This window comes from Babylonia areolata, chromosome 1, assembly GCF_041734735.1.
Source record: "Babylonia areolata isolate BAREFJ2019XMU chromosome 1, ASM4173473v1, whole genome shotgun sequence".
NCBI classification, from domain to species: Eukaryota; Metazoa; Mollusca; class Gastropoda; order Neogastropoda; family Buccinidae; genus Babylonia; species Babylonia areolata.
The window spans coordinates 31,076,450-31,220,628 of NC_134876.1; the positions used below are offsets into that span (position 1 = coordinate 31,076,450).

Here is a 144,179-nt window from a genome sequence, read left to right on the forward strand (position 1 = left end):
GACATCGAGCACAACACTGGACCTCTGAGATCTGACAGCATAAAGCAGACCAGGCTGACGGACCAGCAGCAGTGGACGCAGGACCAGCATGGACAGGTCAGACAGTGCGGCGGACAATCGTCTCATCCCTCTCAGTCTTCCTAAGATCCTCCCTCGCTGATGGACTTATTGACGAAGCTGCAGTCTATGGAGACCTTCTTGAACAGGAAGTGAGACAATGTTGACCACAGAGTGACAGTAATGACAGAACAGTTCGCGGACCTCTAGCCACGCAGGACAGAGGTGAAGGGTCTGGCTGAAGATTGTATTTCTCATATTGAAACATCGTCATCATCATATCAGTATTTTGTACAGTTCACACACATCACTGTAGATGAAGAATATCATTAACACAAAAGGCTATTGATTGTTTGATATGGGTACTTATATAGCGCCTATCCTCGGTCGGAGACCAAGCTCTAAGCGCTTTACAAACACGGGGTCATTTACACAACAGGCTGCCTACCTGGGTAGAGCCGACTGATGGCTGCCATTGAGCGCTCATCATTCGTTTCCAGTGTCATTCAATCAGAGTTCAGGCACGCACACATACACACTCAGACAAACATGTAACGTTATACGTGTATAACAGTTGGGGTTTTTTTTCGGGGGTGTAGGGGGGGGGGGTCATTTACCCCGCCATGTAGGCAGCCATACTCCGTTTTCGGGGGGGTGCATGCTGGGTATATTCTTGTTTCCATAACCCACCGAACGCTGACATGGATTACAGGATCTTTAACGTGCGTGTCTGATCTTCTGCGAGCGTCTACACACGAAGGGGGTTCAGGCACTAGCAGGTCTGCACATATATTGACCTGGGAGATCGGAAAAATCTCCACCCTTTACCCAACAGGCCCCACCGAGATTCGGAACCCGGGACCCTCAGATAGAACGTCCAACGCAGAGTAGGCCTCTATGTGTGTGTGTATATGTGTGTGAGAGAATAGAGAGAGAGAGAGAATATACAATATATCATATATATATATATAGAGAGAGAGAGAGAGTGTGTATGTGGAGAGAGAATATATATATATATTACATACGAGGGTCATTTAATAAATAAGGTGAATTTTTCGGTATAAGGACTTCTAATACAGATAGAAGCTTACTTTTTTTTTTCAACGTAGTCTCCCAGCACTGTCACACACTTTTCCCATCTGTGCACAAGCTTCCGTATTCCCTCAGCGTAAAAATCTTTGGACTGATGTCTCAGCCAGTCGCTCACAACACTTTTGACTTCATCGTCACTTTCAAACTTCGTGCCTCTCGTGAACGCTTTCAAGGGACCAAACAGGTGAAAGTCTGAAGGGGCAAGGTCTGGGCTGTAAGGGGGATGAAGGAGCAGTTCCCAGCCCAGCTCGTTGATGGTCTGCACCGTTCGGGCTGTTTGTGCTCTGGAGTAAGCATCTTTGGCACCCACCGGCAGCTGACCTTCGAGTAGCCAAGGTCATCATGGACAATTTTGTGTGCTGTCCCAACAGATAAGCTCAAAGTCCTTGCTATGTCATCCACTGTCACCCTTCTGTCAGACTGAATGAGGTCATTGACTGATTCGATCACCTCAGGAGACCTCACTTCTGTAGGCCTTCCAGGCCTGTCTTCATCCTCAACACTGCTCCGTCCTTCTTTAAACAATTTAGCCCACTTGTAGACATTTTTTCGGCTGAAACATGTGGCACCATACACAATTGACATTCTCCTATGAATTTCAACTGGTTTGCACCCTTCAGCAACCAAAAACTTGATAACTGACCGCTGTTCAATCCTGGAGCATGCTTCTTGGTCGGCCATCTTTGTTAATCGCCAAAACTCTCAAAATTTTTTTAAATCTGCAAAACAAATTAAATCCATATGAAAAAGAAGTAAAACAAACAAAAAAATTTTTAAAGTAAGCTTCTATCTGTATTAGAAGTCCTTATACCGAAAAATTCACCTTATTTATTGAATGACCCTCGTATATATATATAGAGAGAGAGAGAATACATACATATATGTAGAGACAGAGGGAGAGAATATATATATATATATATATAGAGAGAGAGAGAGAGAGAGAGAGAGAGAGAGAGAGTTTTAGTTGTTTCTTTATCAAGCTGTGAAATCAGTTGTATAAACACCGCAATGACAGCCAAAGGCATCGAACAACGCCACCTCTTCCGGCTATATTGAATCACTCGATCGTTTTCAGTGTGATCGACTACGGAGTTGGGCAAACAACACTGTCTCAAAACAGCCTCTTAAAATTAGAAAGAGTTCAAAATGAAGCTATGAGGCTGATCCCTTGAACAACAAAAGACACACCTACGGAAACCAGCCGTTTCACCCACTCTAGGAAGACATTGTCGGGAATGACCAGAAGGCAAAACTGATGCAGAAGTGAAGCTACTCATAGAGGAAATCAGTAAAGAAGAGGACATCATCTTATACACAGATGGCTCAGTCACCGAAGACCAGTCCGGTTGGGGATCCACTGCGAAACAAAATGGAAAAACAAAAAAATATTGGGGAAGAGAATGCTGCCTACAAAGTCACAACCTACAGGCTAACGACTGATGGAAGTTGAAGCTGTGACACATGTTCTCCAGTGGCTATCATCTATCCATATCTATCCATATGCCTAGAAACTAACATGCCATAATTCTAACGGACTCAATGAACCTCACACAAAAAATTGAAAGTGGAACGGGAAGCCCTGGGTGGCATGAGGCAACGCGCAACCTTCAGACATAGACACTAGAATTCCCAAGAGTGAGATATTAGTGTCTATGCTTCAGATTAAAAAAAAACAACCTTACATGGTCATACTGCCCGGGACATACAGGTGTTAATGGAAATGAGCGAGCTGACAGGTTTGCTGGTAACGCAACAACAACGAGCGGTCTGCATCTAGGAAAATCGGAAATCCTCAGAAAGTCAAAGAATACCAAACAGAAAAGGTACAAGGCCATCACACCATCGATCGCCTCAAAGAAAGAAACTGAGGTAGAGAGAGGGAGTGGTTGTAAGTCTAGCATGAAAGGCAGAGCACCATGCTTTGCAAATCAAACGAATGTTGGCATCATTTTCAAACCAACATAGTCCAAATTTCTTCAAAACGGAACAAAGTCTCCTGGGCTTTCCAAATACATTAGACTGAGCAACACGCGAGACGCCACGTTCCTGGCATCAGAGATCTTTTCCCACCCCTCTTGCGGCCAATCAGCGACAGCCTCTGTGTGTGTGTGTGTGTGTGTGTGTGTGTGTGTGTGCGTGCGTGCGTGCGCGCGCGCGCGCGTGAGTGTGAAAATGTACGCATGTGTCAGGAAAGCTCTGCGGTGCACGTGCGAGCACACGCTGATAAGCTTGTGTGTGTGTGTGTGTGTGTGTGTGTGTGTGTGTGTGTGTGTGTGTGTGTGTGTGCCGGTGCGTGCGTGCGTGCGTGCGTGCGTGTGTGTGTGTGTGTGTGTGTGTGTGTGGGCAGTGTGTGTAGATGTGGGTCAGTGTAGGTGCAGGTGTGGGGTGGGGGCTTTGGGGCTTTTTTTCATTTTAAAAATAAACTATCTGTTCATTCATTCATTTTTCTATTTATTTTTATTTATCCATTTTCTCATTTTTTCATTAAAAAAAAATCTGTATTATTATCTTTAAAAAAAATTCTTTATATATGTTATACATATATGTATATTAGTATGTTTTTATCACTTTTTTTCTCAAGGCTTGACTAAGCGCGTTGGTTACGCTGCTTGGTCAGGAATCTGCTTAGCAGATGGGCTGTAGCGTATATGGATTTGTCCGAATGCAGTGACGCCCCCTTGAGCTACTCATACTGATACTGATACTGAGTGGCGCCTCCTGAAGTTACTGATGATGATACTGACTGTTATGACATTTACAAATTTTGTTATCGCTCCTTGTTCATGTGGGGCTGTGGCCTTAAGTGAATAAATCATCTCACCGAGTCTTTGAGTCTCTCTCTCTCTAAATGATATAATTATATACATATATAGAAAGGCAGAAAGATGGGTAGACAGACAGACAAACAGACAGATAGATACACACACACACACACACACACACACACACACACACACACTCAGTGTGACACACACGGCACACACACAGTCTCCCTCCCTCCCTCCTCCCCCTCTCTCTCTCTCAATATACATAGAAAGACACGTGAATCATAAACGTAGATAAAAACAGTGAAACCAAGTGCATCAGCAAATACTGATGTGACGTAAGCAAACAAAATAAATGCTAAAGTAAACAAATCAAATAATAGACAAATGGACAATATAAGTTCAGTTATAATGAGGCGTGAAAGCTTCGGACTAAGATGTACATTACTCACTATATCCCCATAAAAAATCATAAAAAGCAACATACATTTACTTAAAACAAACAGCAACTCACACAAACAAGGATCTTGTTAAACTGACACACAATTACCCTACCCCCCGCCCCACCCCCCCAAAAAGAGAGAAATAAAGAGAAAGAAGAAATTATTATTATTATTATTATTATCATCATCATCACCATTATTATTATTATTATTATTATTATTATTATCATCATCATTATTATCATTACTATTATTATTATTATCATTATTATTTAAAGCGTGAGCGCTTTGTGTGGATGAAAAGCTTTTTTTTCAGCGAAGCGCGTCAGTTCTGCGCACCAACTCCATGACCCGCCTCGACTGCGCTCGCGGTGTATGTCTACAGTTGTGTAAAGAGACGGCCTCGAAAGAGCTTACCGTTCAGCACATGTCGTTATTCCTGCCATACCTGTCATTGCTCTTTTGTGTTTCTATGAATTTTCAGTATCCTTGTGCAGCTATTGATAACATAATGGTATAGATTATATGAGTGAGTTATGCTAATTTACACGACATTAAAAGCTTATAGCGACAACACAACAAACGTTAATGAGGCAATAAATAATTTCATTGGTCAACTTCAGCCAATCAGTGAGAAACCCCATTGGTATTTGACGCGATTCAGCCAAAATGGCTGTCAGTATAAATACACGACGCGGTCCCGACAAGGTCGAGAGAAAAAATCGGGGAAATTGCGGAAATACATTACTGTTTTTGTATATTTTCTTGTGCATTATATATCTGCCATTTTTTGAGTTGTACAGGTGTTGCAGTTCAGGGAAAATAACGTCAGATTTACTTGTGAATGTGCTCGAGCTTGTTCATGTGCCAGTCAGGTCCAGTGACAGTTCCCGACTGGTCTGTCGTGCAAATGGTCTATGTTTAACATCCTGTTCGAGAGGGAAACAGCTTGCCGAAGTTTGCCTTTTACCAGTTCCCTACGCACATGATATATATATTGTAACACAGCTGGACGGAAACTATGACGACAAGGTACAGGCTTATTTGTATTACTTATATTACTATTAGTTTCGAATAAGAAGGGTGGGTAGATCGCCAGATGCCATAAACAACAGAAGGTAAGACACTAAGAGTTCGTGTTCGGAAGTTGACATGGGCACCCAGAAGCAAAGTTTTACCATGTAGAGTGAGTTGTTCCGTATGTTAAGTTACACACTCATTTACCATAAAGATACATATTTTGTACTGGAAAACCTGCACAGTTTGGACTGAAATAAACTAGCAAAAAAACAAAGTTTCAACCAAGTTCAGAAAGAAAACATTGGAGCAAATTTTCAATTTAGACGTATATTTGAGGTATTCAATGAGGATTTTATAAAGAAGCCCAGGTGTCTTTATTTGTTCTTTTGTGAAATAACATATGTTGTCAGAAATGTGTCAGTTTTAGATAATAGTGCATTCATGAATCTACCTCTCATTCATAAAGTTTCAAATGTATGTTATCATATTTTAGTATTGGAATTGTGTTTTTACAGTCACATAACTGAGCAGACAAAAGTTTCAACAAAAGAAGAAAAGACAAAAAAATTGAAAGCCTATTTCAACATTTGCTGTATAAAGTATATATATGTGTGTGATCAGCAAAACAGGCACATTGTGAAACTTAATATGAATTAAGTGTAGTTTAATATTAACTACTATCAAACACTGCAGCAGAAATTGAAATAAGTCCACAAAGTTATGTTATATGTAACTAAAAGTGAAATACAATCACCATATGTTATGGTATGGATAGTATTTGGGGTGGGTTGTTTTTGTTTTTTTGTTAAAAATAAATGCTTTTTTGGCTTGTGGCCATAGGTGTTTTCCTTCTCTTGGGTCCAGACAATCACTCATGACTGTATATGATTTTTTCATCGCAGAGAATAGCTGTACCTTCTAAGTTCTATTGTTTTAATAACCATGACATTTTTTTAAAATACAAAGTTCTTGTATGACCATATTTGGAGTATAGAAATACTTTGTGGTGCACATACACAGTTAAGATTATGCAGATAGTATGTGTACACAAACCGTCAGTTACTCAGAATGATAAAAATTGATATTCTGAAGAAGTCATTATTTATAAATTATAAATGTCTAAATCTTAGTTTCACAAAGGATGAATGAGTAACATTTGAAAACAAAATTAGATGTGTGCATCTCTGTCATACATATATGTATATATACTAGTGTGTGATATGATTCATAATTAATAATGTAAAAACATTTGGACAAAATATTTTGTGTCCATGCTCCATTCGTTAGATATTAGATTAGTAGATCATCTCAAAGTGTGCAGTCTTCTCAATCAGAATGTGTGTGTGCATCCCTTTTATTTTTATTTTTTGGTGGGTGTGTGCACAAGACAAATTTGTGACAGAATATAAAACCTCTCCCCTTTCCACTCGTAAAAATCCCCATGCGACATTGCAAGAAACATAGAATATCTTGATGCGACTGACAGCATTGGTATTAGCATTATAGCAAATTTGCACCAGTAGACAGAACAGCCAGTATAAAATAAAAACTGAAAAATATCAGCAAACACTGAACAGCTGTGAAAAAAGGTTCAACGACTGATATACTGAATTCTTTCAGCTGATGAATGATTGTAATCACAACCACAACTATGGATGCAGTCATTGCTAATCTTTTGAGTTCATAACTTCATTACATTTATGCTGCTTGCAGTTTAATCTTGACAGCCACTGTTCATCACTTGATGACTGCTGAGGCAAGATATGAGTTATATGATGCCTTTCTTGTCATCAATTATTATTAATATTATAATTATCATCATCATTATCAATATCATTACTATTATTATTATCTTTTTCCTTTTTTTCTTCCTTAAGGCCTGAAAAAGCATGTTGGGTTACGCTGCTGGTCAGGCATCTGCTTGGCAGATGTGGTGTAGCATATATGGATTTGTCCGAATGCAGTGACGCCTCCTTGAGCTACTGATACTGATACTGATACTTTCTTGTCATTGTCCCTGTGGCTACACCGTCCTTGTCTGGTTCTAGGAGTTGGATTGGTGTAGCTCCTTTGCTTCTTACTTGGGAAAAGAGGAAATGGTTTTTACTTTCACTTCTTCCAGTTTCTGTGAAACCACAGGTGTGTCCACATCCATTGTGACTACTTTTAGGACTGAAAGTCTTGTCATTTCCTTTTCTGCTTCTGTGAAACAGTTCCACTCCCCTTCCCCAACACGCACACTCAAAGCATGTCAGCACATATACTTATACAATTACTGACAGGGCCGACAGTTTTTACAGTGTTGTTTAGAGTTGTGATTTTGGCTAAAGAAATGTTTCTATACCAAACAGTAATAATGAAGGTTAACACACTTTCAGTGACCACTCTTTTGCAGTCTACCATGATTTGTTTTTTGTTGTTTTTTTTTAGTCCAAACTTTGAGACTCAGTAGAAAGTATGGGCAATTTTGTGATGTCATGAATTTTTTTTTCTGTACTTTTCTCCCATTTCAAGTCATTAGAAATGATAAGTCGCAGAAATTCAGATTCTCTTTTGATCTTTAAATTGCTTGTCTTTGAATTCAATGATAAGAGGTATAAATGGGGCCAGACTTGGTCTTCCTGAAATCTAAAATCAGTTCTTTTGTTTTTGTTGTCTTGTTTTGATCTCACCAACTGATGAGTTCCAGAACTTCTTCCCTATATATTTTGACTAGCCACTTTGTAATCAACCCATCAACAAACTTAACCATGGTACATTAATTATGGGTTACACAGTCAAGTGTAAATAATGTAGTATACAACAGTGGGAATAAAACACATTCTTGTGGAACACCTGTGTTGAGAGTACAGGCAGAGGAGTTGAAGTTACCAACTTAAACAACTTGAGGTCTGCATCTTGGAAAATCCATGTTTGGTTCTCATGATTCTGTTTGTCACATTGTTTGTATGGTTGTTTGTCCATAGTGTTCAGCATGTTAAGTGAGGCTCCAAAAGCAGATCACATCATGTTTGTGCCTACACCCTTAAGGTAAAGAATAGAAAGTTCTATTATTAGTATTAGTTTATTTTTGGCTCGGAGACCATCACTGCATGACTGTGCCCACACCCACTTGCCCAAGAATGGATTGTTGCTGGTAGAACCTATGAATATTTTGGGTGTGTGCATGCACCCACAAGCAAAAAATGTCAAAAGGTTCTACTTTCTTATTGTTTGCTTTCTCTGTCTCTCTCTCTCTCTGTCTCTCTGTCTCTGTCTCTCTCTGTGTCTCTCTCTGTCTCTCTGTCTCTGTCTCTGTCTCTGTCTCTCTCTCTCTCTCTCTCTCTCTGTCAGTGAATATTTTAGGGAAAGAAAGGTTTAGAATTAGGTATAGTTTTCATTCAAGAATAGGAAAAAGATTTCAGCAGACCATGGACAGCCACTGAGATACATAATGTAGTCATAGTTGTCACACCACACATATATGTTATCACACACACACACACACACACACACACACACACACACACACACACTGACATGATTTGACATTGTCATTGTTCACCTTGTCATTGATGATATCCCAGTATGTATTGATAGAAACATTTTAAAATGAAAATGATTGGAACAGGTCTCTAGCTCTTTCTTGCTCATTTTGTTCTGGCATTCTCTCTCTCTCTCTCTCTCTCTCTCTCTCTCTCTCTCTCTCACACACACACACACACACACACACACACACACACACACACACACACACACACACTAAGAATTAAAATAAACAGAAAATCTGATGGTTTATTGAAAGTTCTGTCATCAATCAACAATGAACTTGATGGAGCGTAGACCTGTCTAACTGTGATTAGTATATTTTCATGATCCAGTCATACTGCTGCTGCCAGCAACAAACTGTAATGTATTATTGGACATGTATTGTATGCTGTCCTCGTTATAAAAACAGCCATTTAATTACACATACTTAACCGTGACCCAACTAGTGCAGACTCCGGCAGGGGTCTGACATTCCTGTCCTGTGCAAATACAGCCATTATTGGTGATTAGAAAATGCATGTAAACAAAGAAAAATTGATTAATTAACCTTGTTTGGAGTGTTGGCCTTGTGGTAACGTGTCCGTCTGGTTCAAATCCCACAGTTGCCAGTACATTTATTTCCTCCCCCTCCACTAAACCTTGAGTGGTGGTCTGGACGCTAGTCATCAGATGAGATTATAAATCGAGGTGCTATGTGCAGCATGCTGTCAGCACATGCATGTAAAAGGGTTGTCCTTGGCAAAATTCTGTTGGAAAATCCTCTGGCAGGAAAGCAAATAAAATTTCAGGCAGAAAAAAAAAGTAGAAAAAAAAAGGGTGGTACTGTCAGTGTATCGATGTGCTGTCCCTGGGGAAAGCAGCTTGAATTTCACACAGAGAAATATGTTGTGATAAAAGGAGTAACACAGTACAATAAATGGTTGTATTTAGGTACATCACTACATGTCTTGGGTCAAATAGACCCAACAAGTAAAAGTTCTGTATTATATTGTCTCACTGAATTCTTCTGACTACACTTTAAGGTCAGAAATGTTACAAATACTTTTAACTTAAGCCAGTTAAGGAAGGAGGTGTTTGGTAAACTGTGAAGTCAACAGAGTTAGAAATACTAGTATTAGTAGAAATGATATTAATATTTTGTACTTAATTAAAGTAACAAAATAACCAAGTTGTGAGTTCATTCAAACAGTTCCTTTGTTTGGAATGAATTGGACCCACACTTCAACACGGTGATGGAGACCTGTAGTTTATGTTTGAATTTTTGTTATGCTGGAGAAGGGTAGAGGGAAGGATGTTTGTAGAGGTATGCACAAGGATGAGGAGGATGGTGAATTAAGAAATGATTTGACAAAAAATATGTGTGGTACTTAGAGATGTTGTGCTGTTTATAATCCTATTTCAGTATTTGTACAACTGTTGGTGAAACACTCGCCCTATAGAACTCTGCTAAATGGATTATTTGGCTTGGGGTTAACAATGTGAAAATGTTTGTGTGCCCACACACTGATTGTGTGTATGTGTGTGTGTGTGTGTATCTCATTTAAGAGGAATGTAAAAATATTATAATTCTTTATCTGGGCGTTTTACTTTCCATATCTTGCATACATTTCAAGTAATGATTTATTCAGCAGAGGGCAAAAAGGAAATGATGTCAAACAGAATATGTGACAGTGACCTCAGATTTTTAGGAGCCGAAAAAAATGCTGATGAATCAACTTAAAAAATAAATTGATCCAGTTGGGAGGATATATATGAAAGAAGATGCATGAAACATAAACACAGCGCACATCCAGACTTGAGACTTAAAATTTTATATCAGCATTTTTACCAAGGAAATTTTTTAAATGGAACCAGGTGAACCTGCACTTTTTCATTCCTCAGCAGGCTCTGATGACACCTTTCTGTTGCTGTTTGTATGCATTTTATATTAAAAAGAAAAAAAAAGGCATGAAAGAAAAAAATTGCTTTGCAAATTTTGTTACACTTTTGCTAAAGAACTCTCACACTAATGCCAAGCCACTGAAGATTAGTGTGGGTGCTTTGATCACCTGGGTTTATAAATGATGTTATTGGTAAAACCCACCCATAGACATAGAGGAGTACATTGGTGAGAACTGTGCAAACCACACACATGGGAGAAAAGAACTGAATGCTATCCTGTTTGTAGATTTGACCCTGACAAAGGTGTTGAAATTCCATTGTTTGCTAGGAAGAGCCTGAATCACAACAGCATGCTGTTTTATCTTGCTGTCTGTTTGACATGATACTGTTATACTATACTACATCTCTCTTGACTGATGAAAATTTCTTCTTTGTGTATAGATAGATCCGTATATTTCCAAACTGATATCATTGCTAAGGCGAATGAGAGTTGGGAAAGAAGACAGGAGATAGATAGTTGGGTTTTTTTCCCTGGCAGCAGCACAATTAAGAACCAAGCAATCTATGCATTCAAGGGTGCATAAAGTTTTGCTACGTGTGCAGGATTGTGAACCCTGAATGTTTCAGTGCCTTTAAGTTAGAGGTTTAGGGTGTGTCATGGTAAATTGCATTATGAATGCTAAGCTACTTCCGTAATAGAATTTGATTCATGAGGGCAGCGAAAACAAGAGATTGTGGCATTGGATAATGTGCACATGATAACATCACACATCTGACGTGCACAGAATTTGTGTGCTGTATACATATATAGTGAGAGAGAAAAACAGGTGTTATATATACATATATAGTGGGAGAGAGAAACGTGTTATATATATATATATATATATATATATATATGTGTGTGTGTGTGTGTGTGTGTGTGTGTATTTATGTACATATATATATATATATATTGAGAGAGAGAGAGAGATGAATCTTTGTCTGCAAAAAGGTGTGATGGATAAGTATAACAAATACAACCTGTTTGCAGCAGGAAGAAGAAAAAAAAGACGATTTTACCCAGGTATTTTCTGAGCAAAAAAACAACAACAAAAACAAAACAAAAAAAACAAAAAAAACCCCAACCAGTGCTGAACACTTAGAACATATGAAACAACCACAACAATACCTTCATGGATGCACACACATGCTTGCATCCATACACATACACATGTATACACACACACACTTATGACAAATGATCTTTCTGAAACCCAATGTACCACCTCTGTGTTAGCTGTTGTTGGTGGGGTTGTGTGTGTGTGTGTGTGTGTGTTTCTCTCTCAGTACACCCTCATCCCTTCATCCGATCCCTCACCAATTCTCCACATAATTGTATTTGAGCATGACTGCGTGTGCTGAAATGAGTGAAACCACCTTTAGTTGTAGTGATTACACAGTAGACAAATGAGATGAAACACACACATGAACACACACACACAAACACACACACACACACACACACATGCATGTGTGCATACCAAGAACAAGGTTTTGCACAGGCAGTATTTTAACTATTAAAAAGACAAAACCACACCCAAAAAAGTGAAAAGACTTGACACTTGGGCCATATAAAACAGTCGCAGCCATTCCTTGATGTGTCTACACACACACACACACACACACACACATCATGCATGCGTACCCCCCCCAAAAAAAAAAGTTTCACACAGGCAGTCTATCTGAATTATTAAAAAACAAAACCAAAAAAGTGAAAAGACTTGACACTTGGGCCACATAAAAGTCACAGCCATCCTTTGAAATGTTGGTGCACACACACACACTCACAGAGAGAGAGAGAGATGAAGCATGTGTCAGAGGACAGTTAAAGGAAAAATGCTATAATTGAACATGGTACAGCATTGCCACCGAGCCAGGCTGAGAGAGCATCTCTGAAAGACCATCAAAACATGTATCTGTTTATGCATTAGCACACAAAAATTGTTGAGCAATTGAGAGGACATTAGTTTTCCACAGAAATGGAAGGGGCATTGATTATCGAGTGGTCACAGCAGTTGTTTTGGTTTTTTAAAAACAGTTTTGAATTTTCTTTCAGGTTAAAATGATGTATAGGTGATGTTCCATTGTTTGGGAATTTGAGGGCGAAATTCTTTACATCTGAGCAGCATGAAAAGGAGTAAAGGTGTATCTGTGCAGTGAACGACACGGGTCATAGTCATGATATGCCACTCACATTTCTGGGCAAGAGCCAAGTTGTGCCCCCAACCAACCCCCATACCCCCTATTTCCCCCACCTCCCCCCAAAAAGATCACACTGTCATATGTCATGAATCATCACTGGCTGGCTAGCTTTCACTGTTTCTGTTTTACTGTTTAGTTGCAGCTGTTGATAAAACGTTTTCCTGTTCTTTCAGAAAAAGAAGTTATATTGTATTTATTCGACATGTTCAATTTTCAGAGGAGTGAATATTATAGGATGGTAAGGCAGAACAGCATATGTGTATTTTTACTATGATAAAGAAAAAAAATTAGTAGGAACAGGAATAATTTGTTCTCTTTTTGCTCAGTGTGGACAATCGCATCTCTAAGATGTGCGAAAAGGCACTAAACTGAAAGGTGTCTATCTCCTTGCTAAAAAGGGGGCACCAAAACGTAATATATATGCAACATGTTTTTGTTTTGTTTTTATGAATTAAAAGGCATTGAATGTCATCTGGTCGAGCGTAGACTAATCATTTACTGCGCAATAAAATGAATGAATTTGATTGCTCTTGGTTTCACTTGTTAGGTGTAAAGATAAAGACGAGATGATTTCCACAAAAAGTCTATTGTACAGATATGTACAGCCATACACTTGCATGTACATGCATGTATGCACTCGTGTGAGCATACAGACAAATACACACATGTGCGTGTGTGTGCACACACATAACCATAAAGTTTTGTTCTCACACACACAAAGAACACACATATGTGCACAAGCACATGCACTTATGTTTGTCAATATGGCATGTATAACCTAGCATATGGTGTGTCAAAATGTGTCGATAACCTTCTGATTCCACAACAATAAATTTTTTCACTCATGTACATTATATAGCAAAACCAGGCATGTGATCTGTCAGAATGTGTCACTGTCAGTAACCATCACAGTAAATTTTCATTCACTCCTTATTTGACATGTCAGAATGTGTTTATAAGTATAACCTTGTGGTTCCTTGACAGCAAATTTTTGTGTGAGCACACACACACACACAGTCACACCACCACACACACACACACACACACACACCACACACACACACCACACACACACACACACACACACATTTGCATGCGCACAATTGAAGTAGATTTAATACTATCTATTCTCATAATTGTACATGTTCAAAAATATCAAGCACAAGCATTTTTCTCTTGACCTGTCAGGATCAGTTTAGCAGTTGTGCATTTAGTTTGACAGGCTGATTTCTGTGATTGTGCTAAACACATTTGTTTAATCTGCTGTTCACATTGCTAAGTTGTCTCTTGCATCATTTGTGACCATCATCTTTCTTATAATTCGAAGCAAAGCCAACTCTTTTAACCTTTCATTTCATTCTGAGCTCTGAAGTCAAGCAGAAAATTTGTGAACTGATTTCTTATTGTTGCATAAAATAGGCGGACCCCAGTGATGCATGCAGCTGTCAGTGACGTAAGCTAATTGCTTGGAGCTGAAAAAGCAGCTTGATAAACTGACATTTTCTGTTGCACTTGACACTGTCAAGCCCATATATTTTGTGAGCAGACATTGAAAGAAATGACAGCAAAAGAATGACAGTCCTTTTGTTTGTGTTTTGTCAGTGATCAGACATCTGCTTTGCTTCCCCCCCTCCTCCCCTCCCCTCCCACCCACCCCCTCCTTTCACAACAGTTTTATTGCCTGGTGAAGGTTTGGATGTTTTATCTGGGTACAGCAGTTTTCTATATGAGCATATGTGAACATTAATCCTTTTTTTAAAGTTGTGTGTGTGTGTGTGTTTGAATATATTCGACAAAGTGTTATTTGTTGAATTGTTGCTGGTCAGAGAAATTGCTGTTCAGTTTTTCCAGACATGGTTTAATTTCTAATTTGCGTTGAAAGTTGCTCAAGGTTTACTCAACAAATCAGTGATCTGATTATGCCATTTGTCTTGGACTTGGAAGCTTCATTTCGAGGACAATTTTAGTATGTGGATTATATTTGTTTTCAGTGTTAGTCACTTGGGATTTCTGTTGAAAAAATTATTGCTTTATAAGTTTATAAGTTCATTGCAGTTTTTCTGTCACTGAGAGCACTTGAGTGTGCATGTCAGTGCATCCATTCCAATCCAGAGTGTGCATGTCAATGTATCCATCCCAATCCAGTCACAAACACTACCACAGCCATCACTTACAACTACTGTACTAGTCTTACATCACTGGTTGCTTTAAATAACATGTCACCCACCACACACTGTGTTGTCAGGCAGAGTGACACAAGCTGTGCTCATACTGTATGTAAACTCTCTCTCTTTCTCTCTCTCTCTCTCTCTCTCTCTCTCTCTCTCTCTTATGAAGTCCGTGAGGAAAACATAAAATCCTCCCTCATCACAGCAGGTTTTAGAGCAGAATGGCTTTCGTTCGGTTATAAGAGGGAAAGCCTCATGTTCCACTTCAGTGTTGATATTGATCATGATATGTACATTTTTTCCTGAAGTGTTGCACACTGTTGATTCAGCATTTTGTCAGCTGTTGCTTGTGTGCAAGCACACATGCACTTATTGCTGTAGTCACAGTTGCCTTTCAGTTTCAAGATGTCAAATCATTTGGACTGTTCGATATGTGCTGCACCACATTTGTTTAAGAAAAAATACATTAAAGGCAGATGCCTGACTAATGCATAAATCCAACATGCCTGTCAGGCCATAGCCTACAGGTGAGTGGGAAACTGTGTCCATGGCAACATTAACTAAGTATTGGGACTATGTATGGGGACCCAGAAACAAGCAGGTAGTGTACACGTTCACGAAAACAAGGCAGAAAACACTTGCACTCTGTCACAACCAGGTTCATGAGTGAAAGGCAGACAGCCACAGAGACAGATACTGAGACTGGGAGACAGGCAAATGGAGTGAAAGAGATGAGCAAAAATAATACACACAAAAAAAGAAAAAGAAGTAAAAAAAAAAAAAAAAACACCCCAAAAAACCCCAAAACAACAACAACAATTTGTAATCAGATGCGGCCCATAAAAGAGCTGCTTTCCTATTTTGGGATACTTGTTAGAATTTATGATGTACACCCAAAGAGAAGGATATGACAGTGTGCATCCTTGTATGAAAGAGAAATGGCTGTCTTTGCATTTATTCATTCCCTTCCTTCTGTGCTTCCTTTCTGCCAATATCTTATTGCACACCAGTTTTACGGTCAGCTGGGGACTGTTTCTATGTTGGTGACTAAAAGGACTGCCACCTCCACATTGGCTGATCCAGCTACAGAGGGGTTTTATGTTTCTTGCCTTTCTCTAACCCTCCCATTTGATTTATTGCATTCTATTACTTTGCCACAACAGAATCTCTGTGTGAAATTCGGGCTGCTTTCTCAGTACATTGCCACCTTTTTTTTTCCCCTTTTCTGTTTCTGTGTGCAAGTGTATTTGTTTTTCTGTGTTGATAGATTTTTTTTCCAAGTTGAACTCCTGTCATGAAAGAACCTGTGGTAAATAGAGAAAAGTCATATTTATACAGTATACTGTACTTTTGAATGTACAGTGCAAAGTTTTTCTTTTGGATTCTTAACACACACACACACACTTGCCAAGAAAAACTCCCATATGTTTGGAGTTGATTTTTTGAATTTATTTTAATGTATTTAACAAACTTCTGGTCTAGAAATTCTTCAGTGTTCAATTCTGAGAACTTGTGTCACTGTTTACAGATATTTTTTCCTAATTAGAAAGACTTGTTTATAATGCAAAATTTTAGAAGATGAAACATAGAAACTTTTCTCACATATCACCCAGGAGAGGGATGCATTTAAGTAAACAAATGTCCTGTATTTCTACACATTTTGGGGGACAATTTTTTTTGTTTGTTAAAGTGTATTAATTCCAGAATGCTCAGGGTGATGATGAGTCATATGGGATTCATCAGCATGAGTGTATTTATTTTACTGCATTGCTTTTAAAGTCTGGTTTCTGGGGTGATGGTTGGATAAAGAGGGTTAGACGATTTAAACGGTTTAAATTTGGGGACAAAAAAAAAAGAAAAAAAGAAGAAAAAAAAGGTGTCTCTATGTGTTTAAACTGCCACTGAAAAACTCCTTGTGCTTATTCTGTTTTTCTAATGAAATTTGTCAGATTAACTGATTTGTAAATCGATTTATTATCTTTGATCAGATTGGACCGTTTATTCCTTCTGCTGGACACGGGGTCAACACCCTTGATACGCAAGTCGGCTGCTGAGCAACTTGGGGAGGTTCAGCGACTCCATCCCTATGAACTGAACAACCTCTTGGCCAAGGTGAGTTGGTGGGCAGTCATTTGTAAATTAATTACTGTCCTTGTGAATGCATAATTGGCAGTCATGTCACCGTCATTTTTAAATTGCATTTGGGAGAACGACAGTGGGCAGCTCATATGTCCATCCAGTATTGTGAAATGCAGTGGGGCAGAGCTTCATGTATAACCAGCATTGTGAACTTGGAGAAAGACAGTGAGCAGTTGTATATGTAACCATCATTCATTCGTTGTGCGCTAGAGCTTCATGTATAACCAGCATTGTGAACTTGGAGAAAGACAGTGAGCAGTTGTATATGTAACTATCATTCATTCGTTGTGCGCTTAGCTGGAGAAAGACAGTGGTCAGTTACATATGATATTACCATCTTTGTGAACTTAGCTGGAGAAAGACAGCGGGGCAGAACTTTATGTATTACCATCATAGTGAACTTAGCTGGAGAAAGACAGTGGTCAGTTACATATGATATAACCATCTTTGTGAACGTAGCTGGAGAAAGACAGCGGGGCAGAACTTTATGTATTACCATCATTGTGAACTTAGCTGGAGAAAGACAGCGGGGCAGAACTTTATGTATTACCATCATTGTGAACTTAGCTGGAGAAAGACAGCAGGGCAGAACTTTATGTATTACCATCATTGTGAACTTAGCTGGAGAAAGATAGTGAGGCAGAACTTTATGTATGACCATCATTGTGAACTTAGCTGGAGAAAGATAGTAAGGCAGAACTTTATGTATGACCATCATTGTGAACTTAGCTGGAGAAAGATAGTGAGGCAGAACTTTATGTATGACCATCATTGTGAACTTAGCTGGAGAAAGACAGTGGCGCAGAACTTTATGTATTACCATCATTGTGAACTTAGCTGGAGAAAGATAGCGGGGCAGAACTTTATGTATTACCATCATTGTGAACTTAGCTGGAGAAAGACAGTGGTGCAGAACTTTATGTATTACCATCATTGTGAACTTAGCTGGAGAAAGACAGCGGGGCAGAACTTTATGTATTACCATCATTGTGAACTTAGCTGGAGAAAGATAGTGAGGCAGAACTTTATGTATTACCATCATTGTGAACTTAGCTGGAGAAAGACAGCGGGGCAGAACTTTATGTATTACCATCATTGTGATCTTAGCTGGAGAAAGACAGCGGGGCAGAACTTTATGTATTACCATCATTGTGAACTTAGCTGGAGAAAGATAGTGAGGCATAACTTTATGTATTACCATCATAGTGAACTTAGCTGGAGATAGACAGCAGGGCAGAACTTTATGTATGACCATCATTGTGAACTTAGCTGGAGAAAGACAGTGGCACAGAACTTTATGTATTACCATCATTGTGAACTTAGCTGGAGAAAGATAGTGAGGCAGAACTTTATGTATTACCATCATTGTGAACTTAGCTGGAGAAAGATAGTGAGGCAGAACATTATGTATTACCATCATTGTGAACTTAGCTGGAGAAAGATAGTGAGGCAGAACATTATGTATTACCATCATTGTGAACTTAGCTGGAGAAAGACAGCAGGGCAGAACTTTATGTATTACCATCATTGTGAACTTAGCTGGAGAAAGAAAGTGGCACAGAACTTTATGTATTACCATCATTGTGAACTTAGCTGGAAAAAGACAGTGGCGCAGAACTTTATGTATTACCATCATTGTGAACTTAGCTGGAGAAAGATAGTGAGGCAGAACTTTATCACCATCATTGTGAGCTTGGCTGGTGAAAGACGAACTAAGTTGAAGAAAAACAGTGGGGCAGAACTTTATGTACAACCATCATTGCGAACTTAGTTGGAGAAAGACAAAGTTGGAGAAGGACTGAGCGGTTACGATTATGCAGCAATCACTGTGAACATGCAGTCAGTTGGACAAAGACAGTGAGCAGTTATATGTAACTGTTTTCATGAACTTGCGTTGAAGGACAGTGGGCAGTCATTTACCATCTTTATGAACTCATCAGTCTGTGATGGAGAGTCAGTGGTCAATCCTTTTACCTGTGGTTGTTTGAATGAAGTTTGTGAAATGAGTGAATCATGAGCAGCTATTTGTCATTGGTATGAACTCAGCACTCTTTTCGTGAAAACGGGAGTGATGGTGGGTTAGTTAACCGCCATTTGCATTCTCTGTGAACAGACCACAATTTGGCGAAGTGATTCAGTAAGTCAGTATTTTACCTTCCATATAAACACAACCACTAAAGTGGTTAAAGCTTATAGTGATGATGAATCCGTGAGCAGTCATAACAAACTTTAGAACCTGTTGATGAAAAAAGTTGGTTGTCAATCATTTGTCACTCAATGAAATCAGATCTGTGAGGAAGAGAATCTGGCAGTCATTTATCATCTGTATAAAATTACCAATCTGTTTGTGAATGCTAGATTAAACAAAGTATGGAACACAGCTACTTTATCTTGGGAAAAAGACTGTGTTTATCTAAACACACCAGGGAAGAATCTAGTACCGTCAGTAAAAACTTGACATGGTGTAAATACTGGACCTGGGGATTTCAGGTTTCCCAAGGGAGAGAACGGATCCCATGCGGAAGTAGCTGGCAGTGGTATCTGAGTGTAGTAATGGTTTACGTATTAGTAACAAAACATTTAATTCAAGATGGATTGAAAAAACAAAAAAAAAAAAACCCCTGAAGCATCAGTTTTATAGGAGTTTAGTGAAAGACAAAAAGAAATTAATGCTGCAGAAATGGGTGGTGCTCAGAAGTGGATTTTTTTTTTAATTATCTTAGATTTTATTTTTTGTCTTGATATTTTTTCTCTTCAGAGACAAAGACAGTTGTATTACCGGGGAAACGGCAAAACAATTGATTGACTTGTGTTCAGTGAGTTATATTGCATGCCTACCAAATTACCCACTCAGGGACTGACGTTCATTTGGACTGCTTTTGGGTTGAATTTATATGCTTTGTTCCAGTCAACAGGCTAGCGGGCAAATGAATGTCACATCATGTTGTCTTCTGTCTTTGTGTTGGCTGAAAGACTCGCAAGTTTGGGGTGACAGTTTATGGAAAATGGGGTGACAGATTATGCGAGGGGTTGGTTTATTTTTCTTCTCTGTTGTGGCTTGAGTTTTCTTGTTCTGATAAGACCTGTGTTTTTGTTCTGGTTGATAGAATGGTGGGACCATTTCTATCCAGAAACACTGAAAGCTTAAAGATGTGTTCACATCTGATGTTTTGTTGTTGTTGGTTTGTTTCATTCTTGCGTCCTTTCACAGCTGTGCAAAAAAGATCATCTTGGGAGCATAATTCAGTTTTTCACATTGTGTTGTCTGTTTGAAAGCAGCTGTGGAATTTGTCATGTAGTGTGTGTGCGTGCGTGCGTGCGCGCGCACGCGCGTGTGTGTGTGTGTGTAGTCCTGTGATTTGTTGCATTATCATAGCTCAGTGATGTCAATTTGTTTTTCCAGAACACTCCCTTTTGTTTCAAATGTGACTGTTCTTCAGCTTGATCTCACCTTTCAGCTCTTCTGTGTTTATGAATTCAGATGTGCAAAAATTTCTGGGTGCATTCCTACTATTTCATTCCTTAAAGTGGAGAGTTGAAGTCTGTGTTGTCTATGTATGCATATGTATAGAGCATGTGCATAGGTATGTGCACGTGTATATGTACATATGTGCAAATAAATATTTCAGGATCGTTCACTGGTGAACAGAAATATTGCTTTTTGAGCAGAACATGCAACTACAGTGGTTATTTGTATACTCAAAAATGATTGTGCAGTCTAAATCTGAAAGTTCAGTTTGCAGACTTTCAAAGACATGTATGTTTTTTGTTTTTGTTTTTTTTTTGACAGATACATGGATTTCTTCGTAACAGCAGCTGGGAAACGCGCGTTGCGGCAGGCCAAGCACTTGAGGCAGTTGCTAAGAATGTACCACAGTGGATGCCCAGAGGAACTCTCAATTCAGGTCGTGATTAGTTTTCTGACTTTTCCGAAACAAACATTTTAGGCATGTTGTGCAAAGCTGATGCATAGGATAGTAATAGGAAAGTACTTGCAAGCACATATGCTCTTGTGCATGCATCTGTGGAGGTAAACTGACAGACACTTTTTTAAGACGTGCATGCACACACACATGCGCATACACACACACACACACACACACACAGAGAAAAATACACTTGCATACATATCCACATGCATACATTTATCACCCATTCTCACCCTCTCATACTTACAGAATGTCAGGGTAAGCACACTACCTAACATTTTAAATAATGTAATACACATGCATACATTCATATTGTCAAAAGTGCATGAACATACACACTTACATTACATCCACACAGATACATGCATGCATGTGCCTCCACACACACACACACACACACACACACACACACACACACACACACACACACACACACATACACCGAACAAGTAAAGTCAACCTGAGTGTCTTCTGTTTACAGAGCCTGACGCATCTCCAGCAGCCCATGTGGCAGGAAAAGTTCTGTTCTCCAAGTTCAGCATTCAGCGTGTGCTCAACTATGGCACCTCTCTGCTGGGCTGTGAGGGGGCACAGTATGACATGGACTTCTCAGGTAAAGAGATCAGACAAGTCTGTGTCTGTGTGCCCATGTGTACCTATTGAAATGCTTGTATTCATGCATGCATCTCTGTATCAGCGTGAGAATGCATGCTTATGTATTTTAAATTCTAAACTTATTTTGTAAAAGTCATATACATATAAGTGAGAGATTATGAAAAAGAATAGCAGACTTTTTAAGTAGGTTGTAAATTAAGCAAGTCAACGTTCTGCATATTTTGTCTCGGAGAAAGAATTCTCCATTTTTGTTCTTTTTTTCTTGATTTTATGACTACATGTTGTATGTAAGCGGCTGGATTTTAAAGACAGCATCACTTATTCAGGATGATTGTTTTCTTTATTGAACAGTGATGGTACATGTAATTGTAAACAAAGTTGTCTTTAAAACGATTATGAGTGGTTTCTTCAGCAAAGGCTTTTGCCTCCTTGTGAAGGGGTGTGTACAGACATCTTCAATCCTGTCAGTGTCATCATCAAGATTTCAACAACAAAAACATCTCATGTCAACGCAGTTTATCTTATTTCATAGGCTTTTAACTGACACAAGTTTCAACTAATCTAAAAACAATGGTGGATTGTAATAAATCAAAGTGGTTTTGAGTGGAACAGCAATACTGATTATGATATTAAAAAATATATATAGTGCTGTAAAACAAGGAGAAACAAGCTCTAAGCACTTTGCAAATCAAGTACTTGGAACGAATGGAGTGATCACATATGTTGATACACACACACACACACACACACACACACACACACACACACACACACATATATATATATATATATATATATATATATATATATATATATATATATATATATATATATATGTGTGTGTGTGTGTGTGTGTGTGTGTGTGTAAAAGAGTCATTTAGAATATTGTAAATGAAAACATAAATCATTAATATTATTAAAAGCACAGTTTACCAAAACCCACAAAGTAATGGACTGTTGGTGTAACAACTCTTGCAGACCAGTACACACATACGTAAAAACCTTAGTAACAGTACATGCATTGATGTAACAGAGTGTTCTTGTGTGGGCGGACCAGTAACACATGTTGCATGTCCATAATTAAAGTCAAGGCAGTGAATGTAGAACATTGTTTAAGTATGACCTGCCCATGGACAACACCAAGCAGCAGGAACAAATAGCCCTGCAATAAAATATAATTCTACAGCTCTTACATGTTTTCTACAATGTTTTGTCTTGCATAGGCTCTCAAGACTTGATCAGTGTGTTGAGCTTATGTGGAAATCAGGCATCTGCTATTTTTTGCTTTGAAAAAATGTTGTTGTTTTTTTAGTAAAACAAATGTAGTGTAGCATATATGGACTAATCCGCATGTTTTGACCCATCTTTGAAACTGAAACTGAAGTTGACAATGTTTTTATGATTTCGTTCTATTTCTTTATGTTTTGGGGAGCAGTTATTCGATTCACCCCTAGTTCCATCCTCCAATGTACTCTGTTTCCTCCATCTCAACCCCTCCTCTCCCACCTTGTAAACATTAATAACATTCAAATGTGAAAACCAATACTTGAACAAAATGTCTGTGACCACCATTGTGTGTGATGGGACATCCACTCACTCAGTACGGTCAGTCCTCTCTTCTCCTCTACACAGACCCCTCGGATGTCCAGTGGGTGTCTCAATGACCCAACCTTTAGCTTCCGTCGTCAGAATTGTGGTATTCTTTGTCAACATTCACCTCTTCAGTATAAGAGCCTTCCGTTTGCAATATTTTGATGGTGGTAATTGGGGTGAAACGCTGTTAACGTCGTCTCTTTCGCCGTTCGTATGGAGAGAGTTAAACACATCTCCTCCTCCTGGATGGGTGTGCAGGCATGGAGGACAAGGAGCGCCTGTCTCAGCAGAGGTTGTTGCTCAACAAGCGCCTGGGCCTGGACATGGCAGGCAGCCTGGGTGTAGACACTTCCAATCTCTTCAACGATGATGACCTCAAAGTGGGCCCTGTCGACCCGCAGGAAACCCCGCCTGCCTCCCCCAACGTGTCACAGGTCAGCGGGGTTAAAATGTTGGATGACGAGTTGGGTTATGATGTTTGTTTTTGGATGTTTGCAGAGCAAAAATCAGTGTGTCATATACTAACGTGTAACGTTTGATGATGAGTCGGGTTATGATGATTGTTTTTGGTTGACTTTAAAACAATAAAAAAAATTTATTAAAAAAAATTTTTTTTTAAAGCCACTTCTGATTCATAGTTTATTTCTCTTATAGTTTATGGTAGAATAAATCTAAACTAGTATATTACAAGGGTACTGATACTCCCAAGACAGGATGGATCTGTTTTTCCTATTAAAACAAAAAATTAAAGAAAAGTAAAATGCAGCTCACTTTTTCTCTTTTCTCCTTCTGCTCATGCTCATGTTTATTAGTGTGGATATTTTTTTCCTTTATATGTGTATGATTCAGTGTGTTTGCATTGATGTTAAGCACTTAGGCAAACACATATGCATGTGCATGGATACACATACACACAGAAACACACACACACACACACACACACACAAAATCCACAAAAAAACAAAACCAAAAAAAAGCGCAAAAAACCCCCCAACAACAACAACAGAAACACATACACACACACACACACACTTGCTCATGCACATGAGTGTCATCCATTTTATGGCCACATCTTTTGAGTGCATCTTAAATTCCTAGACCAGATTTTGCAGGAAGTTTCATTTCTAAAGCCAGACTGATGCCTGGCCATATCATAAAAGAAAGCGACGGTTACAGTACTTTGAAGGAACAGTGGTTATTTGAATATTTGGATCACAGAAATGTGGATTTTGTTTCCTGTATGTTTCAGCCTGTGGCAGAACTGGTGAGACAGCAGCTGCTGTCAGTGACAGGGGGTTGTCGACAGAAGCGTCAGGCTTCTCCTCTGAACAGTTGTTCCAGGTTTGTGTGATTATTGTGTCCTTCACCTTGTGCTGTTCATGTGAGTTGAGGACGCTGCTGATACCACAGGCAGAATAAATGCTCATAGTGCATGGGCATACATGCCTGAATGCTGGTCTTGACAGCAAGCCTTTGATTGTACATGTTAATTTCCATGTGGATTAATAAAGTGTTTTTTAATTGAATTTGAATTGGTTACTTGATACGAGCTCTATTGTATGTACACGCTTACGCAGTTACACATTCATGCACGTCCACATACACACATGCACACACTGTCTCTGTCTCTTCTCTCTCTCTCTTTTTTTTTTCTGCACTCATTTACACTCATACAATGTGTAACTACAACATGAAATAATAACAGTGCACTTCATTTTGCTTTCATTTTTCCCCTTCATCAAAGCTGCAGGAACAGTGGTCCCACACCTTCGAAGCGTATCAAGGTGGAAACTGAGGATGATGATGATGGAGAAGAAAGGCTTGTAGTGGATACTGGGGATAACACCATTAACCCCGAGGAGGTTAGTTTGCGTCATTTTGTTTTCCCCCACAGAACTTACTGTCAACATTTTGTGGGTGTGATGGATATTGTAAATGGGTTTTATTATTATATAGTATGTTGCTGCCGTACGTGCCAGTTTCTATAGGACTGCGTTCGGACAAATCCATATACGCTGCACCACATCTGCTAGGCAGAGTGCATGTTCTTGTATTTGTGTACCTATCAGAGTGGTTTTCTTTTTACATAATTTTGCCAGAAGACAACTCTCTCGTTGCCAAGGGTTCTTTTTCAGTGCGCCTAGTGTGTGCTGCACACGGGACCTTGAGTTATCGTCACATTCAAAAGACTAGACCCTCAGTTGAATTTTCCAATCAAACTTGGGAGAAAGAGTAAGAGCAGGATTCGAACCCACACCCTCACAGACTCTCTGTATTGGCAGCTGAGTGTCTTAACCATTCTGCCACCTTCCCAAGTAATTTCATTATAAACTCGATTGAAATGTCGGCTTCACTTTAATTTAAAATTTGATGTTACAGAGGAAAAGCAGAATTGTTTCTGTTTGTTCTGAAGATCAGTTTCAGCAGATCGGATGTAGTTTTGCTGTGATTTGGGTCTCAACAAATTATTTTTGTAGTTTCTGACAAGTGGATAAAGTATGATCAAGTTTTTACGGACATGCAAAAAGTGATTATATATTGACGTACTATAAAACAGTGAAGAACTGTTTATTTACTTTTTCTTCATATAATGTGTAGTTTAACAAATTGAAGTTTTGGTGGATATAACTTAGTTTTTAGTGGTATGGGAAGTGCAAGGAAGCATGGAGAAGCAATTTGAATATTAACAGAATGTGTTGGACATATAGTGGACACCAGCCATATGTGCTTTGAGTGTGGTGGCTGCTAGGATGTCAACTTCTGTGCCACATTTGACAAAAAAAAGTGACAGGAGATAATGACATTTCAATCTAAAGACAATGTTGCCAGTAGATGCACACCCCATTTACACCCTCTCCCCCCTCCCTTTTCAAAGCCCTTCCCTTAGTCATTGTCTGCTTGTTGTCCTCTGAACCAAAATCCAGTTTTCTTTCTCCAATAGCTGTGTTAAAAGGTTCTGTTGCCTTTTACAGCCATTGGGGCGGTGAAATCATTATTCACTGTGTCTGGGGCTTGGCATAGGAAGGTGGTACCCTATTCGCAGTTTCTGCTGTTTTGAACCTTCCCCATCCAGTGTCAGAAACCTGTTCACACCTGGGTGGGGTGAGGAAAATTGGAGTAAAGTGCCGTACCCATCACATCGTCATCATGTGGACGTCATGTTGAAAGGAGGCCTTGAACTCTGATCATTGGTGATCACTGGATCAGAAGCCATAATGTCTGATTCTGCCACTGCACCGCAGTAGCTGTATTAGACACTACTGAAATGTAAGTCTGGAGGTGCTGCTAAACTGTGTGATGATTTATTGCACTTCAGATGGAGGAGTGGCCTTTCCAGTGGTTCAGTGAGGCGCTGATGAACGACCTATTCCACAGCAGCTGGGAGATCCGGCATGGGGCGGCCACAGGGCTGAGGGAGATCATCAAGGTTCATGGCAGTGGGGCTGGCAAAGCCAGCGATATCCCTGCCACTCAGGTGGGTAGGCTGCTCTCTTCTCTCCATGTGATGTTTATCGGTACTAGCTTATGCAGCCTTGTGATTTGCTTGTGTGTGTGAGGGAGGGATGCATGTGAGAGGGGGGAGAGAGAGAGAGAGAGATCTAATGATGATTATGCAAGAACAGAGGATATTACACTGTGCAAGTGCATGTATGTGTGTGAGCAAACGTGAGGGAGATATGACGATTTATTCAAGAAGGGCAACAGTCACACTTCAAGCATGTGCTTTAAAGAAAACGTAATGTATCAAAAACACACTTCACCTGCATTCATGCAGGCATATTCAAATATCAGTATTGTTATAACATAGTCCTTTTTTGAAAGACTTGTCCAAATACATTGAATTGAAAATATATGTATGTACGTGTTTTAAGTTTGCTGTTGTGTCGATGGTGTGTGTGTGTGCGTACATTGCCTGTGCATGTGATATATACATGCTTTTGAAACATAGTTTCTGAATAAATTGTGAAGATGCAAAGACATGTACTATTGAACTATTCACTAAGTGTCATAAATCGGATTAGATTGAACACTGTAATCAGAATATTATTATCGCTGGTTAGAAAAGAAAGAAGTAAACTGGATGTAGTTCCAAGAGTGTTGATGATTCTTTTCTTTTATTTATGTATTTATTTATTTTGTTGTCCATGACTCTGTGGGTGTTTATTTTTGGTTGAGTTGATCATTTGGGATACTGTTTTCCATAACAGATGGACTCTGTGAACCAGACCTGGCTGTCAGATGTGTCTCTCCGACTGCTGAGTGTCATGGCTTTAGACAGATTTGGAGACTTTGTCTCAGATGAAGTGAGTCCTCTTTTTCTTTCTTTAATTCTTTCTGCCTTTTGTTGTTACTGTTTTTTTAATGTGAATTTGGTGGTGTTTGGTATTTATTGTGAAATGTTTTTGAGAATAAGTGTGGTGTTTTTGAACTCCTCTCCCTGTCTTTTTGTCAGTTCACATTTTGTTTTAGAAGTAATGCACAGGTGGACAATAGAATCATATTCACTTTTCAACAAACTGAATGAATATTGTTTTAGTTTAAAATCTAATTCGATAAATGATTTGATAACTTGAAAAAAAATGACAGTGAATGAATTATTCATCTGAATTTGTACGGATTTTTGCTTATTGGTTGTTTTGCTGTAGTTACATCTGGTATTATTTGTACATTTGAAAAGTAGTTATCAAGGCTATATGCTTAGTAAGTCAGATTGATGACTTTTTGGAAATGAGATTGTCCCACAATTAAAAACAACAACAAAAAAAACCCTCTATTTTTTGAAGAAATCTCTTATCCAGAGCGTTAGAAGAAATAATGTTCACATTCAAGTGTCATCTTCATTTAAGTGTCATTGAATGTAGTGTTAAATTATCTCAGTTCTTCTTTTGAAAACCTTCTTCAAAGATGTTTGGCCAAAGGGCCTTTCAGTATCATTACTGTCAAGCATCATCTGTCTGGGATGGTCTTCCTTTGGATCTCCATCACTTACTAACACAATCTACTTTCAAAACAAATTTGAAAACCCACCTGTTCAATCAGACAGGCCTTTGGATGTGATGAAGCATAGCTGTATGTCTGCAGTTTTCTTCCTCTCACCCACCTCACTTTTTTCCCCCCTCTCCTGAAATCATATATTGTATGCCTGTCAGTGGGTGTTTACTGTGTGTGCACATACAGGCGAGCGTGTGTGTGTGTGTGTGTGTGTGTGCATGTGTGTGTGTGTACAGTATAGTCAGTTACACAAAAAACAAAAGAGTACCCCCAAAAGACCCAATGTGTTGCTGACACCAGCAGTCAACTGTCCAGAAGGTGACACCAGTGCCAAAATAAAAGAGAAAAGAACAGACAAAATAAAAAACAGCAATACAATAGCACAACACAATATAGTAAAATATAGAACCACCCCCCCCCCCACACACACACCCCTCCATGCCCCCCCCAAAAAAACAACCCTGAAACCCTGTGTGTTACTGACACCACCAGTGTGACTGACTGTCCAGAAGGTATCCCCATTGCCAAAAACAAACAAACAAACAAACAAAAACCAGCAATACAGTAACACAATACAATATAATCAAATAAAGAACTTAAAAAAAAAAAGAAAAAAAAAGACCCTGTGTGTTGCTGACACCAGCAGTGTGACTGACTGTCCAGAAGGTGGCCCCAGTGCCAAAACAAAACAAAACAAAACAAACAAACAAAAAACAGCAAGACAATCACACAATACAATATAGTCAAATAAAAAACAAAGTACCTGTGTGTTGCTGACACCAGCAGTGTGACTGTCCAGAAGGTAGCCCCAGTGCCAAAAACAACAAACAAACAAACAGAAAACAGCAATACAATAACTTATTACAATACAATATAGTCAACTAAATAACAAAAACACACACACAAGAAAAGCTTGCGTGTTACTGACACTGACTGTGTTATTGTGACTGACTGCGCAGGTGGTGGCCCCAGTGTCAATAAAGAACAAACAAAAAAACAGCAGTACAATAACACAATACAATGCAATAAAATATAAGCAAATAAAGAACAAAAAAACCTACATGTTGCTGACAGCAGCAGTGTGATTGACTTTGCAGGTCGTGGCCCCAGTGCGGGAGACGTGTGCTCAGGTCCTGGGCGTGGTCGCCCGCTGCCTGACGGTGGAGGGGGTGAGGGGGGTGGTGGACATCGTGCTGCAGCTGTTGGCCCAGCAGCAGTGGGAGGTGAGGCATGGCGGTCTGCTCAGCCTCAAGTACATCCTGGCCGTCAGGCAGGTGAGTGGGGAGGTGATGTGCATGTTTTGTTTTTGTTGTTTTTTGGGGGGGGCGCTGGGGGGAAAGGGATTGTAAACGAGGCACGTTAAGGTATATGCAGAAGTGATGTACATGTTTGTGTGTTGGTTTTTTTGGTGGTGGGGGGTGGGGGAAGGGATTGTAAACAATGCAAGTTAAGGTATTTGGGGAGGTGACGTGCATGTTTGTATTTTGGGGAAAGGGATTGTAAACATGGCAGGTTCAGGTATTTGGGGAGGTGATGTACATGATTTTATCGTGTTTTTTTGGGGGGGGGTTGGGGGGGGGGGGGCATTGTAAACAAGGCAGGTTAAGGTATTTGGGGAGGGTATGCGCATGTTTGCTTTCTTTGTGGGGAAGGATTGCAAACAAGGTAAGTTCAGGTGTTCTGAGCTGGCTTCCTCTGAGTCATCTGTACAGACTTTGTGCTATCTTCCTCATTGGTATTTGTACAAACTCTGTGTTATCTTCCTCTTAGGTATCTCTACAAAGTGGAGTGGTGGCCCACTGGTTGAAAGGAGCTTGGTCCTGTAATCTTGTACCATGTTACAGAGATTTTTGTTGTTGATTTTTAAAATTTTTATACTGACTTGACTGTTTAAACCATTCAAGTCAGTGTGATAGTCCTTTTCGGTCTTTGTTTGATTTGTAGGTTCACCAGATCGTGTAATCATGAGGCTTGTGAATATTCTGGATGTAAAATTAAATCATTGTCTCCAGCACAGAATGATTACAGGATAAAGCTGCTGTCTTGAACAGAAAATGTTAGCAGGATAAAGTCATTGTCTTAAACAGAACATGTTTGCAGGATAAAGTTGTCTTAAACACGTTTGCAGGATAAAGTCATTGTCTTAAACACAACATGTTGGCAGGATAAAGTTGTCTTAAACACGTTTGCAGGATAAAGTCATTGTCTTAAACACAACATGTTGGCAGGATAAAGTTGTCTTAAACACATGTTTGCAGGATAAAGTCATTGTCTTAAACAGAACATGTTTGCAGGATAAAGTTGTCTTAAACACATGTTTGCAGGATAAAGTCATGTCTTAAACACAACATGTTGGCAGGATAAAGTTGTCTTAAACACATATTTGCAGGATAAAGTCATTGTCTTAAACACAATATGTTGGCAGGATAAAGTTGTCTTAAGCACATGTTTGCAGGATAAAGTCATTGTCTTAAACCCAACATGTTGGCAGGATAAAGTTGTCTTAAGCACATGTTTGCAGGATAAAGTCATTGTCTTAAACACAACATGTTGGCAGGATAAAATTGTCATATACACATGTTTGCAGTATAAAGTCATTGTCTTAAACCCAACATGTTGGCAGGATAAAGTTGTCAAACACATGTTTGCAGGATAAAGTCATTGTCTTAAACCCAACATGTTGGCAGGATAAAGTTGTCTAAAATACATGTTTTGCAGGATAAAATCATTGTCTTAAACACAACATGTTGGCAGGATAAAGTTGTCTAAAACACAAAAAGTTGGCAGGACAGAGTCATTGACTTAAACAGAAAATGTTAGCAGGAGAAAGTCATTGTGTTAAACAGAACATGTTTGCAGGATAAAGCCGTTGTCTGAAACACAAAATTGTTTGCAGGATTTGACCAGCCTGCTGCTTCCAGTGGTCGTACCTGCAGTGTTCCGAAGTCTGCAGGACCCAGATGATGATGTTCGGTCAGTGGCTGCAGCCTCACTCATACCTGTGGCTGACAGACTGATCACCCTTATGCCAGATCAGGTCTGTGTGCTTCATGGCAGCTCACAACTATGTTTTACATGTTGATGAAAAACAAAATGTCAGTGCTGATTCATCTTTTTATTTTATTTGATATTGCACCTCAGTGTCAGCCGGATTCATCAGATCAAGAATGGCCTGTAACATATTTAAGAAACAGCAAAAAGGATGAATGATTTGCATTTTTTTCACATGCCAAAGGAATGCAAACAAGAAGCATTGTTCATGCACATGGATCCAGTCCGCACACACAGAACCACACATGCACACGCACAGCACAGCATAGGACAGCACAGCACAGCATAGCACAGAGCTGTGGTTGCATTTAGTTGATATTTCATTAACACACTCATGTATATGTATACAAAGTATACATACACATGGCCATGTTTATGAATTTGCAGTTTAGAATAAACTGGGATACATGTTATGTTCAGTGTGTTATCCTGTATCAAATCATTGACATCATCTTCAGGGTGGTGCTGTACAACCTTTGCTGCTCACTTACAAAATATCTTTAAATAATGACAGAAGGAATCTGTGAATGTACAAAACTTGATATTGATATGAAGATGAGATTTGATTTTAATGTCTGTAAAATAACTCTGCAATATTTTGCCTGACATATACAATACTGGATAGAACTACGAAGATTTCCATGAGTTTCTACTGTATAGAAGCCAGTACATGGATTAGTTTTACCTTTCAGGAATGTTTGAAGAATACATTGAGAATTAAACAAAAGACTGCTTGATGTTGGACTGGTGCTTCATTGAGTGTTGCTGTGTCTGACAGAAGTGTTATTGTAAAGTGCTTTAAGAGGTGTGAAAACACTAAATAAATGTACTCTCCTCCACCTTAGATGTGTTGTCACAGCCCAGGTATTGTTGTTGTGAAGCAGGTGCCTCAGGTGGTGGCCTGTCTGTGGGAGACCCTGCTGGACCTGGACGACCTGACGGCCTCCACCAACAGCGTCATGACTCTGCTGTCCCTGCTCCTGACCCACCTCTCCACCACTGCCCTGGCATCGTAAGTGGCCGGTGTGACAGCCTTGACTGCCCCCCCCCTACCCCCTGCCTCCTCCCTCCACCTCCTGGGTTTTACTCTGGGGTTATTCTGGGTTAGCCTTGCATGATTCCTGGGTTTATTTGTGGCTTGTCAAGATCAACCTCCTCCCCCCCCACCCCCCCCGACCCCCCCAGCGTTGGAAATTTCCCCATTTCTGGAGGTTTACCTTAGCTGTTGAAAAAGGTATGGGAGAGGGGTGGGAGGAGTTGTTCTCGGCTAGCCTTTACTGCCACCCCCCTGGCTCACCACCCTCCAGACAACTTCACCGAAGCAAACTCAAATATTAAGAAAATAACTTCAACTGGATCGTTTCATATGCCCCCAAACTTTTTGGAATAATGTGATTGCACTGTGGTTTGTGACATTGTCTTCTCTGTTATTACCAATTAGATTTGATGCCATTTGGTTGCTTTTAGAAAAATGTATTTGTTTTGATATTTTTATGTCATCATCATTATTATGATTATTGATATTGATTACGGTAATAATATTGTTATGATCATTCCAGTCTGTCCCAGTCCCTGACTGACCTTGTGCCACGACTGTGGCCATTCTTGAGACACAATATTGCAAGTGTGCGACGTGCTGCCCTTCAAACATTGCTCAGTCTTCTGTCGTCCAACGGCACCAACCCACAGGTAGATACTGCTTCCGTGAACTTCTGAAAGATATCACTGATTATTGGATTAGGTGCACAAGAAAAGAAAAAAAATTATCTTTAGAGTGGCAGGGGAGGTAGTCCTAATTTATGCATTTGAAGAACTGGAAATGATCCTGTTTGCTTTGACACATTTTATCTTGTTCGCGAAGAAAGAAAACTAATAATATTGGGAATGGACTAACTGTTCACAGGAATAGGGAACTGACTTAAAACTGCTTCGTATGTTGTGGTAGAGCTCCACACAAACTACAGATTTTTGGGGTGTTGTATACTGTATTGTATTGAACTGGTGCAAGTTTTATCTGATAGATTTGCTCTGACAGGCCAATAAACATTGTCTTTTGACGGTAACTGTTGAATGAGATGCCTGTATTAAGCATTCTCTTTAGACTGCAACTGTTCAATTATGATGCCTGTATAAGATTTTTTTTTAGACTGTAACTATTGAATTGTAATGCCTGTATTTAACAGTTTTTAGACTGTAATAGGAGAATTGTGATGCCAGCATTGAACAGTTTTTAGACTGTAATAGGAGAATTGTGATGCCAGCATTGAACAGTTTTTAGACTGTAACAGGTGGATTGTGATGCTGTATTAAACATTGTTTCTAGACTGTAACCGGTAGGTTGCGATTGTTTTTAGACTGTTATATGTGAATTACGATTATTTTTAGTCTGTAATGCATGAATTGTGATGCCTGTATGTGTTTCACATGTGTTGACAGACCTGTCAGTGGGTGATCCCAATCCTGCAAGACACCCTGCGTCACATCTACCAGCGCAGTTTGCTGGAGCCTCAGCAGGAGCTCCTGGAACTGGTGGAGCAGGTGTGGGGAGTGTTGCTGAGGGCTGTTCCGCCAGTCTATGTAGTGGCGGCCTCCAACCCATGGCTGGCTATCTGGCTGTGCATGCTGATGCAGCCGGCCAAAGTGCCCTTCATTGCCGGCTTCCTGATCGAAGCCAAGCACAGAACCAAGGTCAGATGTGGGGATGTGTGTTTTGTGTGTGTGCAGTTTGACAACTGTACATTGTAGTTAGTGGCTACTTGATAGCTTGATGAACAGGAAAGAAGCTCAATTGTAATCAGTTTCATGTAGTAGATTAATTCATTTGCAACTGTACATTATAGTTTGTGGCTGCTTGATAGCTCATAAATGGGAAAGATTAATTCACTTGATAATTGATTAGCTGGAAGAAAAGTAGACTGTAGTCATTTTATACAGATTTGGCACCATTATAATTGATCATTTGAATTATAATTTTATACAAGGGCTGAATTTTGGTATCATGATTTACAGCCCTGATGATTTAATTTTTGTTGTTGATCCTCAGTTTAGTAATGGTAAATTAGATTTGCCATGTTGAGAAAACTGACATGCTTTGATGATGACACTAAGCCTTTGAACATGGCTGTTGTTATGATGCTTTCAGATGTTTATTTCAGAAAGTTATTATTACGTTTTTTCCTAGTTTGCATGATTTTTTCACAGTCGCAGCGGATTTAGAAGAAAAAATAAAGCTGATTGTTTTTATCCTCTTGAAGCAGTTTTCTTATTTAGTGGTAGGTCTGGTCAGACCAAGGGAGGGGAAATGATGATCCAAATAAGTGTTTTTGGAAGGGGTTGACGGGTGTAGAAGTCAAGTGGTTTGAGCATTTGACTTTCAGCCTTATAGGATTTGATCTCCGTATCATTGCCTGGTTGGTCAAGAGTGGAGCTTGGCTTTCCTGATCTCCCATGTTAACATATATGCTGATTTGCTAGTACCTTAATCCCCTTCCTGTGCATATGCATGTAAATCAGATAATGTTCATGATTTAGTTATCCATGTCAATGTCTGGTTGGAATGGAAATGTGAATATACCTAGCATCCACACATTTGAAAACAGGAGCATGTCAGCCCGCATAGCAGTATAAAAAGTCATGCACATCAAAGCCCACTTGCTGGTGTGAGTGAATGTGGGAGCTGAAGCCCACAAACACAGGAATGGAGTAAGGGAGGGAAATCTCACAGGGATACCTTTTAATGATTGCACACTTGGTCAGTTTGCTTTTAGTGTCCATAAGGGAGAAAGTTTTTCATTTTAGGTGTTGTTGTTTTTTTACTGTATTTTCCTACACCGTAGACTGTTGTTGACAATTTCTCCCATTCAGCAGTATTGAACTGTTGTGATTATGATTTCCAACGTAATAATTTCAGTGGTATTGTTGGGATCACTGTGCAGGACACCCAGGCCCCAGCCAAGTTTCGCCCTGTACCAGAAGCACAGAAAATAGCTGCCTCAGCAGGGGACCAGCGCTACTACATTGGGGGTGGTGATGCTCTGGGTGATGATGGCGATTCCAAGACAGACCGTGTTACCAGGGCTCTGATCACCGGAGCCAGGTATTGTTTTTTTGAATAAAGTTTTGTGACTTTATATGTTGTTAAAGAAAAAGTATATGTTGTTAAAGAAAAAGGTGTATGATTCTGTGTTTGTGTTCTTCAGTTTAACATCTTTGCACATAGTGTGATATTTGTGGTAGAATGCTTGTAATCTATGTATATGTCTTGTCTTCAGTCATTGATTACTTGCCTAAGTCTTTCACCTGTCCTAGGGTACAGGCTGTCAGCAAGAGACCTCTGTCATCCCCTGTCCTGTGCTTCTACTTATGTCAGGAGGTGGTGGTGTTACTATTGTATTGTAAACGCTGTTGTGTTGTGTCTAGCTTCCAGTCTGCATTTCTAGATGAGGAAGGGTACGGAAATGAGATAAACTCTTGTCAGCTCCACCATGAACAGAGGAATTCACAGCAAGCATCCCTGTCAACTGCAACATCCCCTTCCTGACAATGAAAGTTTCTATGATGCCTCTCCTATTATGTTTGGCCTCTCCATATCTGCTTCTCAGTTCTAACCAGATACGGAGTAGAGATTCTGTTTCAAGTTTTCACTGTGTTCTGTGGGCACATCAGTTGACTCTTCTGTTTGTTTGTCCTGTTTGTGACTCATTGTATTTTGTGTGCTCTGTGCATATGTGTATGCTTGGATATGCTGTTATGTGTGTGCACACGTATGTATGTTTTAATTACACATACTATACCAGGACCCACTTGTGCAGAAGTTTGATTCCCTGTCCTGTGCAAACTACTAACCTGCTGAAGGGGAAAAAACGAAAGTAGATACAGCTGTTATATGCCCCATGTTTGTGTGTACTGTGTATATCATATTAAGGGGAGAAAATTGCTTGGGTATGTGTGTCTAACTGAGAGAGTGAAATATTTGAGCAGTCTGCACTCTCTCCAGATTATGAAAATGTTTTCTTGCTGCCTTCAAGTGACATTTTGATTACTAACATCCAAGTGAGATAAAGGGGCTGTGTGCCTGTTTGACCAATGCATAATATTTCATGCACTTAATGCTGATAAATCTTGGCTTCTTCCAGCTGTCTTGATTTGATCAGAACAACTGTTTTGATCCAATATCCAAATAACATAAATAGTAGCTGCCATGAAGTGATTTGCTGCATTGTCAGCTGACAAAATATCAGCAAAAAAAAGCTTTGTCGCCATTTTGGTCTTTAGTTTTGTTGCTTAATTAAAGCGACGGATATGTGCAGCAGTTCTTGGCTTTTGCTGAACGAACATGGGAGTGAATCATGTTTTGCTGTTGTGATACAAATCTGTCTCAGTTTGATAGAAATGACACATTTCCCTTCCAGATCTAAATAATGTGAAGGATCTGCTGTTGTGCACAGGTTGCTGGGTAAACTGGCCAGCTGCATGTGTCAGCCAGGCATTGGACTCCCTGCAGAGGCCGACCCCCCAGCTGAGTCACTGAGCAAACTGTGTGTTTTTCACCTCAACACTCGCTCAGCTCTCCAGCGCATTGCTGTGGCCCAGGTGGTCTACCACTGGGCGCAGCAACCATTTGTGAGTTCTGGAAAGATGTGTTTTTAAGTCATGGTCAACAGTAAATGTCTTCTTTTCACACCTGTCCACTGCTACGTTTTGATTGGAATTTGCTAGGGTTGAGTGCATTTTGCTGTGCTGTTACGCTCATGTAGAAGATGTTCTGGTTAGATGGGAAAACAAAGTTTTTTTTCCCCATCCCCTCTCCCACAGATCTGTTTGAATTTACAAATTTAAAAACCTTTTCCAGTGATGGTGAAACCAGCCCTGTGAATGAATGGGTTACATTGTGGTTCATAGTGATTTGTTTCTTTTAAGTTTTATGATAAATGATTGTGAATGAATTGTTTCCTTCACTATTTAATGAATTGTTTCCTTCAGACAGTAGAACTGTACATGACAACATCCAGATTTTTTTTATATAATTCAAATGATCAATTATAATGGTGCCAAATCTTGAACTTCGTTAAAATGTGTACCAGTGAACATTAAATAACTGTGAATAAGCGACATTTATGTTAATAACTGATGACAGAAATGTATATTCTGCAGTTAGTTTTGAAGTGGTGCAGTTCGTTTGTTATTCTTCTGTGAAAGGATACTTTCAGTCTTGTTGTTATTTGCCAACAGTGTTTGTTGAAAAAGTTTTACAGCATGTCATGAATTTCTGTTTCCAGCGTAATGTGGTTGTATTTGACTCCATCACATGTTGAAAATTGTAAGCATGTTATCAATGTCTAACATAAAATAGTTTGTATTTGACTCTATCACTTGTTGAGAAGTGAAGCATGTCATCAATGTCTGTTTCCAACGTCATGTGTATTTGACTCCATTACATGTTGAAAAGTGAAGCATGTAATCAATGTCCATTTCAAATGTTATGTGTTTTGCAGCCATGTCAGTGTCCAGACCCATTGAAAGCTCGTTTACTGGAGTGCCTCTCAGAGACTGTGTACTTTGAAGAGATCTCCATGGTCTTCACACGCATGCAGACTGATGTGCGGGACTTCTTGGCCTGTCTGAAGCAGGAGGGGATCAACCTGGAGTCCATGTTTCCTCCCAAGTAATTGTTGTTTTTCAGTTACATTACCCTTTTATATTTCAAACACTTACTTACTTGCTTTACTTACTGCCCAGGTTACCCAGCAACAAAGAACAATAAGTATTTGGAATACGGAATATTCATTTATCTTTTTTTTTTCTTCTTCTTCTTTTCTTCCACTAATGAAGAAACACATTTCTTGTTTTATTCATTCTGAAATAATGTTCAAGGGATATGAAATCATTTAATGTTTGTGTTTATTAAAAAAAAGAAAAAAGATCTTTTGTGTGAATGTTATTTATTTACTTAAAAGATCTTTTGTCTTAAAGATATCCAAAGTGACCTTAATGAAAGGTTGAGATGATGATGGGAATGCCTACCTGTAACATGTACAATCATTCCTTGTGGAAGACTTCAAATTTTGTTTGAACAAGAAGCACACAAAAACTCCGATAATGAAAAGAAAAAAGTTCAAAATTTTGTCATGATAGGCCTTTTTGTAAGGTTGAATGATGCAGTGTTTGAAATCATATAAGACTTCAACTTTTGTGTACAGTTTCTTATGCTGTTAGGAAGGCTCAAACATGCACTTGTGTGACAGAGCCATAGGTTGCGGTCTGTTGCTGTGTGTTGCTGTCACTTGTGAATTAACAATACTGTCTTTACAGTGTTTCATGAATGTCTGCTTTGCTGCTTGCCCTGGAGTCTTTGATATTATACGCTGGTATGAAATACAACACATTCCAATGCAAGTCAGTGCAATACAGTATAATAGTCTACAGTCACCAGTATGTGTGATGGGACCTAAAACAAAATTCCTTCTCCACACAATACAACACAGCACAGTACAAAATACAGATAATTGAGTCAGGGAACAATAGAAAGTTGAAGTGTGTGTATGATACCTGCACAAACACTAAGGACCTTGCACTGTGTGATACAGCATGATCGTCAACTTGGACCAGGCTATGCATCTGGTCACGGCTGTCTACGACCAGGTGAAGAACAGTCTCAAGCCCCGTGTTCTGCCCAGTTTCAACGAGCGCCGACGACAGCTGCACTCTATCGTCTCCTCCATCAGCAACGACCAGCAGTCCCACAGTGTCAGGTAAGGGGAAGAAATCTGGGTGTCATAAAGATTGTTTTTTTTTATCAAAGCAGTTGACAATGAAACTGTTTAACATGAAGCTGAAGTGGCGGTGAAGATAATAGATGGGTTCTGCGCTGAATTGTTTATTAAGAAGATGTGATTATCAGTTATTATTATGGCTTATATTTGAAGTGAGCCACTCTGTCTTGTTTTGTTCATTGGTTTTTATTAGGTTTTAATGGCTTTTGTGTTTGTTTGTTGCATTTGTTTTGTTCTTTTTACTGCCCTGTCTTCCATGTCATTCATCTTTATTCCTTCCATATCACTCATCCAGGATTCCCAGTACAGTCATATCCGGGCTCATTCTGTCATAATGTCTACACCAGTCGCCGTGAGGCTGCACATCAGAGAAGACCCTGTACTACTGCAGAGTTTCTGTAGTGGTGATAAGTAGTGCCTGTTCTGAATAAAAACAGTGCAGGACACCACCTACTAAACCCCCCAATGACGGTGACAAATATGTTAGTCATGGAGACAGAGCAAGTGTCACACCTGGAACTGAGACCACCACCACTTCCTTCCATTTACAGCAATCCTTTGAATCCGCCGACACTGGTGATTTTGACACAAACTCACATGAGACACGGAAATAGAGGGGAGCTTGAAACTAATGTCACCATGGTAAAAGGGCATTATGAAGGATGACGATGCTGCTGTTGAGGTCCGTTTGAAGTTTGAGACTATGCGACAAAGCTGAGCTGTACATTTCCTCAAAAATATTTATATATATTTTTGACTTTTTACATTAATTATCGGTCGTTTCTTGTTGAATTACTGACTTCTCTTTCACTGAGTCCATTATATAATTTCCATTAATTGTATTTCTATCTATTTCAAATGTTCGCTTTTGAATCCACCATCAGTCTACCCAGTTATCCACAACTCGCCATTCTACTCCCCTTTCCCCCTTCTTGCTTACCTTTCAACTCTTTCACCACTCTGGGCAACCTTAGTTAACATGAAGGGAGCATGTTAAAACGGACCATTTGTCACATTGTAACAAAGCTTCCAGAACAGTAGGAAATTGACTTCCCTTCTCCCCATGACTGAAAGTGAACAAGACCAATGTGTTGGTTTGACATGAAGAGCATAGTGTGACTGAGAACATCGAGTCTTAACATATTTGGTGCTGGGGAGTGTTTTTCACACAGAAACTTGGCGGCGAAAAAGCCAAACTATATCATTCAAAAGTGAAAATTAATGTATATTTTTTTAAAATCTCTAGTCGCCAGTATGTGTGATGGGACACTGAAACAAAATTCCCCCTCCACGTGTTACATGTCTGTATGAGTATATGTGTGTGTGACTGAAACCTGATTGAATGACACAGGAAACAGATGATGAGCACCCAATGGCAGCTGTCAGCCGGCTCTACACAGTTAGGCAGCCTGATGTGAAAATGACCCTGTGTTTGTGAAGTGCTCAGAGCTTAGGTCTCTGACCGAGGATAGGTGCTATGTAAGTTTTAAAAAAAATCAGTCAACTCTACCCAGGTAGGCAGCTTGTTGTGCAAATGACTGTTTGTAAAGCGCAAAGAGCTTGGTCTCAGACTGAGGATAGGTACTATGTAAGTATCTATATCATCTTTCTGTGTGCAGGGTGCAGTGCTGCCTGGCTCTGGCGGTGGTCAGCCTGCAGGCACTACCGGAGAAGCTGAACCCGGTGATCCGCCCCATGATGGAGGCGGTGAAGAAGGAGGAGAACATGGAGGTGAGGCGGCAGGTGGCCCGATGTCTGGCCTCCGTCATGCAGAGCTGCCTGGCCCGCAACAACCCCAGCCCCAGCGCCAAGGTTGTCAAAAACCTGTGCAGCTACTTGTGCTGTGACCCGGCTGTCACCCCCAACGTTTCGTCACCGCTGCATTCCAAACTGGCCAGCCCGACTGGACAAGGTACAGCTGTTGTTCTGGCTTCAGTGTTGGCTGATACACATTTTTAAGAAATGTGCACGCAAAGTAGGCATGAAGATTTTTTAAATTTTAATTTGACTGTTTTTTTCTTTTTTTAAACATTTCAGGTTCAGGGAGAGATAATTGGCTTTTTTCTTCTTTTTTCAAGCATATTTGAGGGAGAGATTTGATCATTTTCACAATGTAAAGACAGAGGCAGCAGAGTTTAATACTGTAGTGCAATATGAGTCTCATTACCAATCACTGGGAGTACTTTCAATTTGAGGATGCGGTGTTGTGTGCCTTTGTGAATGCTTAAAGTCCTGACTTCAGAATATTAGTCACATATATTAAAACATTTTCATAAAGTAAGTTCCTTAAATGATAATAATTATACTGATGATGATGATAAAGAGAACACACAAACAAAAGAAAGATTTGAAATAGACAGAATCTTTTTCTTTTTTTTTTTTTCTTTTTTTTTAATCTCTGTAATTGACAGAATTTGGGACAGTTCATTCATTACTACAGTGAACTTAAGAACTGGGAAAAGCTTAAAGAGACTTACTCAGTGGCATTAATAAAAACTGGGAAAAGCTTAAAGAGACTTACTCAGTGGAATTAATCTTTGTGTGAAGTTTTCAAAATTCCTGTAGTCTCTATGAATGGGTCACTGAGAGAAAAGAGCGAGAGAGAAAAAGACCTAATTATTCATTTGTAGTTTTCCTCGTTCTCAGATTCGTGTCCTCTGGAGGTTACCTGTGATGCTCAGAATGGTGTTCTCACCCTTGCAAAATTACAGAAGGTATTATGTTTGAATTTTTAAACATTTTTTATTAATGAATTATTACTCTTTGATGTAAGTCTTCTTACATTATTTGACTGGTCATCTGTTTTAATTTTTGTGGGAAGTTTCCGGAATGGAACCTTTTAACTCTGTGTGCTTGGTGAGTGCTAAGCAGCTTGCTTACATTGTTTGTGATTGAGTTGTTTGTCGGTGAAAAACAAGATTGGAAGCATCAGGGAGAAGTGTGTGGCTCAGACACTGCAGGAGCGTCATACAGTTTTAATGTAAAAGTTTGATTACAAAAGAAGAAAAGAGGAGGGGCATAAGTATTCAAGGGTATTGAAACAAAGGTGTAGGTTTACAGGAAAATGTTAATAAAGATTTAACAATGGAAAAAAAAAAAGAATAAAATATGTTTATGAAGCAGTGATCCGCTGTACACAAATCCGTTTATTTTGATTTGGTTTTACGATGCTTATGATTGAATTTTGATTCTTTTTATGATGCTAATAATTGATTTTGGGTTCTTTTCATGCTTTGTATATCTGTACATCTGAATTACAAAATACAAGAATTAGTCAAGGCTGGTTTTAAAACTAGGATTTGTTCTGTACTGCAGGTGCAGGAGCAGAGTCGGCGTGGACCTCGGCGGAGTGTGAGCGTCAAGGAGACCGAAAAGAAGGCGGCAGGGTCCAGTGCTGTGAGTGAGGTGGGGCCACAGCCAGACGTGGCCCAACTCCTGGAGGAAGGAGAGGTCCGTGGTCAATGAAAAGTACAACTTCAGTTTTGCTTGTTCACTTACCTGCTGTTTGTATGCACGCTTGTCACACCCGGAATAAGGTGTCTGTCATGCCCACTATTGTATTGTAAAGCGGTTAGAGCAAAATCATTTGATTTGGCGATGTATGAATGAAATTATTGCTATTGTCATTATTATTCCCTTGCATGGGAAACACGCAGTAATGGCACAAATACCCGGCAGAGCACAGAGAAACACATTTTGCTTGTCAGGGAAAAATATTTTCCAATTGTGTTCACAGAAGGGCCCATGAAAAGAAAAAAAGGATCCATTGCTTGTGTGGATCATGTGCACACACACACACACTCACACTCACACCCTCACTCACTCACTGTCACACAAGGCCTACTCAGCGCATTGGGTTTCTGCGAAGATGAGGCATGTGCTTTTCCTTTAAAAAATTGTTTTGGGTCACGGTAAGTATGTTATTTAAACGTAATTTTAGATAGAAAATTTCCTTTTCATTTTATTGTAGATGTGGTGTAGTGTATATGGATCAGTCTGTACCCTTTGACACCTTGAAACTGAAACTCACATACATACACACACTCCCACCCACCCACCCACCTCCTACCTTACACACCTGCACACACACAGACACACACAGCGGACATTTTATTCCATTACTGACGTTGCAGTTGCATGTGCGTTGTGACAGGTACAGAGACAGCTGACTACACAGCGGTTGGGTGCAGAGACTGCACTGGTCTCTATCTGCACTCACTTTGGTGAGACCTTGCCGCAACAACTACCCGATCTGTGGGCCTCCTGTACACGACCGCTCCAACCCCCAGTCCAAACCTGAAGGTACGTATGCGACACAGGCAGAAATTCTTCGCTGAAAAACTGGTTTACTTTCCATCTCAATGTCTATATGCACATGAGAATGTGGATTTTCAAACAGTGTTTTTGGTCCGAACGTGTTCTCATATTTATTACAAACATAAACACTTGTGACATCATCACAGAACGTATGACACAGTGCTCAAATCCTCGTCATCAATTCCCACCACACGCATTTATACTTGCAAGGGTACACATACACACAGTCATACACTTGCATGTGAGTACATGCGCAGTTGCATGTGCACACACAGTTGTGCACAGAAGCACACACAGACATTACTGGTGCATGCATGGCTACAGATGTATGTGCATGTGTGTGTAAATTCCACGGTGTGTCTGACCCTGTCCATGGATGAATTTGCACACACCGCCATGATGTTTTGTGCATTACAGAGGGCAGCAGCGAGAGCAGTACAACAGACTCAGAGAGAGAATCACAGCAGGAGCTCGTCAGTTCTCTCCAGCTTCTAGAGACTACAGCTCAGTGCTTGCATTCACAGCTCCTGACACAGGTAGGAAATTGTTGGTGACATTGTCAACAGTGCCACAGATTGTTGCTGGAGGTTTTTTTTCCTTATGGTGTGTTACAGGTTTTTGCATGATGATGTGTATATTGTATATCTGATACCTGTGAATTAAATTTCTTACGGTTTTGTTACATACAATAATAATGTAGTTAATTGTTCATCTGATAAATATCCTTTGCTGCTGTTGAACCAGTTGCAGGATAATATGCAGAAGTGAATCTAACAAGTTTTTCTGATCAACACTCTTTAAGAACATTTTTTGCTGTAGATTTTTCTTACAATGCCTTCATTCGTTTTGTTTATCCACCTCAGAAGGATTTGCGTCATTGCACCAGTGGGTTGTTTGAGAACAGATATTATTTTGAAATTCAGAAATAAAGTAAGTTAAACATATAAAACTATAATGGTCTTTATTTCAATCACTCACAGGTACTGAACCAGATAGAAGTAATGGCCACTCATCTCCATCACCCCAGCACGGCAGTTCGACACATGATTGCCCGCTCACTGGCTGCTCTGAGTGTACGGAAAACGTCACAGGTCCTGACATTTTTTATAGAAAAAGTTCTTCCTCAGCTGGGTGCCATGCAAGACATCAAGATGAGGCAGGGAGCCATTGAAAGCTTGGCCAGTATCCTTGATGTTGCTCCCTTCACAAGAATATTGGTGTTTTATACTGTGCTGTGTTAGACTGTTGTTCTGTAAAAGAACAGCTGTAGTCACATGGTTCAGTTTGTTGGTTTATTTGCAGCCTTTTCAAGCAAATCGCTAATTTCAGATTCTGAACAAATTGACATGATTGAAATTTGTCATTAAAATTGACCTTTGTTTTGAATGTTCAGATGCCTTTTTCCCAGCCGTTTTTTTTGTGTTTTTTTAGTTGTTGTTGTTGTTGTTGTGTGTTCATGTACTTGCGAAAATGATTGCTTTTTGAAACACTACATGTATGATAGTACAGAGATTTTCTCTTTGCATGGTGTATAAATCTGCTTTCATGGATGTCTAAATGCTAGTGTGTGGTGTGGTTATGTGTGTGTGTGTGTATGTGTGTGTGTGTGTTTTGATTATAGTTCCCTGTATTGTTCATTTTTGTAATCATTTTCTACTCCCATTTTGATGTCCTTCGTTAGTGCTTTGAGCCCATGTGTTAAGGAGATAGAGTGCATTATAAGTACCATTGTTACTTACTTACTGCCCAGTATGCCCTCTGGAATGGAGAGCAGCAGCAAAGAAGCACCAATCTTGTCTGTTTTGGTAGCCCAGGTGTGCTTCAGGTTCTTGAGTTCTCATTATTATTGTTGTTATTATATTCTTTTTTTAGTTTGTCTTTTCACTGGAAAGTGAATTATCATATTCATGAGAGCGTGTGTGATCCTTGACGGGTGTGTTGACATTGTGGAACAACTGGGGCTGGAGGTGGTGCCATACATTGTGTTGCTGATGGTACCGGTGCTGGGCAGAATGGCTGACCAGAACCCCTCCGTCAGGCTGATGGCCACTCACTGCTTCGCCTCCCTCATCACTCTCATGCCCCTTGAGGTCAGCTGCAGTTTGGGAATGGGTGTGGGGGGTTGGGGGGGGTATATGTGTGTGTGTGTGCATGACTGCTTGGCTTTATTTCAGAGTCGGTGGGTGTGTGTGTGTGTTTGAGTGCGCATGACTCATGGGCCTCATTTCAGAGTGGCTCAGCGAATACATATTTAATTACACATACTTAACCGTGACCCACTAGTGCAGACCATATGAATGTTTGGTATTTGGATGAGATGGCAAATATTTCTGCATTTTGCCACTGTATTTTGACAGAGCTGACCAAAGGTGTTGACCTTGAAAAGTGACTTTGATTTGCTATGCATATTTAACGCATGGAGGTGCATGAAACACAGCAGTGTTGGAAACAGCAGTTATGGAAACACAAACATACTCGGCACGCATATCCCTGGAAATGGAATGTGTCTGCCTAAATGGTGGCAAGAATGGCCATATATGTAAAAGACTGCATGAAAGAAGAGTGAAAATGGGAGTTGTATCCCACAAGTAGTGGGGTGTTGGGGGAAGTCGCAGACAGTTTACTGTGTGCACATACACATTGATTTTTACTGTTGTGATTGTATGTTTGGTTGATTTTACTGAATCTTTGCTTGAGTAGTTTCTGTGAGTGAACTACTTCTTATGGGAGGTTTGGTATTTTTTATCTATGTCAAAAGGCTGGAATACCAGATCCACCTGAACTGAAGCCAGAGCTGGTTGCTCGTCGAGAACAGGAGCGCCGGTTCTTGGAACAGCTTCTTGACTCGTCAAAACTGGAGCCGTTCAAAATCACCGTGCCTGTCAATGCAGAGCTCCGCAAGTATCAGTTGGTCAGTGCCAATGTTCATGCTTTTTGTTGTCTGCTTACCTGTATTTTTAGTTGATATTGTCAGCTGTGTAGTTAATAATAATAATAATAATGGATACTTATATAGCACACTATCCAGAAATCTGCTCTAGGTGCTTTACAAAAACGCTTTGTTAACATAAAACATTACATCTATGTTACATACACACACAAAAATGTGACTACACATACGCACGCACGCACGCATGCACGCACGCACGCATACATTTTAACATGTGTATCTAACAGCTACCCTAACACTTACGCACACATAGGCAGGCACAAACTTACATAAACGCATGCACACACAATACACATTCATATACATGTATGTAGTTATGTACGCATACATATGTGTACACACATAGTCAAGCACAGCTAACGCAAAGGAAGTGGACCTGCCACAATTGAACTTACTGCTGAGGGAAAAGGTGAGTTTTGAGATGAGATTTAAAAGATGCGAGGGAATCAGAATGACGGAAGTTATCAGGGAGCTTGTTCCATGTTTTTGGCGATTGAAAAGAAAACGATCTGTGTCCATAGCTCTTACTTCTGACGTGAGGTATCCTGAGAAGTTGAGTATCAGAGGAAGAATGGAGCTGGCGAGACGGGGTATAGATATGGAGGAGTTCAAGAAGTCTTATCCATTTCGTTCATTCTTTGATTTATTGCAAATGGTAGCTTTTTTGTGTGTGTTTTTACTGTATAATAAATCTTAGCTAAATTTTCTTTTTTGATCAGTTGTTTGTTTACATCAAAGCAAAGCATTACTGTTCTGTTTTCTAGCTGAATTTCTTTTCTTTTTCTTTCCAGACTGAACATTATTGTAATGAATATTACATTCTAATGTTCAAGGGCCAAAGGTTTACGGTGCAAGTCTGCGGTGTTTCTGGTCATGTATGACTGTGAAAATGACTGAAAAGTTGGAGAGTGACTGGTTTCATGTTTATAACATTTCATTTAATCAGCAGTGGCAGCATACTTGTATCACATCTCTACGCTGACTTTTTGTGAAGGATTTCATAGAAAGTGAGGTCATAGTTGGAGTGAAGGGGTTCCCCCAGTGTTTTCTAATATGAACCTGGATGGGGTAAGGTTAGTACGATCGATCTTGGCAGCACTGAGTATGCTTAGCGCTAAGACTCAGGAAATCACGACTCTAAGCAAACTTAACGCTGCTAAGATAGCTTGTGCATCTCAACCAAGGGCCTTCAGTGAAGGTGTGGTGCAGAAAAGAAAGGAACGTCAGTGTTTTAAAGAGTGTCTTCAGAGTTGTTTGAGATGTTTGAAAGACCCTGCAGGACTGTACTGTGTACATTTGAAAGACACTGCAGGACTGTACTGTGTGGTTTCAGGACGGTGTTTTAAGAGTGTCTATGGGCATTTAAAAGACACTGCCGGACTGTACTGTGTGGTTTCAGGACGGTGTTTTAAGAGTGTCTTTAGTTGTTAGAGATGCTTGAAAGACGCTGCAGGATTGTACTGTGTGTTCTCAGGTCGGTGTTTTAAGAGTGTCTTTAGTTGTTAGAGACGTTTGAAAGATGCTGCAGGACTGTACTATGTTGTCTCAGGACGGTGTTTTAAGAGTTTCTTTGGGCATTTAAAAGACACTGCCGGACTGTACTGTGTGGTTTCAGGATGGTGTTTTAAGAGTGTCTTTAGTTGTTAAAGACCTTTGAAAGACACTGCAGGCTTGTACTGTGTTGTCTCAGGTCAGTGTTTTAAGAGTGTCTTTAGTTGTTTGAAAGATGCTGCAGGACTGTACATACTATGTGGTCTCAGGACGGTGTTTTAAGAGTGTCTTTAGTTGTTAGAGATGTTTGAAAGATGCTGCAGGACTGTACATACTATGTGGTCTCAGGACGGTGTGAACTGGTTGGGCTTCCTGAACAAGTACCAGCTGCACGGCATCCTGTGTGATGACATGGGTCTGGGCAAAACGCTGCAGTCCTTGTGTATCCTGGCCACAGACCACCAACTCCACGAGAAACAGCACAAGGTAGGTGCTGGGTGTACTTACAGTCCCTTTTGCATCCTGTTAGTTTCAAGGAGGTGTCAAACCATGTCAGTTTCAAGGTGTCATTGCATGTGCACAGATCCATATAGACCCACCCACCTGCATTAAAAAAAAAAAAAGAAAGGCAGATGTCTGGCCTACACGTAAACCCAGTGCGCTGGTCAGGCCTTGAGTTTGTTTAACTGTTACCTTCTAAGCACTGCACAGTTTTGAAACGTTGCAATTTCTTCACCTTTTCAGTATCAATGTCACATTTATACACAGCTTAGAATAGCACTGATGTTTACATTTATGCACCATGCAGACTAAGGTCTGAAGGGCTTAGTGTCTGTTGAAGTCTTGTTTGCCAAGGAGCAAAAACATCGCCTTGACTGGAATTCCCTAAGATCTGTTCAGTGCCTTTTTTATTATTCTATTTTAGCATTCAGAGTGGTCTCAAAGCCTACAGGCATTTCACTGCTTTGCTGTCGAGAACAGTGTGCACTGGCAGTTGTACAATAAAGGTTGATACAATTGCATGCCTTTGTGTTAAATTATCATTTTGTTGTTTTAGGAAAACCAGACTGGTGACAGTGAGCGACTGCCGTCCATCGTGATCTGTCCTCCAACCCTGGTGGGTCACTGGGTCTACGAGGTGAAGAAGTTTGTGGATGAGGAGTTCCTCAACCCCCTCATGTATGCCGGCCCACCTGCTGAGAGGATCAAGTCAGTGATCACTTCCTGCACGTCATGTTATCTCTTTCCTTCTGTGTGTGTGTGTGTGTGTGTGTGTGATTAAATTATTGAAGCTGGACAAGAAGGCAGAACTGGTATTCAATATAAAAGAAAAATTTTGAAGAGAAACAAACCGATCTCTTGTAGATTTACTGCTCCCTTAATCCTCCAGGGTTGTAGGGGCACTGCCTGGTGGAGCACCACACCAGAAGCATCTATCTCTTACAGTTGTGTGCTAGTGGCTGGGTTTGAGTACCAAGGGAATTGCCACTGGTTGTCAATTCTATCTCAAGCTTCTTTTCAGTCAGCTCAGATTGGCCATGGATGCAATGTACTTACTTCCTTGGGCAAGATTTCAGAGGCTTTCATAGTTGTCATGGTTATCTCAGTTTCAGTTTCTCCACCATTTCCATGACCGTGAATTCCTGTCAGCCTTTTGCTTCAGGCAGATCCATGAAAATGCATTGGAGAGAAATAGTGACAATCTCCACACACAGATGTTACACACTCGGGGATTATTGTCATCATTGAGAGGATCAGTAGTTGGTAGCGTCCTGTACATGTGTGAAATCTGAACATGCTTCACTTTGGGGTGTCTGGCTTGCTCTGTCAGATGAGTGCCAAGCTCACAGTGAAAATGTTGTGAGTTTGAATCAGGGACACCCAATGTAGAAAATCTCATAATCGCTGCCCATCTTAACATGTTGTTATTCTGGTTGTGTCAGTCTGGTGTTTGATAGGTTCCCTGTACTCACCTTGATATATCACCATCAGCCATATCACCATGGGTGTTGACATTCACCCTCATGGCAGCCTGATGATAATAGCTCCCTGTGAACTGCTGGTGCTAGGACTGACAGAGTGAGTGTGAGTGTGGCTGTGCATTGGGATATGGAGTGCATGAAAACAACACTGAGAGAGCACAGAAGATGGGGCACCCAAAACAAAGAAACAAACGCTATGGGCTGAGAGTAAGAGAAGTGGAAGTGATGAAGTTGGATAAAGATTTCTTGCAAAACATTCATCAGTAATGTCTAGCATGGTCTGTGGATTTCACTACCTTTTAACCTTTTGTTTGTCAGATGTGTGCAGATGCCCTTAACAATACCACTGATTCTTTGTTACTTTCAGGTTACAAAAGAGAGTGGACAACTACAATTTGATTGTGGCTTCCTATGATGTTGTTCGAAACGATATTGATTTCTTCAGGTAAGTGATAGATTGATATTCATAGAAAATTAATAATTGATCATATTTTATATTCATATACTTTTAAATGTTGTGTTATTTCTCTTTGTTGTTGGATTGGTGTGTTAGGAAATGAAAGAAGGCAAATAGGAAGAGAAGTATAAAACAACACACAAGAATACTTTATTATCTCTAAAAGCAGAGAAACAAAGACTCACAACTTAAAGCCACTGCTGCTTAGCGCTTCCCATCACCTAGCAAATAAGAGGTGCCTAGAAATAAACCCAGAAAGTCTAGAAATTTCCTCAGGAAAGGTAGGTTCAGGTCCATTCATATACCTATCAATGTAAAGGCATCATTGATGCCAGAAGTGTGCTTTTAGCCAGACTGGACTATATCCTTTTGGTCTAGAATATACCTCACAAAATAGATGAGGCAGAACCATGGTATCATTGAAAAGATCAGGTAAAATGTGACTATTTCCCACGAAATGATAGATAACTGGCACTGCATTCAATTGCGCTTCAGGCAAAATCAGCGCTGAGGGTCCATCTAGGATAAATCGAGTTTTTTGCACCAGTGCATAGTTCAACCTCTAAATTACAACGTATCTCGCTGTTTTTGCCGAATTCAAACTATAAATTTGAAAATTTAATTAATTTCCGCACCTACGTGTCGATATTGTGGAACAATTATTCCCCAAAACAGCATATTTTACATTAATATATTCAATATCTTAATAGAATACATTAACATAAAAGAAAAAGAAATACTAAAAATACACATATAGATAAATACATAAAAATATTTTTAAAAAGTGGAAATGGAAGATACTTAGAGGGCAGATCACTGAAATAAAGAATGAACAAAAATGGGCCACACTCAGCGAACCCCTGTGCACCCACCCACACTGGCACACACTGGCATGTTTAAAGTACAAAAAAAATGATAAATAAATGAAAGAAATTCACAAGTTTATTTCGATTCTTAACAAAATCAAAATTTTGATGTAAAAGAAATGAAAACAAAAGAAGCTTTGTTTGTTGAGAGATCTGTTACACCCCAAACAACCATTCAAAATCACATAATATCATCAAGTGTGAATATCATTGCCCAAAGCATGTACAGACCCTAGTTTGATAACCTGCCTAACTTTCACAGGCATACAGCAAAAACAAACCCTGTTACTAGGGAATAGTCTCAAGAGTCAGTTGCAAAACTTGAAAGCTGTTTTTCTCAAAATGGCTGCTGCACTACTAACACATTTTGAACTACCATAACTTCTACATTTTTTAACCTAGGAACATGTTTTTATAATCATTGGAAAGGTCTTTTCGGCTTCTTTCCAATGATATAATATATATATATATATATATATATATATATATATATATATATATATATCCTCAAAAATGACTTATCTATCATTTTGTAGAAGTTGGTCACAAATATGAGGCAGAGATTTTATTATTGTTTTAGTTGATTTTTGTGTGTGCTTTTGTTGAACTTCTTTCATTGTTTCTACTCTAAAAAAACAGATGTGTGAATTGTATTTTGCAGCGCTCAGAAGTGGAACTACTGCATTCTTGACGAAGGGCATGTCATCCGTAATGGGAAAACTAAGGTTAGAACTTTGTAATTGTCAATTCCGCACTTTACAAAACAGTGCTATGGAGTACAGTGTATAACAACATACTGGTAAATAAACAGAAAACACAGCACAAAACTGTATGAACCCGTCGGAAATATCCGCATATGTGTTATAACCAGTCCATTAGATAGATCCATTTCACACTGTCTTATTACCCAGAAATATACAAATCAGCATAAACAAAAAGCCCAAGTCAAAAAAGAAATGGAGAAATAAGTTCATGCATGGAATCAATTGCAACCACAAGACTGTGGGATGAAGGTGAATACAAATTGGGAGTTTGATGTAATGTATACAGATAAGCAGTAATGCATATTATGATTGTTATTTAATATAGCAATGATTTTCATGCGTGTTTGTTCATATCATGTAATATAAAATTTCAGGAATAGCATCATTAGTGGACGGGTGCAATATCTGAATGTTTAAAGCGTTGAACTTACAGTCAAAGTGTCCTTCCGGAGTTGGGTACCAGTATTGGCACCTGTTAGATTTAAGGGTGGAACTTTTCCACTCCCCAAGGTCAGCTTATGTGCAGACCTGGTGCAGACCTGCAAGGATCTTATTTCCCTTCCTGTTTGTGCACAAACAAAAAGTGAAATATGCATGTGAATGATACTGTAATCCTTTGGTTGGTTACAGAAACATGAACATACCCAGCATGTATATCCCTGACTATATGGCAGACTTCATGGTGGAGTGGAAATGGTCATACACTTATAAGAACATTGGTAGATCCGGACACAAGAACGTGGAAGTTGCAATGCATGAACAAGAAAGGAATATAACAGAAATTAGAAAAAAAAGAAGAAAAAAAGTTGTTTCAAACAGTTGTCGAAAGCAATGAAGCAAATATAACAGAAATGAGATTGCACATAATTTTTACTGTTTTACATCTTGTTTTATGTTGAAGTCTGTTTTGTCCATTTCATGTCACACAACTCTTCAGACATGCAGTGTTTGGTTGTGCACACACACACAAGTTCTTTCAAACAGCTGTTGAAAGCAACGAAGTAACTATAACAGAAATGAGATTGCGCATGATTTTTACTGTTTTACTTCTTGTTTTATGTTGAAGTCTGTTTTGTCCATTTCATGTCACACAAAACTTCAGACATGCAGTGTTTGGTTGTGTAAACTATAACAGAAATGAGATTGCGCATGATTTTTACTGTTTTACTTCTTGTTTTATGTTGAAGTCTGTTTTGTCCATTTCATGTCACACAAAACTTCAGACATGCAGTGCTCAGTTGTGCACACACACATAAAATACATGTTTCCAACAGCTGTCGAAAGCAACGAAGCAGTTGGTGAGCCGTCACCGTCTGATCCTGTCCGGCACGCCCATCCAGAACAACGTGCTGGACCTGTGGTCGCTGTTTGACTTCCTGATGCCGGGGTTCCTGGGCACAGAGAAACAGTTCCAGGCCAGGTTTGGCAAACCCATCTTGCTGTCCAGGGAGGCCAAGAGCACCTCCAAGGAGCAGGAGGCTGGTGGGTGGATGATGGTGTATTGTTCTTGTCAAAACAGGGTGCTTGTGGCGTAGTGTTCTTGTTTGAACCAGTAAAAAGTAATCACAGGTTGGCTGCTTATGGTGCTCTGTTCTTGTCGAAATGAACAAAAAAGTAGGTTGCTTGTGGCATGTTGCTCTTATCCAAACTGATAATTACTGATAGGTTGTTTGTGGCATGTTGCTCTTACCAAAACAATAAAACAAAATTACAGTTAAGTTGCTTGTGGCATATTGTTGTTATCAAAATTTACCAAAACAAAACGAAAATAATTCCAAATAGATTGCTTGTGGCATGTTCTCAAAACAAACAACCCCCTCCCCTCCAATTTTTAACATAAAAATTAACAAAGTGATTTTTTCTAATGGATTTGAGCATCTACAGAAATATTTGTATATGCATTTCTAAACATAAATGTGGGAAATTAGTTGTTTTTTTTGTTTTTTTTAAAGCTTTCTTCTTTTCCTTTTTTTTTCCCCAAGAAAAGCTCAGGAATCATGTTGATTTGTCAGAAATTTGTCATGAAGAAAAGATCTTACATATTTGATTGGGTTATCATTATGGTTGGTAAGTTTCATGAATTTTGTTGTTTGTAAATGGTCTTCCAGATAAACTGTAAGGATAAAAACACATCTGTTAATGATCCAGATGTCAGCAATGTTTTCTCAGTTGAAAACAGGTATTTGTTTACAGTAAGTAAACAGTAAATTGAGAACAACCTCTTTTATCGTAAACATAGAATGATCAGCAATGTAACATCTTAAATTTCCAGTAAAAATGAATCAAGAAATTGGTTCATGATAAGGAAAAATGAATCAAGAAATTGGTTGACGATAAAGTAATTGATACTGCTAATGTCAGGTGCTTTGGCGATGGAAAAGCTGCACAGACAAGTGTTGCCGTTCATACTGCGGCGTATGAAGGAGGATGTACTGAACGACCTGCCGCCCAAGATCATCCAGGACTACTACTGTGATCTCAGCACTCTCCAGGTGACTGGTGATGTGTCCATCATCATATGTTAACCTTTACATTGCCAGCTATGTTCAAGCTGCGAACAGCTGCTAGCTGGCATAGTCAGCTGCACAGAACAGCTGAAAACCAGCTGTGCAGCAGGGCTGTCAGTGCCACTCGTCAGTCCACTGCCATTTAGCTCGAACTCTTCTCCACTGTCACTGTCAGCAGCAAAATTGTTTTCCGCCATTTGACTTTTAATTAGACTTTCAACTTGCTGTCCTGTATATCATCGTCTAAAGCAAGACTGCAGGTTACAATCTGATCTAGTTGAAGAACTTGCCATCATTCAAACTAAGTTTACAAATTCCGCTGAAAATTGCTCCAAGCCGCATGAGAGTTGGTTCAACAATGTGAGGGATGTTTCCGATACATGTGGCAGGAAGAGCTTGCTAAGTTTGATGTTATTTATTGAAGAGTAGTGCAAGTTTGTTAACTCTAATGCTCAAGTTGCTGACCAGGACCAGCAGCGTTTTCCCTACAAATCGCTGTGGGGCGACTGTGGTGTCCTCACTGCAGGTTGCCAAGTGGCGACTAAAGCGACCAAAGGGTTTAGTTCTGATAGTCAATGTAAGCCCAATAGTTCTGAAAGTAAGTTCCCATTTTATTATTATTCCCTTCCCAGTAGGCTCAGGGTCTTGAGCATGCACACTAAGGAAAGACCCTTGGAAGACCTGCATAACTACAGAGCTGCCACAATTATATCATTTCCAATTTTTGATGATTATATGTTTATTTACACTTGCAATGTGTACTCTTCTTGCTGTTTCAGTTAGTATGAGTCTGTCCGTGTGTGAATATAACGACTGGGATGGTTGTAAAAAGGACAGATTTATTCACTTAACAAAACAAAAAAAAAGTGGGGCGGAGACATGTAGGGGTAGTGGGGCAGGAAAGGTGGGCGGTTGGGGGGTGACTCAAGAAACACTTGATGTTTTTTTTACTTTGGTCATTTATTGACCTTGTCAAAATGGTGCAGTCTTTGCAGTTTGCAGTTGTGTTCTCTGCCTGACTCTTCCCTGGTCTGTTTCTATTTCTCTCCTCTTTTTCTTTTCTTTTTTCTTCTTCCTTTGTTCCATTTTTTTTTTTTTTTTTTTTTTTTTCGGGGGGGGGGGGGGGGTATTTTTGATGTACTTGATGCCAAAAACATCCACTATTGAAAAAATGAAAGGTGACCAAAGTGACTGTGACTGTGTCAGGTTGAGCTGTATGAAGACTTTGCCCGGTCAAGAGCCAAGCAAGGTGTGGACGATGTGGTGTCAGCCATCAGTGATGACCAGAAGGAAAGCAAGAAAGCCAGCACACAGGGGGCCTCCCACATCTTCCAGGTCAGTGCTTTGTCACCTTCACCTCAGTACCTCAAGCGGATTCACACTTTTCATTGTGTTTTTTTGTGGGTTTTTTTTCCCCGGCATATATATGTGTTGGTTCTTAACATGTTTGGTAGGAGCTCAAGATCAGTACACATTGGAAGCAACAAGACTGCCCAGACTGATAGGTGACTGGTAGTCTTTTCTGTGTCGCATTGTTAGCAGCACAGGACAACTGTCGATATCTTAGCATCTGGCATATTGAAAACCAGTTTTCTTGTTCGTCACAGTTGTATGTTGTTTTCCTAAAATCTTGTTTGTCTTTGAGAGAAACATAACAGTTGTGCAGAGATCAAAATCAAAAGATAAATGAAAAAAAAAAGAAAACTGAATTTGAAGAATGAAGATGATAAGAAACCTTGTCAGAAAATGGTCTGGATTCTAAAAGTAAATGATCAGTGTTCCTTTGAGCAGGCGTTGCTGTACCTGAGGAAGGTTTGTAACCACCCTGCGCTGGTGCTGACCAGTTCACATCCCAAGCATAGTGAGATCATGAACCGACTGAACCAGCAACGAACCTCCCTGCACGAGCTTCAGCATGCCCCCAAGCTGACCGCCCTGAGGTAGGTGGTGCATTGGAATGGTATATGTGCTCAGTACATTGTCATGTTGCTGTTAAGCTGAACGACATTACCAGGAAAATGAAATAGGGACCATGCATTTATAATCATTTTATCCATATTATTCATGATAAAAGCTTCATGCTCCTTACATACTGTTTCTTCTTCTTCTTCGTTCGTGGGCTGCAACTCATACGTTCAATTGTATGTACAGGAGTGGGCTTTTACCTGCATGACTGTTTTTATCCTGCCATGTAGGCAGCCATACTCCATTTTCGGGGGTACATTCAGTTTAACCCTTTCGCTGCCAGGAAAATAAGATTCAAGTGAAATCTATTTGCCAGGGTTTTTTCACAAAAAACGGGTATAAATTTTCAAAAAATTCTGTGCTCTTTGTTAATGGAGAAAGACCCATAAAAGTATATATTTTCTGAAAGGGAAATGAATAAAGAATACAAAACACATGATGCTTTCCCATTTTATGCATTTTAAGTGACATGCTGTTGTTTTGAAATCAGTGTTTTGTTTTTTGTCACATTTTCAACTTGTTCATTACAAACATTAGTCTGGTAATTTGCACAAAAATATCATTTTCTGGACAAATGGATATCTGCACACACAAAATCATACTAGAACAACCACAATATAAAAAAAACTGAAAAAGAAATAGATGCATTGTGACTTCTGCAAGTGATAATATGGATGTGAGGCCACGCCCCCTCAGTCTCCACCCCCCTCCTCTTCACCCCTCTCACACCGTCACTTCATCAGACCGCGTTGGCTGAGTGCCAAGAAAATAGCTCATACGGTGCCCTGCTAAAAATTCGTCTGCTAGAGTTGAACAGCCTGCATCACTCACTGATAATTGTATCTTGGCCACTCTCTTGATTGCTCCCTTTATTTTCTATCAAATCGTCCTATAAATGTTCACCACTGTCTTCTCCTTCGAATTTATGCTCCAATTCTTTCTGAGCATTAGCTAAAGAAAGTAATCTTGGTTGATTTAGTTCGCCACGAGCGCATGTCTTGAGCACGGAGTCAGTCCGACATTCTGTTGAGCGAGCGAGGAGAGGAGCCAGGCAAAGACTGCGGCCAGTAACCCAACCAAAACGTTCAAATAAAGGACTGCCTTATGACGCAGATGGTGTTTCTAGCTATGAATAGAATCCAGAAAGATTCCCCAAGCTAAAGCTACCAGCATTTTTGTCAACGAACTGAATGCAAAGCAGGGAAAAGTCAGAATATTTCGATGACGAGTTATCTCGTCATGCAGGCAGCGAAGCATACATGCTTGCCATGACGAGTTATCTCGTCATGCAGGCAGCCTAGGGGTTAAATTTAGTTCGAGGTAATACACACATGAGACAAAAAGTTATGAACAGCTTGACCAAGGCTGTTGGTCTTGAATTTATTTTTAACCCCTTCATTGCTGGTACGTTTTGCTATGGCCTGTGCTGAGAAAATTTTCAGAAAAACAAGAAAAACACGCCATTGATTTTAATTTGCTTATATTTCAAAAAGTACTGAAGATAAGTGCATGAACGTATATATCAAATGAAAGGAAAATGAACCAAGATTTTGTTTTTAATACTCACATGTTCAAATAATGAGTCACTCTGACAGAAAATTTCCATAAAATGCATTAATATAAAAAAAAATTGTGACTGTCATTCCATCATGTAGGTGCTACAATATCAACCAGGTTATCAACCAGTCTTTCTTGTGACTGTTGTGATCAACCACACACACTGTCAAGGCTGAGCAACAGTATCCAGGTGCATAAGACTCCAACACAGTCCACACAAAGAACGAAAAGGGAGGATCTATTGCCAATAAAAACGCTGTGTGAGGTACTTGCAGAAACAGTCTTCAAGACACAGTGTTGGTTTGCTGGGGCAATCTCTGATTTCAGTTTTATAAACATCTCCTCCCCCACCTTCCCCCACTCTCTCTCTCTCACACACACACAAAACAACAACAATAACAACAACAACAAACCAATGCACACTCGGGAATGAACGCACAGAAAGCTCTAGGCGAGTGACACATGCTGTCATCAACAGTGAGCCAGCCAGCAAGCCACGCCCCCTTTGGTTGTGATGGTCACACACAGTACCCACGTGATTGATTCTCTCTCACTCACACACACTGATCAGTGACTGACGAAGCTACTTATCACAGCTAACACATTCAAAACACACACAATGCAGTCATATTCATTGTTACAACAAACAACAAACAGAAAGCAAATAATAAACTGACAAACCTCGTAAACACCCACCTGCATCTTGAATCAGCTGAGCTTGTCTGTCTTCAGTTTCGTCAAGCAACTCCACCTCCCACCCCCCTCCACTGTCAAAATCAGCATCTTCGGCATCAACTTGACGCAGTACTGTCTCATTCAGTCCACAATCTTCATCTCTACTGTTAGCATCGCGAAAGAATTCTTTCAATACAAGTGCAAGTGTTGGGGTTTGTCTGCGTTCAGCCATGGCTTTGCAAACACAACTTGAGCTTCGTACAAACTTGCAAAACTTTCGCCATAAATATGACAGTCCAATGAATAATTTTATCTTGTGGAACTCGGGAGATAAAGAGCTCTCAGGGGAGCTAATTTAATGGTTAGCAGACTGTATTTTCTGTAATGTGGGACTCGAAACATAGAACGTTAAACCTGACGTATGGCGCACGTCAGAACAGCATTGGTGAGCGACATTTCATGACGTACGCCATACGTCAACAGCGCAGTCAAGAGGTTAAGGGGTTAACCATTATTGAAAAGGAGGAAAAAGCTATGTATGAAGTGTAAAAATAATGTACTGTGTACAGTTACATTCTCCTCGCATCATCATAAAGTCCACGTTATTGCACCCACAGAGACGTGAATGAAGTGAGGTGTGTTGCAGACAGCTGTTGCTGGACTGTGGCATTGGTGTGAGCAGCTGCAGCGAGGCAGCCTGTCCGGGCACCAGCACCAGTACGGAGCCTGCTGTGGACACTGACATCCCCGTGGTAGGGCAGCACCGAGTCCTGCTCTTCTGCCAACTCAAAGGCATGCTGGACATTGTGGAGAAGGACCTGCTCAAGTGAGTGAGCTACGCTGAAACACTCCTGCCACATGACATAAGTGGTAAATGGTCCAACAGAAGTGGCAGGTTTGGAGTTCCATGCACAAGAACATCTTGTTAGATGAATTCATTCGTTCATTCCCACAGCCAGTCATGCATTCAATCAAAACATGCAACAGTCTGACTCATAGTACTGTGACATTGTACCTCCCTCCCTCAACCCTCTGAACTCCACCAACAGGCGAGTGCCTGAGTGCAGATATTTTGTGTGCATGTGATAGTGTGTGGCTGAGAACACTAATGTGTGTATGTAGGTGTTGGTTGGTGGTGGCGGGGATGTGGGTTGGGGGAAGTGGGATTAGGGGCAGTGTGTGCATGAGCAAGTGTTAAAGTTTCATACTGAATGTGTACATGAGTGGGGTTTTTTTCCTAATGGATTACATGTATTCAGTATTGTAATATTATCTGTTGTATTTATTGGCATGATTTATGTTGTAAGCATATGTACGCATGCACTCGTGTGTGTACATTTTACTGATTTGTGTGGATTTATTTGCTAGATGTTTTTATTTGTGCTTGCTGATGTGCAATACTTTTATATTTTAACTTGTGTATGTGTGTGCGTGTTTGTTTGTGTGGGTGTGTGACTTGTTTTATTGAGTCTATCAACAGCTATTGTGAACTTTGATTTTTGTTTGACTAGTTTTTATCTTTTTTTATGGTGTGCATGAACATATTTTGTTTGTGTTTATAACGAGCCTGTTATGCTCATGTACAAAATATTTTGGTCTAATCAAAAAGAAAATCGTCTTTGGAAGGTTGCCAGTTGCGTAAATTGTGCATAATTCATGTTTTAAAACCGTAAATGGCGTCTCATTCTTGTTGGATGGGATTCTGTGTGTGTGTGCATGTGTGTGCTCTTATGTTTGTGAGTGTTTTATATGTATGTGTGTGCAGATACTTGAATGTACACACACAGGTGTGTGTGTCGTCTTCAGTTTAACGTCTTTCCACTTGAAGTGATATTAGAGGTGTGTGTGTGTGTGTGTGTGTGTGTGTGTGTGTGTGTGTACTTTTATGCATGTGTTGTGGAAATAATGAAATGTGGATGATATGGATGGTAATTCAACTCTTTCCTTGCTGTGTATGTGTGCAGAACTCACATGCCCAGTGTCACCTACCTACGTCTGGATGGAAGTGTACCGGCAGGGTCACGTCATGACATTGTACACAGGTGATTGACACTTTTCTCATACATGATACATAGAAAACTTTTTTTATGAACTGAACTTTTTTAAACAAAATTTACACAAGAAACATGTGATTTTGATGGAGAAAAACAAAAATGTAATTTTAATCTGTGACATTGAATTCATAGTTTTTATTTTTACCAGTTTGTATTGCAGAGCATAAACTGAACTGGCTACGTTTGTTGAGGAATTTTTGTTCTCACAGTGCTTTTCATGTGACTGAAGATAGCAGGTTAGACTTTGTAAATGGGGAGAAGTGTTGCTGTCCACAAACCACAAGACTTTTTGTTATCCATAAAAAAACACAAGACTGCCAATGAATTAATGGCAGGATAAGCCTTGTTGCTGTCAACATGACTTGCCTAAAAGTTGATGTCTTCATGTTCCTGTGGTGGTTACAGATTCAACAGTGATCCATCCATTGACATGCTGCTGTTGACCACCCATGTGGGGGGCATGGGGCTGAACCTGACAGGGGCGGACACTGTCATCTTCGTGGAGCATGACTGGAACCCCATGAAAGACCTGCAGGTGAGGGTCTTGGGACCACTGGAGGGATGTGTTGTAGTTTAGGTTCGTTTACTGTGCCACCACTGACAAAGGGAGTAGGGGGGTGCTTTAATGGCAAGGTAAAAACAGTCTCATGTAGGTGTAAATGTAGGAGGTGCAGCAAACGAATGCAGGAGAATTTGCAGTTTGTTCATTGTTGGCCTGTAGTTTTTACTTTAATCTGAAACTCTTATAGTTAACCAGGTAGTTGAGGCTTGTTTCTTAACATTCTGGACATTGTTTTAAGTTATGTTAACCAGTTGAGTGCATATAAGACGTCAGCTGACATCCTAAGAAAAGTGTTGCCATAGTGCCTATAAGACGTCCACTGACATCATGCATATGTTCTGATTTTTCCTTCATTGGAGTTTGGTTCAGTTCACATAAACAGACTCTGAACAGTTAGTTTGATGTGTCTGGAAAGAGGGCGCTAGTCAGGGATACACAAGGGAGGTGACCTACTTCGGGAGGTTATCAACGGTAGCTACTTTAGTTTTCTCCACATAGGCGGGGAGTAGTTTGCACAGGACAGGAATCAGACCCCTGCTGGAGTCTGCACTAGTGGGTCACTGTAAGTATGTTACTTAAATGTAATTTTAGGAAGAAAATTTCCTTTTAAATGAACATAATCAGGTAGAAGACACCTTTCTACTTGATAATAATTTGCTAAATGACCATGTGATATGCGCATGGAAAAGGGGGTTGCATCATGTGCAAAAAAAAGCCATTGAAAACTGTGTCCAGTAAAGCAAATAGTCACAGTCAGCAGATCTACACAATTCTGAAAACTCTGCTTGTGATTATGGACAGCTTTCACTATGGAGAAGGATCTCTCTTGTCTGATGATTGATTTGAAAACGAAGGTGATTGACAATGACAGTGATGAAACCGACAGCCCATTTGATGGTAATTCAGTCCATCCATCTAATCAGATAGTGTTTTTGAACAAGTGGCTATGACTGACAGAATATGTGCAGCGAGCGTTGGAAGAAGGGGAGGAGAGGGAGAAGAGTGATGTAAGACGATAGGTTGAATGCCAGCCAGAAGTCAGCAAGGGGGCGTGGCTTTTGGGAACGAGTGTTCTCACATTTCAGTGCAGACTGTAGGAAATCGACAACCACCAGTGCTCCACGATTTTCACGAAATGCAGGGTTGAACCTGCACTGGATGTGAAACACATGCTTTTTGTTTTGAAGGCTTTTTTTTTTCATTGAATCAGATGGATGACTTGTTTGAAGAGGTGGCAAGCTGGATGCGCAGCAGACACTTTAATCGGCCCACGTGCAACTTGAAAGGAGTGAATGTCATCAAAGAACTTCACCCTCTCACTTGCAAATGCTCTTTGCTGTCAAAAAGCTTGCCAGCTCAGTTTCTGAGACGGTAATTGACCTTTTATGTTGACTTTACCCACCTTTTGTCATTGTTGGACAGTGATTTACTTACGTCTGCACAAGCTGTGATTTGTTTTTATAAACTCAGCCTGTTTTTATTAACTAAAGCCTGTTTTAATTTCTTCTACAGGTATAATCTGACAATAGGCATGCTATTTCTAGCTGTGTTTTGTTTCTTTTCTTTATGGATGTCATTATGTAGAGGTGGGACTTTTGTTGCACGAAAATTATCTTGACTTCACATGCTTGAACCTACAATCAACCTAATTGGGAAAAAAGCTCAGAAGCAGAATCTGAACTAATTTTCCTTCACAAAAACGTTTACTTTCTTTCTGTATTGCCCATAGCTTTTGTGCTTTTTTTGTTTTTTGTTTTTGTTTTTGATTTATTACCCTCTGAATCCTCAAAATTCTCTTGCAAGGGGAGAGCACTTTTTAAAAATTTTTTTTTTTTTAATTTTACAAAATTCTCTGGCACTGAACTGGTTAGGTATGCCTCTTGCAGATTGATTGCAGACTGCTGTTGCAACAAGTGATAGCTGAGGGTGAGGTGAGGTGAACTGGTTCTGAATCAGAACGAAGGAAATGTGCAAAGCCCACAAAAATAACACTTATGGAGTGTCAGTATTGAACTCACAGTGCCTTGCATAAGTGCTGCTGTCTGCTCATGAGTTCTAAGTTGAAGGTCCATCACCTTTGTCCAGTATGAAAAGAAGTTAACTGCCAGAGGGTTGAACAAAGAAAGCAGAAAGCAAGTTCCTGTTTCATCATTATTTATTGTTTCACAGGCCATGGACCGTGCCCACAGGATAGGCCAGAAGAAAGTGGTGAATGTCTATCGCCTCATCACTCGTGGCACACTGGAAGACAAAATCATGGGGTGAGTATCAACTGTGATGTTTCAGTACTGACAACATGGTGTATTTGAAGAGAGATCTCATGAAGTATCTATGATATTAAAAGTATTTTCAGAATGAGAAATCATGTATACTGCTAGTTTGGCCTCATGTACCTCTGTGTCAAACTGATGCAGGCTACAGCTAGTGTGTCTCCTCTAGCCAAATAGTGTGGACAATACAGCGCTAAGACACCCATAGATAATGCTCTGCCTCATTCAGCAGTTTTGACAAGTGGTATGTATTGAAAATAATAAATGTGCTAAGAATTCAGATCTCTGTAATGCAGCCTCCCCCTCTCCCCCCTTGAGCTCCTGTTGTGTTTGATACAGAGTTGTAATCACGTGTTTTTAGATGGCAGATGTAAAGAGCAAGCCCAGACTTGAGTTAATGTATTCCACAGCGTAAGACTCTTAAGTAAGAGTGTATTGTGTGTTTGTTGATTATTTGCACAGACTGCAGAAATTCAAGATGAACATCGCCAACACAGTGATTGGTCAGGACAACTCCTGCCTGCAGACGATGAGCACCGACCAGCTTCTGGACCTCTTCACACTGGACGAGCAAGGCAAAGGTGTGGCCGGAGCACCAGTCCAAACAGACCCCAAGTCCTCAGCAGGACGATCCAATGTGCAGGCTATACTGGAGAGTTTGGGAGAACTGTGGGATGAAAACCTGTACGAGTCGGAGTACAGCATGACAAACTTTCTGAAATCTTTATCGTAGCTGTCAAGTTGTGACTTGTGCAGTGTCAACGGCTGATGGCAGTGTAAATGTTTGGAATGAATGATGAAATGAGACTGATGTTGAAAAGTGGCAAAGTCATCTTGGAGAGAGTGTCTGGGTGCTTGCTATTTGCGGACATGATATCCAACAGGATGCAAATAATCACGTCTTTCAAAACTTTCTGAGGGTGTTGAGCAAGACCAGCTGGTTACAGACAAAACTACTCTTCTTTCCTTTGCAGAACTGATAAATATTGGTCTTTTTGACTGCAGTTGGAAACCTCAGTATGAACTTGCGGCAACTCACTGGCAAACGCACACTGCCTTTCAGTTTGGCACTATTTCATACTTGTGTTTGAGAGTGCGTAAATTCTTGTAAAAAGAAAAATGGAGAGCAGGGGTAGTATGACAGCAATGAAAACTGTCATAAACTGAAGGTGTAAAACCAACATGGTCACAAGAGCTGCCCCCAGCAAAACTTTGGTGAGGTCTGGGCAGAGCTAGCGGACAGTTTTTGTGGGAAAAACTTATGTTAACTTTGTTTCAGAAACAAATGAATGTTAACTTTGTGTTAGAGTGAGTGTTGGTTTCTTTTCATGATGTACATGAGGGTGTGGATTGTACTTGTAATTCCAGTGTAAAGCCTTGTTCTCTTCGTCGTCGTCGTCGTCAACTGTTGGAGGAAAAGGTCTCAGCTTTGGAGAACAGCACAACACATCTGGTGCTTCCTTGGTTATCTGCCTATTCTTTTTGCAGTGTGTCCTGGTGCTATTTTTGTTTTTATTATGTGTGCTCTGATATTGGGTTTCTTTCATTCTCATCAGTCTTTTGTAGTAAAAACAACATAAATTGTCCAAAATGACAACTGAGGTAGCGGGTGAAGGGATTGAGAAACGGGCTGTTTTTATTTACATGCATCATCATGTACTTGAATCCTTGGTCTGGAAACCAGCCAATGAGATAGCTTTGCTTCAGACTTCACTGCTAATGGTATGGTGATCACTTTCTGAATTTCATTTCTGTCAGTGGTATCCTGTGTGTGTGACCATCCATGCCTTCTGATTATGTTGAGTCATACAGTGATGTGCATCAAGTGGACCCTAAAGATTGTTTTTTGGGGGAAGCTTGTGAACAGATCTCTTTCAAGTCACCTTTATTATTTGGTGTGATTATATTTTTCTTGTTTTTGGATCAAACTTTTTCCCCCTAGCCCAACATGTTTAAAAAAAACAACTCATCAATCTTTTCAATGAAATACAAGTGGTTGATATATTGATGCCAAAATTGTCACTCAGTCACCGTATATATAGCAAGATAGGACAAAACACATTTTTTGTAAAAAAGCAGTTGTAGAGGAAAACAAATGTGTAAAAAAAAAAACAACAAAGAAGCAAAAAAAAAAAAAAAAAAAGAAAATGTAATTTAAGAAGAATTAGGGTCAGGGTTGTTGGGAATAAGGTAACACTTCAATGGCAGCAAATGGATGTCCTTTGAATCTTCTGAAAAGAAGAGAGCCACATGTCATACCTGACATGACTCAGGGTGGTGTTGGGGGATTGTCTCCTGAAAGAGATTGGTCAAATTCTCAGTGGTGACAGTGACTTTCCTCAGTAGCGTTTGCTTGAATATAAACATCTGAAGCTTTGTGATGGTTTCCACTTTGACAGAACCTGCAGTAATTTGATGAAGTTACTCTGTGAAGTCTGTCTCAATAGTACCTGGATATGAGAAAATCTGGTTTCTATGAGCATTTTCCCCCCATCACCTATTTTCAGTTTTTGTTTTAATCTTTCTGACATGCGTTCACTCGATGAATTTCTGGACACTAGAAAATCTGTACCTTGGCCCAGTAACATTTTGTGTGTTCATTAATGGTAACAAGCAAGTTTCCTGACCTACCTCCAGTGGCAGCCATGTGTATATTGGATACTTTGCATGTTTGGACTAATTTGTACAGTGTATTCCAATGTCATGGTGGTATTTGTGCACTGAGTGGGTTTCTGTGACAGTGTGTATGTGCACATGACTATTGTCTGTGTCAGTGCTTTTTTTGCTTTGCTTTGTGAGAAGTCAATTTGAACATTTGAATTTTCATCTGTGTTTTTGTTGGGTTGTTTTTTTGTTGTCGAGAATACAATTGAACATGAACATTTGCTTGGTCTCATTGTTATTGTTGATACATGGAAACTTGTTGCGGGACAACAGATAGTCTTCTTGTCATGTCTTGCATTTACACATCATTTGTGCAAACATGACACTGTTTTCAGACTAATTTCCCCATGGTTACTATCAGTCAAAGTGACATAACTCTTAAATAAAAAAAGCAAGGCCCATCTTGCTTGTAAAGTATCTTTCTTCAACCTGATTATTACTTGATCAGTAGCATGACTTAATGAAAACTGAGTGATCAAACTTGCCAGAGAAGTTTCAGTACAGAAAGTATCTTTATTCAAGTTGATTATCACATGAGGGATAGTGTGACTCAACGGTGAAACCATAACCGTGGCCAAACTTGCCAGAGAAGTTTCAGTCTAGAAAGTATCTGTATTCAAGCTGATTATGATCATTACTTGATGGATAACTTGACATAATGAAGAAACCATAACTGATCAAACTTACCAGAGAAGATTCAGTCAAAGCCTTAGTCAAGAGAACGTCAGTTTTAAAAACGCACTGTTGTATGCTTGTTTGTCTAACATACCGATAGTTGTTGGGATTAAAATCAAATAAACCACCACCACTACTAAGTAGTTAGGACTACAATGTTATCAAGTACCAAAATATGAAATTATACAGTATGCATGATAGTGTAACAAAAAAAGTTTCACACTAATAATAAAGTAATCATAATCAAAATGCGATTTCAGTCTTTCTTTCCAAACAAAGGACCAGAAACGAAGAAGGCTAGAAGTGTACTCATGTTTATTGTTACAAAGCTACACTTGTCCATCACAGAATGAAGTATGTATAAAGTACTGCAGCCACACCAGATGATATGCCCCAGCTGGATTCCATGCTACAGAGTTCGCCACATATCAGGAAGCATTGAATTCATCCCCGTGTCCGAGTTCTGATACATAACAGCTATACACTTTCATTTTTCATGTAACAATCATCACAAACAGCTATACACCCCCGTCAGATAATCCTCGCATCATTTCCACATGTATTACAGAACCTTATGGGGACACGCAATGTCAGGAGTTCCCCTGATGCCAATTTTCATAGCAGTCCATCAGACTTAGTTGTTTCTTAGAATACACTGGTGAGACAGCTGACAGGAAGCAAGTAACATCTTACATCAGAGAATTCATGTCCTCCTGCAATATACACAGAAGATGAAATAATTTTGAATGTTGCTTCACTGCAGTGAAAACAAACATCATGTAATGAGTACGATCAATTAAGCCTTTCTTACTGGCATCTCTGCTGAATTAGATTCCATTCTATTTAATCCACTCCCAACCCCTGGTGTTTCCTTCATAAACAAAAAACAAAACAAAACAAAACAAAACAACAAAAAAACCAGAATAAACAATAAGGCATAAGTGTATTGATGGGAAAAAAAAAAGATGGAAACTCATCATTTAAAAGTAAAATAATAAAACAAGAGGCAAAGCCTTCAAGACTCACTTGTGCTTCACGCTTTATCCTGTAAAGGAATCTTTAGGAGGAGAAAAAAAAAGAGATTTTAAAAATGGTTGAAAAGTGCTCTGTATTAAATATGATGGATAAGCTTGGGAGAAGAAAAAAAAAGAAAAAAAAAAAAGTTTAAGATGAGAAAGATCAGTTTAAAGCAAATGAAGTCCCCTAGCATTAATTACAGAGTAATTACCTTTTTTTTTTACTATCTGCACCAAAATGTTTGCAAAATAAATAAAACTTCATGCTTAGCAAAAGAAGTTCCTGTTTGAACAAAAATGATAATGACTGCTCTTGTTGTTGTGTCAGAATATCAGATCAAAGTGCCAAGTTTAGAGAATACAAAAAATATAACAGTAAATGCAGTTTGCATATAATTAGGCTTCTTCTTCTTTTTTTGTGCCCATCCCAGAGGTGCAATATTGTTTTAAACAAGATGATTGGAAAGAACTGAATTTTTCCTATTTTTATGCCTAATTTGGTGTCAACTGACAAAGTATTTGCAGAGAAAATGTTAAAGTTTACCACAGACACACACACACACAGACACACACACACAACTGAACACCAGGTTAAAACATAGACTCACTTTGTTTACACAAGTGAGTCAATAACATAATTATATTAAAAAAAAAAATAAAATAAAAAAAAAGAAGAAGAATATGGACAATCAATAAGGCATGACAACAGATAGTGATAAAACAAGAGGGGTCTTCCCCGTCTGCACACATCAGTAAAGTCGGAAGTCACAAGTCATATTCTGAATATATGTACACCTGTACCCGGAAAAACCATTTCACCTACTGACCCACCAAACTGCCACACCAAGTCACACTGATTGGATAGAGAACAGAACACATTATGTATCATGTAAGATGAAATATCAAATCACTTTTACCAAGTATTCATGACAATAGCTGCCAACCATTTCTGATATGTTAAAATCCCCTTTAAAATTAAAAATAATTTTTAGACAGAAATCCATGGTGTTTTTTTTTTTTAAAAAAGCCAGCTGCTTAAAACTTATTCCTAGAAAGGATTTCTGTCCATAACAATTGCTTGGGTTTTCAAAAGCATGGCCTGTCTTCCAACGTTTCAAGATGGCCTTGTCAGCATTACTCAGGACCATGGTGATAAGAGCGTCAGTCTTCAACCAGTGAAGCTGTCAGTATGTGAAATCCACCTGATTCTGTCAGAGGAAAGAAGTCAGTCCTGGGTGTCAATACTGAATGGCAGCTGTACAAAATACTGACTGAAGCAGCATGGCAGGAACACAGTACCTTAAAAACCCAGGACTGTCAATTATTGCTTCACTTTGCCAGCAAATGCTAGTACATCATTACTCAAAAATCTTCAGAATATGTACTGGAATAATTCTGAACCCACTCCCCCATGACAACATACCAGGTAACAGTTGGCAGCTATGCATGAGGGGAGTGTTAAAAAAACATGGAGGTATATAAGTAACTCTGCAGTTGAAACATGTATGTTAGTAACTCTTCTGTCCACCTTACATGGTGAAAGGAAAAGATTTTAACTTCCAAGTTACACTGATTTTGACTGGTATGCAGCACAAATCCGATATGATACCAATGACCGTGGAAAGTCTTCCATCACACCATAAGATACATATATATATATATATATATATATCCGACAATTTATTCTAAAACAAACTATGCTTGTCTATGTCTTTATGCTCAGTCGGTGTCCATCTCTGCATCTTGTTTCATATGTGCTACTCAAGATCTGCCAAAATGGATCCAAAATACACCACAGATACAGCAAACCAAAGACCACAAACTGTTTAGAGTGAAGGGTCCAACTAAAATGATGTGAAACCCTGAATGGTGGATTCCATCAATCACTAACAATGCCATATGCCTCTGCAAAGCCAAAAATACATGTCACAAGCCATCTACCAATTTCTATCAATTCTGGAAAAAAATGCAAATGCATATCAAATCAACAAACTACATTTATACAAGATCAGTTTGTCACTTAATGTAATTTGTATGTGTGTGCAACTGTGCACAAATTGTTTCTGGTTATGCAAAAAGCACTGTTTTACTATTTCCATTGCAAATATAAAGAAATGCAATGAAGTATTTAAACGAGAGAGAGAAAAAAAAAAATCATCCCAAATCAAGCCACCATTCTGATTTTCTCTAATCTTTTTATGACAGGATATATGTGACATCATGTGACAATCAATCCATTCATAAACGGGTATGGAATCTCAGTTCACAACCCCTCAATAATATTAATTTAAAAGACTTTTAATACAAATTCTTGCATTGCCCCTTCCATCATTTCATGTATCTATCATACCAATCTCAGGATGTTTCTGTTTACTTCAAATCATCTTTTTTGACAAGCAGGAGTGGGAGATATTTTCTTGTGCTTTTTATGTTCCCACACATTTTCTGCATAAATTTTTCAAGTCTGAAATCAAAACCAAACAAAACTGAATCCACAACAACAACAAAGTACTGCCATGTAATGTGGAGTATGTGACATGGACCGAAAGCAAAGTGAATGAACTTCCACTCTGGCAGATAATGAGCAGCAACAATGACCCCACTTCTTCTGAACTACCGTCTACATCTGACAAGATTTTTCTCCTTGTTTTGGTTATTTAATGTCAGAGAACATGAGAAAGAAAAAACAAAAGAAAGTTGGAGCTGTCTTAAAAGGAGGCTAATCTGAAACAACATAACAACTGAAAATCAAACATGTATCAATATATTATTTAACACATTTAAATATAAAAAGATCAACAATTACACTTATATGAACCAAGTAATAAAGTATGAAATTAAACATTAAAGAAATGAAACATTTATTTCTTCAAGCAAATCCACAGATCTTTTTTTTTTTCAAGCATGGCTATCTTCTTGTGATGGTATGCTCCATACTTAATGTTTAATCTATCCATTATTAAGATAAATGATTCATCATTATGACATGCAACAAACACTGCCACAGGAGCAACCGCAAGAACCAAAAGTACACCACAAAAACAAAATGTACTGTGAGACGTGACCACTGAGAAAGAAAGAAACAAATAGGAAGTCCAACATATGATCTCTCACAATAAAAATAATGTTTAACACCATCTTTTTGGCTCTTAGTCTTAGCAAACTCCTCTTTTACAACAGTAGGAACTTTTGCAGCTGTTTATTTTTTGCACTTGTTTTAGTTCCCAAAAGCTCCAGGGAGGGCCTTTGCGCTGTTAGATTTGATTTGATTTGAAAGTTTGTTTTTCTTCAAAGATGAGTGAAAGTAGAAAAAATAAAACTGGAAAAAAAGGTCAAGCTATATACTTAATCCACCTTCCAATTTTCTGATGGTATGTATGATGGTCTCAAGTCCATCAACACAAAATTATTTTTTGACAGTCATATAGTGAATCTTCCCTAGCACACTTTCAACACCGGTTGAAGCGGTTAACTGTAGGAAACAGATATTAAGGATCTGAATAATAAACTATTCATATACATTTGTGTCATACTGAACTATTGCTCTGACTACAACCGCAAAATGTATATACTTTACCATTCTAGTATCTCCACCCCAATGCTACTTGAGAAGAAAAAAGTAAACAATTCCCACAAAATCAAGTCAGTTGGCTCTATGCCCTGTCAACTAAGATTATTTCCACAAGAATATGAACACCATCAGCCATTCTGCAACCTGAATTCTATTAATGCTGCCATTCTGGTCGCACTTTAGGCCTACAAAAGCAAACTAGGATCTGACAGGAGGCCCAAGCCAAAGTTAGAGCTAACAGATGCAGTGTGAAAAAAACATATTTTGATGCTTCAACTGAAAGCTGGCTTGATTCTCTTGGAATATTTGAGCAATGTGTACACCCCCCCCCCCCCCCTACTTAAACTCTGGCAGAATATCAAGATGTTACAGAGGTGTGCCATCAGAGGCCCAGCATGTCAGCTGCTACAAGTGCACATGCTTAGGTGGGTAACTGTCAATTTTTTCCCCTTCATGTCCAGGTATGAATTAACAGCACGAGAGGAAAGACTGTTAAATCAAAAAACCCAATAGCCATGAAAGCAACTTGCAGTGAAGCAGCGCACTTCCAATTGACAGACATAGACGAAGATGCCCGACGAACTCCACATACACTTAAAACAGTGACATCACAACACATTTGCTGCGAACACATCAATTTCATTTTTTTACAGTTAAAACACCCCCAAGACACCACAAGACATAACACCACAAACACTTCTGAATTCAACATCAATTGACAAAACACAATAATAAGAAACAAACAAACAACATCACCCTTCCCCATCAGTCTCTGCCTTCCCTGTGAGACTTTTTGGCAATGCAATACGCCAACTCTGAACGAACACAAATATATATGCACAAAGATCCTATCTTTTTTTCAGAAGTTGATCAGCTGGCCTTAAGAGGGAGAGAATCTTGAATAAATAACAATGATAAAAAGGACTCAATAAATATCTTTTTAAAAATTAACAAGAGAGAGAGAGAGAGAGAGAGAGAGAGAGAGAGAGAGAAAGCTTGGCGTTTCTGTTCCAACCAATCAGGGTCTAGCCTCATAAGAAAGGGTTGTAAGCGTTGTTTTGAGGTTGTAGAGGTTGCTGGGGGCTGTTGAGAGGCATCAGTGGGGCGGGCAGCAGACCAGACTGGGCAGGCTGAGAGAAGCCAGGTGTGACAGGGCTCATCTGGGCCATGGCCACACGGCTGTTGCTTCCATCTTGAAACGGGTTGCTGGATCCTGGCGCTGTCATGGCAAATGGATTGTTGCCTAAAACACCCACAGACAAAAAAAACAATGATTGGTGGAAATGTTCTTTTCAGGATCAGACCTATTTTCTATTTCATGATGTGACATGATAAACTCGTATTATGAACTCAGCCATGGCTCTGACACAAAACTTCCAAGGCAATTTTCAAAGTTTTTCTAACACTGTCAGAAGCTCAGCAATAATTGACATTTATTTTCAAATATTTTTCACAAACATCCACAGCTATTGTGGCTGAAAGCACCCACTGACCTGATTAATAAGTGAAAAGTGTACAAGAGTTGTGGTAATTATAAAGCAATCAAATATGAATTAAAAACAAAAACTTCATGCAGGTAAGAAAAATAAACAAATAGAAAAGCATTACTGCATGAGTTTATGAGTATGTTCATGTTTGAGTGCTAGCATGTTTTAGTGTCATCAACCAAAGCTTTTACGTAAATATGATCTTCATCAACACGGGCTGGAATAAAACAGGAAGTGCATACCACACTTAATCATATATGTATGTATATAATGCGCGATACTTTTTAACAAGATTGGTAATGCCTGAGAGAATGACTAAAAAATCCACAATCAAACAGCTTCTGTTGCAACAAAATCCAACCACCAGACAATGGCGCAGGTGCAATGTGCACTTAAGGGTTACAGCAAGCTGACAAAATGGAGATTATACCAAAAGCCTTCACCCACAACACTGTCTGCTCCCAACGGCATAAACTAGCAGCAAGAGGTTCACTATGTTATACTGTTATTCTAAAACATAAAATTCACCAATACCAAAAACAAAAAACTTTTTTTTTTTTTTAATCCATCACCATTGTTCACAGTTGTGTCAAAAGTATTGTTCTATTCCATTCTGTAAAAATGCGTAGTTGCAGTGAAGTATAAGTTATGCAGTTCCTGTGTTATGCATTCTCATTCAGTTTGGTTTTTATGTGGTGTTCCAGTTCAGAACCATGGTACTACAACTGTTCCTGTTCACTAGTCCCACTGATCAATATGCAAGAATGACTGGGGCTGCTTGATATGAGCAAATGTGTGAATGGTTGTTGCATGTATGATTGTAAGAAGAATATCTGCATGAATGTTCAGTCTTTGTTAAACTTATTTTCATGTTCAGAATTCAGAAGAATTCAAGTGGTATAAAAAATGAATTTTTAGGGCAATGACTGATGTTATGTTAGCAATACAAATAGTGTGGAGTGCCTGAGGTTACATAAAGCACATTCACAGCAAAGAGAACCTTCAAGATCAAGACCCAAAGTAGATCCACCAGTATTTCCGGAAACTGTAAGAAACAGGAGGAGTTTGTATTATACTCCATGTTTGGTGATACATATACTTACCATGTCAAACTGATGCAAACTAGGCCTATCAGTTTGCTCTGCTTGGCCAAATTTCGCACAGCTAACAGTGAAAAGACGAGCCGTCTTGCCCGGTCCGCTCTTAGCCAATCAAACGCCTCTAAAAGCTATAAGCGCTGAATCATTCCATGGCCATCGAAAAAAATGCCCCAAGAGAACCACGGCAGAGACGCGGGGACGGATGGGCGGGCATTCGAGTCTGACATGGTAAGTATATGCATCACCAAACATGGAGTATAATACAAACTCCTCCTTTTGGTGTCATATACTGTACCATGTCAAACTGATGCAGAATTTAAAGCAAATGGAGGAGGCCAACGCCTACTGGTTTGTATGGGGAGCCCTTGTAACCGAGACGGCAGTGTTAGCCGCGACAAAGGAAATCCCCTTGGAACCGTCAGCCCTGGTCATACGGAAATCCCTGAGGTAGAAGTTGATGAAGGGATTCTCAGACCGCCAGAAGGCTGCCTCCAAGACATGCTGCAGTGGCACTGAATGCTGGAAAGCAGCCGAAGTAGCTATGGCCCGCACTTTGTGTGCTCTGGGATTAAGACAGCTGATATCCCTGTGAGCATGAGAGTAGGCTCTACGAATGACTTTGGAAACCCAGCGGGAAATGGTGCCTGCAGTGATGTCTTTCTTGTAATTCTCACTGAGGGAGATGAGAAGACGCCTCTGAGAAGAACGCCTATGGCGAGACCTATCCCAATAGTATCTGAGACACCAAACCGGGCAGAGATGCCTATCCTCATCATCTTGGGCTAGAATGTCAGACAAAGGTCTGACCCTCAGAGAGGGGGAAGGGACCTCGGGGTCTTGGTTCTTAGCCAGAAACTCTGGAAGGAAACGAAGAGTGATGGAACCATCTCTGTGGAAAGCCAGATCTTGTGGCATTCCACTAAGACCATGAATCTTGCTTCTACGACGGCCTGTGGCCAGCAACAGAAGGAAAGTGGTCTTGAGGGTGAGTAAGTCGAAAGGAATAGTCCCCAATGGCTCGAAGGACTGTTTTCAAATGAAATCCAGCACCAGGAACAAGTCCCAGAGGGCTTTTCTGGGGTTTCTAGCTTCCTTCAGAGAGGCACCCCTAGCCACCTCTCTGAGCAGGAAATCCGCTTCAAAGGCGGGACCACCTAGCTGAAATGAAATGAAATTATGGTGCTTAGAGCCTCGCCGACCACTAAGGCCATCTCAAGGCTATTGCCACGTTAATACCTACTACAAGGGTAAAATACAAACAATTAAAACGAGTCACCACTTCAAACTTTCCACTCAAAGTTTAAAACTTCCATAGTTTAAAACCTTCAAATATGATTAAAAATGTTCACTTCTTTCAAGAAGTCCATCGACGCCCACGGAGGGACATCACGAAATAAGGTCTTCAAAGAAACCGCCGTGTAATGTCTGTGTCTAACGTCATGCAGATCCCAACAGTCAAGGAACATGTGTTTCACGGTGAGAGGCTCATCACAGGGAATACATCGAGGGGCCTCTTCCCCCTTCAACAAGTAAGAATGAGTAAAAAAAAAGTGTGCCCCGCATGCAGTCTGCACAGCACAGACTCCTCCTTTCTGTTCTTCACCCCTGAAGGGTGGGTCTCTTTTAGGTCTGGACAGATCTGGAATAGCTTGTTGTCCGTCTGGGTGTTCCACTCCTCTTGCCAAAGATCCTTAACATAACTGTTCACCTGCTTCATGTCTGTGTATGGTACAAAGGATCTCAATAATTATTTCTTTACAGCGTTCTTGGCCAGCTGGTCAGCCCTTTCGTTACCACGAATGCCAACATGTCCAGGAACCCAGACCAACACAACCTCGTATCCTTTCTTCGTTACGAGAGTAAAAGCTTCGTAGAATTCCAGCAGTTTGGGATGAGTGAGATTCCTGCAGGCGATCGCCTCCAGGGCTGACCAGGAGTCGGAAAAGATCATGAATCTCTTTTGTTTCAAAGAGAGAACCACTTTTACCGCCAGAACCAGTGCGGTCAGTTCTGCAGTGTACACTGAGCTGTCAGACAGGATGTGTTCTGTTGAGGGTTGATCAGGAAAGGCTGGATAGAACGCAGATGCAGCGACTCCATCCTCTGACTTGGAACCATCAGTGAAGATTCTTTGGAAAGTGGGAAATTTGTGGCAGAGTTCTGAAAAGTAAGTTCTGTAGGCCAGTGAACTGGTGGAGTCTTTACGGTATGAGGCCAGATCGAATGAGACCTCAGGTGTTAGTCCACGGAGGGCTGTTGGGGAACTTGGAGAAGTCTGAGATGCCACCGACATCCAGATTGGCATTTTCTATGTGCGGCTGAATGCGGAGTCCAAGAGGAGGGATGCAGTTTGGGTTGTCTTTAAATTTCTTGTTGAAGGGGTTGTTGAATACAACGTCGTAAGCAGGGTTTGTAGGTTCAGAAAAGAGTTTCAAGTAATAGTTTAGGGTCAGCTTCAGTCTGCGGTTGGAAAGAAGCCATCCCCCCGCCTCTGCATACAGGCTGTGCACAGGGGTGGTGCGGAATGCACCTAAGCTGAGACGGAGCCCTTGGTGGTGTATAGGGTCCAGCAGTTTCAGGCAAGATGGTCTGGCCGAGCCGTATACTACACTTCGTAATCCAGTTTGGACCGGACCAGGGCTCTGTAGAGGTGCAAGAGAGTTCTTTTATCACCACCCCAGTCGATGTGTGCCACAACTCGGATGATGTTCAGGGCTTTTTGACAAGATATTTTCAGCTGTTTGATATGGCTGAGGAAGTTCAGCTTCTGATCAAAAACGACCCCTAAAAATTTGGCTTCCTTGACCGCCGGGATGGTGGATTTTCCCAGACGGATTTCAGGGTCCGGATAGAATTGGCGAAAGTTATGAAAATGAATACAGTCAGTTTTGGAGGACGAAAAGGTGAAACCATTCTCCTCTGCCTAACACTGAATTTTGTCCAAGCAGAGCTGAAGCCGTCGCTGGATGCTGGCATACGTGCTGCCAGTTGCATACAGGGCGAAATCGTCCACAAACAGCGAGCTGTCCGATCCCTTCTGAACCGACTGAACGATGTCGTTAATTTTGATGCTGAAGAGAGCCGGCGACAGAATGCTCCCTTGCGGAACACCCAGCTCCTGCTCGTGAATGTCGGACAGGGTGGTGCCGACCCTCACCTGGAATTGTGTGTCTTTGGGGGTGCTGCCTTCTGGCCTTGGGCATGGCCGGTCAGCTTGGACGGACATGAGGTGGTTTATTCCTCTGCCGCTGATTCTGCGCACGCCGCTTTGACTTAGGTGGCATGGTATATGGAGGGGCCCTGGTGGCCGATCTCTTCAATGGCATAGAACCCTGGCGCCCCTGGGAGGTGTGGGCTAAATATGAGGCCACTTCCCTGTTTGTCTCTGCCCTGTGGCTGACAAAATGGGGCGCATACTGGCCGAAGAGGAGTGCTGCTGGCTGGGATGGACCGCAGGGCAGCCCTCTCCTCTACTGGAATGTTAGGCGGAGAACGGCATCACGCCGCACTAGCACAGTATTGAAGTGAAGGCTGGTAGCTGTGTCTGCAGCTGCTGTGAGACCAGATGCTACCCTATTTCCAAAAGTGTTTAACCTCTGGTCGGTGAAGAGGCCTGGCGGGACAGAGGAAGGAGACCCCGTGTCCTGATTAACCGGACGCTGTTCCCACAGCTCATTGGCCCTGTGGAGGAACGCATCGAAGAAGGTATAAGCCGTGGAAATCTCAAGGAGGCAGGGGCGGGCCAATTTGTCCCACTCTGCTAACGTTTTAAAGGATAGAGTAGCTGAAGTGGGGAAGGTGGTGCGCTGAGACCAACATCCTGTCCTGTGTGGAGGGCTCTGCTTCCCTGTAGGCAGGGTGGTACTGTGTTACCAGGAACACACCCCTCCCTTGGAGGAATCTTTAAGGAACTTTCCCGGGGAAAAAGCGCCCGGGGCAGAGAGGGACTTCCTGCCTGGAGGAGGGATGGAAGCAGCATCCCTGACAGTGCGGGCTGGTTTATCAAGCCATTCCTGCGCCATTTCTGGCACTCTGAGTCACCTTGTAGTTCTGGAGTTAGAGTCACATGGCCTAAGGAGGGTCAAGGGTAACAAAGTAGCCTGAGGGACTGATTCGGCATGCGTGACCTTATTGGGGAGGGTCAGTTCGAGCTCGGCAAAGTCCGAGTTTGGTTCAGGTTGGTCCCTAGGGAGGCGTGGGCTCAAACTGTCCCCCTGGGATGGGGGCGAAGAGTGCTCATCCGCTTGTTTGTCCTCATCCGAAGACAGGGGCTCCCACTCTTGTTCGCAGTCCATCCCCTGCTGGGTGCCATCCCAAGTGGATGTACCCGCTGGGGCGTCCTGTAAGCTGTGGTCAGCCCAGCGGGATGAGCTGGGACGATCCCAAGCAGGGACCATGGCCGCAGCTGTTATGTCCTTGACGCCTGAAGCGGGTGGGGAGCGTGTGGTCCAACCATGATTGGGATGGTGGGTGCCACACTTTCTCAGAGAGGGCGTCCCTGGATGCAAGAGGGACCCACGAGTGCTGTGAGGGGACAAACACCCACTCATCTCCCTGTAGGACCGAGGGCTGGGTAGGTGGAAACTGCAGGCTCCCTCGTGCCGAGCAGGACCCCTCAGCAGCTGTCGGTCCAGACAAGGAGGCAGTTGTGACCGTGGAGGTCACCTGTGGGTTGACAGAGGCCCGATTTGTGGACCGAGTGGCAATATTGGTTGAGGAGCTCGACTTGACTGACAAGTTGATCCCACTTGTCGGGGCTGTGTGTGTCACCGTGTGAGATGTGCTGGGTTGGATCTGGTGGGGAGCGGACAAGGGGTTGGCCCCTGGTCCTCCCGGCAACCCAGAGTGCGCCATAGGTGCGCCCCAGTACGGGTAGAATGGGGGTAACCACCCGTGGGCACCAGCCATCCTGTGACCCCAACTCCAAGGGTCACTGGCGCCTTGACCTCCATGAAGGGAAAAACCTGGCCAAGTCAGAGGGAGGTCAGGTCTGACTGCCTGGAACCGCCTGACACGCGCATGCCTCCCCCAGCATAGGAGACCAGCCGGAAAGCGGGAAGACCTGCAGAGCAGGTGGCCACGCGCCCTGAATCCCCTCCAGTGGGGAGACTGGGGTGGCTTGGCCCGGGGTGGGCAAAGTAGAGGTCCCCCCGTGGAACCAAAATTTTCTCCCCCCCAGGAGGAGGTGGGGGAGGGGGGTCGACAGAGGAGGGAGGAGGGGGAACAGCAATGGGGCCCCTGAGGGCCATCTCCGAGTGGGGACCCGGGTAACAGCCGGGCGCGGCCTCCCCTTGGGAGTTCGCGCCTAGCCGCGAGTCCCCACCGCCAAGAGAGGACTTGCCACTCCCCCCTCTCCCTGCCTCGCGCTGGGACACCTCAGGAGGTGACGCTCATACCCCTTCCCCCCCAGTCCCCTTCATGACCGTTTTACTAGTACGAGTGTCGCCTCTGCGATCAGCGTCTAAAGACGCCTCGCCGCGGTCCGTATCAGGAGGAATCATGAGCTCCGGGCCTGGGAGAGTCTCTTGCCGAGTCTCAGTCCCAGCCTCATGATTCCTGCCTTCGTAGGATGGCATATGAGGCATGGTACCCGCGCTTAGGCACCCAGTGAAAATCCTATCCCCAACAGAGAAAGGAAAGACAGGATCGACTTAGAGGTAGAGAAAAATGAACGAATCAAGGGGGCCGAGTCGAATCGAGTACACAGAATGTAAGAATACAATAAACACAAGCCGGATGCAGCAAAATAAGGCCAAATGAATATGCTTAATAGCCAAAAAAAAAAAAGCGTAAGACGAGACAAGAGCATAAAACTGACAAGATGGCGTGGACAGCCTTGGCCAAAGGAATGATTCAGCGCTTGTACCTTTTAGAGGCGTTTGATTGGCTAAGAGCGGACCGGACAAGACGGCTTGTCTTTTCACTGTTAGCCGCGCGAAATTTGGCCAAGCAGAGCAAACCGATAGGCCTAGTTTGCATCAGTCTGACATGGTACATTATATGACACCAAAAGCATATTCCAGAATAAATACCAAATTCAAAAACATTTGCAGATTAACACACCAAAGACTTAGAATGGAATTCTATCCTTTCAATCATGATTCAAGAAAGTGTGTGGCTAAAATGTGTGGGTGTGCATGCCTGAGCACATGTCTGAATGTGTGGATCTGTCTGCAGGGGGGGAAGTGAAAACTGATGAAAAACCTATAAATTTGGGGAAGAAGTGAATTAAAGTTTGCTGAAATGATTTTTCCTCTTGAAAAACAAAACAAAACAAAACCAAAAAACCAAAAATAAAATAACACTATATATATATATATATATATATATATATATATATATATACATATATCAACTGGAGGAAGCAAATGAATGAGAAATATGTATGAGAACAAAGAAAAAAAAAGAAAGGAAAAAGACAGTACAGCACAAAAAAAGAAAGAAAAAAAAAGAAAAAAAGGAGGCCATCACTTGAACACCAACATGTTCACACTACAGACAGAAACGCTGTGGACACTATCAGGACCCCTACCCCCACCACTCACCCTTGGGAGGAGCCTTGGCCACCAGCTGGTCCAGGTTCACCAGATTGGCATTGGCTCCGAGGAAATCCTCTGGGGACTTTTTGCGTGAGGGGTCAGGCAGACCCTGCTGCATGCCACTCAAGTCCCATGCACCACCACCACTGCTGGAGCTGCCACCTCCACCTGGTACAATCCTAACCCCATTAGCAAAATATGGTGCTCCCTTCTATAACCTGTTCCAAATTCACAAACCCTTCCCATGATTTCTGCATACTTGTATCCAAAATGTAATTTTAAGAAAAATATTTGATTCACGATGTGGAGAGGAGACAAAACTTCCTAAGGAAAAGTGTACGACAAAAAACGGATGACATGATGGATGTGATGTCCTAAGGGAAAGTGGTTGTATTCATTTTGAAGGTGTGGTATTAGTTTTGATGAACTTTCACTGGATTTCATGTTGCTCTTGCCTGATATTACAACAATATCAAAAAACCAACAGAAACAACAAGGAGAAGCTCTTAATCAAATTTAAAACAAAATATATCAATCCAAGATGAATGCTTACAAAATAAGTATATAATCAGTTTCGCAGAGGAAGTTTATGAACAATTCTTTTCTGGTATTTTGAAAAAGTTTGTGGATTTTCTTCCAAATCAGCTTATCCGTTAATTTTTTTTTTTTTTTTTTTAAACACAATCCTACTACTGATACTGTATTCCCCTCATCCTAACATTTTACTATCAAAAAGTTAATTTATGCTAATTAAGTTCTAACAAGACATGAGCAGGACAGTTCACTTACCACCCAGGAGATCAAATTCATCCCCTCCCTTGCCACCAGCCGACTTGGAGGGAGAGGTTTCATTACTTCGTGATGAGAGAAGGTCAAACTCATTGTCAACTGTGGATGCCCCATTTGTGCCGTTGGTTGCTGGTGCACCAAACGTGTCAGAACCAGTTCCATTTCCAAAAGCACTACCTCCACCTCCTTGAGGCATCTGACTGCCTAACCATGGGTCATTCTGAGATCCTGAGCAAAAAACAAAGTTTAACTGTTACTAGTTTTTAGTTTATAAATCAGCATCACAAAAAATATTGTGCACATCAGGGTATGTTGGTGCATGGGACAACTTGTGGTAACGTCCATGCCTGAGTGTTTCATGAGTATGCTTGCCAGCTCTGCCGAGTTCTGCAATAGGCATCTGTTCCAATCATTCCATTTTATTGGTGAATAACTAATTCTACTTCTTCCTCCATGACATGTCACCAAGAGTATATTAACTCTATGAAACAGTGTTTTCTTTTATCTTATATTTGTACAGACTGAAATCTCCAGTTAGAAATTTACTGGGCTGCAGATATATAACGATGACAACACACACACATATATAGAAATATATGCCCCAAAAAACAACAGATATAACATCCTGTATGACCTTCACACGTAAAATCAAATCTTGTGGAGATTATTTCATATCTCGATAGCAGTGGTCTCATTAACCCCTAGGCTGCCTATATGACGAGATAACTCGTCATGGCAACCATGTACGCTTCACTGCCACAATGACGAGATAACTCATCGAAATATTCTGACTTTTCCCTGCTTTGCGCTCAGTTCGTTGACAAAAATGCTGGTAGCTTTAGCTTGGGAATCTTTCTGGATTCTATTCATAGCTAGAAACCCCATCTACGTCATGAGGCAGTCCTTTATTTGAACGTTTTGGTTGGGTTACTGTCCCAGTGTTTGCCTGGCTCCTCTCCTCGCTCGCTCAACAAAATGTTGGGCTGACGCCGTGCTCAAGACATGCGATCGTAGCGAACTAAATCAACCAAGATTGCTTTCTTTTGCTGATGCTCAGAAAGAATTGAAGCGTAAACTCTTTAAGACAGTGATGAACATTTACAGGATGATTTGATAGAAAATAAAGGAAGTAATCAAGAGAGTGGCCAAGAGACGACTATCAGTGAATGATGCCTGCTGTGCAAACCTTAGCAGACGACAGAAAGTGACTGAATTATTAGCAGGACAGTGTGAGTGATTTTCTTGGCACTCAGCCAATGCGGTCTGATAAGAACTGGATAAAGTGACCCTGTGAGAGGTGTGAAGAGGAAGGGGGGGTGGAGACTGAGGGGGCGTAGCCTCTCATCCACATTATCACTTGGAGAAGTCACACTGCACTGTATATCTATCTCTTTTTAATTTTTTTTTTTTTTATTGTGGTTGTTCTAGTATGATTTTGTGTATGCAGATATCCATTTGTCCAGAAAATATGATATTTTACAGCAAAATACCTGAATAATGTTAGTAATGAACAAGTTGAAAATGTGACAAAAAAGAAAACACTGATTTCAAAACAACAGCATGTCACTAAAAATATATAAAACGGTAAAACATCATGTGTTTTGTGTTCTTTATTCATTTACCTTTCAGAAAAGATATACTTTTATGTGTCTTTCTCCAATAACAAAGAGCACAGAATTAAAAAAAAATTTATACCCGTTTTTTTTGTGAAAAAACCCCTGGCAAACAGATTTCACTTAAATATTTTTCCCTGGCAGCGAAAGGGTTAAACTGAGGTATAAATTTTCATTCTGTTTGATGTTATCACTGTTTGCTTTAACTTTTTAAAATATGAAAAAAAAGAACAATAAATCTAAAATTCCTCATAGCACTGAAACTAAGGTTGAACAGAGAAAAACTAACCACTAACAGGTTTTACTGTTCTCAAAGTCCACTGGTGTTCAGAATGAAGCCTGCTGAAGTAACCCTGGACAGGATGCAATCGGAACAGCCACTTAAGCACTAGCACTTAAATGAGACTTCTCATCTACTCAACATAAACAATGCCAATTGTTCTCTGAGAACTATTGAGTCACGTAATTATGGGGTGGCCTACACTTAAAACTACACGACACCGATCCATCTGCAGACACCACCACCAGCACGCTAAACTGACTTACCAGCCATGTATCCTGGGGGCGAGGTCCCTGAGGGACTGGACAGAGACATCCCCCAGGCATCTGTACCAGCTGCAGGGGGCTGGGAGAGGGGAGTGGTGCGGGCAGCTGCCGGGGCCCCACCCTGCGGACCCCAAGCATCAGACACCTGCTGCGGAGCAGGCAGGGTGGCCCCCCAAGGGTCCTTGGGCGGGGCCTGCTGAGCGCCCAGAGGCATGCCCCAGGGGTCGGTGGTGCCTGCTGATGCATTCATACTGGTGTTACTGAGATCCAGCAGGCTTTCTTTGGGCTGTGACTGGAAAAGAACGATTCAGACAATGTAGCAAAAAAACATGGGGCACTCAACCTGTAACACACTTGCACTTTCTAATTCCAGTGCAAATACATCCATGTATACATTACATGAACAGGCTTGTACACAGGTGCACACAACTGTACATGAGAGCACATATGCACACACACACACACATACAAAAAGCAGAATATTTAAGAGCACACACAAACACACACACACATAAACGTGTAAATTTAATACAGAGAAAAGTACTCTAAGAATCAATGAACCCCAATATGATCACTCATGCACAAACACATAAACAAGGTGCTTCACAAGCACAACAAAAAGCTGCATCTCGGAGTCTGAATAATTCCAACTGAATCAATCACAAAAAGCACTGTAGAGGAAAAACACCTGAATAAAGACAATGTCACTGTGGGATGGCTTGTACTCAATTGATTTCTTTCAGCTTATTTGCAGTAGCTTGAGTATCATTGATGTAATATTATGTAACTGATAAAAAAAATTGTCCTTTGTGTGATCACCATTTTTGCAGACCAAGTTATCAGATCCAGTGCTGTCAGTTTCATTTGTTTGTGTGTGTGTTGTATTGGGATGGGTTGGGTTGGGCTGTGTGTGTATGTGTGGACGGGTGGGGGTGTATGTGCATGCGTGTACATGCATGTGTGATCAGTGTCACAATTATATCATTCTATTTTTAATGAAATTAATGTAGAGAGTGGGATGACAAAAGTTATATTTCTCTCTATGACTTGCTAAAAAATCTTATTAGATCTTACTTCAATACTTAGCATGATATGAATACAGAATCAACGTGACCAATCTATCTGACCATGTTTAAATATTTAATGCTAGCTCAGAAAAGTATTACTGCATGCATATCTTTATCGCTGAAGCAGCAATCCTCAAGGCACAAATCACAACTTGTTCTGAGTAAATACTAATTTTCAAATATCAAAATCATTGCTGAAAGTCTGTAAAAGATTTCTGACTTTCTCACTAGCAGCATCTTCAAGAATTGAAAGCAAGCAAGTCTCAAGGAACACCTTTCACACTCTACAATGCTGGCAACATACCACACATCACAATATGCACCATAAACTGATAAAGTCACACCAATTTCACAAAAACAACAAATCAGCATATTATCACACTAAGTCCCTTTTAAGTCACTTCTACCACCTCAACAGAACTGTGATTGTTTGACACACATTTTATGAATATTTTGTACTGAGAAATGCTTAAGCTTGAAACAAAAGACTAGATAATTCATCAAGAATTTGAAGGAATACAAACTCACACAAATGAAAATACAAAAATGTACATTATGAAAATGAATAATAAAAATCCCTTTGACAGAGCCTGCACAATGTTCAAACTTGCATTCCTGAAGGCATGCTCAGAATAATCATGTACATCTCCTTTACTGCCGCAGGCACTGCATTGGAAAAATAAAGTCAATTCACAAATCCACGCAAATATGAAAGTGACACAAATGCAAAAACAATTAACCATGCCAGAAATAACAGACCAGAGAGTGAGCAAAAAGATGTCAGTTTATGAAGACAGGTTTACAAAACATACACTCAGCTGGGGCAAATTCATGCCATTTAGATTACTCCAACTTTTCAAGAGGAAATTAGAATAGATTGAAACAGAGATACAGAAATATGCGGGGCAGAGGGTTCAACCAGTTATCAGAGTATCAATAATGACACCTGATTCTTGTCAAATGGTGAGCATTGAAGTATCTTAAATTATTGTTACAACAAGAGAGGCAAGGCCTTCAAGACTCACTTGTGATACACTTAAAAAAAAAAAACAAAAAAAAATCTAATCGTTAAAATGTGTTCTGTATTTCACTATTTGTTATTATAAAGCTTTGGGTTAAAAGAAAAAGAAAAAAAAGGCCTAACGGCAGATTTGAACCCCGCGTGTTCAGGTGAGAAGAAACTGTCTTACTCATTACACAATCGTGGCTCCTTAGCTGACGTTCAAAAATATAACATTTAAACATGCTTTTTTAAAGGGCGATAAATCGATTGCAGTATTCATAGTGAGAATGCTGTTTAAATCATATTATTCTGGTGTATCCTGGGCATTCAAAAAATCTTTAAACGCAATTAAAAATTCTTTATAAGTCCGCGGTAAAGGAGACGTGGCTATCGCCGCAACCACACTGCAACATTTAGCCGTTTTCTCTGGATCTAGATAGATGTACAAGTTTAGTTACACCCGGTTGACACGGTCGATTCAATTTCTCTTTTAAGTTCATTCTAGTTTCATAGTCTTAAAGTTGATATGAAAACAGAGTATTTTGATAAACTAATAACATGTAGAGCCAAGCACAAGTACTTCTAAACATCATATGAAGTGAAAAGGACTTCATTTTGAGAAAAGTCAAGACTGGAAATTTTTACGTTTCATCAATTCAAGGGTATTAACTCTCATGGTTTATTATTTTTAACTGTGAATTCCGACTGATTCTGTGGATATTTTTATGACAGTTTGGGGCATAATCCAGTATGTGATGAGGCGTTCACAAATCTTTCTCTGAATAAATATTTTAACGGTCTCCTTCTCCATCACATGTTATCGTGTATTGTCGATTGAATATAGGATTGAACGGGCAGGTCAACAACTTGAAACAAAATGGCGTCGTTCGCGTTCGCGAAGAATATGAGCACGCACTTTGAATATGTATAAATATGTGTATGCAACTGATTTCTGCCCATGACCTTCAGGGCTCAGCCAATAGATCTATAAAGTCCACTCGTCGTACTGATTTTAGTATTTTCCGAAAGACCATTTGGGCGAATGAACATAGTGAAAGCCCTGTACACTGAGCTTTTTATGTATTGAGTATAATTTCAAAATGTAATGTTTAAGATGAGAAAAATCAGTTTAAAGCAAATTAAGCCCCCTAGCATTAATTACAGATTAATTTCCCTTTTTTACTATCTGCACCAAAGACATGCAAAATAAATATAACTTCCATGCTTAGCAAAAGAAGTTCCTGTTTGCACAAAAAATGATAAAAATGACTGCTCTTGTTGTTGTGTCAGAATATCAGATCAAAGTGCCAAGTTTAGAGAATAAAAAAATTATAAACATAACAGTAAAGTCAGTTTGCATATAATTAGGCTTCTTTTTTTATATATTTTTTTGTGCCCATCGTTTTAAACATGACTGGAAAGAACTGAATTTTTCCTATTTTTATGCCAAATTTGGTGTCAACTGACAAAGTATTTGCAGAAAAAATGGCAATGTTAAAGTTTGCCACCGACACACAGACAGACACACACACACACACAGACAACCAAACACCGGGTTAAAACATAGACTCCCTCTGTTTACACAAGTGAGTCAAAAATGAAATCAAAAGAGGCCTTTGAACAGCATATACTCAATTCACCAGAAGAATTACTGAATTACTTAACAATTTAGCCGATGCTGGGTAATATTTAAAAAATATCCCATCTGCAAATACCATAATTTCATCTTGAATAACAATATGTCACTAAAGCAAAATAAAATAATGATTTCCAAATTATATGGGTGAAATAAGCTGTACCAGTTACTTCATAATGTAAGACTAGGTCAAATGGGATAAGAAGATCATAACATATCAGTGAAATATTTTAAGTAGGAAAATTGTTTTCAGTATATATAGAACTGCATCTGAACAAGCTTGCATTTGCTGGATGCTGCATACTTTAAATTTAACTTTTAAGTATGTAATCTAACAAGATTAGTCTGGCAATCAGCCATGGGCTAGAGATATTTTTTGCAGTCATAACATTATTAAACACTCAAGATAACAGCCAATTTTTTGCCTTTAAGTGGACGAAAGTGGGCTCTTGTATGTCAAGTTAACTTGCACTATCAGCTGGAACTGTCTAATCAGTTGATTTTAATGTTTAGTCTTTTCAAAGTCAATGCAAAATTTACAGACATAACTAACAAACAAACCAACAAAAAAAATTGATTTTACAGTATGCTTTTGCTAGAAAAAAAGCTAACTGAAGAAAAAGTCTGGTAGCACAATTCCTAATTATAGCAAGTTTTACTCTGCAATTTTTTCATACAATTTTACTTTTAATTTATAAATGCAGGAAGAAATTGATGACAAGGAATGATTCATTGAGTGATGGGAAAACAACCTGCAATCATGTTATTCTAAGATCAATAGACTGTTTAGTTCAGCAGCTTTAGCATACGAGATTAACAGTACTCAAACAAAAGTATAAATGTACATAAAGTCAAAATTTGGAAATGGAGCAGAATATAATTTGACGATGTATATGTCAATACAATACATACACATATAAGATGATAAAAACTAAAGAGAAAGAAAATGAAATAACATTATCTGATCTGTTGGCTCCTTTCAACTTTGTTTCTGAAAAGGAATACTGCAGGTTAAATCGAATACCAATGTGCTCAATATAATACACTCCACATCAATTATCAAACTAACATGCAAAAAACAGTGCATACTCTCTCCACATACCAATTACAAACTGCATCTAAACTGACAAAATGACAAGAGCCAGCAATATATTGAACATTTTCTTAAAAAAACAGGTTAGTGTAGATGCTTAAGTCACATGTCTGGAATAGTCAATACTTGACACCCACCCTCTTATTTTCCCCAAACCACTATACAGAACCACTTCTCTTCCTCTCTGTACACAACAAAACAGTCTAATCTAACTGTATAATGAATTGTGTCCAGAAAATCTTACTCTTACACGCACACACACAAAAACCTCAAAATATTTTTAATAGAGACAGTCGGTTTAGTAGTAGTACTAGTCTGAATGATATCAGAACTACAAATAAAAATTATACCAAATCACCTCTTACACAAAAGGATAGTTTTCCCTCTTGAAAACTGACAAAGATCAATTTTCTAACAATTTATTTTCAATAGATTCTAATGTCAATGCAGTTCTTTCAGTCACTTATTATTGCATGTTGCTCATCACTTACTCTGCAGCATCTTTGCATATAAATCTTTCATTTGACTAAAAAACATTTCTTAATTAGCAGAATGAAAAACCTTTCATGGACAAAAGAATGAAGAAAACTAAATAACCATGATCCTGCCAGGAAAAACAAAACAAAAAAAATTATACACAACACTCTTTCAATCTATCTGAGTAGAGTCTGAAAAATAAAGAAATTATATGCAGCGATCTGAAAACAAATGTCAAGTGTAGTACCAGTATCATATACTGACAGTAATGCACTTATACAGACTGTATTAGACACCAGACTTATTAATTTTCATTGACACCATTCTGCATGCATGCAGACACTGAGGCAGTCACAACATTACCAGTGTACTACAATACTTGTGTAACATCTCAGTAATTTAAAACCAAAAAAATTCTGAGCTTCATGTTAAAAACAAAACAAAACAGGTACATAGATCCTTAATTATTTTACTTATTTCCAAACAAACTGTTTGCATAAGAAAATGACCAAGCAAGAAAAGAGAGAGAGAGTGTGGGGTTCAAGGGGCGGGGGAGGGGTGGGGAGGGAAAGGGTGAGCAAGGAAATAGACAGAGCATATGGGTGAGGGGGAAGAATGAGGGAGTGGGAGATGAGGGCTGATCCTGAGTCAAGAAGGCTGGGGAGAAGGTGGTGTGTACACACAAGTGAAACTAACTTTGCTACTGAGTAATTCACACAAAATTTTACACTCTAACAACAATAAAAAACAAAAAAATATAACCTTTCACAGCACAATCACCTTACAAGAGTGACAGAGACTGAGGGAGAAGACAAGTTAAAAAGTAAAAAGAAACTTGGACTGATGCACAAGTGAGTTATGGAGGTTAGGGCTGGGTAAAGGTCAGGTTTCACTCTGAAGAGTTATGGACCTTAGTCTACATTGCGAACATATGACAAACACAGTTGAGGGGAAAAAAAAAGAAAAAAAAAGCAAATACATTGCTGGAAACAACTGCTGTACAAACCAACACAGGACAGTGCCATGCGACACAAAACTCAGGTTACGCTTACATGGTGAACTTGTTGCCTTTTTCTCTCCTAGAGCCGAAACAAATACCAACAAAATAAAATTATATCAGTTGATCAGTTGAACACTGGCAAACAAAGAGCAATCAAAACAAGAACAAACTCCTATACTCACATAAAAAATAGAGAAAAGACATACATGTGCAACTTCTCCTGAGCAGAGATAAAAATCTGAATGTGCTAATCAAACCCTGCCCCCAAACTCCCTTCTCTCCAACACAAAAAGGCACCAGAAAAAGATGAATGCCTATGGCCTCACACAACATATTAGTTAACTTCCAGAACACCCTCAGCTTGAAGGTTTCAGAACAAAAGCAGCAGCAGCAGTCCCAGTAATGCCGACAGTAAAAACACTGTTTTCAATAACTTGAATAAGACAACAGACACTTAAGAGAACAAGAATTAGAGATGATTTTCATATGGTAATATCAGTACACTAGTACTAGTTGTAGTTGTGGCAACAGTACCAATATCTGATGTATCATCTTGTAACAGAAACATTGTTTTGACATCTTGCTGGTGATGCCAACTTGTTGGCAATGCCATCTCTGCCACAAAACAACTCATAACCGCCATCACTGATCATAACAGTCTGCAGGACAAGAAATGCTGAGCAAAATTATGCATGCCTTCACAGTATATAAAGTGACAAAATTATGACAAGATAATATGAAAAACAAAAAAGGGAGGAAGCCATGCAGAAAAAAAGATACCACCCTTATTTACTATTACATGGATAGCTAAAACACAAACTAGAATATTTTCAAAGCAGGTTCCATTCAAACAGATCCCATACTAAGCATGCACACAAGCGCAACACACATACACACGTGCACACACACACATTCTCTCACTCACACAACACAAATTCACAGAATATCTTAATTATTTTTAAATAACTGGAATTCTGACGACTTACTTCAGGTCAAAAATGGTATAACACAGTTAAGATGAAAGCCTCTGGTTATCAAAAAGATCTATAAAATAAGATGTCTCTGCAGTAATTATTTAAAATGGAAATACAAGTCTCTCAGAAAGGAAACTTACATGTAACAACAGTTAAGAATATGAATATCAGTTCAGATCAGCAGCAACACAGCAACCTAGAAAGCCAGAATCTCCAATATTGAAAGGAATCCACACACACATAAAATTCACAACAAGGCAAAGAAAAGTACTAGTTCAAACATATACACCATCGCATTTCACAGCAGGACAAAAATAACAACACAAACCTCATCAACTACAGTTTTCCTGCTCTGTTCCAGAGCCATTTGGAGTTTCATCTCGTCTGACTTTATCCTTCGAACTTCCTCATCATGCTCTTCCTTGCTCATGGCCAGGGCCAGCTGAAGCTGAAGCTCTTCTTCCCCTGCAGAGGATGGCCGAGCATTTTCCATTTCTGACGATGTGCCACCACTGCCACTTCCCGGGGAGGCTAAGAGACAAAAACAAAAAAGGCAACAAACTTACCAGAAACCCTTTTCTTAATATTTTAATGCCACATATATGGTAAATGGATAAATTCATTGTCACACCTAAAATTAATCTTTGTTTCTATGCTTTTTGTGTGTGTGTGTGTGTGTGTGTGTGTGTGCGCGCGCGCGCATACGTGCACGAATTTACATACATAGAGTATGTACCTGTGCATGTGTGCTTTATGTTTAAATAATGCCTTATAGCCCTAACAGTACACACAAAATGTGTTTGACTTATAAAAATGAATTCAATTTTCAATTAACTGACTACATTAAAACCTATATATATATATATATATATATATTATACAGATGTGTGTATATATATATATATATAAACCTAACTCTAATGTGGTCACGCATCCCACCTTCCCATCACGATCCCAAAAACTCTTCTTCACCCGACACACTGTTTCAGTCTTTTACAGAAAAAGAAAAAAAAAAGTTTAACTGCATCCAGGTTCAAACCAGCATTTTCAACAACTTACCAGTTCAGTGCCAGAGAAATTTGTAAACAACAACAACAAAAAAAAGTGCTCTCCCCTTGCCAGGGAATTTTGAGGATGGGGGAGTAATAAATCACAAAAAAATTCTAGCACAAAAGCTGTGGGCGATACAGAAGGAAAGTAAATGTTTTTGTGAAGGAAAATGAGTGTAGATTCTCCTTCTGGGCTTTTTTTCCCCCAATCTGGTTGGTTATAGATAACTGTTCAGGCATGTCAAGTCAAGATAATAATTTTTGTGCAACAAAAAAGTCTATTTCCACCTCTACATAATGACATCCATAGAGGAAAGAAACAAAATACAGCTAGAAATAGCATGCCTATTGTCAGATTATACCTGTTGAAGAAATTAAAACAGGCTATATGTTTATAAGAAATAAATCACAGCTCATGCAGACATGTAAGTAAATCACTGTCCCAGCAATGACAAATGTGGGTACAGTCAATGTAAAAGGTCAATCACCGTCTCAGAAACTGAGCTGGCAAGCTTTTTGACAGCAAAGAGCATTTGTAAGTGAGAGGGTGAAGTTCTTTGATGACATTCACTCCTTTTAAGTTGCATGTGGGCCAATTAAAGTGTCTGCTGTGCATCTGGCTTGCCATCTCTTCAAACAAGTCATCCAGCTGATTCAGCGGGGGAAAAAAAGCGTAAAAAACAAAAAGCAAGTGTTTCACATCCAGTGCAGGCTCAACCCTGTGTTTTATGAAAATCGTGGAGCATTGGTGGTTGTCGATTTCCTATAGTCTGCATTGTAACGTGAGTAGACTCTTCCCAAAAGCCATGCCCCCTTGATGACCTCTGGCTGGCATTCGACCTATCGTCTCACATCACTCTTTTCCTTCTCCTCCCCTTCTCCAAAACTCACTGCACTTATTCTGTCAGTCATAGCCACTTGTTCAAAAACGCTGTCTGATTGGATGGACGGACTGAATTACCATCAAATGGGCTGTCAGTTTCATCACTGTCATTGTCAATCACCTTCGTTTTCAAACCAGTCAGACAAGAGAGATCCTTCTCCATCGAGAAAGCTGTCCATGATCACAAGCAGAGCTTTCAAAATTGTTTAAATCTGCTGACTGTGAGTGTGACTATTTGCTTCAATGGACAGTTTTCAATGCCTTTTTTCGCACATGATGCAACCCCCTTTTCCATGCGTGTATCACGTGGTCAGTTAACAAATTATTTCTGAGTAGAAAGGTGTCTTCTACCTGTTGTATGTTCATTTAAATAGTATTTTTTATAATCCAGACACATCAAACTAACTGTTCAGAGCCTGTTTATGTGAACTGAACCAAACTCCAATAAAGGAAAAATTGGAACATATGAAGGACATCAGTGGACGTCTTATAGGCACTATGGCAATACTCTTTGCAGGACGTCAGTTGACATCTTATAGGCACTTTATTGGTTAAGTCAAAAGTGAGAACACTGACCTACTTAGCATCCAACTCGGTACTCGAGTACTGGCGCAACTTCAAGCTCTATAGTCTATATCAACAACAAAATCCCATTCACAATATCATGTTAAAGGCATGAGGTATCACAATCAGAACTGATTTTAAATGAAGTGAAGGTGTTCTCAAGAACAAAAAATCTGATCTAACAAGTGTGCAATACATATGTGTATGTGAAGATGTGTATGTGTGCAAGTGCACGTGTGTATTATAATAGAGCATACGTACAGTCATTATATCCTGCCATAGCACCACCATATGGGTCTGAATAGCCTCCAGAGCTCGACTGCATTGTTGGACTAGCTCTGTCCATGCGCAGCTGAAATGACATTGGCAATGGATTAACTGATAATACAAATGTGAACACTGGCATAAAAAAAAACCCCAAAACTGACAGTATTGTGCTGTTAAATACTTCTGCAGTAACAAGAGTGCCATTTTTTTTGCACATGTGTGCATACAATGATACATCCAGCACATACAAGCACATGAAATATTACACACCAGGTCTAGACATTAATGGTTACCCGACTGCCCGTGGCAAGTAGATCATTGTGTGGGCCAAGTAATGTCCTTACCGAACTTGCCGGACTGGGCAAGTTATATTTTTAAAACAAAAAACATCCATCATGCTCCAGATACCAATTGTCAGACTCTTCATCTAGCAGATGTTTTGTGCCTGACAAGTGATCACCAGAAAAAGAGAGATATCATGCAGTTCCAAATGGTGATTTGCCATCGGTTGCTTTTCTTGAGAACCAATGGTAATTTTTCTTACAGCATTGTTTGTCTTCCACCCATTACATCACAACTCAAAATCACAACACAATGACTCTCATGCTGTTGCGCTTAAAATTTTTTTTTTTTTTTAAAGTTTCCATGAGCATGAAACAATCGATCTCTGTGGATGAAGAGACAAAACTGAAATGACACAGAAGCAGAAGACTCTACGAAGAGGTGAGAGAACGCAGTTTTCAGCTGAAATGGCTGAAAGAATTTCCATGGCTAACAGTCAACTGTGAAAAAATGCCAAAGGCAGTGTTTATAAAGTGAGAGAGAAAACTTGTTTTAGCTGTTCAAAGCAACAGTTATCTTTTGTGAAACACAATGAAACAAACATCAGTTAAACTTAAAGAAAAGGGACTGACTGCTTCTTTCTCTCTCTGTGTGTGTGTGTGTGTGTGTGTGTGTGTGTGTGTGTGTGTGTGTGTGTGTGTGTGTGTGCATGCACATATCATGTGTGTAACTTCAAGTTTCTGAAAGAGGCAAGTGAATTTTCCAATGACTTGCCTGACTGGGCAAGTGGGAAAAAAAAGTGCCGAGCCCTGCACACACTCATGCCACAAACACATTTCTCACCTACACACACACTTCCCACAAGCTCATGCACAGATATCAGTTATTACACCTGTTTAACTAAGGTAATCTTCTTCCATATGATGCCATTAAGGTAATTTTCAAAAATATGTACACAGATTATAAAAAAAAAAAAAAAAAAAAAAAAAAAAATTCAAAGACAAATAAAATATTCATTCTTTGAAATCTTTATTATTTTTTTTTTTAATCAGATTCTGCAAATTCAGTTGTTCATTTGATCATCAACTGAAAGTGAAATGCCTAAATTCCAAGTTTACTGAATATGTTTCTTCATTTATAAAAGCGTAGGCATATAATTCAAATGGATGCAACTGGACTCAAGGAAACATTACAACATAAACATTACACTTGTTTGAATATTTTTTACTTGTAACAGTTGTGCTATAAATGTCAATTCTAAAATAAAGTAAAACTAATAATATTGTAAATAATGCAAAAAGTGCACTAAATGGAATCTAATAAGAATATCAGTATAAATAGTATAACTATAATAGAAATAAATAATCTTCTTCTTCTTTGTGGGCTGTAACTCCTAAGTTCACTCGTATGTACACACGTACAAAGTGGGCTTATACGTGTATGACCATTTCTGTCCCGCCATGTAGGCAGTCATGCTCCGTTTTCGGGGGTGAAATATATAATAAATTCTTGAACTCACTGATTCAATGACACATTATATGTATTCCCAACACAGTTCTGTGTGTGTGTGTGTGTGTGTGTGTGTGTGTGTGTGTGTGTGTGTGTGTGTGTGAGAGAGAGAGAGAGAGAGAGAGAGAGAGAGAGAGAGAGAGAGAGAGTGTATGTGTGTGTGTTCACAGTGTTAACTACATAGAATGATACATGTATACATCTCAATATCTGTTCATGCATACAGCTAATACACTGAATTAAATTTAAAATGGTCTCATTACTGGTTTGATTAGCATACTGGTTGACTGCTTGACATACCACAGCAACTGTCAGTACTTGTGTTTGTCTCTAATACAATTCTCACTTTGTCTCAAAACTTCAACTTGAAGTACTACTGATAAAATAGAACTTACAAAAACAACAACACACACATGGCTTACTAAACCTGTATTATAACTGCTCAAGCTGAACATATCTTAACTTCCTTGCTCTGACACTTGACTGATGACCCCTAAATACTTGATTGATAACTCTACCACTCAGACACAAGTATCTGCTGGTGCCACATGCTCAACAGCATAGGCTTTAGCCACAGAGGGTCTCTTGGTCCAACAGAAAAATGAACCTTTCAATCGTGTAAACAATTTTAAAATACTTAAATTATCACCAATGTACATGCTACTGTTTATCTGTGTGTACATCCACACATACTGAAAATGTATGCAATGTGCGACTGTGCGACCAGTTTCCCTGGATCACTTTAATGAGTCTTTGCGATCACCATGTTATTTTCCTTAATCAGTTACTGAAAACGTATGGCATTCAAATCAATCGTGAAATAATGTGCACTTACAATCTGATTCTGCAAATGTCACTGTACCTCATAAAATTTCAATCAGTTCACTTGACAATTAATTTATTCATATGAATACACTTTTGATCTATCTCATATGTCATGGCAGCAATTTGTTTGATAAGAATTATGCAGTAAATCTGTTTGACTAAAAAAAAAACCCAAACCCCCAAAACTATAAAATCACTTTAATGAGCCTTTGCCAAAAAAAACCCCAAAACTATAAAATCACAAATAAGAAAAACAACAATGTCTGATGTGATCCAATTAGAAGTAACAAATGAGCCATAATGAAGTAAAAAATTTGAAATAAGAAATTCAACTTATGTTAACTCACTGAAACGAAAGCCAATCAACAAATCAATTCCACTCACCCTGCCACTTGGAACAGGCCCAGGTCCAGAACTCCCAACACCCATTGCATTTTGTGCGAAACGTTCCTTTGCTTTTAGTGCCTTTGCACGTTCATTCTTCAGACGCTCATCATCAGACAGCAAAGAAACAAGCTGTTTTGCCTTTTCACGGACATTCATACCTTGATCTTTGTTGTCAACATCTATGTGTTGAAAAGAGGTGAGTGTTTTGATGGCATGGAAATTTTCCTTGCACTGTTGGGCCACCTTTTCACTGCCTGTTTTTATAATATAGTCCAGAAGCACCAGAGACTTGTATACATGACGCCAATGTTTACCATCATCATTCAATCGTTTCCAAATCATTTGCATGATCTCTGTGAAGGCCACAACGTTGAATGTTAGGTCTGCCACCTCAGACATAAGTGTACTTGACGGTCCCCATGGGTCATTTGAAGTTGCCTCCCGAACCTTTACTTGGGCATCAGAATAGTTTTTCACCACATTCTTCAGCGTTCTACGAATCGTCGGCATTTTTACTTCTTTTTGTTTTGTTGTATGTCAAAAAGTTCGGCACCTCTAAGACTACACCACAAATTCCATCCAATAATGGCACTTCCCAATAATCGCTGAGAATTCTTTAGATTCAATCTGTGTATGCTGTCTTGGCAGTTCTGAAAATATAAATAACACAATGGATGTAAACAATTCAAAATCAAAATAATGCACAACTTTTAACTTCATAAAAAATAATGTAGACAAAATCTTGTTCCTACACCTCGATGTATTTCAACAGTGGGTCCAAATTTTACCTGTCAATAACACATGAAAATATCGTCAAATGTCGTCATTCATGACACAAACAGATTACTCAATCCATTCCTGCAGATCCTGATCTATGAGAATGTGAACCTAACAGTTTCATGAAACAAAATGTCATTTAAAATAAACGTATACATTCGTTAATTAAACAAAAATACTTATTGAACAAATGAAATCTGAATAGTTCTGGGCAAATATGTCATGGATTAAACCAATCCTAACCTCATACAACATTAAAATTTCACAGAAAAGAGAACCTGAAACTAAACAAAACATACAGCTCGTCCTCCTTCCGCAGAACCTCTTCTGTAAAATGGCGAACGTAATACTTCCTGTCAGCTAATCAGAGGGAGTAAAATGTAAGAACAAAGCTATTTTGAAACAAAAATGGACCAGCATGTTCTAGTTTTTAAGAAATTTGAAACAACTTTGCTTTTTAGATAAAACGCTTATAACGGTAGGTGTGTTTTCATATGATTCTTCCGTTCCAGAGAACAAAAACATTTGAAAGTCAATGTTCAGGGAGGCCGTCCAATTGAATGCACAGCAGATCTGTGACTGGAAGGCATGCAGACAAGGAAAATCAACATTGAAACAAGTGGTTGAACTGGGCTCTGCAACGAAAAGAAAGCAATGACGTTCTAATTCGTGCAGATGGGTGAGAGCATTGTTGTGTTTTTGTAGTATCATACATAGTTTATTCGAATAGTCAGAATGATTCGTGTTATCCTTTAGTTACAGTTATCTGTTGAGATAAACATATTACTTTGAACAGTAATTAGTGCTAGTAGATCACACATAAGTGTGTGGAAGCACAACACAATTAAAATCGCGTTTGGCATGATTTGCGCATCCCCCACCAAAAATGCAAGAGAAACCTTGAGTGTGTGCTGGCAATGCCAGCACATGAAATTTTATGTTACTCACCTACTTTCAGTGTGCCTCATTACATTAATATCAATACTACATGACCAGTGTGTTACACACAGTGTTGGCGAGTGGGGGGGAGGGGAGGGGCGGGGGTGGGGGGGCACTCATAATGAAAATAAAGTAGGAGAAAATTTATTGAAATGTGTCATCACACATTTAGACAATGAAAACAGACATTCCTAATTTTAATTTTATAAGTCTAGAGGTCTAGGCAGATGACTGCCAGTCCCTATACTACTACTACTACTACTATTACTACTACTATAAGGACAGCTATCAAATAAACTATTTTGTCATTTACATAGGTTAGAATGACGTTAGAAAAAAAATCATTTTCTGTGTGTTGACACTGTTGGCTTTGGGTAGAATCAGACTAATAGTAATACACGTTTGAACGAGGAGTGCTGTTTGAACGACAGGTGGTAATACCTGTTTGAATGATGAGTTACAAATTTTGTATTGCAAATTTGCATAAGCAGAGCTTCATATTTGCAAAAGGTGATGTTTCAACCAGCCATTTTAGCAAAGTGGCCAGCATCGCAGGTACAAAGTGGAAGGACACAATCTTGAACCCTATAGAAAGCACACCATTGTCAGTGCGGGATTTTTATCCTGTCACCGGCTTCTGTTCAGAGCTGAGTGTGCTGAGGGCTCAGATGGGAAGACTGGGACTGTACAGTTGTCACATGAATTTGTCTTTGAGATTGTTAAAATTTCCTGATCAAACTTCAAATGTCTCATTCTCCGGGCTAGTTGATAACAAGATATATCATAAATATAAGGGAGCATATGATAATTATAATAGTAATGATAGTAACAATAATGAAAGTATTAATTTTGCACTTTATCTTCTGCAGACAAATTAAAGCACTTACACACCAGTCATTTACATGCATGCAAAACACCAAAAACAAAACATAAAACTTAAACATGTAAATAGAAAGCTGAAGAAACTGTAAACCAGGAAGTCAGAGGGGGTGGGGGTGGGGGGCTGTTTGGGAGGTGATGAGGCTGTCCTTGAAAGATCTGAGTGCAGAGTTTGATAAGTGGTCTCAAAGTCCGACCTGAATAGACCTCTGTTGTAGCAGTAGCAGCATACTCATCCAGATTCATTCTCTCTCTCTCTCTCTCTCTCTCTCTCTCATTTTTATGTCCCAAATTTTGTGACCTTTCAGTTTCATGCTCTGCACCCAGTTTCAATTTCTCCTTCACTTCCATGGTTTTGATAAATTGCTGCCAGGCTCTTTGGTGTTGGCAGATTCTTGGAGGCAGGAGGGACATAGTATCGACACCAGGAAGAACACTCATTCATTATGGCTCTGTAACGGAGCAGCTGAAGTCACTGGACAGGTTAAAAGATGGCATCCTGATCCTTCCCCAAAACTTGATACAGCGCTTTGCAGGCCTGGCGCACCACTAGGGTGCCCTGGGGCACCACTTGCCTCCAGCTTGCTGGTGGGACAAGGCCTAACAGCTGTAGTGCAGCTCTGCATACAGCTGTATACTGCAAATTAGCACAACCCCCACCCACCCTCCATTCTACCAACAACCTTTTTCTCTCTCTCTCTCGTTCTCTCTCTTCGTCTGATACCAACACGGTTCGCAGCTTCTCCAAATGTCAGTACTTGCCAAGGTTGGCAACTGGATATCACCAGAAGAAGAAGAGAAGAACTGCCTAGATTTCATGTGAAAAATGTATTGCTTCGAAAAGTTCATGCAGTTACTGTTTAGCACAGTACCATGCAAGGTCTCTTGCTTACCCCAAGTACATTTTCCTCTTTTTCATGGCCCTTTCTTTTTCTTCCTCTTTTTGTCTCGACCCCATCTCTTGTAGGTGCCTTGTTTCAAACACCTTTTTCTTGGCTCCAGTTTGTGTTAGCTCACAGCCCCCCCCCCCCCCCCCCAACACACACACACTCCCCCCCCCCCCCCTCCTAATTATCTGCTGTGATCACTGGACCCTGACCTGGTGTCTGCAGGGTATGAACAGTTTGTGCTGTTAGATGTATGCATTTGATTTGTGTAGGATTGGAAGAGCTGGCTCTGTAGTGGGAGGAAGTGGAGAATGTTAGTGAGTCAGTGGATGATGGTTCTTTTCAGAAATAAGGTGATGCTAGGGGACAGTGACAGTGGATAATATATTCCCTTTGTCTGTCTGCAACATGCATCTCTTCCTTGTCTGTATGTCTGTCTCTCTTTCTTTTACTCTCTATGTGTGTGTCCCTCTCTCATTAATTGAATTCACATGAAATTGGGGAAAAAAAATCACCTCTTGCTCTGCCTCTCTCTCCCCTTCATGTATGTCTCAGTGTCTGCATCTATTCCTTATCTGCCCTACTGTGTCTCTGTCTACTCTCAGTTTCTCTGCCCCTCCCTCTCAGTCTTTTTGTCCTTCCCTTTCAGTTTCACTTACTCATTTACTGACTCACTCACTCAGTGTCTGTCTGTCTCTCGCCCTCTCTCTCTTTCACTCTTTCTCGCTGTTATTTATTCATGTGAAAATGGGTAAAATGCTATCCTCGCTGTCTCTATCTCAGTACCTCAGTGTCTATCTGTCTCTGCCACTCTCTCTCTCTCTCTCTTTCTCTCTCTCTCTCTCTCTCTCTCTCTCTTTAGATATATATATATATATATATATATATATATGTGTGTGTGTGTGTGTGTGTGTGTGTGTGTGTGTGTGTTATTAAATCATGTGAAAATGGGTAAAATGATACCCTCTCTGTTGCTATCTCAATCTCTCTGTCTGTCTGTCTCTCTGTGTCTCTGTGTGTGCCTGTTTCTCTCCTCTGTCACTCTGCCTCTATCACTAGTGTCAGTCTCTATATGTTGTTTCTGTTTTGTTCATTCATTTGATAATAGTGTCTGTGTTCAAAGATTTAAAATCTTCTGTCACTTTCTCTCTTTCAGACTGTCTGTCTGCCACTCTCCTTCCCTTTCCCTTTTTCAGTCTCAGTATGTCTGTCTGAGTGCCCCCCCCCCCCTCCCAGTCCACCCCCTCCTCTCTCTTTCTTCCTACCATTATTGTCCTTTTTGTTCTGTCTGCCTTAGCCAGTCAATCTGTCCTACACATAAGTATACAAGTGTACTGTTGCTGTAGTATTTGTATGAGATACTGTGTGCGTGTTGACCTGTATTTGTACACACACACACACACACACACACACACCACGTGATTACTTTGCAAGAAAGTGGTAATGGCCCAAGTCTTTGTTAGGTTTTGGATAAGAGTGCTTACTCTTAACAAAGTGAGGAATCGAGTGTCGTTTTGAGGATAGGCTTACACCGTTTAACACATGTGTAGAGCTTGGTGTGTGATCAAGAGAATGTGCAGCTGTCTCCAGACCACTCTTTCCAAAACAAATTATGTGTAAACTGTTTGCACAGAACATTAGCCAATGTCTATGTTTTTAGCTAGTAGTGATCAATACACTTCTGTTACACTTTACAGGGTGAACTTATCTTTGGAGCAATTGATCATTTGAGCCTTGTGTTTGTAGACAAAATAATTATTGTATGAAAATAGTACTGATGTCTGGCAGTTGATCATTTGACTTCTCTGATCTCTCTTACTTTTCCCTTCCCTTTCTCTCTCTGTGTCTCTGTCTGTCTGTCTGTCTCTCTTTCTCTTCTCTGTCTCTCCCTCTCTCAGAGATTTTTGTTTGCATCCTTGAAAATTACACCAAAAACACAACATTGTTGTAAAAACAGCTGTGTTGTTGCCACAAAATATTTGTCATGACTGTGACGTGCACTCTGATGTGTGTATGGGTGTGGGTGTGTATGACTGTGCATGTGACTGTGTGTTTATGTCTTATAATGTGTGGTTGTGTTTGTGTGTGTCTCTCTGTCTCTGTCTGTCTCTGTCTCTCTCACACACATTCCCTTTCACAGTTTTGTTGGCAGTCTCAACAATGACATTATTTAAAAAAACAAAACAAAAACCAAAAAAGGTGAAAAAATAGCAATGTTCTTGCCATCTAACAATAGCAGTGTCGTTGCCGTCAAATATTTGTCATGATAGTGAAGTGCACTCCTCTCTGTCTCTCTCCCTCTCTCTCACTCAGCCTGTCCCACTCTCGTATGTATGTAGCTGACAGTCATACACTGAAGCTGTATTAAAGAAGAAACTTGCTTCCTGTTTTGTGCTTTATTTTTAGTTTCATACAGATCTATAGACCCTTTCATGTTCTTGGGACAGTTAAAAAATCTGAGTAACGCACACACGCACACACACACACACACACACACACTGTGCCCATTCTTACATCAAATTTAGGGACCTACAGAGAAGCAAGTGTTTTATCTCTTGATGAACAAAGGAAAGCTTCAGCCACGAAATTCGTTATCAAATCTTTCACATATGAAACATTTTCAAAAGAAGAAGCTAATTTAAGTTCACAAAAAGATTTTGCTAAAAGAGCTAAGACGATACAGTCTATGACATCCATTAATACATTTGCATCAGATATCATTAGTGCTACGGAATCAAAAGATAGGCAAATTGCAAAAATACCTACTTTTTCACCAGTCCCTGAATGGGAGCAGTGTAAAGCTACCTTTGACATGGATTATACAGATTTATCCAAGAACCAGTCACCATTTTTGTTAAAACCTGAAGTGCTCTCCCATATAGAAAATCAATATTCTAATTATCTAAAAATATACACAGACAGATCTGTTCTAGAAGATGGTAATTCAGGAGCGGCTTTTGTAATTCCTTCATTTAGAATAGAAAAATTATACTGTATTGGTAGACAATATTCCATTTTCACAGCTAAACTTATAGCCATACTTATGGCCTTAAATTATATTTCAGACATTCCCAAAACTGTCAGTGAAATTCTATTATGTGTAGACTCGAAGTCAGTATTACAAGCTATAGAATCTCCAAATTCAAAGAAGCGAATTGAGATGACAATGGAAATAAAACATATTATTCACCACCTGACAAAACAGGGCATTAAAATAACTTTCTGTTAGGTACCTTCGCACTGTGGAATATCTTCAAATGAGTGGGTAGACCAAGCAGCTAGAAGAGCAGCACGTAATTTCGAAGGCGCAATACAACAACATCCAGTTAGATTTACATGAATACATTAGTTGTATAGAAAATGTATCTAGAAATCGATTTAAGAAATTACTTATAGATTCAAATAATCAATATTACCAATATTGTATAAACACAAAGAATGCAGCTAATCCCAAACATTTTCTAAATTTGACACCAGCAGCACATTCAAGACAAATTACAAGTCTAATGTATAGAATTCATTTAAATGCCTTTCGTACAAAATTTTCTAAAAATATAAAATGTATATGCGGTAAGCAAATAACTGTAAGTCATCTACTCATTCATTGTCCGAGCATAAGACAGTTAATTCCTAAATGTGTAGTTGATGACTTTTCTTCCAATATTTCATTAGCCACTGAAAAGATTTTGAATGATTATTCATTGCTTAGAATGTTTTCGGAAATTTTAAACTCCAGTCCAGTTGGTATCCTCCTTTGATGTGTTATAATTATTGTTATTATTTATATTTACATTGTTGTAGGTTAATACTTGTTGATATGCATATACATATTCTCCTTCCCATGACAACTCATTCAATACACACCACAATCTCTTTAGACCTTTTTCTTATAATATACTTTTCCTCTGATGCATAACATGAATACTTTTTTTACACTAATATTCACATGCATTCCCTTTCCTTTATCCACTTCTTTACTCCTTTCCATCTAAAAACACTTATAGTGAATAGACGTTAAACTGAAGATAAACACACACAGAAAGAGTGAGTTACACACATTACACACTACATTTATACATGTGCGCATATATTTGTATCACACACACACACACACACACACACACACACACAACAAGCAAATGTGTACTTCCACGAATATTCACAGATATTTATACTGAGTATTACATGTCAAGTCAATGAACTTCAGCATTCAGCGATCATGAGTGATGGCAAAAGCTAACAAGGGGAAACAGTGACAAGAAACAAAAACAAACCAGCAAAGATTCAAGTCTGTTCCTGCTGACACTGAAATATAAACATGTATCAGTTCTTTCTTGTCAATGTCTGTTTCAGCGGGGTGTCAGTGTGGCTTTGGGGCCCACTGTGTGGGAGGGAACTGCACATGCCTTGCTGGTCTCACATTGCACCCCAACGGCAGGGACTGCAAGAACGGTGAGGGGGTTCTTATTGTTTGCTTGGAGTTTGATTTCTTTTGTGCGTTTGTCACTTTGTGTGTGTGTGTGTGTGCATATGTGTGTGTGTGTGTGAAGTAGTAGTAGTAGTAGTAGTTTTACATCCATAAAGTGGATAAGGGGAGCAGGGTAAGGGGAGGATGGAAAGAGTGACTGTGTGCATGTCTCTGTGTGTGTATACATGCTTTTATATGTGTGTATGTCTGTGTGTGTGTGTGTGTGTTTATGTTTATGAATGTGCGTGTGTGTGTGTGTGTGTCTGCGAGTGTGTATGTGTCTGTGTCCATTTGTCTGTGTTATTTGTGCATTGTTTGCACATATATCTGCATGTCTGAGTGTGTATTGGGTTTCATTGTTACATCTGAGAACAGGAGGGGAGGGTGATGGAGGAAGAGGGAGGTGGCAAGTAAAAGTCCAAAGATCAGCAGAGCTTCAGACTGGCGGGGAAAGCAGGAGCCACATGACCCCCTGCAGCTGAAAGTGATGGTCCAAAAAACAAAGGTCATGGGCCAGTTGAACTTCACACATTGAGTGAAAAGAAAGAAAAAAAAAGCATGAAGAATAAACACATGCAGAGAAAAGATTGTGCATATAAAGGCAGGCACGCTATCAATCAGAAGCCCTGTCACTATTTCTTTTCTTTTTTTAACACATAATTTACATCTAAAATCTGTTTTTCTATCCTATCCTTTCTTCTCCCTGCTCATCTCTCCCCATTACTCTCTCTACATCTCCTTCCTTTACTCCTCCCTCAGTCTGGTAACATATTGCCCTCCACATTCATCAGTGTTGTTTTTCCTTATGTATTCAGTATCCAGACTATTTCTTCTCATCCCCATCTCTTCTCATCCCCATCTCTGTTTTGTGTTGTCTCAATGTTCTGAAGAAGGTTGTTGCTTATTTTGACATGTCTGTATCAGCATTGAAAGCATGCAATGCAGGTATGCAGCAAAAGGTCAGTGATGATTCTTCATGAAATATGTTTTGCAGATACCTGCACTGACCCTGACTGCTTGACGTGTTCAGTCGCCAATACTTGCGTCAGGTGATTCAGTTTTGGTTCTTTTTCTATGCTGGTTGACGTGCTTACATACTATGAATCACTCCAAGTGTGACTGAGTTGTACACACATTTGAGCTATCTCACTCTCTCTCTCTCTCTCTCCCACTGTCGCATACCATGGTTTTCAGTTTTCTTTTTATTTCTGTCAGTCCTTTTGTTGTTGTTGTTGTTGTGGACAGTCTTTTCATAGTACATCTCAGCATCTGCCTCAGTCCTCCTCAGTCTTTGTTTCTTTTGTTCTCTTTCTCCTTCTGTCTGTTGCTTATGTCGTGGATAATGAAATTTCTTTTTCTTTTCTTCTTTTTTTCTCATTCATACACACTTATAAATTAGGTAGATTTTCAATTAAAAAAAAAAAAATGTTGATGCATCATATGGTTAATCAGCATGTCAACACTGTCTCAGCAACATCATGGCAGTTTATTTTTGTGTTATACAATAGCATAGCTGTGAGAAAAACTGAAAATAGTGTCCATTGTTGTCAAAGGTCAAGAACAAGTTTTGGACAAAAGGAATTCTCTAACTGGTCTAACGGTTGTACCCAGAGATAGGAGGTCTTTGTTGTGTCCCAGACAACAGGGTGTTTCTTCCAAGCATGTGTTATCTCCTCTCACATCTTCATGACCTTGTCACTGTGAAGAATATTGGAGTCGCTAACACAGAATGCCAGAAAAGAAAGAGAGACAGAGAGAGAGAGAGAGTGTGTGTGTGTGTGTGTTTGTGTGTAGTTGCCAGGTTAACACAGTATCCTTTTGAACACATGTTGAAAAATAAGGCTTATGACAAAATTGTGCTTTATTTCATAGCTGTTCAGACCCTGTATGCTTTTATTGTTGTTGTCCAATTTTTCTTTGTCAGAATCAGTGTGTTTTTTACCTTGACATTTCCATACCTTCATTTATTACTTTGTGTGTGTGTGTGTGAGTGTGTGTGTGTGTGTGACAGAGCATGCGTTTATTAAATGTTGTTTTCAACATGAGTGTTGGTGACACACTTTATTTATTAGCTGTTTTTCAAGTTAACTATGTTCTTTTGTTCATTTGTTAACAATACTCTATACTCCTAAAGGGGTGATAGGAAATGAAATTTTAAATCTCAAAAAGATTGGTTAGATACTTTCATTCTCATACCTTGTTCTGTGTGCATGAGTGTTGATATAATTTTAAATGCACTTTTTCTTTTTCTTTTTTTTTCTTTTTTTTTATGAAGGAAAATACAGTTGTGCAAAATTTGGTGGGTGAAAGTGTGCATTAAATGTAACACTATATAAATTTATCTTTTATTTCAGGTGTGTCAAGTTCATTTTGTCAGGTGATGGCAGATGTGAGGACATATGCAGTGGTTATGCTGAGGTTCGCACAGAAGGTCCTTTGCAGGGCAATGTCTGCATACGTAAGTTTTGGAACTGTAAGAAGTGTGTGTGTGTGTATGTGTGTGTGTTTGTGTGAATATGTGTGTGTTTGTGTGTGTGTGTGTGCGAGCGCACTTGCATGGATCTTTGTGTGTGTGTGTGTGTACTTGCATGGATCTTTATGAGTGTATTTATGTATGGATGTATGCTATGTTGTTATATTGTGTTGTGCTGTGTTAATTAATGGTCAGTTTCTCTTTCTGTCTTCACTCATCACTGACTTAACCATGTGTGTGTGTGTGTGATGTGATGTGATGTGATTTGTGTGTGTGTGTGTGTGCAGCCCAGGAAGATGAGAGCAGTGACAACAAGCTGATCATTGGCATAGCAGCGGGTGTGGGTGCAGGACTCCTATTGTGTTTTATCGCCATTGTGATTGTCTGCATATACATCCGAAGAACAAGGTCAGAACAAATAGAGATTTTGTCTGTCTATATGTCTGTCAGCCTGTCTGCATGCCTATCCGACTGTCTGTCCGACTGACTGACTGTCTGTGTGTCTGTCTGTGTCTCTGTCTCTCTCTCTCTCTCTCTCTCTCTCTCTCTCTCTCTCTCATATGCATACTCATTACTGTGCAGATGTTGTCAAACAGGTGAATTTCTGTACTCACATTTCCACACTTGCGTCCATACACATACACACACACACACACACACACACACGCATGCATGTATGCATGCACACATTTTTTGGTCTAACTGCAAGACATCAAGCCAGTTAAACAAAGAAAACTGATGATAACTTTGAAGAATGTAGCAACAGACTTAATGAATTTAGATCAGTTGATACCTTAAGATCATTGTATTTTTCTTGTTTTAAGGTAAAGTCATAATTATATTCTACATAAACAGTTCATATTATCATTATTATTGGTTGTTTGTGTTTGTTCATTTGTGATTGGTTTTTCATTTGTTGTTGTTTTGTTATTAGTGTTTTTTCTCTTCTACAGTTTAGTTTTTGCCTCAGATTGAAGTTCTTCACTAGCTAAGTATGTGTGGTTTCCAGGAAGAAAGTCAGCCTGCAGAGTCAACAGTACAAATCACCAGATATGGGGAAGGGCAACATCATACAGGTCAGCAGTCACCAATGTTAGAAATGTGTTAAGTTGACCATACTCACTGTACTCACCTTCATGTCAGTAAAATGAGGGTCAGTTCAATCTACCGACATGACATAGTGCTCATGCACCATCATTGTCCGTGCCAGTGATTTCTGTTTTTGTCACTGATTTCTGTCAGTGTTACTGTTGCAGCTGTGATTCGCTGTACAGTTGTCTGTTGTTCATGCCAGTTATTGTGTTCCTGGATAATTGTTCATACACATCCAAAGCCTTTGCATTTGATAAAGGTGTATCAAAAGCCAGCTATTTATTCTCAATCTGATCGTTTTCTAGATTGTACAAGAGTAACAGTAGTACTTGAAATGATGATAATTATAACTATAACAACCACAGACATTAACAAAGACAATGCCATTCCATGACAGTGAAATGAATAGTGGCAGAGGCAGCGACAATGGATCACCATGAAACAGAGGGGTGTAAACAGTCAGTGTAGGTCACCTCACCCAGTGCAGTTACTGCGAACATAGATTTGAACCAGTGAATGGCATTATTATCTTTGTATAAATGTATTCTTTTCAGAAAGTCTTGAAAATAATTGTTGTTAGCACTTTTTCTGGTAAAATATACAGGCATCAGAATATTTCAGGTCCAATCCTCTGAAGAAGGCAGGGGTCCAGGGGCTGCCCAGGCCATGGTTGGTGATAGAAGAAATTATAGAGATTATAAGCTGATTGAGGTGGCATCCACATGTTTGCAGGAAGTGCACAAAAACAGAACAAGCCGTTTAAGAATACCATTTGAGAATAAGATGGCGCTACATAAAAAATTTATAATCTATGGCTGCCTGAGCCCAAACCGCAGTCGGCAGTCCCCTAACCTTCTGAAATTAACAGATCTTCGGACCATTCTGATGCCTGAATATAATTGCCCCAAGTAGGATGATTAAAGTAGTTTGAACTGAGTTGAATAAGCACTTGCATTTTTTTCTTGTGGAACAAAAAGGTGAATTGAGATATATATTTGAATATTTGTTATAAAAGATTTGATTAAATTCAGAACAAGTTGAACATTGATTAATAAAAAAAAATTTTTTTTAGAATACTAGTGTACAGTGCTTTCTGCCAGAAGTGTGGAAGAACATGTCGATGTTCGGGCATGGGAACTCAGTTAACAAGTGCTGATATTTGTATTCTCTAAGGCATGACCATCAGTATCAGCAGAAGATTGTAATTTTCTGCTAAGAACAATAATATTGCACTTTGTTTTATGTTCACAGTACCCTGCATATGACAACGAAGCATATGGTAAGCAGAAGATTCATATTATTCTGAATGGTACACAGTAGATTGAAATTCTTTGTTCAGTCACACTTAGTGTAGTACTTTTTTGGTTTCTTCTTTGTTTGTGAGCTGTGACTCCCACGTTCACTCATATACACAAGTGGGCTTTGGCGTGAATGACAATTTTTTTCCTTGCCTTGTAGGCAGTTATACTCTCTGTTGAACTTCTTCGGAATTAATACAGAATAATATGTTTTACCCATGATGCATGAATATATCCAGTAGTCTAGATGACATATTTCCCTCATATTTCTGAAATATACCCCCTAGCCACCACCCCCTACACACTCACACACACACACTCACACTCACACTTGCCTACACTCTTGCTGTTTCACTCACCCACAAGCCTGCACTAAACACACAAGCATGCATATGCACATGCACACAGAAGAAATCTGGTATTTGTGACCTTGCAGTTAAAACTGTTTATCTACAGATGAGGACATGAACAGGGGAGTTAAGAGCGGAGTGATTGACCCTGCCGTGTATGCCATGCAGCTGGAACAGTTACGGCCTTTCAAGGACACACTCATGACACTTCTGGGACAGATCAGACCCAAATTACGTGCCATGAGCGCTGACGATCCTCGTGTACCTACATACAAGTAAGTCCAAGTTTGCTTCTTCATATATTGTATAAATTAGGACCATTTAACTGGTTGGCTAGTATGTGTGCCCAGCTGAGCTTGGGATAAACATAATATTAAAAGATAGTCTCCTTGAATTACTCTTTTGTCTCTTTCATCTGCCCCTGTGAAATATACAGTTACTTTAAAAGCATGGCTTTTCATTGTTACTGTTTGAATGAATGACTGTTTGACTGAATTATTGATGAAATTTTAATTGTTCATGTCTTCCATTTGTACTCTCTGAAGTGTGAAGCTGGAGCAGAAGTTCTGCAAATGTACATGCCTGTGATTATTCTCTCAACTATGCTCATATCTGATGTTGCCATATTCATCCCTGTTTTCACAATCTGATGCCATGGTGAGCATAGTTGTGCCCTGTTTTGTTGAGTGAAGGAAAGTTTTTACAGTGCAGTCTTTCTCATTCTTCATGTCTTGTCTCTGATTACTTCCTCGTCTATTTTAAACAGACTGGCTGAAAAAAAAAAACGAAAAAAAAAACACCCAGAGGAGACTGATGTGTTGAGCATGACGTTGTTTTAATCTTATTTGAAAGCTCTGGGATGCCAGTCATGATGGGCTGTAAGCATACCGCTTTTGTTATGAATGTGTTGGTTTTTGCGTGTTTTCAGGGGAGTGGTGCACCAGCTGTGTCGAGTGTTGGTGCTGTTACACAGAGATGACACAGGGTCCAGCATACCATCCGATGCCTTGGGGCTGATAGAGTGGGCCCACCAGATGCTGGAGGATCACAGGCAGCAGCAGGAGGTAGGGAGATACCCCAAACATCCAAGACTGTTTTTGCATCTGTGCTTATTTGTACTGAATTTATGTGATGGTGAAAGTAGTACAGAGACCCAGACATTGACGCACAAATGACAGACATGGAGGAATGTGGCGAACAGTTCTATGCTGTGCCCCAATGCCTCTTCACAGAGTTAACTCACTTGGGATAGCAAGTTTTCTCCCTTGCTTTTCCCCACAGATGGCCCCATTTGTAAGGGTTTGGGAAAAAAAAAAAATACAGATTAAGAAAATGAAACTTTCAGAACTGGTTTATTACGTGTTGGGCTATTACATAAAAAAAAAAAAAAAAAAATCAAACTTCTCATCTTATTTTTACAGTTTTGCCATTATGTAGAAAATAATGCCAATTTTTCATCCCAAATCACCATGCCCATACTCTCTTTCTGCACTTAATTCACTTTCTTCTTTGTCATCATCCACCCCTTCAATGTCTGACCCTTCAGTTTGTAATATTTCAAGTACTTCGGCAACTCTAAAACTTTGCTGTCACTGCCTTGTTCACTCTGCAACATTTTGAGAAGAACCTGCTTCAGACGCCACTATGCTAACAGGCTGGCACACGAGCAGGCTACCGGTCAGTGACTTTGTCAGCGTGTGTGCGAGACAGGCCACACATTACAGGGTGGCCAATCATACCATTCGGTTGTGGAGTGACCCAGAATAGCGCACTCTGCTCAGCTAATCACAGAATCACATGTACAGCGTGTGATGGATTTTTTGTTTTTGGAAAATGCTATTCCAGTCCATCATCCGAATCCGAATACGTTTTATGCAGAAATGCTCACGCATTCCGTTATCCAGAGAGAGTTAAGGGAGAAAAGTGGTTAATGTCAAGGACTGACAATGGAAAGACTTGGGATGGAAAAAAGTATTTTTTTTACATCAGTCCAGAATGATACTGTGTAGTATTTGTGGAGACATGACCACTTTTCAGTAATCACGTTTACACTGAAAAAAAAATTAATGACAATTTCAGGAAAGTCAGTTTAATTTTCTGCTTTGATACCCTTAGCTGCTGATCTGGGTTTTTGAAAATTTTCTCTCTTTTTTTGCTCTTTCTTCCCATTTGTTTCTTTTGCATTTGTACATGTAAGAGGCTTTTTGACTCTTCTTGGCAGTTACATGAAATGGTATCATTCTTCTAGAAAGTTTGGAATGTCAGAAAGGTCACATCCATTCAAGTCCTGGGGTATGTCCAATGAGTCTGAACCAGAATACATTCTTGGAATTGTTTTTAAAAGAATGCTTCTTTTGTTCACCAAACCACTTGTCATCTGTTAATGTTGAGGTCGAATTGATGACATTTAACTTTTAACCGTATGTCAGTATGCCCCCTCAATGTGCCGCCAATTTTTGCCAGTTACAGTCAGATGCTGTGAGCCCAGACGTACTGGGGGACCTGGGTCACAACCGTATCTCCTACATTGACATGGACACGGATGCTGAACGGCAGCGGACCTCGGCGGTGTACGCTGAGCCCATGGGAAGCAGCTCCTTTTCAAAGCCACCCAGCAGTGCTGGAGGTGTCAATCCTTACAGTTCTGTGCCTGTGCCCGTTTCTCCGCAGGATTCCACTTTTCCCAGGTATGTGGTTGTGTGTGTGTGTGTGTGTGTGAGAGAGAGAGAGAGAGAGAGAGAGAGAATAATTGAATACAGTTGTTGTCTCTTTCAGTTCTGACAAAAAAGTTAGTTCTAATAATGGAGAAGGGTCGGTCGTGGTTGATTATCATTTTCACCTGAACTGATGTGTTTATGTTTTGACCTGTTTAGTAAGCAGACTGATAACGAAAGAATTAGAAAATGCTTATGCTTTTATGATTATGTTAGAAACATGTACACACACAGACAGGATGAGCAAATGAATGAGTGTATGATTTTTGTAAGAATATGAAAATGCCTATATCTGCTTTTTAAAGATATTTCTCGTTCAGTTTGAAAAAAAATTGAAGAACTTGTTAATCTTTCTTTGAATTGGTAATTGTAGTTTTTACCTCTTAAAAAGTAAGATTATGACTGTCTAAATGGCTGTAAAATGATCATAAAAGCCCGCTCATAGAAATGCAGAGGAAATAAGTTCTGACTACGGGTGAGGTATAGCATATCCATGTCAGTTCCTTTTGACAAGTTTACAAGGAAAGTTACAGCAGATACACAGACATGCACACTGATCAATCTCATTGCTTGAGGAATTGCTGTAGAAAAGATTGGTGTTTAGTTTTCTTATTAGTGTAGATATAGGAAGGGATGGGAACAACTACTGGAGGAAGTAAAAGGTATTTGTGTTGCACATGATCTATTTGTCACAATTTATTCTGTGCAGAATTTAGTTCTGACCTTTGTGTGAGGTATAGAAGGTCTGTGTCAATTCGTTTTTACAAACTTACCAAGAAAGTTACAGCAATATTTTTTGGTGATGGTGATGATGTGGATACTTATATAGCGTCAAGTTTTCAGTTTTTAATCTGCTGAGGAAAGTCTGCACCAGTTCCTTGTGACAAGCTTACCAGGAAAGTTTTGCTGTATTTTTGCTTCTAACTCTTAAATTTCCAGTTTTCAGTCTGTTGCTGGATAATGTTTCTGAAATGTATTACAGAACATTTGCCACCATCCATCGCACCCCATCAGTTCCTGGCACCGTCAACAACAATGGCAAAGGCATCTATGCTCGCCCCACTGTCGGTCATCAGACCAGTGAATCACACAAATCAAAAAACACACCAGTGGGTTACTTTGCCAACGGACGCTATTATGACCCCAACCCCAATCCCCAGGGTGAGGTGTACGCCCCAGCAAGTTCCTACAGCGATCGCAGCACGGCACCTTTGTCAACATTCATGCCTGACCGACCACGGTCAAGGTCTTTGTCATCCTCAGGTTCATCCAGTGGGTAAGTGTGTATTTCATGTTTTTGTGTCTGTCTTACTGCTGGTTATAGCCCTCTGGCATGCAGGGCAGTAATGAAGGATGACAACAACAACAGTGACAACAGCAACAACAAAAAGAAACCTTAAGATTTTGTGCTTCAGTCTTGTTTTGTCTGTATTTTCTGTGTGAATATCTAAAAAAGGAATTAAAGTACTGAAACAGTTGACTTATATTTGGGTATTTATAGAATATAGAGTACGCAGATATACATGTATAGATACTGCAGGTCATTGAGTCCTGTATGTTTCAGAATAATAATGCGGAATATACTTGAATCAGACTTATTTAAGTCCAGTACCTTGAATAATAGGCGTACTTACACCTCATCAGAAAAATTCAGTAATGAGCTATGTGTCATCTGGTGGGCAGGGGAGGGAGACAAAGTGCTGCCTGATAGTTTTGATGATGAATGGGAAATGTTTAGTGTGTGTGACAGTGTGTTAGAGGGTAGTGGAATGTACAGGAGGAGTGTGAGTGTGTGTGAAAGGAATTTTGAAGAACAAGACATCTCCTTCCCCCCCCCCCGCACCCGCACCCCAACCCCACCCCACCCTCCTTGTTTATGTTTTACCTGTAACCTAACACATGAATGGTTTTATGTTGTCCATGTATCAGATACATGGAGGTGCTACCGTGGAGATCTTTGATTTAATCTCTGATTTGATTTGGGGATTTCAGAATTTTTTTTTTCTATCTTGTCTTGATTCAGGGAAGCGGTTGATGGAGAAGAATGCAGTGAAGGAGATGGGGATATGTTTCCCTTTGACCCCAAAGATGCCACAGAGCCTGTGGAAGTCTAGCTGCTTCATGGATGCGTCATGTAACTGGACTGTTGAGTTTTGAGTGACAGTTGGCATGGTCATTGTGCCATTTATTCCGTGTGGGTACAGTTGCAAACTAGTTGTGTCAATGAATTTGGTTGTTGCTATCAATGAAAGGTTTGTATTTACGTATTTGTTTGCAATGGCCAAGTGGTTAGTGCATTGGATTTCTTCAGGAAATCTACAGTTTGAACCTTGGCAATGGCTGGTAGATAAAGGATGGAGATTTTTGGTACTTTTTAAAAATCTTTTAATCAAGAAGGTGAACATTCATGCAAACTTGCCAGGGCAGGAATGCTCCTGAAGTGTATATGCATACATAAAACCAGAACATGCGCTTAAAAGATCTGAAATCTATTTCAAATTTTGGTAGCACGTGAAAAGAAAAGAACAGCAAGAAACAGACGTTGGTTGCCTAAACAATGACAAAATATGTCCAATACATAAAACCTTATTTATGTAAATGATGTGCACTTTGGAGTACTGTATGTAAATGCTGAAGATGAAGATACTAGAATTGAAACACGCTTGTTTTTCATATACCTTTTTAAATGTCAATGAAGAACCTACAAAACGATGTCTTTTATTGCATTAGTCTTATTTATTTTATGAGTGACAGCTATATTGCTGCAGAAGTTACTGACCCATGAAAAACTCTCACAGCTGTCAGTACCACACACATGATGGATAGACTAAAGATCTGCCACCACCACTATTGAAATCTGCTGATGATTGTGATGGATTCACTGTATACTTGTAAATACTATATTGTACTGGGTGATGCTTTGAACCAAACAAAACAGTGATTATTCCATGAATATGAGAAAAGCTAATTTATGTTGGTGTTTGTTGCCCTTTACTTTTGGCAATATTATATTGTGAATTGCGCCTTGATACCTTTTCTATTGATCTTACTCTGACTTACCTTGTTTCATTTATGCTTATTGCTAATCCATAGTGTGTAATTTATTAACGTGAATGTATCATTTAGTCATGAATTCTTGCAAATGCTTCTTGGTTGCATTGAATTATTGTCTGATCCAACAGTGTCAAAGAATTTGAAATTATTCACAGAATGCATGTTTGTATTAAAGATGTGACATCATTCATAAAATGTATGCATGCCACACTTGCACGCACGCACACACACATTCCCCCATGCAAACAAATGCGCTTGCACAGGCACAAATATATACCCACTCACTCACTTTCAGCCATTTTCATTTCCATTTCATTTCTGTATGGCATATATGTTTGCATTTGTAATTTTAATGTCCCCTTTCTGTTACTTTTGTTCGTGTATTATTTTCATTTATGTATTCATATTACATGGAGATGGTTTTTGAACAGCTTGTATTCCCTTGTTGTAATTTTTTTTTTCACAGAAAATGGGATGAGTTAAGTGAGTGGTTCAGTTTCAGTGAATATATCACCCAAAGCTTTGCTGACCTCAAAAAGACCTGTGCGAATTTTCAGTATTCAAAATGTTTTTTTGAGTTTCATATTTTTGATTAAATCTGAGAATGCACTTATCAATAAGATCAACTGTGATTTCATGAGGCAAGCTCAATTTGGTACATGCTTTCGATTTCATTGTTAGAGTGGCCCAGGTATATGCATGATTAGCCCTCATTTGTAAGAAGTTTGGTTTTGATTGAAATGAGGGAGAGGAGTGAAAGGCAGTTCAGAAACAAGATAAAATATCCTTGATACAAATATTTGCACTAACAGATTCAGTATTTGGTAATCTCGTGTAAAGTTTCATTGTTACTAAAATGGTGTGTGTGACCATTTGTAAGCTTGCTTATTATCTATCTCTTCATTTGACTTCATTGAGGCAACTGTATGTAACATAGATATAATGTTTTATGTTATCAAAAGCGTTTTTGTAAAGCACCTAGAGCAGATTTCTGGATAGTGTGCTATATAAGTATCCATTATTATTATTATTAACTGAAGCTGTGAGGGTTTCTGTTGGTGCAAGATTTCTGTATTTCATCAAATATAAGTATTGCTTCATAAATGCTGGTTAGGTTATATGGTGCCACATCGCTTCAGTTGCCAGAGCTATGAAACTGATTCTGCAGGCAGAACTGTTTTTGTTATTGATGTTTCACAAAACAGTCATCATACTTATTTATATCCAGTTTTATTTGTCTTTGTGTTACTTGGGAGATTATTTAGATCTGGTGCCTTCTTGAACTTTTTTTTTTTTTAATGGTAATCTCATATAAGCTTTCACAGTTCCTTTGTATTATTTTATGATAAAGCTCTGTGGAATAGTCTCGTTCTTTTACCTACATTGCATTTATATTCTGCACAAAACCTTGCTTGTATTGTTGAATGGTAATTTCTAAACTAATTTTGTCATAGGATTTTTACTGTTTGAAACTTACATTCCTTATATGTTTAAAACTATTCCAGCAAAGCTTTTGCCTTTCTGTGCTGTTGTTTTTCAATTTTTTTTTTCCAGACAGCTTTATCATAAGTACTGTTCTTGTGTTTTTGGTTTTTAATAGTTTTTTTCCTCCGTTGCAGGTGAAGCTGATAATGTAAATGGAAATACATCTAAAAATAAACTATTTATGGAAAAAGGATTTAAATTTTTTTATATTATTATTAGATAGTCAGTGTCTTTTTTCTCCACTGTGTCTCGTTGTGCCTTATTTTCGAAGATCGATATTTCAGAACATATCACGAGTGATCTCACTTAGTAAATGCAAATGTTATGCTTGACTGGGTTGTGCTGATATGTTTTTGCTTCTCAAAATGTTAGATTGATTTTGTGAACATATTTTGTTGAGCTGGGTTAACATTCTTGGGCAAAACACTCGTTTATATTTGTGCCCATATGGTGCCACTGATGACATGTGAAGCAGCATGCCCTACTTTGATCCTTCACATAAACTGCAACTTTGAAAGATAAGCAGGAGAACAATCCTCTGCAGGAAATTCAAGATTGGCAAAAGTAAAACGAAGAGGAAATTGAAGAAATATGTTAAAAATTGAGTAAAACCCCCTTGTTTCAGCAGTCTTGTGCAGTGACTGAGTTAGTGCCTTTAAATGGAAAAAAAAATTGAGCTGGTAATATGGCTTTTTCCTGTGGACCACCAAAATACAAACACCAGCAGAATTTTTACTGGTTCTTGTGACAATTTTTATCCCTGAGGGAATGGAATACACAGGGTCTAAGCTAAAGAAGGGCATTACATTGACCTTTCCATGCAGTGGCATCTGAATTAATGTTCAAGTACAACTTTGACCCATGATATATGGAGACAGTCAAGTAAGCATTCGTAAGCATAGTTAAGCATCAAGCAGTAGTGGGTGTGGGGCTCATGTTTGAGATGAGATCAAAATATCTGAATGATTGATAATTATATGCTCAGACATGCACAAGTATTGACTGATATTGATTATTTCACTGTGATGAAACCAGCTAGTATGTGTTAATGATTTATTTCTCTGTAGTATGTGTGCTGCAGAGCTAGTGCATGTGTGTCACAAGTTTGTGAATTGAGCCATCCATGTTAGATGAATGATGTGCTTGAGAAAGTGTGAGTAGTATAAATATTTATTGCTCTTCGGCTTTGTGAAGCTGTAAGTTGTCCCCCCTCGAAAGTTCCATATCATTGAAAAATCTGCTTAGTTGAAAACAGATTGCATTATATGCAGATAAATGTTATTCTGTGTGTCCACAGTGTAGTAGCATTTATCATGAATTGTGCACCTTCAGTATTGACTTGTTGCTTGTGACTGGATCCACTAAATGAAATCCATGAAACATCTCTTCTTCTTCAAGTTTAATATTCACAATCAACATGATGATTTGTTGTTGTTGCTATTTTAACTTTGAGGGATGCTGTATTTTTCTGTGGTTGTGATCAGAAAAACAAAACAACAACTAGTGGTTGTCTTATGTATAAAGAGGGAATCCTCATAAAGAGTAATTGCTTAATTCATTGAAAAAATTATATCCATGTATGCACATGGGATTTTTGTGTGTATGTGTTTTTTTGTGTGTGTTTGTTAATTTTTATTGTTGACTTTGTGTTGGCTTGATTTGTGTAATGAGCTTAATTTCAGGTTTCTTTTCCCCCTCAGTTGTTGCCGGATTATTCTGTCCATGTCATTCTTATCAAATAAATCCCTTCCCAACAATTAATATGAGGGATGCTTCATCAGTGCCTGAATGCAGCCATGGGGGCATACTTACATATAAAATGACTATTCCAGCTTATTTATGTATCCTCCCTCAGCTTTCATGCCTTTTCCCATTCTTTTAAATCATGTGTCCTTGGCACCTGATTTCGTTGAATAGGTATACCCAGAATAATGCCCTCGAAGAACGCTAAAACATCTCTCTGGAACTGCCTTCCTTTCAGCTGTTTCTTGTCCAAAGGGAAGAGGAACCTATCACTAGGGGACAAATCAAGGGAAAATATGGGATATTTATCCAGCTGTGCGCTATATTCCACCAGGTAATCAAACGTTGCTGCTGCAGTGTGTGCACTGGCATTGTCATAGTTCAGCAGGAGACCCTGGGTTCCGGTGTTGGAACACTGTTTGCACTGTGCCTCAAATACTGAATGTGGGCAGTGGTTGGCATTCTAGTCTGAGGTCATTGTCTTTTTGTTCGGAAGTAGTATGGTGACTATTTTGCTGGATTTTGAAAAGAAATACACCACCATTTTGTTTGCCTGTACTTATAGATCTTTTCAAGTTTACAGGTGAATTCTTACATTGCAAGTCCAGACTGGTTTCAGGATCACACTGAAATGCCTACATCTTGTCTCTAGTTACAATATCCCAAATGCGATTTGATCCTCTGTAAGTTTTGGAGCATGTGTGTGCACCAATAAAATCTTACCTTCTTTTGTTCATTCAAGTTATGAGGGCCCCTTCGGGCACAACTGTTCCCAACGGCAAAGTTATCATGGAAAATGGCATTGATACTTCCGGTTGAAAAGTTCATTCTATTTTCTGTTTCATTGTAGTAATTATTGGATTCTCCTCAGTCACTGACCTTACTCTCTGGAGTAACGATGGCTACTGGATGACTACAACAGTCATCATCTTTGAGTGTTGATCTCCCAAACTTCAATTTTTAACCTGTTTTAAACTGTTGTTCAGCATGGAGCATGCTTGACAAAGTAATTTAACAAACTTAGTAATATTTTATTGATTGATTTTCCCTGGCAGAAGACATAATGGAACATACCATGAAAATTAAGTTATGGAAGGGCCTCATTTCCTGCTGGGGGGCCATCTCTGTTACCCTACATTTTCCCTTGCAGAGCAAAACAGGTTTTCAGGAGTAGAATGACATTTCACAGTCATTGTTCTATTGCATGACAAAAATTGTGATTCTGTTGTTCCTGTAGTTTTTCTCTGTTCATGTACTTATTGAGCAACCCTCGTAACTGATAGGAATATTGCTTGATTAAAGATTGGTGTGAACATTTGAAATTGTGATTTGTTTGGTTAGTTTTATTTGTATCAGTCTCTGCTTTTGGACACAAAATGCTTTGATTTTGATGACAAAATATTTTCGAGCTACCACCATTGCTTACTGGCAGAGGAGGTATGTCTCAAGATTTTGTCACATGTTCTTTAGACCCCTGAATTTTCCCTATTGCTCCACACCTCTTTCTCCTCTTGAATCTCTCATTTCCACTTCTTTAGCTATTTTGCTCAAATTTCCATTGATATTGCATATTTATAAACTGAAGGTTAGTGTTGACAGAGACCTTTGGACATATCATTTGATTTACATTTGCCATAACTAATCCAGTGTTATATTTTTAGTCCATGGCAAAATGTGTATTGTATCTCCAGGTTTGCTGCTTGATGGATGCAAGGATTTTTATACATTGATGTTGACACCCAGCTCAGTGTTTTAGGAAACTTGACTATAATTATTGTTTATTTCAAGATCTTAAGAACCTATTCAGGGTTGTTTTTCAAAACTGTACAAGTGGAGTAAAATTCCAAGACTATGGCAGAATGAATAGGACATTTGACATATTCCTTTAATTTCTGTAGGACATATGCTTTACTAATGTACACTTTTAATTTCTGTAGAATATCTGCTTTACTTTTTTCTTTTCTTTTTTTTTCCATACATGTTCACACAAATGGCAGTGGTCCTTTAGTAATCTGTACCTCAAATGAGATGTGTACCTCTCCAAATTAAATGAATTGTGGGAAAACTTTGCTCTGAAAAAAAGAGAAAAATACCATTTCAATCCCTGTTTTATGATATTATTTAGACAATCCTTGTTTTCTGTTTCTTTGTTTTGTTACACGCATTTTTTTCTTTACTTTTTATACACAGAAATGTTGCTTCTGAATGTTTCACACTAAATGGTCAGGATGAATAATTATAAATTACCATGACACTTTCATTGTAGGGTTAGTTTAAGGTGAGACAGATTCCTTCAAATTGTTGTGTTAATGTAAAGATGAGTGTTCCAACATTCCCTGACGAGGTCAGTATCTATTGTGGATATTTTTGTAACACCATCCTTTAAGCTGAGTATTTCATTTTTACATTTCCATTAGCAAAGTATTACTTTATAGTTGAATACATCATCATTGGTATTTTTTAAGAAACATCCCAGGTTGTTCGCTGTGAGTGTAATTTTGATATGCATGCTTTTGCTTTTTTTTTATGTTTGCAATAGGCATATATGCATACATATTTTGATGCTTTCTCAGCCTTAGTCATGCCTGCAGCAACCTTCAAGTGAATGTCTCAGAAGAAATTATCTGTTCTTTTCTTCTTTTTATTTTATGTTATTTTTTGTGTGTGTGTGTTTTTTTTATAGCAAAATTGATGGGTGTTGTGTATAATTTCTGTTGCCTTTCTTTTTCTTCTTTTTTTTTTCTGTCATGAAAAGAGGTCAAAGAGAAATTGTAACTGATACAGATGTGTTCCACTACTGTAAATGTATTCCTGTTCCAGTTGGCCAGTCAGGGAGGAATGGGCGATCCTGTAATGTCTTGCACCTGTATCAGATTGTTTTGTTGTATCAGAGTCCGATGAGGTTATACAAATGATCAGTCCTATTTTTCTATATACATTTTGACCTTATTTTGTCAACCCATTGCTGATGTACAGCTCTTTGCCTTTATATTTTATTCTTTTCGTCGAATATGACATCTGTGATTATTTCTCATTTATCAACTGGCAAGATGTACATACATGATATGTAGTACGCATTAAACAATTTGAATTTAAGGTTTGGTTTCTGAATTGTGTATAGGTACGTGCGAGTGTGTGTCTGTATATCTGTGCACTGTAGTGCATGCACATACAAGATAATACTATTACTATCACAATGTTATTTATGCTCTTTTTAATGAAGAAAATAAACGCTTTTTCAAAAAATGTTTTGACTTTTTTTTTTTTTACACAGCTAAACATCTGTGTCAGAGGATGAGATTGTATAAATCCACGGAAGAGAACCAGCCATGAATGGAATTTTCATGTGTCATAAAACGTAATACTTTAAATAGTTCAGTTGCTTTAGGAGGCGTCACTGCAGTCAGACAAACCTTTTTACTACACAATATCTGCTAAGCAGATGCCTGACCAGCAACATAACCCTATGCACTTAGGCTCTGAGAAAAAATAAGATGAAATGTAATAGATAATATTGATAAATAAATGAAAATATAAAAATGAATAAACACACACATGCATGCACACACGATCATTCCAGATCGTATCACAGATTTTTAAATAAGTTTTCTTTATTTAACATTGCAAGCACACTCAAATTTCAACACAATTCTAAAGTGTGAAGTTCTCATTTCTTCATGCTTTCTCTCTCTCTCTCTTACGTAATTGTTACAGTCTGAACATACACAGTTGACAAATACACTTTTAAAATGATGTCAGCTTTTACTGTTTACAACAATAGCATTTTTCTGGCAGGTATATGTAAAAACATACAATATAAAAATATTGTTGGGTGCAGTATATATACTCACAAAAATAAAAATATATATATGTATGTACTCACAAAAACGAACATTTATGTGAAAGTGAAAAAAACAACAAAATGAAATAGGGACCATTCATTGAAACCTACACTACATGCACATTCATGCACAGTGACACGCACACACAAATCATTCACAACTTTGTAAAGACAGTCTGCTCTCAGCCATCCAAAGTAACAACAACAAAAAATCATACAAAGAAAAACTGAGAAGTGGAGGAAACTGGGAAACTGAGGAAAGATGATAGAACAATTGGGCAGGTGAGTGAGAGTGACCATGTACATACATCTGTGTGTGTGTGTGTGTGTGTGTGAATGTGTGCCTGCATGTGCATAATTGCAATGAAGGAGAGTGTATGGGATTGGGTTTGGTTATTGTGTGTTACACATGTGAAGCAGATGTGTCTTCAAAGCTTAATTTTTTTTTTTTTTTAAATAATTTTTATACAGCTACCTCTGAAAACCTTTTCAACTGCATTCTAACCAGTCACCTAAACATCTTTTCATGTTCACCTTAAACAAGGGAGCGTGCAGCAAATTACAGGCCCATGGCAGAAGGTTACAGGCTGCATGTTGGGCACACCATGCTGTGATTGGTCCTCTGAGAGGTCAAAAACTGTTCTACGTTGCTCCTCAATTTGGTCAAGATGTTTAATTCAAAAACTATAATTTGTGATTCTCAAAAGAGTAAATCTCCCAAAGGGGGAAAAAAAGTATTAAAATCATGGTCATTGATTCTTTCTTAAAAAAAAAAAAAAAAAAAAATGTTATCTTGCTTTTCACATAAATATGATGAGATGATGGTAAACAGCTTCCAAGTTAACAATTATAACAAATTCGGTGTCAGTGATGAATGTATTGACAATTATACCACATCTATACGCCAGTATAAGCATTAACAGGACTCTTTATGACTTGTCATGATAAAAATGAAGGAAAAGACTGCCATTATTAAGAGCCACACTGGAAAAATCAGCAACAAAAAACAAAATCTGATTTTTTATTATTTTTCCTTTTCCTTTTTTTTTAAGTGCTACTTACTCTCCACCCGAATATGGATATGGGGCTGCTGTTATTAATAACAACACTGAAAAAAAAAAACCCAGCAACCATATATATGGGGGTGAGGGGTCAACGGTGACTGTAAGTGTGTCTCAGGAGAGCGGTAGTTTGTCTTGTTTCGGAATGTTTGGGTAGAATTCGGTGAAGAGATTTGACTTGAATGAGCCACATGTCAGCCCACATTCAGTACTGTTGAACACGAGGTGGACCATCATGGAAGGAGGACAGCTCGCAACGCACGCTCAGGTAAGAATGATAATTTAAGAAGTCTCTTACATGTGATATTGTTCATATAGAGTGTGAATGTTTGTTTGTTTTTAAGGAGTGTATCAGAACCACGAAAAGAGGGGTACTCGTTCATTTGATTGAAACGGTGCTCACGTTCTCTCATTCAAGTCATTGGTATCATTCAGATGGAGTGTACGTTCACTGAAAAGTTATGTGAAGTGGACAGGCAGTTTTTGACTCACTTGTGTAAACAAAGCGAGTCTATGTTTTAACCCGGTGTTCGGTTGTCTGTGTATGTGTGTCCGTGTGTCTGTGTGTCCGTGGTAAACTTTAACATTGACATTTTCTCTGCAAATACTTTGTCAGTTGACACCAAATTTGGCATAAAAATAGGAAAAATTCAGTTCTTTCCAGTCATCTTGTTTAAAACAATATTGCACCTCTGGGATGGGCACCAAAAAAAAAATAAAAAAGAAGCCTAATTATATGCAAACTGCATTTAGGGCCTACTGTTATATTTATATTTTTTGTATTCTCTAAACTTGGCACTTTGACCACTTATTCTGACACAACAACAAGAGGAGTCATTATTATCATTTTTTGTTCAAACAGGAACTTCTTTTGCTAAGCATGGAATTTTTATTTATTTTGCAAATGTTTTGGTGCAGATAGTAAAATAGGGAAATTACTCTGTAATTAATGCTAGGGGACTTAATTTATCACAAGTGAGTCTTGAAGGCCTTGCCTCTCTTGTTTTTAATGTGCAGCGACGATCGAACGGTAGTAGCTTAATTTAATTTTCTTGTCTGAGAGTCGTAGGTTCACACGCAGTCATTGTCCGGTGGGTTGAGTGGGGTGATTTTTTCCAATCTCCCAAATGAACATGTGTTTACTACTGTACTGCCCTGAACTGCTAACTTTTTGTGATGCAACGTGCTGCTCTAAATTGCCCTTTAACGTGACCAACAGCCAAGAGCCCTACTCCCCTCATGTTCGGAGTTCCACTTTCTCCCTCACACACAGGCAGCTGGCAGTTTCTTTTCAGTGTCATGGTATTCTTCTTAATTAACTTGACAAAGTTAAGTTTTTATAAATAAATAGTATTTAGATGAAATGCTCTTCATGCCAATTGTGCTTTAAAAGAAGCACCGAAAACTGAATATGTACTTTTGTAAATGCTGTTTTTATTGTTTTGCAGGTGCAGAAAACAGTGGAGGCCTTGCTCAAATTAATACAGGAGAAGTCAAAGGATTCAAATCGTTTGTTGAATGATGCGAATGCTGTGCACCTACAGTTCGCTTTGAAGAAGATAGATTCTGCACAACGAATAATCAAGCTGTAAGTCTCTTTCAAGTTTTGCACATCCCTGTCACCAATTTATGATCTCTGTCACTAATAATTTTGAAATGACAAACCTACCTCAAAGTTTTCACTTTCAGCGAACAGAAATAGGTCACAAAACTTGAGAAGAAAGTTCACTCACACACACACACACACACACACACACACACACACACACACACACAGAGCACCTTCACCTTCACCTTCACCTTCATCCACACACTCACACAGACATACCAGTGTCTGCATGAGCAGAAAAAAGACGACACAAAGCTCATGCATGAGCAGTCTTAAGGACTTGAGTTAGTTATCTTATGAAACATGCTGATGGTGCTATCAACTTACAAAAAAAGTCAAAATATTTTATGGATTTATTCAGTGGTTGTGACATGATCACTTATCTAAAAATCTTAAGTTCTGGTTTTCATGCACTTAATTCAATTACTTATATGCACAGTAGTATATAGAAATTAAGACGTACATATTTCATGTGATCATTTTGTAATGCTGTTACTGTTTTTATTCTTTGTTTTCTTCAGATCTTTTCTTTTTGGTTGTTTTTCATGAGTATTTCTTTCCTTTCCATTTCTTTTTTCCTCTTCCTGTATTTGGTTATTTTCTTTCCTGCTTCTATACATTCATTCAGTTTGTTCTTTTGTTTCTTTCCTTTTAATAAGGCAGTTTGCATGGATTGTATAAATTTAATATATTCACCGAAAAAAAGGATACTGGATCGGCTGCCACATATTGCAAGAAAAAAAAAAGAGACACAAATGCATACATGTCAGTTTGTGTTGTGTGAGAGACAAAATATGATAAGGATTTCTCTCTTTTTTCTCTTTTTGTGTGTGTGTGTGTGTGTGTGTGCTTTTTTCAGGTTTTGACTTACGGTGATTATTGACAGTGTATGCCAGCTATCATTACATGACATAAAATTGATCTGTATCAGAAAACTGCCCAATGGACTGGACATGAACAAAGAGGTCTGCCTGTTTGTCAAAGACCTTGACAAGTCGGACAGAGACTACGAGAAATCAGTACGTCACTTCAAGCACAGGTTGAAGACACAAGGGATTGGTTGTGTGGCACAGGTGTGTATGTTTTCCTCAAATTGTTGTCTATGAACTGTGACCGAACATGCTAGAATTTTGGTATATGTTCACAGTTAACTGTTCTGTAACAAAAACCACAAATGTATATTGTATTGTGTGTATATATATGTTTGTATGAATTCATGTATGTGTGTACCTATGTCCAAGCACACATATGCATCATGCTTATTGAAGACTGGCTTGGCACACATTGTGATGGACATGTGCATCATCATTTTTGGGGAGGAGTGGGGGGGGGGGAATTTTTTAGAAATGGTAAATTATGAAATTAAGATGAAATAGCTCAATACTATTGTCATATGTTACACAGGTCATTGCAGTAGTGGGTACAGTGCAGTGCAATTGAGAACCTTTTGGTTTACAGATGTTTTAATTAATTTTTTAGCATTAATTTTAAGAATTTCTCTAGGTATATACACAGGTGTCAATGCTTTTTTTCTTTCTTTCCAGGTGATTCCCTTGAAAGCTTTGAAACTGGAGTACAAGCCATATGAAGCTAAACGGAAATTGTCAAATAGCTTTGACGTCTTTTTGGCAGATGCACGAATCATCAGACTTCTTCCTGCCTATCTTGGGAAGGCCTTCTATGGCAGAAAAAGGTAAATTGATTTCAAGAAGAAAGGAAACAGCAAAATAGAGAAAGGTGATTATTTAGATTTAAAAGTGCTGTTTTGTCATGGTCCTGCTATCATGTTGAACTCCTTTTTTCTGTGGAGGGATAGTTCCTGATGAAGGGAAAAGGAATATGTAGTCTTGTATAAGTGGATAGATATATATACATGGATGTATTCCTGGATTAGCTTTAGAATATTCTTTTCCTGACTACTCATTACATTTGTGGTGTGTATGTGTGGAGGGAGTGGGTGGGAGCAGACACTCATAACAACTGTAGAACTCCGGTTAGAAGGTGCATGCATTGCTCAGTGCATTGGCACATCTTCTGAATGTTTAAAATTAGAATGTTACAAGTTTTGAATTAATGATGTTTATTACTATTAGATTTTGCTCTTCTAACATGTCAGAGTGCTGTGAGTACAGTTTATGAAGTTTGAGAAGGATTTAATCCTGGACCCAACTTTCGTTAACAAGATAATTATTGATAAGCCATTGGCAAACTGTATTTCAGTTGGAGTGCTGTTTTGAAATTAGCTTGCTTACATCTCATCCACGAATGTTTACCTTCTGCTTTCACAATGGACTCTACCCTCTCTCTCCCATCCTTAAGAAATATCTTTTGAAGATAATAATAAATTATGATTATGAATAATGGCTTTGCAGACAACCCATTCAAGTGAGAATGGACAGCAAAGACCTGAAGGGGGAGTTTGAGGCAGCCATTACCAACAGTCGCTGTGTCCTCAGTGGCAAAGGATCAGTGGGGTAAGTTCATCATTTTACTGTTCATTTTGTTTTTTTCTTAATTCTTGTAATGAAATGAATATAATACTTTAGTCCAGGAACCGTCATTTTTCTTGTTCTAATGTCTGGGATAAAGAGCTGAATTTCTCAAGTAAATATCTCACCGTTTATGTTTACAAGTAGTCATTGTTAAGATCATTTCAATTGAGAAACGATGCTGTTAGTGTTATTGCCAAAGTCACAAATATGTGTAGTGTTTCTAACAGATTCTGCTGTTCAGGTTTACAATTGATCATTTCTTGGTTTTTCTTCAGTCTCTACATGTACAACAGTCCCATTCCCATGCTACCTTACATTCATTCAATAACTGATATGAAACAGATTCATGATTGCTGGTAAACACAGCAGGGAACAAATATTACACCATGATTTATTATAATACTCCAAACGCACCAGCCAGTGATCCATTCAGTGTGTGTGTTTGTGTGTGTGTGTGTGTGTGCAATTATTTGTAGATAACAATCAATATGTCATCTGTTCTCCCCTTCCCACCACCCCATATAATTTTCAAATAAAGATTTCTTAATTCTTTTTAGTTCAGTGTACTGAAATACAAGTTGCCAATGATGAACATAGTTATCCCTGTCAGACAAGTCATTACAATGTGTTGAAAGAAAAGGCACTGAGGCGACTTAGTCATACAATATAGATGATTAAGAACTCTACCCTATTACAGACATGTATGTTTTTCAAGTGTCATTTTTGGTGGATCTAAAGTTAATGATTGAATTTTGCTTTTGTGTGTGAATGGATTTGTTGGCATGTTTTCATATGTTTTAGGCAGACATGCAGTAAATGTTTTTTTGTGATGTGGCCATTGCTGTCTGCCTAGCGTTTATGCTGGGCTTAATGAATAGGTAATTAAGTTCAGGTGAATCACTCATTAATTAGTGTTTGAACGAGTAATTTAGAATTGATGAAACAAGATTTTGTCATGAAGTTTATGATTTATCATTTGATGTGACTCAAGAATCACAGTATGTCTGATTTTCTAAACACTGTGTTGTGTTTTTTTGTGTTTTTTTTTTTCAAAACAAATTCTTATGAAGTTATAATTCAGCATTGTCTTTTTATGTGTTTAACTACATTGATAATGACTTGCTTTTGTACATTGTTCAACATCCAGTCATATTCTTTTAAAGAATGTTGTTCTCTTTAACTTGTAATTTGAACTGTAGATTGTCTCAGTTATAGAATCATGTTTGAAGAGCAGTGTATGTGAAATTAGTTGCCAGTGATGAAGTAAAGTTATCCCTGTCAGACTGCAGTCTGTATGATGACAGAGTTTATTTCTGAGGCAACTATAGTCTATTGTTCAGTTGTTGTGGGGCGAGTATGTTCATGTGTGTTCTGTGATCTTAAGTTACTTTTCTTTAATGAAAAGCTCCGTGCTAATTCAGCAATTGCAGTATTGCTTCACTTTGAGATTCAGCTTCAAGTCACAAATATTGAAATAAATTCAGCTTCAAGTCACAAATATTGAAATAACACACATTGCTGAGTGGCAAGTTACTTGCATAGTTATAAAATCTAACATTATTTACAGCATGCACAACAGGACATAGGCACAAGGGAAGGGATTGAGGTTAGACATGTTTTTGTGCTGGCTGGACTAAATGGAGGATACACTAAAAAAAATAAAATAAGATTTTAAAAAAAGAAAAAAAGAGAGAGAGATTCAAGATTCAAAAAAAACTTTATTAGTCAAGGATAAAGATTTTAGGCATCGCCCAGTCTTCCAATCAAGAGAGAGAGAGAGAGAAAGATTGGTCAAAACTAAAAAAACAAAAGCAAAGAAAACTTTAACGTTTAAATCAGTAATATGATAATCCTATGGTTGTCAGGCAGATGTCTCATTTTTCCCTTTGTGTATGTGTGTGTGTTGTGTGATTATTAAGTCAGATTTGAAGTTTCCCTTTGTTATTGACTTTTCCCGGAATCATTTTATCCGTTTCTTGGTAAATAGATTTGTACTGGACTGTGTCAGAAATTAAATATATGTATGCGTTCAAATGGAACGTGTGCCAGCTGAGTTGCCAGTGATGAAGTAAGTTATCCCTGTCAGACGGCAGAATATATGGTGAGGCAGCAGGTGCTTATCTGAACTATTTCTGTTGCATAGTCTGAGTCAGAAGGGGGGGGGGGGGCGGGGAGGGGGGACAGGGGGGGGTGGGGGGGGGGGGGGGTTGTACAAATGTAAGAGCATGCTGCATTAGTATCCAAACAGATATTTTTTCAATTTACATAATGCATGAAAATTTAACATTCAGTTACTGCTGCAATACAGCACATCATGTCAAATCTAAGGCATTGTTTTGTTATTTTTTTTATATATCCTGTCAGAAATCCATTATTTATTATTGGATTTGAAAGCACTCAGACTTGCATAATCAGCAGGCTAAATTTTGGTGTTAATGATGAGAACTATGTATGTAAAATAAATTTAGCATGTCTTTTATATATATATATATATATATATATATATATATACACACATTTATACTAAGATAAAAGAAACAGCAGTGCTTGCTTGCTGCTATTATTGATGGTATATGTGATATATGACAATATAACAGTACAATGATATGAACAATATGAAGTGTGCTTGAATGCCCAGTCAGTCTTCTTACCCAATAAAAACAAAAAAATTTCCGGACATTTTCTTTGCCAGTCATGTTTTCCTCTTATCAGTTGAACAATACTTCAGAATCATTGAATGGAATATCATCTTCAGACAACAAAAAGTGATTCTGATAGATGAATATATGTTTTAAAAAAAATAAAATAAAAAACCCATTGCCAGTGATGATGTAAGTTATCCCTGTCAGACAACAGAATGTGTGGTGACAGAACTTCACTGAGGCAGCAACAGCTTTTCCATGATACATTCACAGGACACAAACTTTTATTTGTTGTTGTCAGTCATGTGTTGCCATTTTCATTAGAACAGTGTTTCAGAATCATTGAATGAAATATTCAGACACCAAAGAGTGCCATTTGAATTGGACTCTGTATTGCCATTTTCATTTGAACAGTGTTTCAGAATCATTGAATGAAAGAGTGCTAATTGAATTAGACTCTTTGTTTAACACATTGCCAGTGATGATGTAAGTTATCCCTGTCAGACACCTGAATATGTGGTGACAGAACTTCACTGAGGCAGCAGCAGCTTTTTCATGACAGTCAGCAGGGATGTGTGTGCTTGTACGAGTTGTAGTACAGCAGTCTGCATTGATTCAAGAACAGTAATCCTGTTGAAAGTGAAAATAACTGTAATAAACACTTGCAATACTTTTTTTTTTTTTTCACTCAGTTGTTGCCATAACAAAGTAGTTGGCCCTTTTTTGGGTAGTTTCAGAAATTTAGCATGAATTGTGAGTTCAAGCTTCACGGTGCTTTACAAATTATATCTACCAAGAAAGAAACAATAATGATCAAGGGGAAACAAAGAACAATCAATCACTTCCGACGCCATCTGCAGTGTTTGCCAACATGGTCTTCTTTATTTCATCACTTTGACACTGGTTTGTGTGCTGACTGAGCTGCCAATGATGATGTTAGTTATCCCTGTCATACGACAGAATAGATGGTGACAGAATTGATCACTGAGGCAACTCATTCATGGGATTTGTAATTGTAATGTAATGTTTGTTGTACTGGCAACTGCAGTTGAGTGCTTGGGTGATTGATGTCAGTAGTGTTTTTATTCATGTGGTTCTGTGTTATTTCTTTTTTTAGATTTTAAAACTGATGTAATGTGCATTGAACAGTATTGTCTATGGAAAGTGCGATATTGATAATCAGTTACTGTTGAAAGTCAGAACTGTAGCTCACATGTTGTATGGTTGAATATGGAGAGGGGTAGAGGAGAAAAGGAGAGGAGCAGGTGACTGGAGTGTATGTGTGTTAGAGAGTGCCTGTGCACGAATAAAAGATGCAAACAGTTTGCTTTACTCAGTTTTGATTAATGTGTGATTTTTATGTTGGCTTGTCTCAGGAGACTTATACAAGCCTTTTTTTTTTTTTAATACACAGTTATTTTCCCCACTCATCAATTATTTCACCAGAAATTGAACACCAATAATACCTCACTTTGGTGATGAAATGATACTGACATTCACCAGTAAAGTTGCCAATGATGATGTAAGTTATCCCTGTCATACAACACAATAGATGGTGACAGAATTTATCACTGAGGCAACTGATTTGTTGTTATCACTTTCATTGAATGAATTGAATGCTTTTAAATGTTTTACAGGATTCATAGTAGTTGCTGTATGTGGATTACATTGTCAAACTTTGGAGTTCTGTATGTTTGTTTTAAACATGTTTTTACAGCCCTCTGTGGTTGTGTGGACTATAATGTATATGAATATATAATGGGCTCCTTGATTACAGCAGCATTCCTCAGGTTGCAAACCTCACGGCAGTGGTTTTCTACAACAATTTTTTTGTTTTGTTTTCAGGACAGCGACTGTGGGCAACACGGACATGTCTGTGGCAGAACTCGTACAGAACATCTCAGCATGTGCTGAGCAGATTGCTGCAGCCATACCTGGGGGTGCCATCAACATCCGCAACATGTACATCAAGACAACCGATTCCATGGCAGTCCCTTTCTACATGTCCACAGGTGTGTGCACAGTTTTACTTGCTTTGTTTTAGGCACAGTCTGAATCAACTTAATTTTCTGTTTATTTACAAGGGCAATATTCCTTTCTGTTAGACTGGCACTTTTAAAACTGCATTCTCTATCAAAGAAAGAAAAAAAAAATAGTGATAAACTCAACCAAAGATAAAGGACTGTCTTCTTGGCATTGCTATTTTCAGATTTTCCCTTAGTATACAGTGCGTTCTTTGCCATTAATGAAATGAAAGTTTATATGCCTTTTGGTAGGTGTTGCCAGTGTGTGTGTGTTGGATATATTGGGGGAGAGTGTAACTGCAACAAATATTTCTCCCATGCATTCATTTAATTTTTTTGGCAGCAGTTAATGTCCTAATTGGGGTTGTAACTGGAGCCATGTCAGATGTAGAAGAGAAAAAAAAAATTCTCTCTTAGAATTCAAATGGTCCTCAGTTACTGTTTTTGAAGGGTTTAATCTCCGCCAGCTTTGTTTGTTTTTTTTGTTGTTTGTTTGTTTTTTGTTTTTCTTTTTAGATTTGAATTGGATAAGGCATGTATTTTCTTCAACAATCATGATCAGTTAATGTGCTGATTATGAGAGAGGGAGATGAGCGGCATGGGAGTAATGCCACTGAAACGGTGCATATAATGGGGCAGCCAAACAAAAAAACAAAACAAAAAAGAAATCATGAGAGAGAGAACTTATGTTGGTAATGACTAGGTTAAACTAAACCATTTCCATTCAGTGATCTGATGAGGCATGAATATCTGATCTGCTCAGGTTCGGCCAACGAGGTGCAGTTACCAGAGAGCCAGAAGAAGAAGCTGCCGGCAGTGACAGGGGAGGTCACCACTGTGGATGGAGGCCTTGTGAAGGTGTTTCCCTCTGGGGTTGTTAAGGTCGTGGATGAAGCTGGGAAGGCTGTCAAGAGAGCACCAAAGGCTGGAAAGAAACTACTGAATGCTGCGAAGAGACCAGTGAAAGCTGTCAAGAGAGCCGGGAAGCGTGATCCAAAAGGGAAAAAACGTCCCAAACAAGACACTCAGAAAACAGCGAAGACGAAGAAGAAAACCAAATAGATGTTTTATGCAGTGTGGATTAGTTAGTCAGCTGTGGAATGGGAGGGAGGGACGATGGGGCTTGTTTTGGAGACTGAGGGGGTGTTATACTATTCTCCAAGCTGAAGGGAGGGATTGATTGGGGGATGGGAGGGAAAGCAGAAACTCAGTAAATAAAAAGTGGTCCTGAATTCTGTGTCTGCTTGCTTGCTGCATGTTATTGTGTGGATGTAAAAACTGGTTGGGAATTGAGATGTACATAGATGACTCTCTTCTTCCATTCTCAAACATGTAAATACACAACTTCTGCTGATTTCTTGCTGGCTCTGTTAACACCACTTGAAGGTTGTTCACATTACAGTTTAATAGTTTAATGTGCCTGATGATTGTTGTCCAGATTTGTTCTCAGAGCAGTGGATTTTGTCACAAATTTCAGACATTATGGTTAATGTCTAGCCAGTTACAGAGTGATGTTTGGACAATCTTGGTGGTGATGAATTATATAAATTACCATCAAGCCTTTTTTGTGATTAAATCATTAAACAATGCCAAGAACAGTTTTCCTGGCCCTACCATCTCAAATGAAAAAAAAGGGTGTTGACAGTATTTCTTCCTTCTCACCAGCCACTGGTCCCATCCCACAACCAGGGAGGTTTTTTTTTCTTCCCTGTTGACAGTGTGCATTGACAGGAGAAAAAGCAACAACTGTTTTATTACAGACAGACACAGTGGGCTTGGTTTCTGCATGACTGAAAAATATTCAGTGTCCTGACTTTTCAGGGGTCAGTTTTTACAAAATCCAAATGTCTAGAAGTGTGGATGAAAGTACATAGTTGTTTCACAATAACACATGCAGAATCTCTCAGTGATGTGTGGCACTCACATTGGTAACAGGTGAATCTATTGCATCATGCAGTTTAATTAACATTGCATAAAGTATTGGGTGCCAATACGGCATTTGTAAAATACACATAGAACTACTGACAAGCAAACAAAAATATATATCTATAGCTTGTGCAAATTTCACATGCATTCAAATTTCAACTACTTCTGTATATGGCAGTCATAACATTTTTATGTAACACTTAACAGGTGGTAGTGTCGCTGACTCTCAGTGTCACACTATAACAAAATTCATTCATGAACGAATACTTTCATGCTATACTCACTGAAGGGGTGGGAGTGGCTGAATTAATCCTCACAGACATGCACTTCAATCAAGTCATGATGCCAGTGTACACTCACTGAGAGAGCATGTCGCCAAGTGCAGTGTCACATTTTTTGTTCCTGTCTGGATTTTTCTACATATCTTTTCCATGGTAAAAAGTTGTTTATTCATTCTACTATATGCTGAAAGGCATGCTGCACACTGGACTTCAATTTATCATCTCATTGGACAGACCGGTACCCAACGTATGTCTCATGTAGTGTGGTAAAGTCCCGATTAGTCATTGCGTGTTAGAATGTGTAGTCTCCTGATTGAAAGGTTTCTTTTTTGTTTTTGTTTTTTTGAGAGATATGAGAGAGCTCTGCCAAATTTTGAGGAGTTTCTGTTTGCTCATACGGAAGAAGACGACATAATAATGAGTGAAGAAGAGAAAGAAGTGTGTGAAGCAACATGTCCAATACAACCCAATAAGAAGAAAAGGAAACTGCGTTAAAGTAGGAGCATTGCGTCTCCCTTCATTACTGGAACTATTTATTATACAAAAGATTACAATTTTGCAACAGACATCTGACAAACAATACAAAAAAACACATACAATGACGCAAGGCTAGATCAGGGGGAAAATAAACAATCATACCACAACACTGGGCAATCGATGGAACAAGGTTGACGAATTGAACTCACTGATTTTGTGTAAAACTGAAAATTTTAGACATTCAGGTCGAGAATTATAAAAGGCCACAAAAATAACACTCTCACAGGCTAACACACCAGCTCTACACACACCCACATGCATGAACACTTACACACACGCGCGCGCGTGCATTCAGACGTATATTCCATCAATTTTCGATGGGGAAAACATCAAAAGCCCACAAAAACAAAAAAACAACAACAAAAAACCGTCACATAGTGACGAGCGTGCTCATGCTCACATCCCCTCACTCATCACGATCGTCTCTGTCACACACCCTATCAAACTTTAATTAATGTGGGCTCACAACATACATAAAGCAAAGCAAGTGTATGATACTGGAATAAGCAACTGGGTGGTTCAGTGTAAGGGCAAATCTTGAAACCTAAGGAGAAATACAACAAACATATCCGCCTAGTTAGGTCTGTGTCTCCAACAAACCACAGCATCAATAATCACCCGCTGTTGCCCTCTCTTCCATCGATCATACACCATCAACACGATGGTCAGGCTATGCAAACTTTGAGCAGTTCGTACAAAAGCGATATATAACCAGATCAAGTAGTGTCGGTCTCGTCACAACTATTGTACTTGTGTTTTGTTTTGTTTGTTTGTTTTTGTTTTTAGTCAGATTTTTTTTCGTGATAACTTGCAAACATTGCCTGACCTTTCAAATGTCTAATAACAGATTGTGTGAGAAAAGAGATAAACAACTCAAGAAAACGGCATCATACAGATAGTTCGATGACTGTATGCAAAACAGACTGCAAAGGCTAACCTGTACTTCACAAGCTATACCAGAGAAACGATTGCAGGTTACATTGAAGGATCACATGTGAGTCATGATGTAATGGTAATCACTAATCACTGACAGTCTCATTGAAATCCATTCACATGCACCCGGGAAGTAAAATTATTAAAAAATCTAAAACGAAAAAAGAAAAGAAAGAAGAAAATAGGCGCAAGTTCTTAGAATTCCGCGAACAGCGTTCCCGGTTTTTGTTTTGTAAATGAATCTTAAACGGAGGACAGATGGGCGTGGAGGTATCTGAATATATATAGACGTTCTCTCCAAAGCGCTATGAAATTCGACATGCTTTCTGAGAAATCTTAATTGTGTGCATCTGTGTATCGATCGTTTCATAAAAACTAGAGAAACAGTTTAAGAGTAGCATTATTCATTCGAAATTTACATAAACTACTTAAAAAATGTAACATCGGAACGAGGTTAAGGTGCAATCACAACTGAATTTGGTTGTGTCATCTATAACCAGACGACAGTACGATTAGACAAGTGGGCTGTGCATGTGAGTGTGTGTGTGTGTTGTGTGTGTGTGTGTGTGTGAGGGGGAGGTGGGGGTGCAGGGAGGAGGTGAGATAGAGGATGAGGTATGTGAGTGTATGCATGCCTACACTGTGGGAGCATCAGGATATTGGAACGTATATATTATATATATATCTTTGTATATATGTGTGTGGGGTTGGGGGTGGGAGATATGGGCGTGTGTGTGTGTGCTTGTACAAGTAAGTGTTCATCTGTGTGTGTGAGTGTGTGTGTGTGCGTGTGCGTGTTTGTGTGTGTGTGTGTGTGTGTGTGTGTGTGTGTGTGTGTGTGTGCCGTGGAAGCTGCGATACATAGACTAGAAACTCCGAGTGTGTGGAGGAGGGGGTAGAGGAGGTGCAGGGAAATTTGTGGGGTGTGTGTGTGTGTGTGTGTGTGTGTGTGTGTTGGAGCTCATGTACGTTTATACGTATTTGACTGTGCTTTCATATCTATGAAACTGCGTTTTTGGGGCATATCTGTTATGCATGTGTGGGTGTATGTGTGAATGTGTGTCTTCATGTTTTGTATTTATTTGCTTATTTATCATCATTGTTGTCTTATTTATTTAATCATTTATTTATTATTATTATTATTTTATCATTATTTTCATTACTACTATCTTTTTTTTCTTCTTTTTTCATGATTATTATTTATTTATTTATGTATGTACGCTTTTATATATATATATATATATATTTTTTTTTTTTTTTTTCTCAAGGCCTGACTAAGCGCGTTGGGTTACGCTGCTGGTCAGGCATCTGCTTGGCAGATGTGGTGTAGCGTATATGGATTTGTCCGAACGCAGTGACGCCTCCTTGAGCTACTGAAACTGAAACTGAAACTGAAGTGGGCTAAGCAACGAAAACTCCCCAAACACCGTACTTGTGACAAAAGTAACGAAAATATGAACAGGAAACATAGAGAAACAAAGAAAAAAAACCCCACCCGATTATGTATAATAATGATGAAGACAACAACAATAATGATAATAATAATAATAATAATAATAATAATAATGTGGTAAACGCAAAAACACTCAACAACTTCAAAAATATGATAGATCATGTCTTCAAAGACCACATGTTCTGCAGAGACCTTCGCCATCCGCTCCGAGCCACCCAAGTCGTGCCCGCTGCCACCCACCATTCAGTTACAGACTCGGCTGAAGCTTAGATACAGTCAAATGATCGTTTAGAATTAGCTCCACAGTCAGGTAACTTAGCTCTGATCAGAAGATCAGCAAAAGGCCTTGCGGCCTAAGTCTAAGCTGAAATACTATGCTTTACTATACTACTAATAATACTCTCGGGAAAGTCGGCCTACAAACAAGAGCAAAAGTGAACGTGAAGAGGTAAGAAACAAAAAGGAACGAACAAATAACACACAAAACAACAACACACCAAAAGCATTCCCTCTCCCCACAACAACAACCAATTTAACAATCTTTTCAAAAACCAAAATAATAAAATGTCATAATTATGCTGTAAAATAAATCTATTACGAATGTTGCATAAACGAAATATGCGGCAACTGAACAGATTCAGAGCGATCTGAACGTTTGACAGATGAATTTTCTCATCAGTAACTTTTTACGACACAGAACAGAGATTTGCTAATTTAAAGTAGACGAACGACAAATCATGGAATTTATTTAAAACGATTTGTCTAAGGCTTTTCCAAAGCAACAGACCAGAGAGACAGAGATCCGAGGAACATTTTATTATATATATGATTTAGAAATTGCTTGCAGAAGGCACTTTATTCATACCGGATAAACGGAAAATGATGAAATCAAGAATAACATGATAATGGCAGTACGCTTTTTGACTTTTGTTGAAATCGTTTATATAACACTGAATAATAAACAGTGGAGGAAAAGTTTAATGACTTGGGCAACGGGTGGAGGCGGAGGGAGCGATAAAAAAAACCCAAAAAACAAAACAACAACAACAACCGCATTTTCCTCTTTGAGAAGCTCAGAAACTGAAGAGTAAAAGACGCCTATATAGGGTACATACATTATGCTAGGGACTTTTGTTTGCATCCATATTTGCATCGATAGGGAAAACAAATAAAACTGCACGCAGGACAAAATAAAAAAAAATGGGTGGCGCTGTAGTGTAGCAACGCGCTCTCACTGGGGACAGCAGCCCGAAGTTCACACAGAGAAATCTGTTGTGATAAAAAGAAATACAAGTACAAATATCTTTGAACTCAGGGTTGTTGTTTTTTTTAATACAGAATCGATGCAGCAGGCTGGCCCATGATGTTTTCTCATTCTGCCAAGAAAATAAATACATGGCCTACAGTGCACCAGGTTGTGCTACTCCAAGTGAAGTAGCGATAGCGCGGCCTTGATAAGATCCAAAATAAATATGAAATCGGCGTTGAGGGTAGAGTGGAATAAAAATGATAATGAAATGAAAACAAACGGTGCAGTCCAATAAAAGCAACAGCAACATTTTTTTTTTTTTTTTTTGTAATGATTTTAAAAAATTGCTGACAACAGGCAACGGCAGTGAGTTCGCTCAGGAGCTCCGTTACTGACTGGCATATATAACCTACCTCACAAGCAATCAAACAGAATTGATCAAGGGATCTAAAACACTTCACGGACCAGAATTTAATCACGTAAACGTATTGTAAATGCAGTGAATATTCATGGGAGCAGTAGGCCAGCGACATAGACATCAGGCACAGACGGGCTTACTGTCCATGATAATGACTGAGACAAAATGGCGGGGACGGTACAAGTTAATGATTATGTGACCTTACCTTCTGATGGAAAAGGAAATCATGTATAGAACTAAAAAAATCATTCCAGTGATTAAATTACAAAGATTTATCTCCACAAATCTGTCAGATAGTGTTTGTGAGTCTCAAATCAGAGAACTCGTCAAAAAAAAAAGAAAAGAAAAAAAGAAAAAAAAAAGGGAGCCAAATATGACCACCAAAGCAAGCCAACAAGCAAACTGGTGTACAAAAGAACACAATACAACACAACACACAAACAATACACATCGGAAAACACTTGGAAAAAAAAAGACTCGTGATTCCTCGAACACATTTCCTTCTTCTTCTTCTTTTTCGCAGTTCGTTCGTGGGGTCCTACTCATCCACGCTCAGTCGTAGACACGAGTGGGCTTTTACGTAGGCCAACGTCTATGACAGTTTTCACCCCCACCACATAAGCAGGGTGGTGATGGAGGGGAGGGGCTTGGGGGTGTATGCCGGGTATGTGCTTGTTTCCACAAACCACAGAACGCTGACATGGATTACTGGATCTTTAACGTGCGTGTTTGATCTTCTGCAGGCATATGCGCCCGAAGAGGGTTCTGGCACTAGCAGGTCTGCTCATGTTGACCTGGGAGATCGAAAACTCTCCACCCTTTGCCCACCAGGCGCCGTTAACTGGATTCGAACCCGGGACCATCAGATTGAAAATCCAAAGCTTGGACCATTTCGGGCTGTTGCGCCCGTCCAAGCACATTTCAAACATACGTGTTAATATACTTTTTTTTTTTTTTCGATAAAGACAGCGTGACATGCAACAGAGGGTATATCTGGTGGTGACCTCACGTACCAAAGGGTACGAAATCAATAAACAACAGACTTATAAGGATTAATAATACAAGAAACAACACAAAACATAGCTGTGACCTAAAACACAAAACAGGAAACATTGCTGTGATCACGAAACTGTTTGCAAAGGTTTGTGAATCAAGAAATACCATAAAGATATAACGGCCACATCTATACGTGGTTTACACTCATCATTGATCCTTATAAACAAAACTGAAAACATAGCTGTGACCACGAAACTGCCACGGTTTGTGACTTGACAAAAAAAAACACCCCAAAAACAACAACAACAACAACAAACAAACCCTACCATGAATAAACGGCCACATTTCCACAACGTGATCTTCAGTTCGGACACCCCCATCCACCACACCTGTCCGCCCCCACCAGTTTCCTGACTGATCTCACTAGGCCTGGTTGGAAACGACGTCCTTAATCATGTCTTTGAGTTCCTGGTAGCGCGTGGTGGGCACGTGCGCCTTGGAAGCCTGGTAGCGGTGCTTGAGTTGCTCCAGCCTGTTGAAGGCACGAAGACCACGTGTGTTCAGGCGCTGGATCTCCCGCCTCTTCCGCTCGTTGTCCCGACGGATGTCATCTTTGTCCAGGCAGCGGATATCTGACGAGGTCGAAGGGAAAGTTAATGACACCCAGAATTGAATGTCTTAAACTCTGGAAGGCTTTTAAACTTTTTGAGTGATAAGCTTGAAGCCGGTGACTATTTTTTTAAAATTTTATTGTACTTCAGGTGTCTTTTTTTCTTTCAACCCTTGACACGAAGTAGATGCTAACGTGGCGATAGCCTTGTGTTGGCCTTCGTGTTTGGCGGGGCTCTAAGCACTATAATTTGAGTTGATTTGATTTGAACACCCAGAATAATCAAAACGCAAGGAAGAAAAGAAAAAGGATGAAGTAATATTGTACGATTAGCAGTTTCCTTGAATCAAAATGATCATACGCGCACCTGTGTGCATACGTCTCGCTCTTTCTTTCTCTCTCTCTTTCACACACACACACACACACACACACACACACACACACACACACATGAAAAAACAAATAAAAAGCAAAACAATGAGCGTTGGCCGTCGTACAGAAAACTCAAGTCTGCGATGATACCACGACATCAAAAGAAGGGAGATAAACACCATTACCCATGGGGTCATCGGAAAAGCCTGTGACGTCTTTGATCTTCTTGAAGAAGCCGGACAGACCACTGCTCTTGTGGGGAGGCGACTTGTCTCCTCCTTTGGCCGCTCCCCCCTCCTCGGAAAAGTTCTTGGCACTCTGCAGAAGCCCCCCGCCTTTCTGCCCGTCAGCCTGGTTCTCCGTTAGTGACTGGACCTGCAGCACAGCACGGCACAGATCAGGGTGGCACTGCAAAGCGTGTGTCATGAAAAGGGCACAAAACAGTATGGCACAGCACAGCATATGTCATGAAAGGGTACAGAACATTATGACACTGCATAGCATAATGTATGTCATGATAGGGTACAGATCAGGGGTGGCACTGGCATAGAAAATTAGGACACTGCATAGCATAATGTATGTCGTGACAGGGCACAGATCAGGGGTGGCACTGCATGGGATATGTCATGATAGGGCATAGATCAGTATTGCACTGTATAGCATATGTCATGATAGGGCATAGATCACACTGATACAGTACAGCATAGTATGTGTCGTCATGATAGAGCATAGAACAGTGTGATACAGTATAGCATGTGTCATGATAGGGCATAGAACTGTGTGGTACAGCATAGCATGTGTCATGATAGGACATAGAACAGTGTTGCACTGTACAGCATAGCATGTCAAGCATGTCACAATATAGAACAGTATGGTACAGCATAGCATATGTCATGATAGGGCATAGAACTGTATGGCACAGCATAGCATATGTCATGATAGGGCATAGAACAGTGTGGCACAGCATAGCATGTGTCATGATAGGGCATTCAACAGTATGGTAATGTATAGCATACGTCATGACAGGGCATAGAACTGTATGGCACAGCATAGCATGTGTCCTGATAGAACGTAGAACAGTGTGGTACAGTATAGCATGTGTCATGATAGGGCATAGAACAGTGTGGTACAGCATAGCACGTGTCATGATAGGGCATAGCACAGTGTGGTACAGCATAACGTGTCATGATAGGACATAGAACAGTATTGCACTGTACAGCATAGCATGTCATAATATAGAACAGTATGGTACAGCATAGCATATGTCATGACAGGGCATAGAACAGTTTGGTAATGCATAACATACGTCATGATAGAGGATAGAACAGTGTGGTACAACATAGCATGTGTCATGATAGGCATAGAACAGTGTGGTACAGCATAGCATGTGTCATGATAGGGCATAGAACAGTGTGGTACAGCATAGCATGTGTCATGATAGGACATAGAACAGTGTTGCACTGTACAGCATAGCATGTCATAATATAGAACAGTATGGTACAGCATAGCATATGTCATGATATGGCATAGAACTGTATGGCACAGCATAGCATGTGTCATGATAGGGCATAGAACAGTGTGGCACAGCACAGCATATGTCATGATAGGGCATAGAAAAATATGGTAATGCATAGCATACGTCATGATAGGGCATAGAACTGTATGGCACAACATAGCATGTGTCATGATAGAGCATAGAACAGTGTGTCACAGCATAGCATGTGTAATGATAAGGCATAGAACAGCGTGGCACTGCAGAGCAAAATGCTTTAAACAATGGTTATTCAAAGAAACAACATAGCATAAGCACATAAACACAAAAGCCACAGGAAGGGCATCGATGAAACATGGCTTGTTTAACTCACTCTGTACGGCCAGTCCTCTCTTCTCCTCTACACAGACCCCTCGGATGTCCAGTGGGTGTCTGAATGACCCAACCTTTAGCTTCCGTCGTCAGAATTGTGGTATTCTTTGTCAACATTCACCTCTTCAGTATAAGAGCCTTCCTCTTGCAATATTTTGATGGTGGTAATTGGAGTGAAACGCTGTTAACGTCGTCTCTTTCGCCGTTCGTATGGAGAGGGTTAAGCCCTACCCAACGAGAAACACGTCAGCACGAAACTTATGCGGACAAGTTATATAGGAACCAAAGTAAATATGACCATACTGACAGGTATAAGGTAAAACAATACACAAAGAGATGTGATTGTGCTGAAAACCCAAATAAGGTAAGTATAGGCATGTTTATCTAGAAGTCTCCCCCCCCCCACCCCCACCCCACCGCCCTTTCTATTTGATGTCTTCCAAGATGATTTGACGAAGTGAGTTTCACCCATGACTGTTCAATTACTTTTTTTTCTGAAGCTGAAGTCAGGCGATGACAAAAGTAAAACCACCACCAACAAAAACCAAAGAACAACGATAGCAACAACAACAACAACCAGCAACAACAGCTACAACCAAGAACTGACCTTTTTCATCATCTCATCAGAGGTGACCTTCTTGATCATGTCCTTGAGCTCCCCGTAGCGGGAGAGGGTGAAGGAGGCCTTGGACTCCACGAAGGTCTTCTCCAGGTTGACAAACATCTCGTGCACCTCGTCCAGCCCCACCTTCAGGCGGGACACCTCCGCCACCAGCCTGTCGTTGTCGTGGATCAGCTCCTCCTTGGACATGGCTGGCTCCCAGGGGGGGGTCAGCTGATGTGACTGGATGGGATGGGAAACAGGGAGAGACAAGAGGAAAGCAACGCTCTGTCCACAAGGCGGTCACTGCTGTGTGTCTCCTCTCTGTCCGGGAGGGGGGCGATCCATGGAAAAATTACAAGTACATTGGTAAAAATAAATAAATATAATAT

The 144,179-nt window shown here is 39.4% G+C and overlaps 5 protein-coding genes and 3 non-coding genes across 12 annotated transcripts in view; 6 read left to right on the forward strand and 2 right to left on the reverse strand.

Annotated features, from left to right (window-relative positions):
• The first annotated feature begins 5,038 nt into the window (after positions 1 to 5,038).
• LOC143281688 (TATA-binding protein-associated factor 172-like) lies at positions 5,039 to 66,583 on the forward strand. Its single transcript, XM_076586942.1, is given in 39 exon segments — positions 5,039 to 5,389; positions 17,184 to 17,307; positions 21,125 to 21,239; positions 21,745 to 21,876; positions 23,730 to 23,905; positions 24,721 to 24,812; positions 25,216 to 25,333; positions 26,788 to 26,946; positions 27,680 to 27,775; positions 29,561 to 29,737; positions 31,360 to 31,500; positions 32,399 to 32,526; positions 33,074 to 33,203; positions 33,951 to 34,202; positions 35,450 to 35,610; positions 36,962 to 37,136; positions 38,009 to 38,178; positions 39,101 to 39,265; positions 40,906 to 41,198; positions 41,933 to 42,000; positions 42,602 to 42,736; positions 43,440 to 43,592; positions 44,056 to 44,139; positions 44,584 to 44,785; positions 45,545 to 45,693; positions 46,362 to 46,514; positions 48,393 to 48,530; positions 49,102 to 49,253; positions 50,394 to 50,471; positions 52,011 to 52,074; positions 53,388 to 53,595; positions 54,475 to 54,605; positions 55,827 to 55,955; positions 56,412 to 56,560; positions 59,464 to 59,643; positions 60,782 to 60,859; positions 61,277 to 61,406; positions 63,603 to 63,694; positions 64,166 to 66,583. Coding segments are annotated over 39 exon segments (5,559 nt in total). The 5' UTR covers positions 5,039 to 5,378; the 3' UTR covers positions 64,437 to 66,583.
• A 755-nt stretch (positions 66,584 to 67,338) lies between these two features.
• LOC143281697 (epsin-2-like) lies at positions 67,339 to 97,880 on the reverse strand. Of its 3 annotated transcripts, XM_076586954.1 has the most exons (10): positions 97,796 to 97,880; positions 96,717 to 97,369; positions 93,711 to 93,801; positions 91,282 to 91,484; positions 90,032 to 90,058; positions 83,704 to 83,995; positions 81,545 to 81,772; positions 80,762 to 80,923; positions 74,117 to 74,161; positions 67,339 to 72,872 (listed from the first exon to the last, which is right to left on the reverse strand). In XM_076586954.1, the coding sequence occupies exons 2-10, from the start codon at positions 97,227 to 97,229 to the stop codon at positions 72,661 to 72,663; spliced, it is 1,773 nt and encodes a 590-aa protein (XP_076443069.1). In that variant the 5' UTR covers positions 97,230 to 97,369; positions 97,796 to 97,880; the 3' UTR covers positions 67,339 to 72,660. The 3 variants fall into 3 exon arrangements, with proteins under 3 accessions (XP_076443069.1, XP_076443079.1, XP_076443087.1); XM_076586964.1 differs by lacking the exon at positions 90,032 to 90,058; XM_076586972.1 differs by lacking the exon at positions 74,117 to 74,161.
• Positions 97,881 to 98,023: 143 nt separating this feature from the next.
• On the forward strand, positions 98,024 to 121,434 carry LOC143281714 (uncharacterized). 3 transcript variants are annotated; one of them, XR_013055155.1, is made up of 13 exons: positions 98,024 to 98,175; positions 104,555 to 104,653; positions 105,664 to 105,718; positions 107,024 to 107,127; positions 107,430 to 107,550; positions 108,152 to 108,218; positions 109,486 to 109,513; positions 109,989 to 110,157; positions 110,811 to 110,946; positions 112,346 to 112,569; positions 113,579 to 113,872; positions 114,620 to 116,578; positions 116,691 to 121,434. XR_013055155.1 is itself a non-coding variant. In XM_076586987.1 (12 exons), the coding sequence occupies exons 1-12, from the start codon at positions 98,172 to 98,174 to the stop codon at positions 114,708 to 114,710; spliced, it is 1,392 nt and encodes a 463-aa protein (XP_076443102.1). In that variant the 5' UTR covers positions 98,024 to 98,171; the 3' UTR covers positions 114,711 to 121,434. The 3 variants fall into 3 exon arrangements, 1 of the variants encoding a protein (XP_076443102.1); XR_013055158.1 differs by having other exon boundaries at positions 112,352 to 112,569; XM_076586987.1 differs by having other exon boundaries at positions 114,620 to 121,434.
• A 2,523-nt stretch (positions 121,435 to 123,957) lies between these two features.
• Positions 123,958 to 133,784, forward strand: LOC143291803 (ribosomal L1 domain-containing protein 1-like). Its single transcript, XM_076601942.1, has 7 exons — positions 123,958 to 124,048; positions 125,229 to 125,368; positions 126,321 to 126,462; positions 126,934 to 127,082; positions 127,762 to 127,863; positions 132,369 to 132,535; positions 133,311 to 133,784. Exons 1-7 carry the CDS (start codon positions 124,016 to 124,018, stop codon positions 133,607 to 133,609), a joined length of 1,032 nt encoding a protein of 343 aa, XP_076458057.1. The 5' UTR covers positions 123,958 to 124,015; the 3' UTR covers positions 133,610 to 133,784.
• Positions 128,458 to 128,535, forward strand: LOC143294843 (small nucleolar RNA R38). Its single transcript, XR_013056940.1, has one exon. It is a non-coding gene; the product is annotated as a small nucleolar RNA R38 (small nucleolar RNA).
• On the forward strand, positions 129,129 to 129,205 carry LOC143294837 (small nucleolar RNA R38). Its single transcript, XR_013056939.1, has one exon. It is a non-coding gene; the product is annotated as a small nucleolar RNA R38 (small nucleolar RNA).
• Positions 132,030 to 132,105, forward strand: LOC143294851 (small nucleolar RNA R38). The gene has a single exon (XR_013056942.1). It is a non-coding gene; the product is annotated as a small nucleolar RNA R38 (small nucleolar RNA).
• Positions 133,785 to 137,475: 3,691 nt separating the features above from the next.
• The window catches only part of LOC143291819 (uncharacterized), a 9,763-nt gene continuing 3,059 nt past the window's right edge, over positions 137,476 to 144,179 (reverse strand). The window contains exons 2-4 of the mRNA XM_076601943.1: positions 143,794 to 144,030; positions 141,508 to 141,697; positions 137,476 to 140,972 (exon numbers count right to left, since the gene is read on the reverse strand). Coding sequence (XP_076458058.1) covers positions 140,764 to 140,972; positions 141,508 to 141,697; positions 143,794 to 143,997 — 603 coding nt within the window. The 5' untranslated portion in view covers positions 143,998 to 144,030 and the 3' untranslated portion in view covers positions 137,476 to 140,763. The remainder of the gene's footprint in view (positions 140,973 to 141,507; positions 141,698 to 143,793; positions 144,031 to 144,179) is intronic.

Coding starts and splice junctions, on each gene's coding strand:
- LOC143281697 (XM_076586954.1), bottom strand. CDS start 97,229: ATGCCGACGATTCGTAGAACGCTGAAGAATGTGGTGAAAAACTATTCT. Junction 81,773..83,703: donor GCCCCCAGGATACATGGCTG/GTAAGTCAGTTT, acceptor TTTTTTGCTCAG/GATCTCAGAATGACCCATGG. Junction 80,924..81,544: donor TGAATTTGATCTCCTGGGTG/GTAAGTGAACTG, acceptor GGATTGTACCAG/GTGGAGGTGGCAGCTCCAGC.
- LOC143291803 (XM_076601942.1), top strand. CDS start 124,016: ATGGAAGGAGGACAGCTCGCAACGCACGCTCAG. Junction 124,049..125,228: donor AGCTCGCAACGCACGCTCAG/GTAAGAATGATA, acceptor ATTGTTTTGCAG/GTGCAGAAAACAGTGGAGGC. Junction 125,369..126,320: donor GCACAACGAATAATCAAGCT/GTAAGTCTCTTT, acceptor GATCTGTATCAG/AAAACTGCCCAATGGACTGG.
- LOC143281714 (XM_076586987.1), top strand. Junction 105,719..107,023: donor GTCGCCAATACTTGCGTCAG/GTGATTCAGTTT, acceptor CTTTTATTTCAG/GTGTGTCAAGTTCATTTTGT. Junction 110,158..110,810: donor CCTCGTGTACCTACATACAA/GTAAGTCCAAGT, acceptor GCGTGTTTTCAG/GGGAGTGGTGCACCAGCTGT.